We start from the raw sequence: 128,568 nt of genomic DNA, 5'->3' as shown, positions 1-128,568 counted from the left end.
GCCTAATTTTAAATGTATTACCTCTCATTTCATCTCCTATCCATTTCTTTGATTTCTACTACTCTCCTTTATCCTCTTGTCTTTTAAATTATGTCTCTGTTTTCTATCAGCTTTATTTTATTTCCTCCTTATCCTCTTCTGATTTTCACCTTTTATTATTACTTATCTTGTCTACATTTTCTTCTTCTTCTACTTTATCTTCATCCGTTTCTTTTTCTTTATCTTTTGGCTTTTATCTCTCTCTCTCTCGTATTTTCTTTCTTTTTTAATTGTTTTTGACTTATATTTCATCATCCTCGTATTCACATACTTCTTCTCTTTTCTCTTCTTTTCTTTCCAATTTATTCTCCTCTTTTTTTTTTTCTTTAAATTCTGTGTTGTAGTTGAATTATGATTTTTCTTTTTCACCTTATTCTAAGTTGTCTACATCATCTTCTGATATTCTTCTCGTTCTACCTTTCTTCTTCATCTTCTGGTGTTCTTCTTCAATTTATCATTTTTTATCTTTGCCTTTTTTTGTTATTTTATGTTATTTATATTTTCCTAGTTCATCGTAATGGTCTTCTATCTCTTTTTATTCTTCTGGTTCTTATTAGTCTCCTTCCTCATCTACACATTCTCATACGTTCTCATATTTATCTTCCGGTCTCTTTTCTCATCTTCAACGTCTTTTTCCTCGTTTGTTTTCCAAAATATTCTTCATCACCTTTGTCTTCATCCTACTCCTCTTCTTTATCATTCATTTTTTTCATCTTCCTCTTCATCGTATTCGACTTCTACTTCTTATTTTTTATCCTATTCGTCTCCTCTAACCATTTTTCCTTTTGCAGATTTCTTTCTTTCTCTAATTAATTCTCACATATTTCATCAACATCTTCCTCTTCTACTGTGTCTTCATGTTCTTCCTTTTATTTCTTTTTTGCTTTTTTTCTTCTTCACATATTTCTTCTTTTTTACATTGTATATGACTTTGTATGCATCTTCCTCGTATTCTCCAACTTCTTATTATTCTTCTTCTTTTTTCTTGTAATTTCTACTCCTCATATTTTTCCTTATATTCTATTTTTTCTTGAATTCTTATTTCACATTTTTCAATTTCATCTACATCATCTTCCAATTTTATGCTCTTTATACTTATTTTTCTTCAACTTCGAGTTTTCTTCTTCTTCAACTTCCTTATTTTTTATCTTTATTCATCTTCTTTCTTTCGTGTTATTCATCTTCTTCCTAATTCATCGTGTTTGTCTTTGTCGTCTTCTTATTTTTCTGGTTTTCCTTAGCTTCTTTTGTCATCTTCACATTCTTATACTTTATAATCTTCATCTTCTGCTTTCTTATCTTTAATGTCTTTGTCCTTGTATTCTCAACTTTTTCTTTATAAGTTCCATCTTCGTTTTTTTTTCTTTTGAAAAAAAAACTTCCAAGACTAATATCACGATGTTCTCATTTGACTGTATAAGAAGCTGATCCACATATAACTCTACTCAGAATAAAATGAATAAATAATTGTTTTAAAAGGATGCACTAACTTATAAAAAAACTACAATGCATCAATCTATTCAAAATTCATATTTATGTTACCAAATACATCATCAGTGATATATTTAAATCGGTTAAGGGGCTTGTAGACACCATTATAGTAACTGGTTATGGCTTGGTCATATCCAGTGTGGCGGAACAACATGAACAACAATTGGAACTCAACTAAACATGAACAACAACTGGAACTCAAAGTCTGCAAAGCTTTTAAAGCTCATGTTTGCTACAAAAGATAAAAAGGAAAACACATAGTATTGAGAAGCACAAACCTGTGCAACTAAAATGTTGGAAGACGTTCTATGATGAGTGGACTTGATGATTGCCACTTATGGGACTATCACAAAAAGATATTTCGGTGTGAGATATATGTCTAAGGAAAGAGGATGCAACCTAGTAATCGTCTTACATAGATATTTGGGAACATTACCTTTTGGTGAATCTCTGCCATAAAGACCTTTATGCTTGCGAGATAGATCAATTAGGAAACTTTCATCCCTTTGAACGAATCAAGAGAAGAAAAGTGTGAAATCATCCTCGTCGGCAATAAGTTCCTAATCGAAAAAATAAGTCCATCTCTCTCTTACTAAAAGGACAAAAATTTAAATAGTTGAAGAATTCAATCACCCCTATGACAAATAAAGAAGGAAAATTAAATTAAAAAATAGAAAAAACAGAACGTAACATACCAAGAACAAACTTTGATGTTTGTGCCACCATCGTGCCTCTTTGATGAGTTTATGTTGTATACCAATGACCCAAAACGTCTAAACTAAACTCATGGGAAAACAAACAAAACGAATCAAAGAAAGCTCATCAGAGCTCATGGTCGTGATCGGATTCCAAGAATTGACCAATTCAAGACCTGAATTATTAGATAAAGGATACAAAATACACATAATAAAACCATAAGAAAATAAATAAGACAAATTGAACAAACCTCTTCGGAGCTCATGGTCGTGGTCGGATTTCAAGGATTGATCAACTCAAGACCTAGAATATTATGTAAAGAATACAAAATACACATAATTTACATACATGAAAATAAGCATGACAAAACAAAGATATCAATGCTATTTAAATCATCTCTTTTGTTCTTCTCTTTTATATAATAGGAAGAAAAAAATATTTATATGTTCAACTAAAACCTCTAAAGAAAAACAAAGATACCATGAAAATTAAGTTTTCCAGATTAAAAAAAACAGAATATCAAAACAAAGAGGTAAGCAATACCTGAAATATCGTTTAAGTTTTTTTTTTAATCCATGGCCGCCTTTACCAAATTTCGAGATTGTATTTTAATTGACCTAAAAGAAAATTAGATCAAAGCTTAAGATTCAAATCAAAAACTCAAAAATAGACGAACAAACACCAAAGAAGATGAACCAATCCAAATATGTGCATATAATTGATGAGTGGAGATTTTGACTCATTCTAACCTGTGTTTACTAATTGTTTTAGGAGTTTTTGGAGTCTTTTCAGTAAGTTTCAGGTGATTTAGAGGCCTTATCAGAGGATTGGAGTGTTTAGGAGGCATTAGAGCAAAAGGAGATGAATTTGAGCAAAAAGGAGCTATTTCACACGCTTTTGGAGAAATCATCCGCGGAGCACCTGCTCCCGGTTTGGACCCTTCGTGGAGCACCTGCTCCAGACGGGAGAAAAATAAGGAAATCGACTTTTACCTAATTTTAGGAGGAGAAAGAGAATAAAAAGTCCACAGCCGCCTGTGTTTTATTATGACGTTTTTCTACAGACTTTCTACGCTTTCTTTTTACAATTTCCTGAACCAGAGAGTTTTTACTTGTAAGCTTTTGGGAGAAGAAATCTGCTACACTTTGAGAAGAATTCTGAACCCTATTATCTCTTCTGCGATTTTAATCTATGAATTTCTTTTCATCTGTTGCTGTGTTTCTTTTCTCCATGTCTGAGTAGATCTCTTAGCTAGATTAAGGGTTTCAAAGGATTTCATGAGTTAGAGAATTGGATGCAAATAGGGTCTATAATCGATTGTCTTCACCTTTGTTAGACTTAACACTTAGGTTGAACTGGCCATTCAATTTACGTTCATAGGTTAATCTATTCATCAAAAGTGTAATAGGTTGCTAGAACAAACACTGGTGAGCGATTTGTCCTTAGCCAACGATAGTTGAAGTTAAGGCAAATCGTGAACAGATCAAACCTGCTTGTTAATGCTTGTCTGCAATTTTTTAAGTTCAAACGAAAGTTTAGAATCTAGGTTGTTAGATAAAGTTATCGAGATCACGACAGTGGATCGATAAGCTTTTATGTTTGAGTTCGAGACCTGTATTTAAATTGTGCCCTAAATAGTCATTTGATTCTCATCTCTGAAATTCCTGCGAATTACCTTGATTTAGTGCTTGTTTTCATTTGAATTTAAATCGTTGTTTGCCATTCTGTTTACTTTTTAGTTTTCGCAACAAACCATCTTTCGTCTTAGCTTTCATTCAATCCTCGCAAAGTCATAGAGTAACACTGGTCCTCTGGATTCTGAATCCTTTATATTACAACTACATCACTGTTCTATTGCAGTAGAAACTAGGAGTACATCCAGTCTAAATCAATAATACATACACACTATTGAAATTTGTTACCTTAAACTCTTGAATGCCATGAAATTAAAAAATAACTTGCAAAAAAAAGTTCACCATTAAAACAACCACATATATGTTCGTAACGTAAACGAAGCTGCGTCTCATAGATGCTTGTTCTTTGAAGCTAAAGAAAAATCAGATATGTATATGACCTAAAAAAAATTAGAATAAAAAAAAATGAGAGGAAAAATAAATAGCCAAACTAACAATTAAGAGTTTTAAGGTTATACCTCAACTTCTGCCCGCCACTAAGAATCCTTAAGAAAAACACCTAAAGAAAAGAATTTGAATAAACCCTAGAATAAAAACTAAAAAACTACTATACGTAATGAATATGAAAGGGTCCTCACCAAATTATATTTTGCTTCTAATCGTTTGCTCTGTTTCATCCACGTACCCAAAAATCAAAAATCAAAAGATTAGTTCATACAAAAGATCAGTTCATACAAAATACAAAAAAAAAACAAAAAATAACAACAAAAAAAATCAAGATTGATCTTATTGAAATAAGAAATAACAACAAAGATAAATATTTACCGTATTGAAATAAGAAAATAAAACATTCATAAACTAAACTAAACCTAAGCGATGAAAAGAAACTCGGTTAAAAAAAGAGAACATGTAACCAATATGAGAGGAGACACAAACTATATATATATATATATATATATATATATGCGACATGCTTTTTAGGGTTTAGAGATTTTCCATTTTTATTTATTACGACCAATATTGATATAACCAAATATTCTTTTTTGATTAACCGAATATTTTTTCTTGATTTCTATAAATAGATTCGGCATTATCATTTCCATTTAGTGAAGATTTTATTATTTACAATGAGAAACTTCTAGAAAATTTGCGGTAAATTTCTGTTTTTGATAAAAACGAACAGAAATATTATCATTAAAAAATATTTTAAAACCAAGATTAATTAAATAGAGAATTCGAAAAAAAATAAAAAGTTAGAGAATCGAACCTGCTACAAAAAAAAAATAAGAAACCGAGTACTTAACCAATAAATCTACCATTATTTTTGGTAAACTTATCGATTTTTAAATATATATTATATTATGGACCAAAAAATAGTGATTGAGCCATTTCCTTCCAAACATAGGCTTTAATCTACAATTTATTGGGTTTTAATATAAAATATTTCTTTTTTTGTTACAGATTTATTAAAATATTAAATAAATAAAATAGACCAATCAGAAGATGTTATTTTCATTAATGGCATAAACGTAATTTACCACTCTCAACAAAAACATGGGCTTGGGCCGTTTTTCTGCAGATCCAATCAGAAAAATATATATATAATTAAATAAAATCAACCAATCAAATTATAAGACCAATCAAAACATTTGATTTTCATTAATCAAAACGACATCAAAAATTGTGCATTGAACCACAGACGAATTAACTTCTTAAATACTAATATAGATATTTATGATTTATATACATCTAAATTTCTGTCAGATATACAAAAAAATATTTCCACATAATATTATATAGTATATTATGTAAAAATGATTGGAAAAAAATACATTTTTATATTCGACTTGGAATTACAATAAATTAATGAATAAGTTCTTAGTTTTGAGTAGTTCAGTTTGTTATTCATTTTTCTAAATTTGTATTTATTAAATTATACCAATTTTTGTCTATTTAATTATAATTAGAAGAAGTGACAATGAATATGATGAAACTGAATATAATCATAAAACAAATTATTAAATAAATAAAATTGATATATTTATTGAAAAAAATAGATAACTTAGGGAAAAGCTTAACAAAATGGATAGAAAACCAGATTTTAACTCAGAGTCAAACCGTCAGAAGTTCACCCTTGATTGAAGGCCTCCTCACCGTCTGATCCAGCTCAAATTTGGAGACCTTAAAGATGGAAGTATCAGCTTTCCAGTGCACTTTACAGCTTAGCAATCCAACGGTTCAATCAAAAGATACGCGAAGAGCAAGATGTCCCGTAAACCAGCCGGCAAGCACTTCCACCTGCGGCCAAACACTCATTCCCCGCGGTCAGGAGCATCCCGACCGCGGCAAACCATACATTCCCCGCGGTCACAGCACTCCCGACCGCGGCCATCAAACTCCGAGCCCACATTTGGAGAAACCCTAAGTGACGTCTATAGAGGTCTTGAGCACTATAAATACATGTCTTAGGAACCCTAAATGAGAGAACCGATCACCACCGAAATATTTACTTCATACTTTTATTGTTTTTGCTTTAGCTTTTAGGGAGAGAAAGATTTGTTCTCTTGAACCCTTGTTCATTCTTTTTCAATTTCGGTTTCTATTCTACTTCTTAATATTATGTCTTTGATTTCGTTCATTATGTCTGAGTAGTTTTATTGTTGGGATTAAGGGATTTTCGATGGGGATTTATATGTTCGATGAGGATTCCATGAGCTTTTGAGCCGAATCTTAGAACTTTTTCTTCTGAATTCGTTTTTACTGCATGAGAGTAGCGTCATGAACTACAATCTGATCCAGATGCTTGGTGACACGAAAGTGTTCATCAGGTATCAGATCTAGTTTGGGAGAGCAAAACAAACATATGAGTGGAAACATACCTATGGGCGATTTGTGAATTAGGACGAGTCTTAAACATAATGCATCTCTTCTCTTCCAGGGCCAGAGTGGAAACCTACTAGTCAGGGTTGAGAGAGATAGTTGTCTATGATTACGACAGTGGCGTATTCATACGTCCGTGACTCCAGTTTGAAAAGTTTAAGCTAAGATCTTACAAAATTTCCTCTCTATCAATGTTTTGAATCGTTCGTACCCCTGAGAAAACTTCCCTGAACCCCAACGCTTTCTTCCTTATTGTTTTACACCGTTTTTCTTTAAAGCTTTAGTTCAATATTGTCTTTCCTTTTTAGTTTATTTTCATTTAAGCAATTAGAATATCCGTTTTTATCATTTTTAGTCATTTTCGTTAAGTTTAGTTATTACGTGATTTAATTCTTGTATTCTCTTTTAATATTTCGTTTTACATTTTAAACACACTACCAAACCCCCACAAAACCGTTTTGGTTCTAGACTTCCTTACTTAATACTTATTTCAAAGGCTTTTTGCAGGAAAAGATCTTCCTTCCCTGTGGATTCGATCCCTAAGTACTACAATCGATCAGCTGTGCACTTGCGGCTATTGATTTCAATTAGGGTAAAACTTGACAACCCTCGACACCACACATCAAGTCCAACACACCATCACGAATTACTTTGATCTAGTGCTTGTTTTAATTTGAATTTAAATCGTTGTTTGCCATTCTGTTTACTTTTTAGTTTTCGCAACAAACCATCTTTCGTCTTAGCTTTAATTCAATCCTCGCAAAGTCATAGAGTAACACTGGTCCTCTGGATTCCAAATCCTTTATATTACAACTACATCACTGTTCTATTGCAGTAGAAACTAGGAGTACATCCAGTGTGAATCAAATTTTGGCGCCGTTGCGACGGGGACCAATTCGTTACCTTTGATTTTTGGTTTGAAATTCAGACTAAGGCTTTACTAATTTTTCTCTCTTGTTCTCTTGTTTGTGTGTGTTTCAGGTGTATGTCAAACATATCCACAAGGAGCAACTGCACCGATCTTGTTTCTTTGTCGAACACCGAGCTAGCAAGAGTCGAGCGAGAAAACAGACTTCAAAGGCCTATTCAAGCCAACATGGGCGATCAAGGAACCAATGACAACATGGCTGTCGAGCTACAACAGCTTCGACAGCAATTGGAGCAGCTGCAAAAGGCGCAGCAAGACAGGGAGCAGCCACAGCCTGCTATTGGAGACAAGGACAGTCCGCATGCTTACTATCACAACAGGGCTGTGATTGCTCCTCCAACCATTCAAAGGCAAGACTTTGAGATCAAACCTCAGCTGATCTCATTGGTGAAGCAGCACCTCTTTCATGGGCTTCCTGCTGAGATTCCGATGGACCACATCGAGAATTTTGAGGAGATTTGCAGCACGACTGGATCAAATGGGATAACAGCCGATTTCTTGAAGTGCAAGCTTTTTCCATTCTCACTTGCGGACAAAGCTTTGCGCTGGCTGAAGTCATTACCACCTGGGTCATTGACTACATGGGAAGAGTGCAGATCAGCATTTTTGGACCATTTCTACACTAAGGCCAAAACTACAGCTCTGAAGAACAAGATCTCGTCATTTAAACAGCAACCTGGTGAAGCTTTTTGCGAAGCTTGGGAGAGGTACAAGGAGTACTGAAGAGAGTGCCCTCACCATGGGTTCTCTGATGAGCAGATTCTGTCAACCTTTTATGATGGTGTCAACTGGGATTACAGGAATGCTTTGAATGCAGCTAGCAATGGCGATTTCATGACTAAGTCCAAAGAAGCTGCTTATGAGTTGATTGAGAACTTAGCTGCAAGCTCCAGCAACAAATCCCAAGAGTATGACAGGTCTAGCAAAGCAGTTCATAGTGTGGAGTTGAGCAAGATCGATGAGCTTACAGCAAAGGTGAATCTGCTGTTGAGAGAGAACCAGAGATCTGTGCATTTTGCTGATGAGGTTGGTGATGCACCTCTTGCTCAAGAGTTTGTAGATGCAGAGAATAATGATCAGATGGAGGTAAATTTCGTGAATGGACAAGGGTATGTGCAGAATCGCAGCTTCAACAACTTCAGAAGCCACCCGAATTTATCCTACAGAAGCAACAATGTTGAGAACCCTCAGGATCAGGTCTATCCGCAGCAAGGAGTGCAGAATCAGTCAGGATTTCAGAAAAACTTCTCCAGCAACTTCCAAGGAAAGCAGTTCATCACCAATCAGAATCGGTTTCAAGGTGGAAATCAGCAGAAGTTGCCTTTCACAAGTCTGCAGTCTTCTTCGAGTTCCTCAAATAACTCGCAAGATGAGCTGAAAAACTTGATGCAACAGCTGCTGGTTAATCAGCAAAAGTCTTCCATGGAGATTAATGCCAAATTGGACACCATGTACAATGATTTGAATGGCAAGTATGAAGCAGTGTGGACTCATGTCAAGAAGTTGGATGTTCAGGTAGCTCAGACTGCAGAAGCTGTGAAGAGATCACCTGGAACTCTCCCTGAAAAAGGTGAAAACCCTAGGAATGAGTTTGTGAATGCTATTGAGCTTAGAAGTGGGAAGACTCTACATGCTGCACCAACAAGCTCTGTCTCAGAAAAGAGGAAGGAAAAGGACGTGGAGCACCTGCTCCAAAATCGGAAGCACCTGCTCCAGACGTAGATTTGACGATGGAGCACCCTGAGCCAACGAGGGAGCACCTGCTCCAGCCACCTGCTCCAGCAAACATTCCTGCAAGAGTTTACATGCCTAAGGTACCTTACCCAGTTCCACCAAAGAAGTCTCGCAAGGACTTAGAAGAGGCAAAGTGCAGGGAGATGCTGAGGGATTTGACTGTAAAACTCCCTCTAGTTGATGCTGTTCAGATGATACCAGCCCTAAAAAGATACATGAAGGGGTTAGTGTCTGGGAAAGCTGTTGAGGAAGAGAGTGTCATGATGGTTTCGAAGGAGTGCAGTGATGTGCTTCAGAACAAAGTGCTGAAGAAGAGAAGTGATCCAGGAAGGTTTGTTCTCTCAGTCAGGATTGGGAATGTGCTGTTTACAAGGTCTCTCTGCGATCTGGGTTCAAGTGTGAATCTGATGCCTTACTCTGTAGCCAAGCGATTGGGTTACACCAGATTCAAACCGACGAAAATCTCGCTGGTATTCGCTGATAGATCAACCAAATTCCCTGTTGGTATACTTGAGGATCTGCATGTTCAGATAGGTGATACACTTATTCCAGCAGATTTTGTGGTTCTGGAGGTTGATGAAGAACCCAAGGATCCTTTGATATTGGGTCGATCCTTCTTATGCACAGCTGGTGCAATCATAGATGTGAAAGGAGGAGTGATAGATCTCCAGCTGGGAGATATGGTGGTGCGATTTGAGATAAATAAACTCCTCAAGAAACCAATGCTGGACGGACAGACATTTGTCATAGATGATGGTTCAAGCATTGCTGAAGAGGTTGCTGAAGAGGTTTTGGCCATCGATCCTCTGGAAGTTGCACTCACCAAAGCCGAAGGAGAACATGGGTATTTGAGTGAAGAAGCTGATGGGTTTGCAAAGATGCTGAATGCAAGCACGATGATGCAAAGGCTAGTGGCGTACATGAGCTTAGAAAGCAAGGAGAGCTCATCTGCAGAAAAAACCGACGGAGCACCTGCTCCGAATCCTGGAGCACCTGCTCCCGACGGCTTGATTGATGGGCCTTGGAGCGAATTGAGAGCTCCGAAGCTTGAGCTCAAACCCCTTCCTGTGGGGCTCAAGTACGCGTTTCTAGGACCCAATTCGACATACCCTGTGATAGTGAACTCTGAATTGAACAATGTAGAGATTGCCTTGCTTCTTTGTGAATTTAGAAAGTATAGGAAAGTTCTAGGATATTCACTAGATGACATTCCAGGGATCTCTCCTGATCTTCGCATGCATAGAATACATTTAGAAGATGAGTCAATGACTTCTGTAGAACATCAGAGGAGGTCAAACCCGAATCTACAAGATGTTGTAAAGAAAGAGATAATGAAACTTCTAGAAGCTGGTGTGATCTATGCGATTTCAGATAGTAATTGGGTTAGTCTGGTTCATGTAGTTCCTAAGAAAGGTGGCATCACTGTGATAAAAAATGATAGGAATGAATTGATACCAACTAGAACTGTTACTGGGCATCGAATGTGCATAGATTACAGGAAATTGAATGCTGCAACTTGCAAAGATCATTTTCCTTTACCATTTATCGATCAGATGCTTGAACGCTTGGCTAACCATCCTTACTACTGTTTCTTAGATGGTTATTCAGGTTTCTTTCAGATCCCAATCCACCCAGACGACCAGGAGAAGACGACATTCACATGTCCTTATGGCACCTTTGCATATCGCAGAATGCCATTTGGCTTGTGTAATGCTCCAGCAACATTCCAACGCTGCATGATGTCGATTTTCACTGACCTGATTGAAGACATAATGCAAGTTTTCATTGACGATTTTTCTGTCTATGGAAGCTCCTTTTCTGTCTGTTTGTCTAATCTGTGCAGGGTCTTGCAGCGGTGTGAGGAGAAGCATCTGGTGCTTAACTGGGAGAAATGCCATTTCCTGGTGAGAGATGGGATCGTGCTGGGACACAAAATCTCAGAGAATGGGATCAAGGTGGACAGGGCAAAGATCGAGGTGATGATGAGTCTGCAGCCACCAACATCAGTCAAGGGGGTTCGCAGTTTTCGGGGCCATGCAGGTTTTTACAGACGCTTCATCAAAGATTTCTCAAAGATTGCCAGACCCCTGACGCAGCTGCTGTGCAAGGATGTGAAATTCGAGTTTGATGATGCATGTTTGGAGGCATTTCACGCTATCAAAGGAGCTCTAGTCAGCGCTCCTATTGTCCAGCCACCAGATTGGGAACTTCCTTTTGAGGTGATGACCGATGCTAGTGATTATGCAGTGGGCGCAGTGCTGGGACAGAGGAAAGAAAAGAGGCTCCATGTCATCTATTATGCCAGCCGAACACTCGACGAAGCTCAGTGCAGATATGCCACAACCGAAAAGGAGCTTCTTGCAGTGGTTTATGCTTTTGAGAAGTTCAGGTCCTACCTTGTTAGGTCGAAAGTTGTTGTTCACACAGACCATGCAGCTCTGAAATACCTGTTGACGAAGAAGGATGCCAAGCCAAGGCTCCTTCGATGGATCCTTTTGCTGCAGGAGTTTGATTTGGAGATTAAAGACAAAAAAGGGATTGATAATGGTGTTGCAGACCACTTGTCGAGGCTGAAGATAGATGATGACATTCCACTAAAAGACAGCTTTCCTGATGAACAAGTTTACGCCATAGATGTTTCTGGGTTCGACGAGCACCTGCTCCCCACCGGAGCACCTGCTCTGACGAGTTTTTGCAACCAAGTTGACATAGATCGGCATTTTGGTTTCCCATGGTTTGGAGAGATTACAAATTACCTTGCTGCAGAGCAGGAACCTGCAGGTTTTGTGGGAAACAAAAAGAAGAAGTTTCTGAAGGATGTGAAGCACTACTTTTGGGATGAGCCTTACTTATACAGGCATTGCTCTAATGGAATCTTCAGAAGATGTGTAGCTGATGAGGAGATACCAGGAGTGTTGTTTCATTGCCATGGATCCTCTTATGCAGGTCATTTCGCCACTTTCAAGACTGTGTCGAAAATTCTCCAAGCTGGGTATTGGTGGTCAACGATGTTTCGAGATGCAGCGAGTTTTATCTCCAGATGTGACACATGTCAGAAACAGGGAAACACTAGCAGGAGGAATGAGATGCCTCAGAATTTCATCTTGGAAGTGGAGATTTTCGATGTGTGGGGTATAGACTTCATGGGACCTTTTCCATCATCTTATGGGAATGAGTATATTCTGGTGGCAGTTGACTATGTGTCAAAGTGGGTGGAAGCTCTGGCTAGTCCCACAAATGACGCAAAGGTGGTTTTAAAGATGTTTAAATCTGTCATTTTTCCCAGGTTTGGTGTGCCGCGAGTGGTGATTAGCGATGGAGGCTCTCACTTCATCAATAAAGTCTTTGAAAACTTGTTGAAGAAGAATGGTGTAAGGCATAAGGTGGCGACCCCCTACCATCCTCAGACGAGTGGGCAAGTTGAGGTTTCCAACAGGGAAATCAAGAACATTCTGCAGAAGACTGTGAGCACCACAAGGAAGGATTGGGCAGTGAAGCTTGATGACACCTTTGGGGACTACACCATTCCACTTGGTGTATGGAAAAGCATGTCATCTTCCAATGGAACTTGAGTACAAAGCTGCTTGGGCAGTGAAGCTGCTGAATTTCGATGCAAAGAGTGCTCAGGAGAGGAGAATAATGCAGTTGCATGAGCTGGAGGAAATTAGGCACCTGGCCTATGAAAACTCGAAGATTTACAAAGAGAGGACAAAAGCTTTCTATGACAAGAGGATCCTCAACAGAAGCTTTGCACCAAACGATCAGGTATTGCTCTTTAACTCTAGATTGAAATTGTTTCCAGGGAAGCTGAAATCGAGATGGTCTGGACCATTCACCATCAAGGAGGTTCAACCATATGGAGCTGTAGTGTTGCTGGACACTAAAGGAGGCGAGTTTGTTGTCAATGGACAGAGGTTGAAACCATACCTTGCTGGTTCAAATAAGGCAGAGGGTGAATCAGTCACCTTAAGCGATCCTCCTCAAGCCTAAATGGCTTTCCAAGTCAAGCTAATGACTTAAAACAAGCGCTTGGTGGGAGGCAACCCACCAGTAAGAATCTCTAACTTTGTGTCTTTCAATTCTTAGTACTAACTTTGTTTTTAGGTTCTTTGTTAAAAAAAAAAAAAAAAAAAAAAAAAAAAAAAAAAAACAGGTAAGAAGTTATTCAACGTGGAAGAGAAGATGTGAGGAAGAAGAAGGAAGAGCACCCAACCGGAGGACCTGCTCAATCTGCTGGGTTGGTTGCTCAAAGCGTAAAAACTGACGAAAGAGCACCCCCTCCCCAGTCGGAGCACCTGCTCCACAGGGTGCTCACCACGTAAAAAGTGACGAAGGAGCAACCCAAGGGAAACCGGAGCACCTGCTCCGGCACCTGCTCCAGACGAACAAAAGACGAGGGAGCACCCAGCTCTGTTCCGGAGCACCTGCTCCGCCAGGGTGCTCTACATGTGCAAACCAGGTAAGTTTTCTGGACACTTCTCTAGCTTATTTTTACACCGGGGACGGTGTGAAGTAAGTCCGGGGGAGGGTCGTGTCCCTTGTACTTCTTTCTTTTGCTTTCTTCCTTTTAGTACTTTCTTTGAGTCAATTTTTAGTTTGTTTGTTTGAGTCATTTAGTTTCTTTGAGTCAGTTGGTTATATGAGTCAAGTCAAAGCTTGTGGGAATGAGGACCAATTCTATGATGATTTCAGACCATTTGTGAATCTTGACCATCTTCTTTTAGTGATTATTACTGCAGAATCATCTAGATCGACTAATAGAAAATCCAACGACAAAGCAGTAGACTAGAGGAGCCCAAAATTCTTGACTAATCATTGAACCTGAGCTAATTTCTCAGCTCTTCATTTTCCTCATCGATCAGGTTAGTGCTCATAGGGCTTGACTCCTCATTCTTACCTGACAAATAAAGACCTGTGTGATAGATTTGGTATTCCTCTCTCATGTTCTAAGCATTGTTTCAGGCTGTTTCTTAAAAAACAAAAAATGACAAAAGGCAGAAAAGATTGAAATGATTTTCTTTTAGAAGTTAAGGGTTAGGAAAATTTCCAAGGATCCCATTATTTTACTTCTAAAGTGGAATGATCACACAAGGGATGGAAGCGAGGGGTAGGAAAATTTCCTGTGACCCCATTATTCGCCTACACCTTTGATATATAATGAGGGGACAAACCAGGGATTCGGTGGCAATCACCATCAATACTCGCGTCTTTGAACCTTGTTATATGTGCCGAAAAAAAAAAAAACGAAACATCTTGGAAAGTGAATAAGTTCGGGGGAGAGGAAAGGTACTTTTGTGTAGTATGGTCAATTTGTTAAGGTATAAGTATGGGAACGAGTCTAGAAGGTCCTTAGCACTGGTTTTATCGATGAGACTCAGCAATGATGGGACATGGATGATGTTATGAAATTGAGGGACTAATCTGGAAAGTTGCAGCGTCTACGGAGAAGTACATGTAGGTTAGATTTTTGATTGATTTTGCAGCAGATTGTCACATGTCTTGGTCAAGTTTACGGTCTTTTGAGTTTTGTGAGTTCCCAGCTTTATCCAGTCATTCTTTTGGAATTGAATTTGAGTTTGTTTGAGGACAAACAAGGATCCAAGTTCGGGGGAGTTGATGAGTGGAGATTTTGACTCATTCTAACCTGTGTTTACTAATTGTTTTAGGAGTTTTTGGAGTCTTTTCAGTAAGTTTCAGGTGATTTAGAGGCCTTATCAGAGGATTGGAGTGTTTAGGAGGCATTAGAGCAAAAGGAGATGAATTTGAGCAATAAGGAGCTATTTCACACGCTTTTGGAGAAATCATCCGCGGAGCACCTGCTCCCGGTTTGGACCCTTCGTGGAGCACCTGCTCCAGACGGGAGAAAAATAAGGAAATCGACTTTTACCTAATTTTAGGAGGAGAAAGAGAATAAAAAGTCCACAGCCGCCTGTGTTTTATTATGACGTTTTTCTACAGACTTTCTACGCTTTCTTTTTACAATTTCCTGAACCAGAGAGTTTTTACTTGTAAGCTTTTGGGAGAAGAAATCTGCTACACTTTGAGAAGAATTCTGAACCCTATTATCTCTTCTGCGATTTTAATCTATGAATTTCTTTTCATCTGTTGTTGTGTTTCTTTTCTCCATGTCTGAGTAGATCTCTTAGCTAGATTAAGGGTTTCAAAGGATTTCATGAGTTAGAGAATTGGATGCAAATAGGGTCTATAATCGATTGTCTTCACCTTTGTTAGACTTAACGCTTAGGTTGAACTGGCCATTCAATTTACGTTCATAGGTTAATCTATTCATCAAAAGTGTAATAGGTTGCTAGAACAAACACTGGTGAGCGATTTGTCCTTAGCCAACGACAGTTGAAGTTAAGGCAAATCGTGAACAGATCAAACCTGCTTGTTAATGCTTGTCTGCAATTTTTTAAGTTCAAACGACAGTTTAGAATTTAGGTTGTTAGATAAAGTTATCGAGATCACGACAGTGGATCGATAAGCTTTTATGTTTGAGTTCGAGACCTGTATTTAAATTGTGCCCTAAATAGTCATTTGATTCTCATCTCTGAAACTCCTGCGAATTACCTTGATTTAGTGCTTGTTTTCATTTGAATTTAAATCGTTGTTTGCCATTCTGTTTACTTTTTAGTTTTCGCAACAAACCATCTTTCGTCTTAGCTTTCATTCAATCCTCGCAAAGTCATAGAGTAACACTGGTCCTCTGGATTCCGAATCCTTTATATTACAACTACATCACTGTTCTATTGCAGTAGAAACTAGGAGTACATCCAGTCTGAATCAATAATACATACACACTATTGAAATTTGTTACCTTAAACTCTTGAATGCCATGAAATTAAAAAATAACTTGCAAAAGAAAGTTCATCATTAAAACAACCACATATCTGTTCGTAACGTAAACGAAGCTGCGTCTCATAGATGCTTGTTCTTTGAAGCTAAAGAAAAATCAGATATGTATATGACCTAAAAAAATAATTAGAATAAAAAAAAAATGAGAGGAAAAATAAATAGCCAAACTAACAATTAAGAGTTTTAAGGTTATACCTCAACTTCTGCCCGCCACTAAGAATCCTTAAGAAAAACACCTAAAGAAAAGAATTTGAATAAAAACTAAAAAAACTACTATACGTAATGAATATGAAAGGGTCCTCATCAAATTATATTTTGATTCTAATCGTTTGCTCTGTTTCATCCACGTACCCAAAAATCAAAAATCAAAAGATTAGTTCATACAAAAGATCAGTTCATACAAAATACAAAAAAAAAAACAAAAAATAACAACAAAAAAAATCAAGATTGATCTTATTGAAATAAGAAATAACAACAAAGATATATATTTATCGTATTGAAATAAGAAAATAAAACATTCATAAACTAAACTAAACCTAAGCGATGAAAAGAAACTCGGTTAAAAAAAGAGAACATGTAACCAATATGAGAGGAGATACAAACTATATATATATGCGACATGCTTTTTAGGGTTTAGAGGTTTTCCATTTTTATTTATTACGACCAATATCGATATAACCAAATATTCTTTTTTGATTAACCGAATATTTTTTCTTGATTTGTATAAATAGATTCGGCATTATCCTTTCTATTTAGTGAAGATTTTATTATTTACAATGAGAAACGTCTAGAAAATTTGCAGTAAATTTCTGTTTTCGATAAAACCGAACAGAAATGTAATATTTCTGTTTTTTATTCATTAAAAATATTTTAAAACCCAGATTAATTAAATAGAGAATTCGAAAAAAAAAAATAAAAAGTTAGAGAATCGAACCTGCTACAAAAAAAAATAAGAAACCGAGTACTTAACCAATAAATCTACCATTATTTTTGGTAAACTTATCGATTTTTAAATATATATTATATTATGGACCAAAAAATAGTGATTGAGCCATTTCCTTCCAAATATAGGCTTTAATCTACAATTTATTGGGTTTTAATTATAAAATATTTCTTTTTTTGTTACAGATTTATTAAAGTATTAAATAAATAAAATAGACCAATCAGAAGATGTTATTTTCATTAATGGCATAAACGTAATTTACCACTCTCAACAAAAACATGGGCTTGGACCGTTTTTCTGCAGATCCAATCAGAAAAATATATATATAATTAAATAAAATCAACCAATCAAATTATAAGACCAATCAAAACATTTGATTTTCATTAATCAAAACGACATCAAAAGCTGTGCATTGAACCACACACGAATTAACTTCTTAAATACTAATATAGATATTTATGATTTATATACATCTAAATTTCTGTCACATATACAAAAAAAATATTTCCACATCATATTATATAATATATTATGTAAAAATGATTGGAAAAAAAATATATTTTTATATTCGACTTGGAATTACAATAAATTAGAAGTTATTAGTTTTGAGTAATTCAGTTTGTTATTCATTTTTTTAAATTTGTATTTATTAAATTATATCAATTTTGTCTATTTAATTATAATTAGAAGAAGTGACAATGAATATGATAAAACTGAATATAATCATAAAATAAATTATTAAATAAATAAAAATGATATATTTATTGAAAAAAATATGAAGAGTAAAACTAATGTGCCTCTTGCATTGAGAGCCAAAGATGAAATGATATATTCACTTCTTTTGTCTTCCAGGACGATATAAATGCCTAAAAATAGAAAAATACATAACCACAAACAACGCCAAACAATTGAATTGTTTAAATCGTGAACGACATACAATTTTTTCCCATGACACAGAGTTTCCAGAAGAACACAACGCAAATCCAAACTAGCTATATAAACATTAAAGTATCTGTGGCAATCCAAAGATGCATGGCAGAGTGGCCTTACGACTACAACGTAACCATTTAGAGACGTTGAGAAAGATACATAGCTAAAGCATCAACAGGTTTGGCCGAGTCGATATTTCCCATTTCTCGTGATCGGATTTTGATTCTTGCAAGATAATCAGCTGCAATCCAAGCAAAGCTCAGCATCACTGCATGACCAGACGAATCCTCTAGATCTTGCAGCTCTATAGACTTCTTCACCCACTCGGGATGGTAAGTGACATGATACCAAGCTGAAGCCTTTTTTTCATACACCACGTTCTTTTCGTCTTGGCTGAGATTTTCGTGGTCCGGGTTTGTTTCCTCGAAAACTTTTCTGAACTCTTTCTTCATAGAATTATAAGAGTGCTTTAATCTTTCCTTCAGTTCGCCTTGTTTCTTACTTGTGTACTTAGGCATGGACCAGATGTGACCCGTCACAATCTCCTCCTCTTTCTCCACCTTGTATTGCCCGAGAAGACCAATGAGCTGCCCGTCATAAGAACATTTGTGACCCCATGCCTCAGCGATGAAATCTGCAAATCCTGGGATTTCAAGATCTGTGTCATAAAGGATGTCACTTGGATCTGATCTTTCTTTTGAGGAAGCTTCTGCATCTTCGTCGTAAACTTTTTTCACCCGTCTGTAAAGCCGACCCAAGATTTTTTTCGACAGGTATGTTTGATAGTCTTCTTTTCCCATGAAGTCTGGGTAGAGTTTTGGTTTCAGGTGGAAGGGCATCGACACGATTTTCCCTGTCTTTGGAAAATCAACTGCTGTTGCAGCTAGTTCTGCCAGTAACAAACATTCTTCGTCCATGGCTCCATATTCACTTCTATCAGCATGAACGACGTGTGCATTGCAGATTGTCCCCAAATGCTCATTCGCCATGTTTTTTACAAAGAAATCTATAATGTCCTGTAACAAAAGCGATCACTTAGTTACCATAAGAATTATTTTGCAAGCGCAACGAAAAGAAACTCAAGAAAGAGATCATAACTAGATTGGCACTTTGGCAGACATGATACTATTGCACTTGATTTTAACTTAAAAGTCACAAAGAGGTATGCTGAAGAGTCAGCTCAGAATAACAATATCCTGCACACTCAGATATATCAGAGAGTTATACTGGAATCCTCCACATCTGTATCTTAAGCGTTAACAGAAAAGAATAATGTGGGAGTCGATACTGACCTGGTGGTTGACAGGGCGGCCTAAAGTCTTCTCTTTTGCTGCATCATATTGCATAGCATGCCAGCTTTCTCTGCTGGGAGGGATGAGTTTCTGATCCCAAGCCACAAAGTACAGGTCCCCGTCAAGGTCACTACCAGAAGCTTCGTTTGTATGGGGCCTATCACCATTCTGAGGGAAAATAAGGCAGTCGTACATGTCATGCAGCTGAGGTACATCAACAGCTTCTAGAATCCTAACATCCCCTGGGTGAAGACAAGGATTCTTAGCAATGGCTACATAGCCTTTGACTACTTGCATATCTGCCTTTGACTCCTTAAAACGAGACCCATGTCTAGAGAAGCAATTTTCTATAGATGGTTTTGAGACTTGGATAAAGCACTGGCCCTGTTCAAGTATCCCAGCTTCGTCTAGGCAGCCCATTAGCCACCTTCCTGAACTAACAAAAATACGAGACTTTTCCCTAAGACCCCAAAGTTGTGCAGTTCTGACTGAAGACAACATTCCTCGAAGATGTGGCTCAATTTTTGGTTTGAAACCTGCACTTAGCATGATGGCTGCAGTATTTCCTTGTTCAGCACATGACGTTGTGAGCACTTCAAATGCCACATCTATATCATCAAGGATGCGGTTCAGTTTACAGAGCATGGATTCCTGCATATCCCAGAATATTTCATCGGGAACACCTAGTACAGAAAGGAGGGAAATAATTTGCCGGTTTAAAAAGCCAGGTTGAAACCTGGTCCAGGAACAGATCTCCAAGATGGTATGCTTAGAATGGAACTTGTTCATACTGTGTCGAAGAGCTAACCGGATTCCATCACCTTTTGATGGCCAACGAGCAACAACTCCTTTAAAACCTGCGTAACGGATCTGATAAGCACAAGGGGTGTAGTGCACATCCAACTTAAGTTTTTCCATTACTTCGTCAGCGAGATCAGGTGAGATTGTACCAATCCCATCAGAGAAAGTATACCCATTTCTCTCAATTTCTGGAAGCTCGGTGTCAACCTCGTGAGGCATGACATCTACAGTGGCGTATGTTGAGGAAAAGCACAAGCCCATCCTAGCAGCACATTTTGCCACATTCTTGTCTTTGAACTTTCCCATCCATATCTTTATATCTGACACTCTTGTGTTACCGTCTTCAGAAAAAAACCATGCAGAGCGGTCTCTCAGTTGATTGGACGAAAATGCTAGAAAACTGTATTTTCTACCACATAGTTTAAACCCATCGGTTAATAGGGTCTTTACTCTTTTAAAAACGTGAGTCTTCTGAGAGAAAGAACTTGATGTCAGATCCTTCACAATCGGAGCAACAAAGTAGGAGAGAACATTTGAATTCATGGTCTGCATGCTTTCGTCCATAAACGTTACGCGCAAAAACCTTTCAGACACGGCTTTGTATTTCCTGAGTACCCTGTTGGAGAGCTCAACTTCTGGGGGTAGGCAATAAGCTCTAGTTGGGGTAATCACTAACCTTCTGATCTCAGAGATATCATCAGACCGTTCATGACTCACTAAAAGCTTTGGATTTTTCAGAACCCATTCCTGAACAAGCTTCAACCTCTTGTACGCATCAAAAACAGGTCGATTATAGGTACAGAGATGCTTGAGAGAAGCTATATTGACATCCTTGGGTTGGTTTCTGAGAAGATCAAAGAAACGCTCAGTCAACTGAAATTGGTTTAAAACCCCCCTGTGCAGCACCGAATTTACTAGGAACATGATTTCAAAGGAGATCCCTTCCTTGTGATGAATGCAGAAGAAATGATCTGAAACAGCTTCCCCAAATCCGGGCTCATCACGAATCCTGGGAGGCCACCTCACCCGTTCCTCTTTCACCCTCTGCCTCCTTAGATAATCTAAGGCTGATATCAATTTATTCTCATACCGAGGAGATAAGAGCACTCGATATGAAAGGCATCGACCAATTGCCCCAGCTTGGGTAAAATCAGTGGTACGGATCCAAGGGTCATCATCATCCAAGAGATCAACAGGGCAAGTTTCGTAAATATCATCATCTGCTGTTCTATACCAGACACGGGGTGACGAGGCCAGCTGCAAAAGAAGCACAAAACCATCTGAAGCTCTATACTGCCTGACTGTTCGTATGTCTCTCACCAATAACTCCAACTTATAGTCACAATTTATAACAGCATGCCTCATAGTGTCCTTCAAAGAGAACGCAGTGCTCTTTGTGAAGCAAAATCTACATGTGTTGTCAAAAGGGTCTACGAGGAAATCGACCTTTTCAGCTCTCCAAGAAACAAGAAACTCATCCCGAGAAACCAAAGTCCCAATCTCAACTGAAATACCAGACAACTTTAATGGTGTGGTCGTTCTTCTTCTTTGGTTAAGGGTATATGGGTTCTCAGGCCCCAAACTGACTTTTAAAGGCTGGCCATCGAGGATGAGCTTGCATTGCCCTGCAGCATCCATGGCGCAAGCTGCTGATTCAGGACTTACGAAATGGACAAATGCATGAGGCTCTACTCGCTTGTAATCATTAAAATTGCGAATATTTGAAGTGTCAGCGATCTCAAAATTAGGATAAGACCCCGGAGGTGTCCAAGAATTTTTTAATCTGCATCGCCATATATGTCCTACTTCGTGTTCAAGGTAATCTGTAAGTTCTTTCGCAGTAGTGGACTGCCCAAATCCACCAATGCTTACTTGTGTCACAACCGAGTTCTTCATGTTCCCCTTTGACCCCATTCTCCTAAAAAAAATATATAAAATAATCAGACCAAAATAACAAAAACAAATAAACCAACACTACAAATAATTAACCATAATTTGCAATGACATTACATGACATATTACTACATATTGCAATAAATTGATTTGTTGCATTATTTTCACGAAACAGGCATCGCAAAATTTTTAAAGTAAATTTGTGATAAGATTACAACATACATTTGCAACCTTAAATTATCATTAGTATTCCAAAAAATATATTTATCGGCCATCCATCTAGGCGTAGATCGGTTGCAACCTTAATTTGTCATTAGTATTCCAAAAAATATATTTATCGGCCATCTAGGCGTAGATCGGAGGCTAGGCGGTCAGTTTAGGCAGTAACCCATTTTTCTTACGCCTAGTACCGATATTTTTACTTATTTAAAATTCAGTGGAGTGGAGTGGTTTACGCAAGGAATTAGCTTTGGGCCTCCTATAAGCAGAAATCGATTATATTTGCTGCGAAAACGAAGACTCTCATTTATAGTGCAGCTTCCCCTTCTCAGTTATCCAAGTTTGTCGATGTGGGACAATTCCAAAGACCTACTTTTAAAAAAAAATATTATTTCTGAGTCTCAGTAATCAGACCAGAAAAAGACACAGCTAAATCTGCAACAATATATGGAAACAATGATTGAAAAAAAACACTACCAGAACATAAGCATATGTCATGCAAAAGACTTTAGAATTATGCATCGACAACCAAACAGGTGCGGAAAATGAAGAAACAAAAGAAAAAGTCTAAATAAGCAAACAATTGCAAAAATCTGACCCCTTATGCACCTTTTTTATGCTATCAGGAATAAGTAATGCTCTGAGCCACTGACCAAACAGTAAGGAACAAACACAAACACTCTACGATACATCTAAAATTCTCAATGAAAACATGTATGATCGTAACCTGTCAAGTTGACATCATCTACCAACAATCAGACAGAAAAAAAAATCTGAGTGAAAACTAGTCTACATGAAAAAGCAATAAAGAAGGCAAGAATTTACATCATTAACAGCATTTGAGTTACTGAAGAAAGCAAACCTACATTTGCAGCCAATATTGGAATTAAATCGATTTGTATTTCTTGCCTAAATGGATATAATTAGATTCTAGCGGGAAAAAAAAATCCGAAATTAACGCCATAAACAAATTATGAATGAAGCCAAGTTTAAAAAACAATCTGAAAAATTAGTTACTCTTCCGGTCTACGATCGAGAATAGTAAATAGTAATCTTTGCTATTTCGGGTCAGAAGGAAAAATACGTGTTTGAAACAAAACCTTAATTACGTAAGAACTTCAATAAAGTCAAAAGCAGTAGCTAAAGTCTTGACCTCTCTCATCATAATGTATTAACGTTATACATGTATATATAAACAAAATACCCTCATAAACTGACCCCGGTTAAGGTGAAAACTGAATCCATCACCCAAAGCAAAAAAAGAGAAGATAACCGGTTCTGGCACTATATACACTATTATAATGTATAAGATTTCAGTTTTCAGATCATCACGGAAGCTCGGAAGTCTGAAGTTAGACTGCAGACAGACATCAAGAACAGGACCGCAACTATGGCCGCCCTAAGAAGTCCTCCGTATGAGCATTTCACGGACACCATCTTTTTAAACAAGAATCCGGTTCTGTTCTTTGATCTCATTGGCTTTCCCTTCTTCATGGTTTCCCCGACCGTATCCTCAACCTGTGTAGCAGTAAATTTTGTTACCATCCAATCCCACAGAACAAAAGAGCTCGAGTAATTTCGTGTGAATGTTGGTTTGTTATTCTCACCTCTCTCTTGATTATTTGAAGCTCTGTATCCTTCGAGTTAACATCGTTAAGTTTACTTTGCAGACGCAGCCTTCTTGAGGCATTTCCATGCATGATATAGTCAGTGGTACAACCTGAGGATTGTTGTTCCCGCCGAGTCTTTAACGTGATACCTGTTCTTGAAACATCATTGCTCATGTCACCTGCAGGACGCTGTTGATACGCTGGCGCAATCTGCAATCAAGCGTATTAACAAGAGTTAATTATGATTTCTTTTCTTTTTCTTGATGAATACACAAATGATGTTATGAGTTTTGGAGGGAAACTCCACGAACCTGATCTGGCCCTGACTGCAAAACAAACTTTTGCTTCTCTGGAACTTCGTCTGGGAGATCAAGAATCGAATCGAGAAAGTCGGATATATATGTATCTACTTCATTTGTACCGTACTGAGTCTGAATTTGGAAGCTGTTGTTGTTGTGGTTCCCTGAAAAGTCACTCGAGCCAGGCTGAATTGCAATGAAAGAGGATCCGAGCTCGGACTGGACTTGAGAGTGTAATGGAGAGAACAGCTTGTAATTCACAGACTCCAGCTCCGGAAAAGACAGCCAATCGAGATGTCCAAGCTGCAGATCAATACAAAAGTCGTTAATTTTTGTTAAACCGACACAATGACAATTATCTAAGAAAACTCTGTGGTGTCCTCACCTCGGCGGTTGTAGCCTCATCGCAAGCACCACTATGAGGATCGCCGGAGATTACAAGAGAAGATTCTGCAATGTCACAACGCTTCACGTCTTCTGTTTTAGCGACCATAGATACTTCAGACTTAGTATCATCCGGGGAAGATGCTGCAACAGCTGGAGACGAAACTGCAGGTTCAGCTTCATCCAACTTGGAATCTTCCTCAGCTAAACTCAGGTCTTGTTTCTTGAACAATTTGCATATGACAAATGGACTCTACATGAATATCAAAACAAGCACATCATAAGTTTACTTACATAGCCAATTTGATTTCAGTGATTACACCTCTCTACACGTTTTCATTATTTACCTGGCCTGGATTGGTGCCACTCAGGTCCTTCTCTGTGGCTCGATACTCGTGGATGATCCAATTGGTTCGTGTCCCCTTGGGAGCTCGACCAGAGTGGAAAACCAGAGTTCTCTTCACTCCGATGATGTTGTCCTTGTCCGATCTTATCTTTCTGTCTTTCCCTGTCGCCTTCCAGTAGCCTGCGATTGTTGCCCGGTTCTGTCTGCTTCCGTTTGGGTACTTCCGGTCCAATGGACAGAAGAAGAGCCACTCTGAGTCTTTTGTTTTGATCACAGAGAAATCTACAACACAAGCTCTTGATCAGATTTCAGTCACTAAACTAAAGATTTGAGTGCGGCCATATGTGCAAGTGAATCTCTGTAACCAAATACCCAAAAATTAAATCGGTAACAGTTTCCCAAATAAGAATAAATAGGAACTTTAGTAAACACAGAGAATGGGATCATAGTCCAAAAAGTCACCAAATTTATCCAAAATATAGACTAAAGCTAGATTTGTGAAGCAAGAACATTTATCATTTCCTATCAATTATCTACTGCAAACAGCGGAATCTCAACTCAATTCAACATAATGCCAGAGGAATCATAGAGTGTAAATAGAAAGAGACTATAAATTTTGAATCAAGTGAAGAAGAAGAAGAAGAAGAAGAAGAAGAAGTTAGGTACCAGGTAAATCCCAAGGTTCCCATTTGCAGATATCGATCTCTCGGATGGCTTTGACGTCGTTATCGTGGCCGTTGATTTTCCTCCGGAGATAGAAACGGACAAGCTCCTGGTCCGTTGGACGGAATCTTAATCCAACTGGTAGTGAATCCAGCGATAATACTTCAATATTCGGATTCATAGATGCGACTTTTTTGACGAATCGGAAGATGAATAACCCAATATCTAAGATTCCCAGATACGAATCAAGAAAAGCCTAGAATTTTTTTAATATAATAGAGATAGGATTCGAAGGTATCAACAAGATAACAATAAAAATTCTCAGATGCTGAAAAACCCTAAAAATCGGATACGATTTGGTAAAGTGAAGAAGAAGATGGATGTGAACCTTTGATTTTTTTTTTTACTAAAGAGTTATTATAGAGACGATGAAAGCGGCGCGTGGACTCATTTTTTTATATACACCCGCCATACCAAGTACGTTACGCGTTTGGGGAAAATTATTGAAGTACGCTTTTACCCTTACCAAGATGTAAATAAGAAGATGGTTTTCTAAGTAATATTTAGCAAGATACAGGGGTACATTCGGTAAGTTGATGACATGTAAAGTGAGCTGATAAGTGTTATGTCAGATGACAAATTATACACCGACACGTGGAAGCGGGAAAGGAAGTTGTCTGTCTCACTTGTTGAGTTTCTCGGATGGTTCCGATTTTCTTGATCTTGACTTAGAGAAATTGTCTTTCGATTCTCGGAACATTCGGACTTTTTCCTTATTCATAGAAAATTGCATCTAAAAAAATACATCTCGAGTATATCCAAGTATTATCCTCTTTTTGGTCATTAAATTCTTTTAGTACTAAGTTTTCTTAGAAGAGTAATAAAGTGCAAAATAAAATATAGACCTCTAGCTCAAACAAAACCTACTCGGGTCAACAAAGTCGTTGGATTGGATACAAATCCATATTGTGAAGTGAAACACCCGAACCAAAATACATGACCAGTTAGCCCACGGACATTGCCTTTTGTTCGGATGTGGAATCGAACCCACAACTTATGCCAGTTTACGCCCTAAAATTACGGTTTCTCAACTATCTCCTCCTCCATATCTTTGTCACACCAAATGAAAGATCATTTAAACTTGATGATTATGTGGTCACCTTCGGTAGCCAATTGAGCGTTGAATGCCAAGAGGTTGTACATAGGAGGAGTGAGATGCTGCCAGATTTGGTCTTTGGAAATTAGATATGCTATTCATCAAATAATACCATGTTTTATTTCCTAATCAGTTTTTAGCGAGATTAGTAAAACTGTTGAGTCTTTTCAAATATGGATTGTATATCAATCATTATCTTTGCCATAATTTACAGCTAACCAAACACATGTTTTTTTTTTGGTCAAAACAATATAAATTGCTATTGCAAAATCATTTGACATGTACCATAAACGGGAAAATGATTTTTCTTTGCATTTTACTAAAAGTAACCGAATAGTACAGTATTTGTCCATCGATTTGTGTGTGTGTGTGTCAACCATGAATATATACTATTAACTTTTTTTTTATATATATATACTATTAACTTATTATTAGTAACAATCGAAAATAGGGCACACAAGATGAGAGGTCCACAAAACTTCCATACGTTTGGCCATATCAATTATGCGTTTTAATTACATTAACTCCTAAATTTACTCCTTAGACTGCTGAACACTAAAATAAGTTCCTAACCTTCCCCTGTAAATAACTTTGACCAAACAAACAAAAACTTCTGTAAATAACTCTAATATTAGCCATCCCCCAATTTGAAACATTCAACACAAAAAGAAAAGACTAGACTATAGGCTCTCCATAAAAATCGGAATCATCTTAAGCTATATAACCCTAACTATGTTCTCTTCATTTGTTCAATCCTCGGGTCGCCAATAATAAATCGCAGAGACAAATAAAAACTTGTGTAAAGTTTTCACACTCCACAGCCTAAACCCAACCAAATTCGCAAGAAAATAAAAAATAAATAATGGGTGGCTGTGCGAGTAGACCCAAGGAATCAGACATGAACAACGAAGAAGGCTCTGTTCCTAACAAGCCTGTGTCAGAAACCGTAGTAGCCAAGGTATACAACATAACAATCATCTAGGTTTAAATATGAAAAATTAGGTCTTGTCTGTTTTTAAAATCTAAGGCTTAAACCGGTTATGATAATTACAGGAGAACAACACAGAAGAAAGCGGAGAGAAACAGAACCAGACAGAGACTGAGACCACTGAAACAACTTCTGTCGAAGCTAAGGAGACATCTCAGGTCGAGCCGACCAAAGAAACAGCTCCTGCTGCTGAGACAGAGGCTGCAGCACCTGTGGAAGAGTCATCTTCTGCTGGTGAGGCTGCACCAGCACCTGAGAAAGTGGAGAACGTAGCGGCTGCAACAGAAAACGCTGAGACAGCGGTTGATGCGGCTGCGGTTGCTGCACCGGAAAAGGTGGAGGTTGCGGTGGAAGAGGCTAAACCGGCTGAGGCTGAACCAGTAAAGGAGGAGAGTAAAAAGGAAGAGAAAGAAGCTGTTGTCACTGTTTGATTGATTTAAATCTGTGAAAATATTTTGAATGTTGTTGTAATACCACCTTGATTTGATTTGCTACTAACTGGTTTTAATTGGCTTTGTTTGTTCTTTGTATTTTCATAATGATTATTCTTTGATTCAATTAAACATAAATCAGTTTTGCTACATGCAACTTTCTAATCAACATTTCTTCAGCCGATTTGCTATATTTCGCGTTTGAATTAAAGATCTCGGCTTCTTCTCTCTATTGAAGACAATAAGATCTTGTTACCATTTCTCCATTTTGTAACGAACATGTAAAAAGGGTAAATGATACTCATCTTAACTTCTCCAACAACAATAAAAAACTCTATATTTCTTCGAAGCAATTTATTTTGTTGATCATTATTCTTTAATCTTGTGATTTTCCTCCATCTATGTACCATGGACAAATACTATTATCACATAGTCATACGAAAAAAAATGAAGAACTAACAGTGTTTATTGTAACAAAACTAAAAATCCAGAAATCTTAAAATCCGTTCAGTTTAATATAACACCCTATTTATAGATCAATTCCAAATGGTACACTATATAAGGGGGCCTAAAAATTGGGGGTTAAGAAAACGAATAAGAATGTGAAAAGAGCATGGACGACCGGTGACATTAAGTGGGCCAAAGGCCCAAAGTCATTGACCTTCGGTGGCTCGTTCTGACTTCTGACAATGTCACTTCACGGCGTCACGCTCTTCTTACCGTTGCCGTTTCTTTCTCTGAAGTTTTTGTCTTATTCTGGAATTTCTTCCTCTATAAATATCCAATCACAAAATAGTTTACTGCCCACGCCTAATAAATATCATATTTATTAAGTGAATATACGTAAGACACGAGTAGATAACCATTGTAATTTTAGGTGACACGTGAAGTCCCCATTTCACCGCCAAGGGATCAACAAAGAAATGTAAAGAAATGAATGACCAGCTATTAATATGGATTAAAATGTTAAAAATAAGGAATAAAGATAAATAAAAATATGAAGTGGATAAAAAAAGTAGATGAGGTAGGCCCCAGTAAGTGGAACCGTTTATTTAGTAACGGAGACACATTGATCCGTTAGAGAGGAGAGTGCGAGCCGAGTCTGATCTATAAATACTTCTCCATTGTCTTCTTCAATCACTTTGTTCTCTAGCTTTCATATACAAGTTCGAATCATAATTAGGGTTACGAATTTGCTGCTTTGCTTTGCTGATCAGGTGTGTGTGCTTCTCTCCCTCTCTCTCCCCCTATTTCTCCTTACTCTGTGTATTTTCTTTTTATCCTGTCGTCAGATCTCGTAGCTACACATAATGCGGTTAATTCGCCACGATTAGGCTCGGTTGATTAATCTTTTGCGATTTATCTCACTCCGATTAGGTGAATTATATGTATAGTGTATCGATTTCTTTTTTATTATACAAATTTTTGTTGTCAAATGTGATTTGAGCTCATCTGTACCATTTTTGTTTTTTTTTTTTTTGGTTTTTGTTTCCTAAGAAATGTGATAAAATGCATGAAGTATCGCTTTGGAATGAAATTTAATTTGGTTTTTGTGTGGAATTAGAGATTGCACATGGTTGCACCTAACGTTGTGAACTTGTGACAGATATTGATCGTTTTCATCGGATTGTTTGGATCATGCAGAGTGTGAAGACGGTTTGGAGATTTCGAGATCACAAGTAATTTGCTTGTTCACATTAAAAAAAAAAACAATGGAGGTATATGGAAAATCACCCGTGATTGGTTCTTCTGCGAATGTTATTTACTTGTCTGCAATACTTGGTCGCGATGGACCCGTCCCGTGTCACAAATGTGACTGGAAATGCGAGAACGAGCACGTTTGTGGGAACATGTACCGTTGCAAACTAACCGGTTTGAATCATGTCTGTGACAAGAACTGCAACCAAAGGATCTTGTATGATAACCATAGCTCATTGTGCCGAGCCAGTGGCCGGATATTCCCACTATCACCGGCTGAGGAACAGGCGGTTAAAGGAGTCCGGAGGAAGCTTGAAGACGAGAGTCAACCTTCTGAAACCTGCGTTAAGCGTCGAAGGCGTGATGCTCAGTTTCATTCTTCTCCTTTTGAGAGGTCTTTCGCTGCCGTGAGCCCAATCTGTAGCCAAGTTGGAGATGGAATGGAGATGAATTAAAGATCTGTGCTGATCTTTTTCTATCTACGAGAGGCTTTTCTTTTTTGTCTCACTTAGAATAATAACTTCCTTGCCTTTTTTAATTTTGGACAACTATGCAATAAGAGACATTATTCATGTGCTCTTCCAGGGAGACTAGGTGTAGCTCCCTGTCTGAAGAAGCATTTTTATCTTAGTATTGTTGAACTCTATGTAGTAAGTTAACGTAGGAGAGTGACTTCATAATTCTGATGCTCTGTTCTGAACATTCTTGTTTTCAGAATAATAGGTGAAGTAGAATAACACGCTTGTTTCAGCTTTTGCTAGTGATCTCTTATAAATTCGGAGTTTTTTCCTTGTGTTTGGACACAGTGGTGAGACAGGCTTTGCTTATCTGTGTTATCTTGTTTTGGCTGGCCTTACTGTTATAAGATACCATGGGTGATTGCTGTAAGAGTTTTTTTTTTTTCTCACATTGCCGACCAATGCAGCAGCGTAGGTTTCGACCAGGTTCTTCAAGATAAAGAAATCGATTTGGTTTGTCATCCTGTTGAATACTCCTTGATCCTCTCAATGATTACATGATTGCAACCTCTACTTTGTTCAAGACCATGTTCCTTCTTCTCCTTGATTGATGAGCTCAAGAAGTCATGAATTATTTTCTGTTTGTGCAGGTTTCATTGTCTGGCCATGCAGGAGAGTTAGTTTTATTGCCATTATTCTGTGTACAATGATTTGACTTTTATGTTTCTCAGTTGCCAGAGTTTGAGGAGTAATTCTAACAATTGGATCTTAAACCTTTCTTTTTAGGTACATTTAAGCTTGTGCACAGCAGGCAACTACACGCTTGGTGTATCCATTACCGTTGTAAACTCATGTTCCAGACAGCAGAGGAAGCACGGTAGCGAAGAGAGATACTCAACAAGAAATACTTTAGCTAATAACATGGTGATTTTGCGTTAGATAAACTGTAACAAATGTCAAATTCTTTGTTTAAATTCGTTTATTGTTTCCAAGTTAAGTCTCTGTATCCACCAGTTATTTGCTTTTCATTCTCTCTTTCTGTCTGAGGACCCAACATCTCTGACTAGATACAACCTTTCTCAAACATATGTATGCGACAACAAAGTTTTTTGACGTGTTAGATCAATGGAATTTTGCTTCCTTTTGATACTTGGAGCTGTCAATATTTATATCTCTTTGAACTCTTCAACGCCTCAAACATCATCTAAAATTGTCAAGCACAATTGTAAAATGGAGACCTTAATAGGATGAAGAAAGGGAGCAAATAGCGGGTAATGAGCTAATGGGCTCTTAGGGACAAAAGATAAATGGGTCTGAAAGGCCCAATATATCGTATAAGTTAAATGAAGATGGAAGAAAGAGAGAGAGATAAGACGAGAAGCAAAAGCAAAAATCGAAGTCGCAAGGAGAAAAGAAAGTAGCAAAAAATGGGGATAGGCGGCGGAGGAGAGCAGAGGAAAAGCGGTGGCGAAATGATGGCGATGGCTAGCTTGTTCAACGATCAGCAAAACCCAGTTCAGCAGCTACAGGTCAAATTCAAGGAGGTGGAAGTTGGTTTCAAGACGTGGTTGTCGAAGCAGTCGCTTCCGGTGGAAGCCGCCGTCGTTTCAACCATGAGCGGTGTACAGGGAGCTTTCATCGGCGGTCTCATGGGAACACTATCCCCTGAAATGCCTCAGTCCGGCGTTGACCCTCAAGCCATGGCCTCGATGAGCAAGCTCAGGTTCCATTCCGTAACTTCTAATTTGTAGTAAATCCATGTGATTTCCATTGCTCTTGTAATTGATGAAGGAGACTTTTTTTTTTTTTTTGCGGATTTGGTAGGCTCTTGTGGGTGGACCATGGGTCCAGGCTCGTAATTTTGCTGCCATTACTGGTGTAAATGCTGGAATTGCCTGCGTAATGAAACGCATTAGAGGCAAAGAGGATCTTGAGTCTGCGTAAGTCTGTACAAAAACACTATTTATCTCCTGAATGGCCTTTTGTAGCGCCTCTTGAATCGTGTCTCCTCTTAGATCTTTGTAAGCTTGTATCAGTTTTGAGTTACTAATTCTTGTTTTCTAACAATGGCTTACTACTTACTTAAATCAACCCTGTTGCTAGAACCACACACCAGAAACTCAGCTTTTTTAGCTACCCGTTAAGACCTGTTTGGTGCCTTAAAGCATTTTTAGGATCTATAAGAGCTGTTTCTGTTTACTTGCCCTTGTCTCTTTCTGATCACTGGTTGGTTAGATTTGGTAAATTTCGACACGGATTACAGGGTTTGAATGGAAAATAATTTTCACTCTCAGTCTTAATCAAACCCGTGATCGTATGAGCTTTCATTCACATGATCATGATCTCTTTGCATCTATGGGGGTAGATAATTTGAATATAAGATGTTTGCTCCTCCTCTAGAGTTTTGATATCTGAGATTGCTCATAAAACTTGTTCATGGAAGCTGAAGGTTCTCTCGGTGGCTTGCTTGTTTCAGTTTTTGAAAAATTAAAGGAAATCCTGCGATTTTGCTTATGATTGAGAATGGAAGTGTTAGAGAGTAATGGTTGATTTATTGCAGCGTGGTTGCAGCGTTAGGATCTGGATTCGCGTACTCTTTGGTGAGCCAAGGCTTGCAAGGTCAACCTCTTAATGCAATCACCACCGCTGCAGGTTTTGCTGTTTTCCAGGGAATATTTTTTAAGGTGAATAATCATATCAGAAACTTTTCTTATGAATCATGTCATGACCGACCATCCGTTCTTAACACAATTTATTTCCGGTTCTAAACTCAGTTAGGAGAAAGATTCTCTAAACCGAGCCCTGAAGACCCGTTTTACACACGATCAAGAACTATGCTATTAAAGCTAGGTCTACAAAAGTATGAGAAGAACTTCAGGAAAGGACTTCTAACAGATCCCACCTTGCCATTGCTCACCGACAGGTATAAATACTGCTTTTAAGTTTCAAGGTTCTGATTATGTAATAACTAAGACTAATGTTGTCGTTTGAACTCTAAATCCAGCGCGTTAAGAGATGTGAGCATCCCACCAGGGCCAAGGCTTCTGATACTAGACCATATTCAGAGGTTCGAAACCAACTTCTGTGCTCTTCCATTTGTGAAAAAACATGAGTCTGTGAATTTACTGAATTGGATGGATTGGTTGTCTGTTGTTTTTGAGTACAGGGATCCTGAGATAAAGGGCAAACGTGGGAAGTAGTAATTGAGTGTTCTATTTATATGGTCATCACCAGAATCTTTCTGTTTTAGCAGTAAGGATCTTCAGACACAAATGTAATGTTTTTTTTTTTTTTTTATGTAGCTGCTTCTACTAGCAATGTTTGATTCTCTTTATATTGAAAATATTTTGTCGCAAAGTAAACTAAATTATACTCTCTCCATTTCATAAAGAGTGTCGTTTTAAGGTTTTATTTTTGTTTCACAAAGAGGGTCGTTTTATGTTTTCAATGCAAAATTTTAAATAATATTACAGTTTTAACTCTATTAATTTAATGTATTTATTAGATAAAAATAAGTTATTTAATGTATTAATAAGTAATAAAATTGTACTTTTAATAATTTTCTTAATATGTGTGAAAAATATCAAACAGAGAGAGAGTAAGTTTTTAATAAAAAAAATGGAATATGATTTGTATGATAATAAGATGAATATGTATACAGTTAACCTTGAGATTTGTTGAATATTATTTCATACAAAGTTTGGCCAATCACCAAAGGGATTGGTAAATAAATGGATCAAAATTCGACGACTTAAAAAGGATCAAAATTGATGCACAATGAACCTTGAATTTTTTTTTTTTGGGTACTTTGAGTCTCTTTACACCTAATTTATTGGGTTTGTGATTCTCCCTTATGCTTTAATTATTTTATTGCTGATAAAAATATCTTCAATCAAAAAAAAAAGATAAACAAATATCTTCATTAGAATAGTAAGAATAATAACCACAGGAAACTTGATGCGACGTGTCTCTCACTCTCGTAATCACTAAAGTTAGAGCATCACTATCGCTAAAACTGATAATGGGGTTTCTATTTAATATTTTATTCTTAAATTTGAGAAATAAAAAAAGAAGAAAGAGAGAGAGAAATCGCTCAGGGGTAGAAGGAAGAAAGAGAAAGGGATGAAAAATTTGCTAGCCAATGTAAATATGACACTTGTACATAAGAATCGATTCTAAAAGCATATGCAATGGAGAGACCCTTTTAGAACATTTCCAATGGTTGACTCTATTTTTGGTTCTAAATATAGAGATCTCTAAAAATAGAGAAGATATTTATTCCAATGGTCATCTCTATATCTGACTCTAAAAATAAATATTTTATTTTATTTTTAAGTATTAATTGCTGATAAAGTTCTCTACTTTTAAAAATTTAAAATTGTTCCATATATTTTTTTTAACAATAATTCAACATAAACATATTTTTAACATTAACTATTATAAAAATTTATTACATCACATAATTAAAAAATTAACAACTAATACATTTTTTAAACATCAGTATTAGTACATTTTTTTTAAGCATCAGAACTCAAGGAAGAAAATAAAGTTTTACTTCAGAACTTAAATTCTATACAAGATCCAAATATTCGTGAACATGTTCAAGCTGAACAAAGACGAATTTGAAAAGAAATGGGTTGATCAACAAGCTCCTTCTACATCTATTTCATTCGGGCAATATTTTGGTGATTTTCATGGAGGTGGAAACAACTTACAAGAGTATTAAATTACTAATCTAATAAATTGTGTGAAGTTTTCTTTTAGTATTTGATTTTTATCTTTAAATTTTAGTATTAATTATGTATTTCTAATTTTATTATTTGTTTTTTTTTGTCAACAAAAATACAACGATATTATTTGTTATCTTATTGTATTTCTTTGTTTAATATATATTGTTATTAAATTTTAAGTTAAAATAATTTTCTAATAAGTTATTAGTAGTATAAATTGAATTCAGTGTAATATTGTTAGTTATATTATAGTTTAGGTATAAAATAAAAAGATATTAAAATTAGATGATTGTTTTGTAAATAAAAAAGTTATGCTCTAAAAATAGAGCCATGAACAGTATTGCTCCAAATATAGAGCAACACTGTTCATTTCTCTATTTATAGAGCAACATATAGAGTACCATTGCAGTTCATTTTACTCTAAAAATAGAGTTTAGAGCAAGATATAGAGCACCATTGGAGATGCTCTTAGGTCTCTTATTCTGTTTTTAATTATTAAAATTGAATAAGAGATGTAAATAAGAAACTGTCAATATTAATAGGTCAAATGGTAGAGACTAGAAAGGGTTTCTAAAAAAGAAAAATCATTATAATAATTTATAGAAAAAAAAAGATTTTCTTGAAATTAAAACACAAATAATACATAAACATTATAACAAATATAACAGAAATTATTACAGATGTTTAAAGTTTTAATTTTGATCATCTCCAAATTTTTGCCAAATATGCTCTATCAAATCCGCTTGCAGTTGGTGATGGTGATTAGGATTACGAACTTTTTTACGAGTATCCATCATATTTGCTATATTTGTTGGCATATTTGTGGAATACGAGTAATCCACATTTGAACTTCCGCCTCCTTCACCTTGTTGAAATTCTTCAGTAATAAAGTGTCTGTATCCATCTCGTTCGTCTTCGACTATCATATTGTGAGTATAATACAAGCTCTCATAATCTTTCCTATTTTGGCTTTATCCCAAAACAAAGCTGGATTTTTGATAATGGCAAAGCGAGCTTGCAAGACTCCAAAAGCACGCTCAACATCTTTTCGGGCACTTTCTTGTTTTTCAGCAAATAAAGTCGATTTTAAGCCTTGTGGTAGTGATGTGTTTGTGTGGTGTGTTGTGGGTGTCAAGTTTTACCCTAATTGAAATCAATAGCCGCAAGTGCACAGTTGATCGATTGTAGTACTTAGGGATCGAATCCACAGGGAAGGAGGTTCTTTTCCTGCAAAAAGCCTTTAAAATAAGTTAAAGTAAGGAAGTCTAGAACAAAAACGGTTTAGTGGGGGTTTGGTAGTATGTTTAAAATGTAAAAACAAAATATTAAAAGAGAATACGGGAATTAAATGACGTAATAACTATACTTAACGAAAATAACTAAAAATGATAAAAACGGATATTCTAATGCTTAAATGAAACTGAACTAAAAAGGAAAGACAATATTGAATTAAAGCTTGAAAGAAAATCGGTGTAAATCAATGGAGAAGAAAGCGTTACAATATTGAATTAAAGCTTGAAAGAAAATCGGTGTAAATCAATGGAGAAGAAAGCGTTGGGCTTCAGGGAAGTTTTCTCAGGGGTACGAACGATTCAAAACATTGCTAGAGAGTAAAATTGATAAGATCTTAGCTTAAACTTTTCGAACTGGAGTCACGGACGTATGAATACGCCACTGTCGTGATCATAGACAACTATCTCTCTCAACCCTGACCAGTAGGTTTCCACTCTGGCCCTGGAAGAGAAGACATGCATTATGTTTAAGACTCGTCCTAATTCACAAATCGCCCATAGGTAGGTTTCCACTCCTATGTTTGTTTTGCTCTCCCAAACTAGATCTGATACCTGATGAACACTTTCGTGTCACCAAGCATCTGGATCAGATTGTAGTTCATGACGCTACTCTCATGCAGTAAAAACGAATTCATAAAAAAAAGTTCTAAGATTCGGCTCAAAAGCTCATGGAATCCTCATCGAACATATAAATCCCCATCAAAAATCCCTTAATCCCATCAATAAAACTACTCAGACATAATGAACGAAATCAAAAACATAGTATTAATAAGTAGAATAGAAACCGAAATTGAAAAAGAGAGAACAAGGGTTCAAGAGAACAAATCTCTCTCTCCCTAAAAGCTAAAGCAAAAACAATAAAAATATGAAGTAATCATAGATGGTATTCGGTTTTTTCACCATTTAGGGTTCCTAAGACATGTATTTATAGTGCTCAAGACCTCTCTGGACGTCACTTAGGGTTTCTCTAAATGTGGGCTTCAGAAATGGGCTTTTTGGGCTCGGAGGTTGATGGCCGCGGTCGGGAGTGCTCTGACCATGGGGAATGAGTGGTTTGCCGCGGTCGGGATGCTCCTGACCGCGGGAAATTGCTTGTTGGCCGCGGGTGGAAGTGCTTGCCGGCTGGTTTACGGGACATCTTGCTCTTCGCGTATCTTTTGATTGAACCGTTGGATTGCCAAGCTGTAAAGTGTACTGGAAAACTGATACTTCCATATTTAAGGTCTCCAAATTTGAGCTGGATCAGACGGTGAGAAGACCTTCAATTAGGGGTGAACTTCTGACGGTTTGACTCTGAGCTGAAATCTGGTTTTCTATCCATTTTGTTAAGCTTTTCCCTAAGTTACCTGAAAAGAGTCTTGGAACTACAAATACTAGAAAAACGTAATAAAAGTACTTAAAAGCAATTGAAAACATAGAAAAAGTATTTCAAAACGATCCATAAAAGTGGTCAAAATACGGTGTTATCAGATAGGTTAATAGATGGGACAAAAACTGATCAAAAGCCTCATCAAAGTTGTTATGAGAAGAAGAAGCCATAAACTTGGAAGAGAATTAACAAGATTTAGAGAAAAAGATAGATAATAGAAAGAACAAGTGAAAATGGAACAAGATTTAGAGAAAAAAGATAGACTTGAAAGTGTTTGTATATGAAAGATGAGAAGGCATTGTTCCCATATATAAAGGTTTTATTACAATGTATGTCCACACACAAAAAAAGAATGGTTCTGTGGTTACAAAGTAAAGCATATATTCTCGACAATACACTCAAACAGAAAAGAACAAAAATAAAAGCAAAAGTTGTGGTAGCCGGTAACTTGTTCTTTTGCAACTTGTGACTCCTTTTGTAATGTTCTGCCATCTACAAAACTGTACCACGTGTCTTTTGCAACTTGCCCTGAAAACAACGAAGTTAACAAGTGAGCATGAACAATATATAAACAATTATTGATAACATGACACAACACATGACAAAGATTATAGAGAATATCATTGATAACATGAAAAAGCCTTTATAGAGAATAACAGAGAATATCAAACAAACATAGCATTGATAACATAACATGAAACAACAGTTACAAACAGACACTAATTTTCCAACTAACATCAAACAAACAAACATCAAACAGACACAAACTTGAAAGACAAACAAGATCAAAGAAGATCAACACAACCAAACAGACACTAGTTTTCCAATATCTCGCACATAATCTTCATCTTCACAGCTTCTTCAACTTCCGAGAGAGGTTCCTTCTTTGCAATAAGAGTATCTAACAGCGCCATCTGTGTGACCCTCTTCTTCATCTTCATTTCCTTCTCCTTTATAGTCCACAAACCCTGGAACTCATTGACAACCTTACCTTCCACAAACCCTGTCTTTTTAGCTTTGGCCTTTGAGGCTTTAACTCCAGGAGGTCGGGTTATGGTTTCAACAGCTTCGGTGGCATTGTACTAACCGGGGATCACCTCCTGGACCCTTCTGACTAGCCGCATAATAGAGTGCAAACCTAGACCAAAACCGCATCCAACTTCTGCTCATTGCCCACAACTGGGTCTTTACTCGTGTTCAGCCACGAGCTGATGAGCAGAATGTCATCTGCGGGAGTCCATGTTCTTCTCTCTCGAGCTTTTGCTGTCTGCTTGCTCGTGCCTTCATCGATGAAACCTTCTTGAGTGCCAGCCTGTGTTGAATATGCTGGGAGATTGAGTGAAGGAAAGGGATTATGGTATGGTGAGCCACAATCTTCTTGACTATGCAAGAGCTCAACGAAATTTGAGGTTTGGGAAAAGGGATACGTTGAAGACATATCCCCTAAGGTTAAGAGATGAGAAGAGATGTCTGTTTATGAGATGAGAAGAAATGAATGAGAAGAGATGTCTGTTAAGCGATGAAAAGAAAGGGAAGATGCATCGGGTTTAATAGAGAAGGTGAAAGAGAAGGAGGAAGACAAGTTGCATCTGTTAAACAGATGAAATTAAAGGAAAAGAAGAAGCATTGATCACGAGTTATATTTTTAAAACAAGCACTTAATTCAAGTTCACAACCATATTTGAGTTGACAGTTATCTAACTTCCCCTTTTACACACCAAAATTCCATTTATTACCTATAAACACTACCATAACCTAATGTTAAAATGCATTTATTGCAAACTAAAGGATAGAATTTTGAACTGACCTTTATGCGAAGCTGATGCTGTGCTTTACCTTGATGTCTCTTCGCTCTACTTGCTGTGTCTTCTCTCTTCCTTAAAGCCAATCCGCATTACTCTCTCCTCGTGCAGAGCAAAGAAAAACCATTTTCAATTTTCCTATTAATGGAAGCAACTAGTAAATATTCCATTAAAGAACCAACCTAACTCCAAAACTAACTCCAAAACTAATCATCAATACCTAAACCATTTCAACCATTTCAACCAAATACCAAAGTGAAATGATCGTATAAACCATCCACCACAATGTGATCGTATAAACCAAGTAATCATAATGTCATCGTATAAGCAAAGCTAAAACCATTTCAACCATATACAAGCTTATCATCTCTTCATACTTGTTAATACTTGTTAATCAAACTAAGTGATCATGTTTGTTAATCATCCATCACACTTGTTCATAAAACATAGTGATCTTTTACTCTTACTCAAATACCATTTCACTGACAACCATACATCATACTTGTTAATCAACATCAATTAAGCCATTTCTATTATAAACTATTTCCATAATAAACAACCAACACCGATGGAATCAATTCACAAAACCGATTGGTTCCTATATCATTCTGGTAGTCTCGAACCCTAACCCAAAGTCACTCATCAATCAACTTCAATTAAAATCACGCACAAGGGGGATTGAAGACAAACCTTTACTGAAGCTAAATTGAACATCGACGAAGCCGGCTGTCGATTGAATTCCTTCGGGCTTGGATGCCGATTGATTTCCTTCGGGCAAGAGATTGGAGAAGATCGATGAAGGCGACGAAGCCGGAGTCACCCAGAAGCAGCCGATTTCTGCGAGAGGAATCCGATAACGTCGACGCAGAAACCGGAGAATCGCCGGTGAAAGAGGAATCATCGTTTTTTTTTTCTTGCATGGAGGAGAAATGAACTTGGGAATTTTTCCCCCGATAGAGAGAGAGAAAACATCTGTTGACCCATTCATTTGATGACACCTGTCAACTAAAGACGGTCTCTATTGTCTCCTAATTTGGATACGTCTTCAGCCCAAAACACAATTAAACCTATTTTGCTTTATTTTTAATTCTTAAAAGTTTTTAGAAACTGGGCTTAAAGACCCCATTGCACATGGTATAAAGTATACCAAATAAAAACTGGCTTCAGGCATAATAATTGTTTTATTTTTAGTTTAATGAAATAAATACCCAATAAACTCTTTTAAGGATCTGCGATAATGATGGTCTTACATGAATACAAATCATTTCCGTTTTAATGCGGTTTTACATCAAATTCAGTTCCACAAAAAAAAAATCATCAACTTCCCCAAAAAAGTAACGTCACTTCCCCTTAAAAAATGGCTTTGCAGTCATGTAAATGTAGCATCTCAAGTTTGCCGTGATTTATTGGCTCAACCCTTTTGTGGTAACTAGTTTTCAGAGATGAGCAAAGAATTTCCTTTAAAAAGACAAAAAAAATTGGTTTCTTGTACCAAAAAGGCAAAAACTGATACAAAGTTTTCCGACCACCGTTGAAATTTTCGAAGGTACAAAATTGTGAAATATTATAGCCTTGCGATGAAAATGAAAATTTTTAATATCTTAATTTCTGATTTATGTTTACTTCTCTTTACATATCAAACTAAACTTTTCCTCATGAGGGGTTTTGGATCTACTAAACAAAATTAAAAAAAAAAAAAACTGGCATTGGTCTTAGGATTCGTAGCCATTTTTACAGATATATGATACATCTATCACTATATATTATATATCTACGAGTTTGTAACCACGACTTCAAGAGACGAGGAAGAGAGACGAGAGATTTGGTCCACGAGGAAGAGTATACGAGATTGATACTCACGCGCCTGATCAAGAGACTCGACCTCCAGCTCCGCCAGCTGCGAGCAGAGTCTCTCCTCCGCCTCTTCGGCCACCACCGTCCGCCGCCACAACTGCACCATCTCTTTCTTCATATCCTCCATTTCTCTCTCCAATTCTCCGTTCTTCCTCCGTAGCTCCTCCACCTCTTCCGCCGCCACCGTCACGAAACGTCCTCCTTTTCCCATTTATTACAATTGCAAATTAAAAATAAGAACAATTTAGATTTTTCTGGTGGTGTGTGTTGTACTTGTACATTCTGTATCTGTTTTGGTCCTTTTTATAAGCATCTTTTTGCGTTTTGGTCTCTCGAAAATGTCCAGGTTCATTGTATCTCGTGTTCTCGTATTTTTTTCATATTGTTATACTATATTTTTGTTCTGTCAACTCACTGTCTGTCGTATCTATTTGAAAAGTAACAACACGTGGCGCGTATTATGCATGACTATTTATTTTCAACACTTGTTTTTCTTTCTTCTTTAAAAAAATTTGCATCTTACATTTCTTAAAACATTACTCATGTCAAAATAAAATTTCATATGTTATTCTTTTAAAACAAACATGTTAAGTTTTTATCACCAAAAATGATGATATTCTTTTAAAATTTCATATGTTTTTTTTTTTTGTAAACAAATTTCATATGTTATTCTTTCATATTGTTAAGTTTCATCAAAATCAATGGACAATATATTATTAATTAGTCCATATCATCTTGCCATGATTACACACTCAAAATGTTCGTCGTGGCCATTAGATGTGGTTCCCCATCTATATTTTTTTATAAGTGCTCTAATTTTTAACCCCAAAAAAAAAAAAAAAAACCAGTCTTCTTTGACAAAAAAACAAAAAACAAAAACAAAAAACAAGTCTTCATCTACTGTCTCCTAGAGATAGTTAGTGGAGCATTAACTTATCGATCGTGACAATTTTAACAAGAGAAAAACAGACTTACCGTGACTCGCGTCGCGTGAGGTTCCAAAGATACACTATTGAATTTAATATTGATGGAACCTCTAGATATTTCTTCAAAAAAGAAGTCCTTATATGTGCGCAAGAATTCTTTTTCGTAAATGTACCAATCGATGGCCCCACATTCTGCATCCATTGTGGCCTTACTGTTCATAATCGAATAATTCGTAATTACATTTAATCAAACGTATCTACCCTCGACGTAAAAGAAGTATAATTAAAAAAAAATCGAGAAGCTGAGTTTGCATATTTGTATACGATTCACACCCATAAAATAAGATATCCCATAACTGATCCACGAATACGCTGCATATCTGTGTTTTTATATCTGGCACACAATATATATAGAGTTGTCTAGAGTCTAGTAAAATGAGAATTTGATATTCAAATGATACCAACCGGTGAACGTCAAGCGTATAGTGTTATCATTATAGACTTTACATAGATCGCGTCATAAATGACGTCGACGTAGTTGTCAGATTCCATTTCGTCGTGCCTCCATTGGGCCACTTCTTTCTAGCGAATTATTTTCCCCAATTATTAAAAAATGCCAAGAAGGATCACGAGACAAATTCGCACATCTTGATTGTGTTCTTTTACGTCCAGGTTCAATGTATCTCCTATCTTCTCCGGTTCTCTTCCCAAATCGCATATTCTTTTCGATTCACTTCGGTTTAGTATACATGCTAATCAGCTAATTAATGTATCTGTTTGGTTAAGCTTTGGGAGGGAATAAAAAAAGGGAAAAAAAAACTTAAATTGAAAATTCAAATCAATCCATTTTTCGCAGGCTCGGTTTAGTCCATATATACCCGTCATGGCGTCATCGATTAAAATAAAGATGTTAGTATCGTAAAATCTTCATCATCTAATTCTTAAACCAAAAGAGTAAATTTAAATTCGTATATATGTACAACTACTTCAACAACATAACAAATAGATTTACGTCAAAGCCGAATGTCACGCTTCCCTCTAATTTTATAATCTTTGCAAGCACCACATCATAATATAACTTTATATAATAGTGAAATTAAGTAATTAATGATCCTCAACTATTGGAACACCAATGTTTCACGTTTCATGAAAACTATTTTTATGGTGAAAATCATTCCTAAGATTTCATGAATTCTACGGTTTTCATTGACCCCTAGATTTTAATCCGTGCGTTCGCACGAAATTTTTTTATTTTTAATCTAATTTTGTAATATAATTTATATTTTTATAGATATAATATTATTTTTATAAATAATATATTTATTTTTATGTTTAGATAATTTTTTATATTTATTTTGTAATAAATTTGATCATGATTATAAAACTATAATTTTAACTTGACCATTTTATTAATCCAAAAAAATATAAGTTAAAACATAATTCTAATCCGTCCGTTCATATTATCGTATAATATGAGAACTATTAATTTTAAATTTTTAAAATTTTGAACTGATTAATTATTAAAAATATATTTAAATAATATATCATTTATTATTATTTTATTATGAGTTATTTAAATTTAAATATTTGAATCTAACATAAACTAATATTTTATTTAATATTTTTTTAAAGATAATAATATTTTTTTAATTTTGATAATTAATCTAATCTACCTTTAAGAAAATCTAAACTAATTAAAACAAAAATCTTAAATTTCGGAATTATTTTAAATATATCATTTTATTAATTTTCAGAAATAATTAAAACAGAAAAATCAAATTAAAATATTTGTTTGGTAATATAAATAGAATTTATCCAAAAACAGAATAGAATAGTAGAAAACTAAGTAAAATCTTTTTGGACACAAAACATACTTCCCCTTTAATAGTATAGATATACAATTTTTTTTTTGTTAAAACTTTCATGGACCATATAATAGAGCAGCTCCAATGGTAGTATTAGGAGGGGTTCTAAATATGTTTTTGATTTAAAAAAATGTTTAAATAGTTTAATATGCTTGAGACGTCTCTTATTTTAGAGATTGAAGAGCCTGGGTTGAGTTTCATACGTGGCGCAAAATGATTGGTGGCATGTTTTTATTTTTTTATTTTTTGTTTTTTTAATCAAAGTTTCTGATTGATGTAGAGTCTTTCAAATGAAAATATTGTTTGAGAATATTTTTTATCTTCTTTCTTCGACTTCGGTGGTATCGAAGTATCCAGCAAATCCAGCGTTCGATCTTGGCAAGTCGATGGCGGCGGCGACACAAGCTCCTTCTCCTCCGGGGTTCTGCTTAGACTCCGGTGGATTCTTCTCATCGGAAACGATGGTCGCGGAGCTTCCTCCCATAGAAACGAGATCGATCCAAAGCTAAATTCACAGACAGCGTCTCAGATGCTCTGTTCTCATCCCACTTGAGTCCTGTAAATCCTTTATTCGGATGACACATCTAAGTTTGTAATTCAGACATCTATGTTTTTTTATAGAGGAACTGGGTGAGTTTGGAGCTGAGATAAAGCTTTCTCTCTTCCAGCTTGGGCTCAGTCCACAAATAATAGCATCCATAATTATGCAGGTTAAGATCTTCCCTTTGATGTAATGTGTTTGCCTGAATTTGTGGGTTCTTTATGTATTAAGATTATGATTGATGATATCAAGAGATCATGAAAATGTGTTGTGCCAGGTGCTTTGTCACGTTCTTCCATCCTTGGTGAAGCTGCGAAAGGAAGGCTTAGATGGTCACGAGAAGATCAAGAGTTACATGTGTGTTTAGTTTTTTTCCTCTTAAGCCGTGAGATGAATTTTTAACATGCAATTAATTTGTTTGTTGTAGCTCTTGTGACTTTTGTGCTTCAATAAACAACGTTACTAAATCGTTTGTTTTTTACCTCTATCTTTTTTAGATGATGGCTATCGTTTCTCTTTGCTATAGTGGAAGCTGTAGTGGTGGCTTGCACTTCTCTCCAATATTCAGTTTTTGCAGCCACCTCTCAGTAAGTTATAGGATTACTCACGTTCAGAGTAAGATATAATATTGCTTATAAATTCCATTCATTTCATCATCAATATTTTGTAGAAAAGATTGTTGTATATTGCAAATTGTTACCATTGATATGATTGTGGATCTCTTTCTTCTTGTTCTGTTTTTAATATGGTGGTGATATCTTCATATCATCTAAACTTGTAATTTATTGTCTTGCAGGACACCAATGAGGCATGGACAAAGGCTACTGTCATCGGCTTTTTGAAGTTACAGGCCACCGTTTTGTGTTTGTGTTTTGGGTTTCATTTGATAACAATTGAGTCTTTATGGCATCGGTGCATTCATGTGGATTTCATTTGTTGTGTTTTGGGTTTCATTTTTTGAGTTTGTGTTTTGGTGGTGATAGTTTTGTGGCAAGGTTTTTAATTTGTATTAATTAAATGTTTGTATTTGAAAAAAAATTATAATTAATTTTTTTTTAAAAACCTCTTTTAAGATTCTACCATTGGACAATAAAACAATGAAAAACATTTGTAAGAGGTTCTAATTCACTAAAGTGATAAAAAAAATTATTAAAAAATAAATTAGATCTTCTCATTAGAGACTATTGTTGGAGGTGGTCTAAAACTTGCATGAAACTCATCTATAGTAAAGAACCTTCTAACATCCATATGAGATACACTTTACACATATCGATCCATGGACCTTCTTCACTCAATTAAAATCATATATCATTGAATAAACCTTTCTTCGGCCCTTTGAAATTCATGATCATATTATAGGATTCCATGGAATTAATTATAACTTTAGAACCCTATTCTTCTCTTCTGAGGATGTCTACATAATTTTGGTCACATCTGCACTTCATTATATTAATAGAATACATTTGCTGCATCATCTAACCAAATAAGAGTGCAAGTTCCACGTATATATTTTTATAGTTGCAATATGATGGTAATAATCTTCTAACCGGTTAAACAAGTATAACTTCAGTCTAATGTTATTATTTCTTTATTTAAACGTAAAGACAATCCATAAGAATTTTGCTAATTGGTCTAAAAGACTGGCTAATTGTGCCGTTTTATGAAGATTGTCATTGGTTAGAAATAGATCTCACGTTACATTTATGTTGAAAACATAAGATTTATCCATCGATCTATGTACATATAACGTATCTGCACGCATCCACAAGGACCACAACTATACATACATATATAATCTACGACGAAGAAACATTAACCGAAGAAGAAGAAGAAAGACGAGAGTATTGATCCATGAGGAAGAGTATACGAGATTGATACTCACGCGCCTGATCAAGAGACTCGACCTCCAGCTCCGCCAGCTGCGAGCAGAGTCTCTCTTCCGCCTCCTCCGCCACCACAGTCCGTCGCCACAACTGAATCATCTCCGTCTTCATCTCTTCCACTTCTCTCTCGAGCTCTCTGTTCCTCCTCCGTAGCTCCTCCACTTCTTCCGCCGCCACCCTCATGTAACCTTCCATTGACAAATTAGTTTGATTAAAATTCGACGTGATAAAGGATTTGATTTGTGGATCTTGTTCTTGTGGTTTACTTTGTTTTAATTTGTTTTGGTTAGAGTGTTAGGGTTTGATGATGTCCTTTAATAGGCGTCTTGTCTAGCAGCTTTAGCATGTCCAGGTTCAATGTATCTCTCGTTCTTGATATTTATTTCCTCCTCTCTTCTATTTGGGTCAACATTCTCTCCTTTACTTAAAAGTTAAAACTTAAACACTCATGGAGAAGAGAATATAGACGACCACCAAAAATAAAACTATACTTTTATGTTTTTAACATGATCAATATTCTTTTATTTCTATCACATTGTCAACTCAGTTGTTTATTTAATGAAAAACTTATACTAAAAGTCACCACAGAATTTCCAATCTATCAAAGTGGTTAATTAGCCTGAAAAAAAGAAGAAAATATATCGATCTGATGGTCTAATCTCTGTCGGAATTCATCTATATCAACGCTAGCTAAGAATCCATATATTGATTCACACACCATCAAATCGATAGATCTTTTTTCTTTTTTTACATACAAATCGACATATTCTTAATCATTGCGGTAAATTAAAAGATTATCAGTCAAATTTAAAAACTTAGGTAGGTTTGAATTATTAGTAAGTTAGTCCATATTATTTTAGGGATATACATGGTTTAAAGCTCAATTATGCATGGAGATCATTTTCTATACATAGATGATATGTTGACGAAAAAGCTTTACCAAAAATGTTGAAAAAAGAGACGAGTATGTATATTTACGGGCTCATAAATAAAGTAAGCTCCGAATATACAGAAATATTGGGCTTAACATATTAATATTAGGTCCATAAATAAATGTCTGCGCGTACACTTCACCGCTTCTACCATAAAGCGCGTGGGATGCAGGTTCACTCAATCACTGTATATTTCGGTTTGGGAGTATTCTGTTTTTTCTTGTAATTCAGCGAAAATGAAAAGGTTAAAACCGTAAATATTGGAAGCAATACAAGACGTGGCGCTCTTTCATTGGTTTTGCTAGTATACTCCTCTACGAAACTCGAAATCAATTTAATATTTATATATCAGTAATATAATTAATTTCCCAGTAAATTCGTGTGTGTTTCTTCCAGCTCTAAAACTCGTTTATGTTCATCATCAGCATCATCGTCTATCTGCAAAACACCTTTACGCTATCGTTGACGTCTCAGATGCTCCAATAAGCTTCTCTATCTTTCCCATGGTAACCTAACTATCTAATCAGCTCTCACTTTATTCATCTTTTCATCCTCCTCTTACCTTACAGTTTCTGCTGCTGCATTCGCATCGATTTTTTTTCCATGATTTGTTTCCGTTCTAGATAAGATCATGTCCTTTTCCCTCTCTAATCAACGATTCGTGATCTCCATTTTGATCTATCACCTGTGGATTTGAATCTCAGTAAGGGATTGTGGTATTATTAGAAATCTGTGTTGTTCGATTTGGGTTTTTTGAGAATTTTGAGGGGATTTGTGTCGACATGGATTTTCCGGAAAATTTGCCATCGGATATTGGAAGATTAGAGCAGATTGTATCTCACTTCTTCCCAAAGGCATTGCACATCGTCCTCGACTCCAGAATCCCTTCGTTGCAATCCCGTGGTCGTACTCGTGAGCGTTTATCGGGTCTCAGTGTCAAAAAGAGCGATAAATGGTTCAATCTCGTGATGGGAGATCGTCCTGCAGCGTTGGAGAAGCTTCATTCTTGGCATAGGAACGTCTTGGATTCGATGATCATTGATATCATACTTGTCCATCCGATTTCAAGCGATAATTCAGATGATGATCATGGCAATGTAAGATCAGCTGAGACTGTGATCGAGCGTTGGGTTGTTCAGTATGAGAATCCACTCATTATGTCTCCTCAGAACTCTGATTCTTCTACGCGTTACCAGAAAGTTTACAAGAAATCAATCATTCTATTGCGTTCTCTTTATGCGCAGACACGGCTCCTCCCTGCGTATCGTGTCTCTAGGCAGCTGAGCTCGTCTCTCGCCTCTTATGGTTATGATCTAATCTACAAGGTTTCATCTTTCAGTGATATATTCTCTGGTCCAGTGACTGAAACTATGAAAGAGTTTCGTTTTGCGCCAGTTGAAGTGCCTCCTGGACGTCTTTGCGCCTCGGTTACTTACCGTTCTGACTTATCGGATTTCAATCTCGGTGCTCACATCACATTGCCTCCAAGAATCATTACCGATTATGTAGGAAGTCCTGCGACAGATCCTATGAGGTTTTTTCCTTCTCCAGGGAAAAGTGTTGAAGGCACATCGTTTCCAGTTAGAGCTGGTCGGCCTCCATTGACTAGCTCATCTGCTGAGCGTCCGCATAGCTGGACAAGCGGCTTTCACAGACCTCCAGGGCATCACGCCACACCAAACCAGTCTTTCTCGCCTGCTCATTCGCATCAGTTTTCACCAGGCGGGTTACACGATTTCCACTGGTCACGTACAGATGGTTTTGGTGACAATCACCAGCTTTCTCCTCCTTTTTCGCCATCGGGTTCTCCTTCTACGCCGAGATACATTTCAGGTAGTAACAGTCCTCGGATTAATGTGAGGCCAGGGACTGCTCCAGTGACCATTCCTTCTTCAGCCACTTTCAATAGATACGTTTCATCTAACTTCTCTGAGCCAAGTAGGAATCCACTCCCTCCTTTTTCTCCCAAAAGCACGAGACGCTCCCCTTCATCGCAAGACTCTTTGCCTGGTATTGCATTGTACAAGAGTTCGAGAAGCGGAGACTCTCCTTCTGGATTGATGAACCACTACCCTGCACAGAAGGTTATGCTTCTTACTTTTTATATGCGTCTTCCTTAATGCAAGTGCGAGATCACAATGTTTTTGTGTTGCCTCACCTGACGTGTTCTTTTTATTATTGAATCACATCTTCAGCTGACAAAGGACAGCAAATATGATTCGGGCCGGTTCTCTGGACTGCTGTCTTCAAGTGGCTCACCAAGATTCGGGTTTTCTAGAAGCCCCAGTAGATTATCTTCCCAAGACGACTTGGATGACCCTGATTGTTCCTGCCCTTTTGATTTCGATGATGTTGATGAGTCAGGACTTCAGTACAGGTAATTGGCTTTACCACATTACCTTAATTAAAATCATTCGAAGGATCCATATGTTTGGGCTAGTTTTCTATAATCTTTACACAGAAAAATGATATCTTGGGTGTTTTCTGTAAGGCACGAAGGTGTAACATTGTTGAAATTGACACACTAAACCTGGCGTTTCTCTTACTCTCTATCATTTTTGGCTGTCAATTTCACCTCTTCTTGGGGTTTTTTCTGGTGATATAATTACATAAGATTTTTGCAATGCAGCCAAAGTCTTGACCGGAGGAAAACTTCAAGCTCTATATCACAGTCGCTACCTATAGTGAGAAAGTCACAGGATGCAGCAGTTGGGGTTCTGGTTCACATGCTGAAGACAGCACCACCATTACGACAAGACTCAAGCACTTACATGGCGTCAATGTCTGGAGTTCAGAGAGAAGGGTCGGTGTCAATATCAGTATCAGGTACAGAATCTGAATTTTCTATGGCTCGAAGCACATCAGATGCACTTGAGGAGCTGAGAAACTACAAGCAGCTCAAAGACTTGCTTCTATCTAAATCCAAGAGTGTTGGTGGAGCAACTCGTGTCCACTGAGCTAAACCAAGGAGCAATCAAGATATGAGTTTATCGGATGAATGTTTGTATATATGGGATGTGATGACGAATACTTTTTAACTCTTTTGTAAATGCAGTGCGTTCACGTTTTTCGTTTCTTCTGTAAAAGAACTTGCCTTTGACTATGCACATAATTACTAATAATAAAGTTTGAACCTCTTCATTTCAAGATAGTTAAATTTTCAGATGTCTGGTAAGCTCAAGAACATCGATCTTTGTGTAGAGGCTTAATAGTTTAAAAGATAGTTAAATTTGCCTTTGAATATGCACATAATTACTAATAATAAAGTTTAAATTTCCTCTTTTCAAGATAGTTAAATTTTTAGAAGTCGTTGTGTAAGCTCAAGACCATCGATCTTTCTGTAGAGGTTTAACAGTTTAAAAAATTTTCGATGATAAGCCGTTGGACAACGTGCAACACATACCGATTCCTTGCACAGTGAAAAAACTATTACCAATCTTGCCTTGAAGTTCTTCTGAATTGATTTGATCATCAACATAGAGTAGTTTTGCAACACAAATTGGGATGATAGAAATGACGGCAATACGACATGAAGCACAGTAATCAACCGAGCCCAGTCTGTATATTTTGTTTATTTGGATGTTGTTAAACAAAATAATGAGCCACATTGGTCAAGAGATAGAGTGCATATTGCATAGTCCCTATTTTCGGAATAACAATCTATTTAATCTATTAACAAAAATTTCAGACTAATAAAAACAGCAACCTACGGATTCAGTAGGTGGTTCATATTATACAGTTATTATATATTGGGGCAAAATAAAGTCACCATGAGAAGCACACAAGTTTTTACAGAGCAAGAGAGAGAGTTTAAAATGCAATGTACCATTCAAATAAAGGGTACACGTAAAGGCAAAAACACACACAAAAGCCTAAGTATGTATCTTCAAATTTCAAGCCTGAAAATTAAAACTATTGCCTTTACAAAACCTGACTCAAAAATGTATTGTCCGCCTACTGCACAACTACAGAGAAACACAAGGCATAAGACGCAAAGAAGTGATTACAGTTTTGAGATAGTAGCTTACGAGCTTTTTACCTTCTCTAGATGCAGAGCGCTGCAGATAACTTTTCATCATTTTCTAAACCTAATCGTCACATCAATATGCACCTTCTGCCAGCAAAGAAAAAAAACGGTGGCATCAAAGAACAGTGCCAAGAAAGTTATCAGATCTTATTAGTTTTACATTACCATGTGCAATTGGTCCTTTGAAGTTTTCACACAGTAAAATCGTTAGAAAAGCATCTATGATTGGCAATGTCATATGAGTGTTCTCTAAGTACTTTTCAAATACTACCTTTGCGGGAAAAAGAATCTTAGGCTGATAAAGAGGTGGTGGAACATAAAGCTTTTCAAGTTCAGATTCTTTTTCCACCTCTTTAGCCTTATCTAGAATCTTTTCTTTCTCTGAAACCTCATATTCTTGCTCATCACTTAGGGTTGTTTCTGTCTCCTTGCTGAATATATGATCAAAAGCTCGGTGGCAGATCTACATATTATTTTTTTCATAATTGATGAAACCAGAGTCGGTCATGAGATTAAGCTTAAAAAAGAAAAAAATATTGATTGTGCACTATTTGATCAATCGTCATATTTTACTTACCATATAATTTATCTAATCACTAAATTATTGAATAGTTTATGAAAGTAGAACCAATTCTGAATGAAGATTCTAATTAAGATTTCTGTGTTTGTAAATTATATTTTTTTATAAGATAACAAAATTCAAGTTTTTTTTGTGTTTTCATTTTAAAAAAAACAATCTCTAACATACATGTGAATTGGAATCAGAGAAAACAATATTTACCATATCTTTTTTTTTTTTTAACTCTTGTACTATTTTACATGACTACATTTATATAATTGTCATAACTAATTTTATACATGTTATAGATATATAGCTTATACGTAAAAAGGTATTACATATGATTAGGAACCATATATTAAAAAATCTGTTATTTTATTATACATTAAACAAAACTAACTAAAACTATAAAACTAAATGACGTATAATTAATTTTACAATAAGTTTAAACTAGAGGCTATGGCCCAATTAAAAACAACTTAACGTAGAAAGACAATAGCTAAGGTGATGGATAAAAAGACAAAAGAAAAACAATAGCTAACTGATGGAAAAAAAAAAAAGAAACATTGAATGTGTAGATAAATACAGAAAACAAAAATTAAACGAACGAGAGGAAACATAGACGTAAGAGCTATTTATTAACCTTAACCTTTAAGTTGTGATAGCAAAAAAATAAAGTTGTGATCATAAAAGAAGACATTTCCAGATGAATGGTGAATTGGTGATCAAAGCTCAAAAGCGGAATATAATAATATATTTTAAAATTTGTTTTTTTATTAAAAAAAGACGTAGGCGAATGTACGTTTTCACTAGGCACAGCCCTATCTAAGATGTTCAATGACCCTTTTTCAGGCATTCTAGTTTTTTTTTACACAGAGATCTCAAAATACAATTTCTAGTAGGCTTCAGAAGAGATATCTCCAGTCAAAAGCGTCCCACGAAACCCTTCTTCGATATCTTGAGGCCCTGTTTTCTTATCGCATATCTCATCTGTTGAAAAAAACATCAGGATTGATTATTTTTTGAATGGACAAATCTCTCCCCGAAGTGGACTAACTTAATGGTTAAAAAAAAATTCTTTTATACCAGCAATATCGCGGTGTTCATGCATCTCGGTATCTCTCACCCAAAGCTTGTCGCCAGGGAATATGTTCATGTCAGCAAGTGTTGCAGATTCCTCATCAATCATTTTGGTGCCTTTGTGGAGTTCCTGGTTTTCCTTCATCACCTGCATATTATTATTATAACGTTAAAGTCCCCAAATGTCATCGTATGTAAATCCGCAAGTAATCTAATGAAACAAAGACGCAGGTCTACAAGGACCTTACTTACCCCAAGTAATTCCCATATCATCATCTTTAATTGGTACACTGTCGTTGTTGCAGAAACTTTGAGACTAGTCAGCTTTCCGTAATTTGTTCTCCGAGATCGTTTTGAGGTACGCCGATCCACCTCAAAGCTGGAGTCAGATACCTCTAACATTGCTTTTGGAGCTTCTTTACCACGTACAAGACAGACAAATACATCTCCCTCAGAGTAACTAAGCTTCTGCATCAACTCACAGCTTTCTCTCTCTCCTATGCATTCCTCACAAATCTAGCAAAAGTAAAAGATCCTGTTAAAAAAAGATAATCGATGTAAAGGCAATTATCACATCTGCTTTTAAAGAAAAAAAGACCTCATATATGGAACAATGCAAAAAAGCTAAACCTAACGTTTCCATTCAATGTACTAATAATATCACAAGCTCAAGATGTTGACAAAATAAAAGGCTCGGGATAAACATAGCTGTTACATGTTTTTTTAAACACAATAATGCCAATACCTCTGGGGTTGTCCTAAGAATAAGCTGTTGAGTGTCAATGTCCATAGTATCATCAGGAGAAGATTCCAGATCAATGACGTCTTGGGATGAACTTTGATCAGTCTTGTTATTAACCTCTATCAGAGCAGATACTCCATTCTCCATGATCCCTCCCCACTCCTCACAGAAAAATTTCCAATCATGCTCAGGGATGAGTGTCAGCTTGTCTGTCTAAAAAAAGTACAAGAAAACTAGAGATTAGATCAAAGTCAGAATTTCCAATATCATCTCTGTATTTGACGCTAATAAAGCCAGGAAACCCGAAAAACGATATGAAGTAGATTAAGAATTATCTCACGTTATCTAATCCACTTACAGAAGGATTTTTTTGATAAAATAAGCCACGTCTGCAGACAAGTTCAGGAAGCCTTTCAAGGAGTCGTGCGTGCTGAAACAAACAACCATATGACCAAATCATTAGTTTATACTCAAAATTAGTACTGGGAAGACAAAATAAGGCCTGCTGATATACGACAGGATATATCCACCCGCGTTTACAAACACGTGAATGAGAGGAAACAGAGAAAGCAGTCAGCGAAACCGATTTAGAATTAGGCAATCTGCCCATATATAGCTTTATCCCACAATACCCAACTGCCAGTAAACTGAAAACCACTCACTGCCGAGAAATGGATCATACCTTCTTGCATTTGAGAGTATCAATGACTCCATCAAGAAGTTCAGGCTCTGGAGCTGAAGAACTATTTTTTCCAGTCATGTTAATATAGCTTCTCCACTGCACTAGCCACGGAGAAGGCAACAAGAAATATCGGCTTTGCGGCGTCAATGCTATACCCTTACCCGTGGCTAGCTTCTCGTGATTTTGGCGCTGCTTGACCTTTATTGTTCTGTTGAATCAGATAAGACGTAAGAAAATATGTAAGAGTATCACGACCAACAAAAATAATATTTAATCATGGTTAACCTTAGTGAATCCTCGAGGCATGCAACCTCAGAAAGTTCCTCTGTGCAATGAGAACATTGGCTGGAGTCCAGAGGGAAACAATGACAGCCCGAAGTATCTTCTGGTGTCACTTTTAGAGAATCTTCAGCAAGGAATAACCAGAGATTCTCTGGAACTAGAATTCTTTTGGCCCCTGGCGCTTGCTCAGGCATCAGCTCTCCATGATTGCAAGTAATTGCAATTGTGGGACCCGCATCTGCTTCACTGGGAGCATCAAGGTTTTTCCTTTTTATCCATTGCTGCAACCTGGAAACATGCTATAAGCTTTAGAAGGAGCTCGATTTTTTGAAACCTAGATTCAGTGTAGTAGGTTAGTGTGAGTCCCGATAGAGGCTATTATAGAAGCAGCTAAGTGTGGCAACACCCCACAAAATATTAGTAATTAAGTGCTCCAATTAAATAAAGGTGTCATCTGCCTATGCATCAAGCAGTCAACACGCACAAATAAGCAAAAAGGTATTACCAGAAACCTATAAGTTACAGGATAGTTGAATACATACCATACTCTAGAGACATAATACATTCCGTCTTCACACTTTCCCGAAAGAACATCGCTTGCTATGCTTTTCATGAATGTTCTTCGATCCCTATAGCTGTCAGAAGAGACAACCATGCGAGCACCATCCATAAGGCATTCTCTGCAGTAGTCCCCTTTCCCTAACTTTGGTCCACCATTGAACTAAACGTACGAGAAAAATGATTGCATCAGAAAAAAGTTGAGATAAGAGTGGGAAAAACCAGCAAGGAATTCTACCACATGATACCAGAACAGAAGTCTGTTCACAGGAATCTAGCAACTATGAACTTGTCTGACAAATGGTTAATGATGGCAGCTGATGCAAAAACTTGAAGACAAGAAAAGTTTCTGTCCTGAAAATGGAAAGGCACTAAGCATGAGCCACACAAAGTATATTGCATACCTTTGATTCTAACTTGGTCCATGCAAGTTCAGATATACGCTTCATGCAATTAACTTTTGAGGCAAGAACTTTCCCATGGGAACACAGTATAGGGGTGTTGTCCAAAGCGCTACATCATACAAGAACAAATATAAGCAAGAACACTTGAAAGCGTGGAAGTGATCTAATTTGCTAAATATAAAATCGTATGTACCACTACCAGTTCGAAATGAAAACTGAAATCAAATACAAACTTTCGAAGGGAAAACAATATCTAGAAGTATGGTGTGGGGCACAAAAATCGCCAAATGCATGTCTGAGGAGATTTACTTACGGAGGCAAAATGGTATCAGCCCATAGACGAAGCCAATCAGTGGAGACCCAAAAATATTGTTCTTCAAGTGAATGAACAGCAGCTTCTGAAAGTATTGTCCGTACTTCTTGCCTCCTTTCGGTCAAAGCATTCAATTCTCTTTCCTTTCTTAAATCATATTGCTTGCAATTCTCAAGGAATGATGCATTCATGTTATTCATCCATTCATGAAGATGCAACGGAAGACAGCCACCTTCAGGCTGTTGAACACTATCAACTTCTCCTTTAGTTATGTCAATAGGATTTTCTCTTTGTCCTTCCTGACTTTCCTTTTTACTGCATCTAAGACTATACATCAGCATATAAGCATCACTGGATGAGAAAACCTCTGACTTAATAGCGGACGTACAGTCTGAAGAGCTTGATTGAATGACGTCTGTGGTTTTCCCACTACTAACGGTACCATTACTCTCGGACTGTGGAGTTGAAGAAGAGCCTTCATTGAATGGATGTTTACCCAGTTCTGAGACTTCTTCATCATCAAATTTCCACCACAAGCCAGTCTTTTCATCTTTTATGTGAGCAACATAATGTCCACTGTTCACAGCGCTTCCTTTGTGGATTAAGACGGCAGAGAGATCGTATGTCAGTTCATTTTGAGAAGACTCTGCCAATCTGGATCCCATATTCAGCACTTGAGGAAAGGAAAATGAGGAAGTAATTTTCTTCTTTGCCGTAGTCTGTTGACATGTTCCAGCAAAAAAAAAGGAAAAGTTTAGGCAAATTTACCAAGTTCTTATCCAAATTAAATAGGACGAAATGATTAGATTTAAGCATAAAAACATGCAAGTTTATATCAGGAGAAGGAAAAAGGAAAAGGTATGAGAATGATCATTAGTAAAAAATCGATAACTCAATCAGCCTAAGATAAAAGACAAGAAACCCCGCCTCAGCACGTGTAATACACAAAGACATACAAGAGGTAAAGATGTTGAAAGAAACTAGACAAGAAGATGATTAATTTTTATGCAAATCATAAGAAATGAGTAGCCAAAACATGGTGATAATTTTTCTTAACAATTGATTCATGAAGCAAGGCGAATTAAGATAGAGGAAACAACCTTAGGAAGGAAAACACATCGTTTGAGCTGAAAAGTGATAACAGGAGGTAGCGTCCGCAGCTTAATGCAGCGTGTGGCATCTACTCTAGCATCGCAGCTTCCACAAAAATATTGATTATCCCCATTCAGCTGCTCCAAGCTGAGGTAATCATTCAAACTATCATCCAAAGTTTTGAGGCCCTTGATATTCAGCTCAAGGGCATAAAAATCCTCAACCTTAGAAGAAGCCTCGGAATCCCTCCCACATTTTGAGCACCTACAAGACAACAAGATAGAAACAGAAATGATATATTTTTTCTTAGTGTTTCATTTTACTCAAGTAAATGAATCTCGTTAAATGAAAAATAAGCTAAATCTTACGTGGTCACATGCGAGACACTTCCGCGGAAGAGATCTTGCACTATTGTTTTGGCTTTACAAACTCCCGAATGGCGTAAGCAACGCTCAAGTAAGGACAGAAGCAATGTCAAGAACTCATGGGTATCCTGTTGAACCCCATTATCCAACTCTAGCGTCTTCACAAAAGCATCTGAATCAACAAAAGACTTTTTGCTAGCATGCAGCTGCGCAAAAAGCCGAGCAATCTGGTCCAAGACAGGATACTGTTTCAAAACATCAACCTCAACAGAAAACACTCCTTCCCGGAAAGCAGTGTTCATGTACAGACACTGAAGTATACTGTTGGCATAGCAAGTAGCACCCAGATTAGTCAAACCAGCAGGTGTCGAGTCAGAAGCACGAGAATCCAAGGATAGATCTGGACCAAGAGACTGAATGATTTCAGACGTTTTCTGCCACAAACCAGATTTCCGGCTTCCATTAACCGGTGGAACCAGCCCACAGAAACAGTTTGGGTTGTCACGGGTGTTAACTCGACAACCTTGACAAACGGGCTTCCATATCATGAAAAGTTGATTAATGTCTTCATCAGTTACATCATTGGCCTCGTGAATTTTCCTGCAAAAAAAGCAAACTTTCAGATTTTGAAAGGGAACAAAAATTCAAGAACTGGAAAAAAGACTAAGTTTCACGAAGGTAGGTTTCTGCAGTTTAGTACCGGAGGATTTGGGAAGAGGAATCAACAGCCTCTGATGGTCTTTGTCTTTTGTTCTTGTTTCGGGTATTTGGTCTACTCATTGTTATCACCACCAAGCGAAAATTAACCCAGTAGCAATCGAAAACCCTAGAAAACAAATAACGGAGACACAGCAACATTTTATCAACCTCTGATTCCCGATTAAACGAAAATTTGAAACAGAACAAGACATTATAATCGGCGTTTCCAGAAAATCCCTAATCGAAATGTGAACTCCAAGGTGATGAAATCGCATCTAGGTTAAGCGATTAAGGTCGAATCCCAGATCGAGAAAAGCAACACTCAAAATCGGCTAAGAATTAAAAACAAAAAGGGGGTGAAAAAACAAGAAAATGAAGAGAAAGGGAGCGAAAGCAAGAGAAAGTACCTGAGAATCTGGAGTTGATAGAAAAACAGTTTTAGCAAGTAGAGAGCATCAGAAGCTCAACTTCTCCGTCTTCTTCCTCTCAACTCCTTCGTCTTCCTGTCTCGGCAGCGAATTTTCTCTCTCTTTTTTTTTTAATTTTTATTTCTTTTCTTTTTTTTTCTTTCCCAGAACTCTCGTCCCGCGCTCTCTCATTTCAGATTATATAAACTTACTCAAAAGAAACGAAAATCATCAATTAACTAAGATTTTATTTCTATCTCAACTAGATTTTATATCAAAAGATGAGAGATTTCATACCAAAACTCCATAAGCTTAAATTAGATTATGCATTAAATGCCACTATAACTCGAAATGTGACCAATTGATCAAATTGACCATATCATGGTCCAACATTTAAACCCTTAATAAACGTCTCATAGAACTGTTTGCAAACAAAACAAAGGATTATATGTTGCGACAAATCCCAAGTGCAAGAAGTAAAAAATAAAACACAAACATTTGAGAAACTCAAGACATACATATGAAACAAAAGCATCAATCTCTATCACCACCATACGAGGATCTCTTCCCGCTCGATCGACCATCGTAATGGCTTCGACCCTTGTTTGAGTACTCACGCTCCCTGCTAACTCTTTCACCATCATCACCACCTCTAAACCTATCCTCCTTATCGCCTCTGGACCTATCCCTGCCACGTTTGTAGTCTTCATCATCCTCCGTTTCACGTCTCTGTCTCGAGTATCTATCCCTGTCATTATCTTCTTCCTCGCTGGCTCGACCTCTATACCTATCCATCTTGTGCTTATTATAGCCATCCTCATCATCGTCTTCCTTAACCGATCCACGTCTTTTAACAGCATCTTCACTTCTGTACCTGTCCCTCCCATTGTTATCATTGTCTTCATCCTCCTCTCCTATGTTTTTCCTTCCTCTTTGGTACCTTTCATCCTTTAGCTTCCTCCTGTTTTCATACTCATCCTCGCTGTCATCAGAGTCTGTAGCAACTTTCTTGCTACGAGAATCACTTCTATACCTGTCACTGCCATGTTTGGACACATCTTCTTCTTCCTCATCTCTTTTCTGCTTCATTCCTCCACTGTAAGCTTCTACTTTACTGCGCAGTTGTAGTTTCTTGTTCCCGTAGTCAGTCTCACTGTCATCAGAGTCTCTTGCAACTTTCTTACCATAAGAATCACCTCTATACCTGTCTTTCAACTCGACGTCATCCTCATCTCTTTTCTGCTTCCGTCCTCCACGGTAAGGTTCTTCTTTCTTGCGCAGTTGCTGTTCATCATCCTCAGACTCAGACTCGCTAACATCAGAATCGTGTCTCTTTCGACCAGCTCTTCTTGGTTCATCATGTTTGTCCCTTACTTCTTTAGTCTCAGATTGGTTGGAAGGTCGACTCTTTTTGTGTGACTTCCTGAGTTTCTTGCTGTCATCACTCTCAACTTCTTCAGATTCGGAAGAAATACTTCTCTTGCTTCTACTGCGTTTCTTTGTAGCCTTCCTTCTCCTCTTCTCTCCACTGTCAGAGTCAGAGTCAGAGTCAGATTCAGAATCCGAGCTGCCAGAGTCACTCTCACTCTCACTCTCTTGTTTACGCCCCTTAGCCTTCTTTTTAGAGCGCCTTCTGCGGTCACGGCCATTTTCATCAGACTCAGATGAATCATCATGTCTTCTCTTCTTGCTCTCTTTTTTCTTGTGACGCTTCACTCTATCAATATCATCATCACCCTTCTGCTTCTTGCTTTCCTTACCCTTAAGATCTTTCTCCTCTACATCCTCATCTAGCTTCCTCCCACTATCTCGGTCCAAAAACGAATGTTCCCGTCTCGGTTTCAGTCTACGTTCATAAGCCTCCCCCGTTGGCTCATCATCAATCATACCCTCTTCAGCCTGTTGTTGATCAGGCAAGCCAAGTGCAACACGAAACGCTTCCATCTGCTTCTCTTTCCTAGCAGCAACCTGATGTGTTTGGGTATCAGAGATCTTCGAATCACCAGGCGCATCACTACTCCCTTCAGAAGCAGAAGCAGAAGCAGCAGCAGCTTCAAGATTCACCCTGGCTTCCTCAAGCTTCTGAGCAATCTCGGCATCAGAATAACCCTGATCAGCAAGCTTGTCTTCAAGGATAGCAAGCTTAAGATGAATCTGACGCTTACGGTCGTGCTCGAGGATGTCTTTGTTGGGTTTCTTAGATAAACCAGCAGTGCCCTGATCATACTCAAACCCTTTTCCACCATTAACAGGCTTACCACCAGTCCTAGGCCTCACGAAAAACTTGTTCGTCTGAACGTAACCATTAGTCCCTGATCCTCTTGCGGTCTGTAATCCTATTCCGTTGTACATCGTTTGCCTCGAACTTCAACAGAAATCAATTAACCTTAATGAACCCTAAAGCGAAAACAGCGAAGATTCAGATTCAAATCGAAAAATCTGTCCGAGAAACCCTAAACGAAATGAATCGCAAACTAAAACCAAACAGGATCTAAGGAAAAGCAGATCTCCGATTGAAGCGGAAAAGAATGAAAACTTAAATTACCAGTGAGTATGAGAAGATGAGAAATCGTCGATGCGGACACGGAGGAGACGACGAGGAAGATAGAACTATGAACTATCTCAGGTCATGAATCGTCGGTAGCGGAGAGGTTTAACTGAGCTCGATTTTGGTCCACAAAGCCTGAAAATATTAGATGGGCCAAGGCCCAATACGGTCTTAAATTTTTTTTTTTTTGTTTTGAACGAGACGGTCTTGTATTTCTATATTTAGAATTTTTTTCTTTTAAAAAAAAAACTTTGTGAACCTTCACTCCGGTTAGACCAAATTCAACCGTGATCCAAACATTTATCCGGTTTTGAAAACCACTCTCCGGCTATTCAATATGTTGCTGTACACAGCAGTTGCATGGAAACAACTCAACAAGGTAGAATAAAAATCAAACTGATTAAATTTCCATTGCTCAAACTTAATTTCATTTAAAATAGCTGGATTTTCACGTGTTCTTTACGTGCTGTTTTAAGGTAACTTACACGTGGTTTTTAAAGTAGTTAATTAGTCAAATTTTAATGATTACTTTAGTAGCATATAGAAAAAAAAAAGTAGATACCAATGCTGCAATGCAGTTCCCACTAAAATTACAAAATAAATAAAAATAATAACTATTGTTTTAATGAAAGCCAATGATCTATTATGTGGCTGTACGAAACAGATCAATGTTCGCATAAACACAAGTATCCAATAACAAAACATTTCAAACACGTGATATCTAATTCGTTTTGGAGTTTATCGATAATACATTGTCACAGTTGTGTCTACACTCTACAGTCTACAGTGTACATCGATCAATGATGGAGTAAACGTGTAAAACGGACCAAGGTCGAGAACAATCCATAAATCCTTGTCACATTGTCACAGGCTGTTTGGCCTCTAAAGATCCCCAAGAGGCAATTTTTTGGCTACTAAAAATTAATATAACGTAACCATTTTAGGATATGATCATATATATGTATATGTAGTTTAATGTTAGACCAAAGCGAAAAGTTTCATTGTCTAAGCATCTGAGATGGCTACAGACTTCAAATCACTTCTACCAGTTATCGGTAAGGCCAAACTTCTAGGTTCATTATTTGTAAGCAAAATATTAATCTCATCATCAAAGCTTTCATTTCAAATTCTACCAAGGAAACTAAAATGCGACATCAAAATGTTGTAGACATTAGTCCTTTACTAGCCAAATGTGATGATTCCGACATGATGGAGGATGTCGGCGTGGCGGAGGTTGTCGGCAAAATAGACCGGGCTTGTCGCGATGTCGGATTCTTCTACGTGGTAACATAAAATTTTGAGTTTCCATTTTGTTGAGGGTTTTTATAAAAGGTTCTGATCTGATTTTGGTTCGGTGAGTGTGGAGCAGATTGGTCATGGAGTTTCGGAGAGTCTTATAAAGAAGGTGAAAGAGTTGACGCATCGATTCTTCGAGCTTCCTTATGAGGAGAAACTCAAAATCAAGATTACTCCGGCAGCTGGATACAGGTTTGTTACGTTGATCTGAAAAAATGTATGATCCAAAACGTGTGTAACGTTTCACTTAGATCGGTGCTATTTTGTTCATTACGAAAGAAACAATTGTACATAACTTTTTTTTTAACCAACTATTTTGTTTATTAAAGATAGATCATGAATAACGTAATGAGAATTTGGTGGCATTATGAAATAATAGCATTACGAAATTCTTTGACCAAAAAATATAAATTCTTTGACCAAAAAAAGAGGTCATGAAATCAATTGCATGTTTTGTCACATTGTCACCCTTTTGTTGCGAGTACTTAAAAATTTCGTGTTAGTGCTCAACGAGTTACTACTAGTTTCCGAAAAAGAAATACACGAACCGCAGAAAAAACGATTTGAAAACGCTAGAAATCAAAAAGTCTTTCGGAGATTATAATCTACTATTGTGGAGTATCATTAATTGGTGTTGAGTTATGCAGAGGATATCAGAAAATTGGAGTAAACTTTACGAGTGGGAAACAAGATTTTCACGAAGCTATTGATGTAAGTTTGTTCAACGTATGTGCCAGGGCTTGAGCGAATTGATCCAAGTAGTAGTTTTACGTATTAATATGGTTTTATTCTCTGATAAACAGTGTTACCGAGAGGTCAAGCAAGGAAAGTATGGGGAAATTGGAAAGGTCTTGGAAGGACCAAACCAGTGGTAAGAGTTTGAATTTTCTTTTTTTTTTCATTGGCATTTCATTAACGTTGGTGTTGGAGAAACAAAAACTAAAATGAAAGGGCCAGACAAAGTTTCACCAGGCTTTTTTTTTAAAATTGCAAATTATAAATGTGTTAACTTGTGATGGAAGTGGATAAGTCAAACGATAGTATAGCGCAAACATTGTAAGCGAACAAAAATTTTGTTGAATATAACCTACCATAAAATTAGATTAGTCAAACTATATGGTTTCAGTATATATAGATTAATGATATTTTGATACTTTTTATATATTTAATAAACTCATAATAAAGGGCGGAATCAATTTATCATTTATCACCACATATATATATATATATATATATATAAAGTATTTTAATTTCTTACTGAGCTTTGGTCATCTTTTGACAATATATTTCTTCTTCTGGCTATTAGAGCATCCGCAACGCGAGTATTTACTCAAGTCTCTAGCAATTTTTTTAATTAAAAAATACAAGTAGAAAAGAAAATTTGTTGGAAACGTTTCTTTAATGGTTACCGATGGAGACGTTTCTTCCCTACTTTTAATATTAAAAAAATTGGGAAGAGACCAAAGATTGTATTTGCATTGCGGATGCTCTTATTATTGTTTTTCTTTGAAGGCCAGAGAATCCTCAAGAGTACAAGGAGTTGATGCATGAGTATATTAAGCTCTGCACAGGTTTGTGTTCTACCCTTTTCTGTTTCTTATATGTGTGTTTTGATTCCAACTGAGAGATTTTTTAGTTTTGTAATTTCATGTCATGGTTTTTCCAGATCTTTCAAGAAACATATTGAGGGGAATTTCCTTAGCTCTTGGTGGATCACCTTATGAGTTTGAGGGGAAAATGGTGGGAGACCCTTTTTGGGTAATGCGTATTATTGGTTATCCTGGTGCAAACCAAGAAAATGATATTGGATGGTAACTTTTCTAATTGTTGTTAATTTTACTACGACGACTTTTCTTTCTATTTATTTCACTTTTATTACTTACTATGTACTAGTAGTAACTAACTCCTCTCCTCTATTTTGAACTTACAAAATTCCTAGTGGAGCTCACACTGACTATGGTAAGTAATTAAGCTTGAACTCTAATCAATAAGATGAATATATCTTGATAGCTTTCTTTTGTCTCAAAAGGGTGAAAGAAACGGTAACTTTGCAGGCTTGTTGACGCTTATAAATCAAGATGATGATAAAACTGCTCTTCAGGTATATATAAGCATCTCTAGCAAATTCTGAAGAGAAGAAAGAATATGTGTTTTCTTTTCAAGTATTTTATTTTATTTTATTTAAAAAAGGTGAAAAACGTGGCCGGTGATTGGATATCTGCTATTCCAATCCCTGGATCATTTATCTGCAACATCGGTGACATGTTAGAGGTTTTGTTTGTTCTCTCTCTCTCTACTAATTCTTTTTCTTTCGTGTCAACAATTCTTGAAAACTTATTATATAATTTCGAGGAATCAACTATATACGCAGATTGTTACAAAAAAAAAAAAAAAAAAAAACTATATACGCAGATACTTTCAAACGGAGTATATGAATCCACACTTCATAGAGTGATCAATAACTCTCCTCGATACCGTGTATGTGTCGCATTCTTCTACGAGGTAATTATATAATTAACTTGTAACACTCTTTTTGTGTGTGTTCCTCATTCGGGTTTTGAATCTTGTAAACTATTTTTGTTCGGACAGACTAATTTCGACGCAGAGGTGGAGCCATTGGATATCTTCAAAGAGAAGTACATTGGGAAAGAAACATCTCAAGTTTCCAAAAGAGTTGTCTACGGAGAGCATCTGGTTATCAAAGTCCAGACCACCTTTGCAAATTTAGTGGGACTCAGTTAGTTTGATTGGTTGGACTTTGGGTGGCCATTTTAATATCAATTTCCAAGTTCTAATAAAAAACAATTAACTTAGAGTGTAATTGGATTTCTATACTAGAACATTCTTGGTAAAAGTTCAAAGTTTTATTTTATCAAGTGGCTGGTTTAAGTAATTTACTAATCTATTAATAATGACAATTCTAGAAAATAATTGGGAAAGTTGTGCCTCTTGAATGCATGATCTTGTGTTTTCAATAGTGTAGTTGTCTCGGATATGTAGAAATCGGATCTCGTTGAAGTAAAATAATGGGATCCCTCTATATATATAAAACATTAAAAAAGAGATTACAAGAAGATTGGAACGAAAATGCAAGTGTGACCTTTGTTTCATTATCACAAAATACAATGCAAGTCATGTGCCAGGGGACGATTGTTCTTCACTGTCCAATAGTAATCTTCCAACTGGTAAAGCTGCCTGAAACATCAACACCCAACAAACAACATTAGACTTGAAACTTAACCAAATTAGTATCCTTAAGACCCCGTTTCGGCTCGGTTAGGCTATTCGTTCTTTAGTAAAAACCCATGATAGAGTTTGCGTTATTAGAATACAGCAAGTTCCAGTGAGAAGTTAACTTACGCTAGATCTTCTAAAGTGTCTGCTTTGTTGATAGACTTCCCTTCGGGTAGTTCAAGACAAGAATGATGCGCTATCATCTCCTTTATTGTGTATTTCGTGCTCTTAACATCGTTATTCCACAAGATGCTCTGCAACACAACACCGCGAAATCTGCAAATCAAATTCTGTCCAAGAAAACTTATCCTGTACTCTTAAAAGGATTATTTTTTACCTTTCTAAGGTATGCTTTCTTCACATCTTCCCAGTGAGACTTTCCTTTTGGAGAGAAAATGGAAGCATTCCACATAGCTCCTCTTGCAACCATCACTGATGCAGCGCCTTTGCAAGGAACAAAAGAAAAGAAAGAAAAACATCAAAGTGTATATAACTTAGAAGTAAATCGAGTATAGTCATTAGCTCATGGCAGGTTAATTGTTGTGGCGAGATATTTGCTAATCTATGTGTACCTGTTGCAGTTTTGATGCGAGAGAAATCATCGTATTCTAAAACATCGCCATTTGCAATAACGGGAATGGATAATGCCGCGACCACATCTGCTATCTCATCCCATTTAGCAGGATCTCTTGGCCTGTCTGCAATTTTCCTATATTTATGGAAGGAAAAATCAATTACCAACTTTACTATTAAAAAAAAAAACAGCTCCAGGGATTGAGAACCAAAGGTGTATATTACCTCCCATGTACAGCAAGAGCTGGTACACCAAGCTTCTCGATTCTCCTAGCCAATTCAACAGTATCTGCTGGTGAGTTTAATAGACGAATCTTGCAAGTAACCGGTACGTCTAAGTTCCTCTTAAGCGTTGCCAAAATCTAGGATAGAGAAGATACCACATACCACATAAGGAAAAATTAAAAATCACTCACTATGAAAACAGGGCATATACAATATGCAAGAGAATCCACAGAGCCATACATCATGAATTAGCTCGGGTTTACTTAACAGAGCAGCACCCATCCCTCCTTGAATAGAGAATGCCTTGGGGCAACCCATATTAATATCAACAGCTGCAACGTCGTTGCATCTAAACGACGATACAAAAAAAGAGTGATTTTGTCAAAATCCGTATTATCACATAAGAACATCGACTCTTTTCAACCTCGGTAGAGAAATATGACTAGACTTACACAATCTCAGCAGCCTTTAGAGCCCTAACAGCGTTAGAAGTTCCCATTTGAAAAACAACCCTGTTTCTTTCTTCATCACATGTGCTAAAGACGACATTGTCTGTTCCTTTCTCTACAAACTCAGTTGTCCCGGCAGCAACTGTAGAGGGACAACTACAAATAAGAATTTGAGAATCAGGAAGAACCACAATATAAGCAGGAGAACACCAGATTATATATTTTAAGTTTATTCGATTTCATCTTTGCTGAATGCTAAACGAATAAACACAGTAGCTTAAACTCTCTATCTCTCTCCCATCATTCTCCTCAAACAACAAGAGAAAGTGAAATAAATAATGCAAGATACACAACTTGCAACACAAACCCACAATATAAAACTAAGCCGATCGAAGTTTAATGCAGCGAATAATGCTATAGCGAATTCTGAGAGCCAAATCAATCAATTCAAAATTCACGTTTACACTTCGAGGAAGACACCAAAACTTACCATTACTTCGGCGTTCGCATTTAACAAGCTTATGATCGATAATCTCTTCGCCGTATGTGATATCGGCGCCGTACTCCGCCGCCAACATCCTGAAAGAGAGCGTTCCCTAAACCAGAGAACACCTCCATGAATAAGCTAGCAAGAGCAAATCCGAGAGAGAGAAACAACAAACGAAACGAGGAACCAGTTTTCAAGCTTTGGAACTTACCACACGAACCATGGGAGCAAGGACGAGCTTGTTCTGGTAATCCATCTTCGTCTTCTTCGTGGCAACGTCAAACGCAGCCACGAAAAATTCGAAGATTCCGCTAGATCTGCTGCGCCAAAAATTGTTTTGCTTTTCTGTGCCTCTTCCAATTTTCTTACTTTGATGAACTTTATGTTACTAAATGGGCCTAAATTAGGCCCATTATCATTGTTTGTGTATTAGTTGATGTACAAAACCCACATCAAAACTTTGAACTTATGAGATTAAAGGAATGATGAAAATTTTGCTTCTTTTTTTTTTTGTCAATGAATGAAAAATGGGATGAAAAAGACTGTTTTAGTAAATCCATTTCCATGCTTTGTTCATAATCTCGTCTTCTACAAACGGACGCAATGACCACATCATAGTGTAAGTCTCTAATTCACCAGATGATGACTTCAAACTCAGTGATCTCACAATCTTTTCCTGCAAAACAGTATCATCCATTTCTCTTCAGTAAGTTTTTCAAGTTTTTTAAGATCAAACAGAAGAGAAAAGGTTCAAAATCGCATACCTGCATCGCATAGTCCTGTTTCACCATACTGTAAATTACTGCAATAACTGCACCGTACTCTGTCACTCCAGGTGCTTCAGAGAAAAGTACAGTCTCGTTCTCCTAAAACAAAACACATCACTCTTCTCTGAAACCATTTTCAGATATAGAAATCAGTTACTCGAGAGACAGATGTTGTTGACGTCTTACCTCATCACACGTTACTTGTCGTAATTCATCACTTGAGTCTTTATCTAGCTGTGTGGAAAGCTTTGTGGCGGTCTCAATTACAAGAGTTGCTTCATCGGTGAGACGCTCCAGCTCAATTAACAAGCTTTGAGCTGCAATTTCCAAATCTTGAAGATTAAAGAGAGGCATAGTTGCTTCCAGTAACCGAGGATATGATTATGCGTGAGTGATTGATGAGGATACATATAATAATCACAGAATAAATAATAGAGAGAGTGTGTGTGTGTAAGACATTACCTTTGATTAGGTGGTCAGAAAGTCCTGATAGGGATGTATGCACTTCATTTGCCGGTAATTTTTATTGTTTTCAGATAAGAAACGGAAAGACCAAAAGGAGCAATGCGTAAGCAGAAACGAAATCAGAATGTCGCTAAAACATGAAACTTTCACATAAATAGACAAACTTTGAGAGATGAATCAAAAAGAGTTGGTCAAAAACTAACAAGCTCTTGTGCTTTGTGCAGCAACATCGATGTTGATACATCCAGCTTCCATATATGATTTAAGCCGTCTTGTTTCATTGTTCTTGATAATGTTCTCGATCAACTTGGATGAAGTAACTATTGGAGGGCGTTGGAGATAGCCTGAGATTGTCAATTTCATAAGAAGCAATGTCATACAAGGATTACAAATTTGCAAAATCCACAATGAAGATTATACAATGCAACGTACTGAGTCCTTGCTGAAACCGTAGAAGAAAGCTGTTTGCAGCATTCCCTAGTTCCTCAAGCTTTGTGATCCTAACATTCATAGCAGTAACCAAGATTCAGAGGGACTAAACTGAAGAAACTTGAAAGAACATGTATGTAGGAGAACAAACTTACCCTGTCATAAACTCTTTGAAAATCTCGGAGATTTTCTGCTTCACTTCGCTTCTCGCTTCCATCTCTTTGTCTTTCATTCTAAACGACACATGTAACATTGTTCCAAGCGAAATTCAGAGACAAAGGTTCGATTTCTCCAAACAAGAATTTGCATACCCAATTATATATCTCTTTCTTAATTTGAGGAAGAAAGATTTAACAGAGAAACTATCGATTTTTCAGTGATCGTTTACACTTGCCAGTACTTGGATATCTCTCTAGAAAACTATTAAAATATGCACCAGTTTTTGAAGTCGGAATATTGAATTAATCAATTAACGAAGCGGAACTAAAATGTTTCTTAACTAATCGCAATTAAAATGGATTCTTTTGAGAACCAATCGACCAAGACAACAGAGACAAAGAGAGAATTATCACAAACCAGAGTGCGAGTTTTGAAGGAGACGAATTGAGCCGTGCGGAGTAGTGTCAGACGTCGCCGGAGAATCTCGGAGGGTGTCGAGGCAACGCCGGAGAAGGTTGATTCCGGCGCTGAAGATGGCGGAGAGAAGAGGAGGTCGAGATATCGACCAAGGGCTTTGGCTTCAGGAACAATTTGGAGGAGATTTATGTTTGATCAAAATGGCGTCGTTTTATCAAACAGTTTTTTTTTTTTCTTTTCGTCAGTGGCTCAAATGTGAAGTCATTGATCGTTGTCGGAACAAAAGAAGTTTGGTCAAAACGGAAAATTTGGTTTTGTTTACTTCTTCCCCATTTATATATATACACACACATCAATCTAGTGACAAAGAAATCAATACCGTGGAAATGGCTGTACAAACAAGAAAAAAAACGAGTCGTGTGAGAGAGTGAGACCGAGTGTGAGGCGTTTTCAAAAATTGTGCCTCAGAAACTGACTTGAAAAATCAAACCCATGCGCGTGTCATAGATGTTGGCGTTGAGTTTTGGTTCCTTTATTGTGACCTTTAGCCCCTACTCCTCCTCTATACAACTTTGTGTGGCTGGTCTGTCCGTATGACGAGTTCTTGGCGCCTTTGGCTCCTGAAAGCGGGCTTGTTCCGTACACTCGTTGTTGGTTTCTTGTACCATTGGATGATGGAACTACAGCTGCGGCGCGTGGGCTGTTGTATGAACCGTTTCTCACGGGAACAGCTCGAGGACTTCCATAGAAAGGCTGCACAGTCGGGGTGGTGCCACCGGTAATGATACCAGCTCGTGGACTACCATAAGGACTCGATGTGTTGACCAACATTTCCTGGTTAATTGAGAATATTTGTATCAACATCTGACGGAAGAAGAAATAAGAGTGTTTTTGATAAGTACCCTTTGAGGAGTCTGGAAAAACTTGGGACCCATATGGGAAGAGACCATCCGTGGAGAAGAACTGTTTACAGTTTGTGGATAAGAGACTCGGCGATGATTGCCTCCTGTGTCGATTCGTGAAGCTGGTCTGCCACCACCAACCCAACCATCGTGGCTTTTCCTAAGATTTACAAATGCAGGTGGCTCGTGTCCCATGAAGTAGTAAGAGCTGTGATGTTCCTCTCTGCATAAAGTAGGAGTTGGAGCCCATTGTTGTCCTTTAGAAGAAGAGTCTTGATTAAAGCTCTGGAAAGTGCAGGAGGATTGAGAAAATGAGTGGCCCACGAAAGGGATGTTTGTGGGTATGAAACTCGGTGTCTGTTTCCTGAAAGGAAGTCCAGGATATGATGCCATACTCCAGTCTTCGATTGTGATTCCTTGTTTTGCAGCGAGGTCAAACACTTGTTTCTCTTCAACTCCTAAACCCATGAGCAAATTCCACAGGTTTCTCTGAGCTTCCCTTTGGTTGTAAATGATTTGGTCCCGCATTGCCATTTCGAACTGTAGTTCGGTATTACCCATCCCCTAGATACATCAATAACAGCAATAAATGTTGAATGAGTAGGGTAAGAACCTTAGGGTCAAGAAAGTGAGACTATGCTTTGTTTTTTCTACTCACCAGGAGCTTATACTGATTGAGAATATGCAGATAAGTTTTGTTTCCGTTGTTATTTATTGCTTCATTGAGCATATCCTGTAGTTGGCAACGATGCTTTTCATTTTCTTCTATTTCCTGTAAAAACAAAGATATGATTATATGACTGACGATGACAAAGATTTATTGCAGAGTTGAATAAAGAGTTTACTCTCTGGTAGTTAACGCCGGCTTCATCGTTGTCGCGGATATTATCAAGTATTACTTGTCGTCTGCTACTTAGAGCTTCGACTACATCTTTCTCTGTCGCCTATGAAACAGAGAAAAGGTTATAGTAATGCAATATAGTGACCGTTGATTAGGAGAAGCTTTATCACCTAACCTGTTTTGCAATGGCATCATCGAGATGCTGAAGTTCAGTGCGATTTCTGAGGTTAGTTTCCTCAAGCTCAAATAATGCCTTCTGTAAGTTTATACGTTCCTGAACATTTTCACTGATCTGGTGGCTTAAACCATCCAACCATGAAAGTTCACGTTCAACACCTCTTTCAAAAGGTTTGATGCTTAGCTGCGACTCCTTTTCTGCTAGTTGCTTCTTCAGCTGAGACACTTCACTCTGTGAAACCAAAGCTCTGAGTTATATTACTGCAACTATATTCATTTTCTAACAAAAGTAATTAACTTACTTGAAGATTGTCGATCATTCGTTGGTAGTCTGACATGTGAGTGTCGATGGTACCAATATTTTTCTAAATTGCATGAAAAGAGAACAGTGAGTACTCCTTGACCAATTAACAATCTCGTGGAAGAATTATTCAGGGGAAAACTATTGTCACCTGAATGTGAGTCTTAATCTCTTTTGCTCTGTCAGCATATTTCAGTGTGTTCACAGTGTGATGATACTGACTATCAGCAGGTGATATTGTTGCAACCATCACCGTCTGGGAGTTCCCACTCAGACCATCTTTAAGAATCCGCGTAAGTTTGCTGAAATTACATGCGCCTGTTAGCCAAAATAGATGACCATTTTAAGATAGAAAGATCACATATCGACACATACCTGTTTCTGTATGGGACATAAGCAAGCCCCTTTTTGTGTTGCTTCCCCAAAGCGTTTATGCAATTTGCTAGAGCAAGGAGTGAGCGATTTATATTAGCTCCATCCCTCAGTTTTTGACCTCCATTGTTCGTCTCAGCTGCTCTTTCACTCCCAGCAAGATCTACAAGGGCAAGTTTCCCTCTCATGACTTGATTTTGATTCTTTTGTCTTCTTTTTACTGCAATCTCCAAAACTGCATGGGATCTGGTAATTGACAAGCAGATACATATATGTAATAAGCCACGGCGGTTCAGTTTTTAAACAAATTCGAGCATGTTTCCTATACGATGCAGGAGATTATTTAAGAACAAAATCCATTGCTGTGAGATCTAGCGATTTGGAAACAATACATGGACAATTTGTTTTGGAAGTAGCATCCCTCACCTTGATGATGTTCCATTCATCTCCGTGCTCTCAGTTTTCCGTCTACTGTTCCCCAAGTTCAGCAGCTCAAGAATCCGATCAGCAGAATAGACCTACAAAACAAGCACTTTAATTTTCAAGGACACAAACGAAATGATTTTCCTCAAAGTATTTGGGTACATATTAGGACTAGGAAGGGAGATAAAAAGTTTGGTTTTCCCTTTCATCAGCATAAATTTCTAATAGAAAAACTTACATAGACAGAACTGGAAGCCAGAGGGAAATGTAAACCATAGAACATTAATTCTTTAAAGGGTTTCCATTTCGCAAACGAAATTAGTAATAAATGTGACACACCAACATGATATGAACCAAATGGAAACCTTAAGGGGATTTCTGCAAATCAGATTTTGCAGTACAAAAAATGGTCTTATTGCATCTAGAAGACAAGAAAAGTATGGACCTTGATTGATCGCAGACCTGCAACTACTATCCCCTGCTCTGGATCCTCCCTGAGCTCTAAGTGACCAGATGATTTTTCAAGCAAATCGTAGATAACCTGAGTAACATTATGACAGAAAGAGTAATACGCATAAGGGTAAGAATACACAAAACAAACAATAACCAATTTTGATCAGGATGACCTTACTTCATTGTAGACTTCAAGATATGAGCAAGTCACTTCAAAATCATCTGAGCTCTTGTCACTCTTAATCATATCAAAAATGGTATTCAAGCTGAGAACCATCAATCCAGGGTCACTCCGAGTTCCAACCATTGTATATGTTTTGCCGCTAAAAACAATGCATCATCGAGTCAGGTAACGAAAAAAGAGGCCATAATTCATCACTCTCCTATGATGTTCTCATTAAGCCAGTTCAATGTCTAGTGCTTAAATCCCAAAACACGCATGACTTGTAGACTTTGCGAATTGAATATATGCTACATAGTATAAGAGATCATTTACATCACTGCATACCTTCCAGTGGAACCATAGGCAAACACTGTAGCATTGAGTCCATGGACAACCCCAGATATCACAGAAGACATACTCCTATAGACATTCTGAAAACCAATACATGTTTTAGATTCACAGCTCTACACCCAAAAAATCACAAACCTTAAACAACAAGTCAAATATCCCACAAGTACATTCACTTACTAAGAAAGTCACACACACACACTACGAGCCTAAAACTTTTCAGGAAATTTCTCAACGCCATAAACAAGAACCCATAAATCCTAAGTAATCACAAATTTCCAGAGAGACGGACCTTGTTCGTGCTCTCAGGACCAAATGCATGATCAAAACAATATTTCTTCTCTTTAGTCCGATTCTGAATTCGGTCAAGGTAATCCTTCGATAAGTCAGGGTCTAACACAATCACCTCCTGAAATCGAAAACACAATTAGGTCGGATAATTTCAAATCGAAACTATGGGGAAATTGAAAAAAAAAATCTCAACAGACCTTAGAGTTATTCACTCGAACAATGTCTCTTCCACGTTCTTTCTCCATTAACGGTCTACATTTCACAGCGACCTACCGGGAAATACGGAGAATTCAAGTAAGCGGTCAAGAAAATTGAAGACTGATAAACTCGAAAATCTCCACGAGGATAAACGAGAGCTAACCGTGAGTGTGGTGGTCTTCTTCGCAGCTGGAGCTCTAATGCTCGGCATTTCGTCAGTTTATCGCGGAAAAATAATCCAAATGCGAGGTCGAGCTTTCCTGGAAATTAATGCAGATTTTCTCGGAAACCAAACAGAGCCTCAAGGATCAAAAGACAAACAGAAACTGACTTGCTAAAACCATGCGGAATTTGAAATCTTGAGTGAAGAGAAGAGAATTTCAGCTGAGGCAAAGGATATTTATTCGAAAGTTTGATGGTTTCAAGATTTCTCTCTATATAATTCACCGTTTCAAATTTTATGAATAGATTTAAGCTGGAAATAAAAATCAATAAATGCTTGAGAGATTTCTGAAACTCAAAAACGAAAAAAAAAAAAATCATTTAATAACTAATCAGAAGAGGGAAAAATAAAGATCGTGCGAGAGGGATATCGCGTAGGGTTCACATGCATGACGGTGCATTTTGAATTAGATGTGGTAATGCAATCTCAGCCGTTAATTTTGTATCTCAACGGTATATATTGACTTATACATAAAAGTCGAGTGTGCGTGGGTCCCGGTTTTTGTTTGTTAAGTTTGGTTTACATAGTAGCATTTTAATATTGAGTCGAAAAGCTTTTTAATTTGGATTTTTGTGGCAAATTGATTTTTAACAAATTTTAATTTGACGAAGTTGCGAACTTTGTACACGACGTGCCATCTAATACCATATGATATACGAAATTTCTGACGTGACGTTTAAAACAATTTCGTATAAATAATAATTTCATAAAATATATATTTTCGCTGTTTTGACAAAATAATTTTTTTTATTGGCAACAAGAACATTACAGAAAATCTAAAAAGGTTATCACAGTGTATTAGGATAGGAAATCATATATGTATTGTAGGTAATGTCGTGGAGCTCATTTGGTTAGCTCCACCTCATGAATTGGATAAAGACAGTGGAGAACAAGAGACAATAATAGTTACCTAAAATACAATAATACATTGAAAGGAATATAAGATTTCCTAATTTAATAGTATTGTCCACATACGACGGTATAATCCTACCATTAGTCATTAGATATATGTACATAGATTTAGTTCCACATTAATGTAGAGTTGGGTATATGGTTGAACTCAGATAAGCCGAAAACATAGGCACTTAAAGGTCGATCCCGGTAATGAAAAATGTATGAGTCTAGACTAGAAACTTTCAGATTAAAGAAAAAAGAAAAGTTAGTTCAGTTTAACTTATTCCTGATATCAGATTATTCAAGTTGGAATAATTCGTGGTTTTAGCCAAATAAAAATTGATTTTGTTTGGTCTGTTTTGTGAAAAAAAAGAAATGGTTTTCTTTAGTTCTGTCTTTAGTTTTGATGTGGTTTAGTTTTGGATAAAAATAATTAGAAGAGAGTGAAAAAACTCATAATGTTCAAACATGGATAATGATTTTCCTCGGCTAAAACAAATCAGGATTCTTTATCCTCCAGTATTGTATGATTGGTAAAACCTTAATGATATCAATTTTGTTTGATTTCGCCCATCTTGCACATTATCATCCAATTCAATTTTATATGAAAAATATATATCCTCTTAATAGTTAATATATAAATGCATTACTATACTACCCACATAGAAGTATGGGTACTCACACCTAGTTTAATTTAATTCTAATTTAATATGCATGTTCTATAAACTCAAGTTGATCTTTAATATGTATCAATCACATAAGTTACAAACTCGATCATAGTTAGTTTTTCTATAAGGTATGGGATTTGGACTGTATACCTAAAGTAGTACATTTTTTTGTCGATCCGATTCATACATATATAGTTGGTTGTTACAGAATGCAAAACTTACATGGTAAGTTTAGATTCTTAATTTGATTTTGGTAAGTTTAGATTCTCAATTTGATTTTGGTATGGTAAAAATAAGAAAAAGAAAAAAAGAAAGGGTGTAATTTTATACAAAATTAACCTATACTATTGTGAAGCGGTTCCATTTGTGAAGCGGTCCCATTGTGAAGCGGTCCCATTGTGAAGCGGTTCCATTCGAGGAAGAAAGTTTTTAAAAGCGAGCACGTGAGCCGTTCGTGAGATTACTCTTATTTACGAAAACTCGAAAGATACCCCAATAGTATTATTACTTTCAAAATACACCCCACTATTAGTCTGAAGAACATTGATCGTCTCTCTCCTTGTACAGTGCCCCCTTTCCAAAACCCTAAATTCCAAAATTCAATCCACAGAAATTTTGTAATTTCGAGTTCAGTTTCCAAGAAAAAACATTTTTTTCTCTTACCCATGGCAGAGGAAGTTCCAGCAGCAGCATCTTTCACTCCCTACGTTCACTCCCAAACCCTAACTCCCCACGAGCGCGCCGTTTCCTCCGTAAAATTCTCCTCCGATGGCCGCCTCCTCGCTTCCGCCTCCGCCGACAAAACAATCCGCACTTACGCTATCAACGTCGACGGAGATTCCATCGCCGAGCCCGTGCGAGTATTCACCGGCCACGAGTACGGCATCTCCGATGTCGCCTTCTCTTCAGACGCGAGGTTTATCGTCTCAGCTTCCGATGACAAAACCCTAAAGCTTTGGGACGTTGAAACCGGTTCACTGATCAAGACGCTTAACGGGCACACTAACTACGCCTTCTGCGTCAACTTCAACCCTCAATCGAACATGATTGTCTCTGGTTCCTTCGACGAGACTGTTCGGATCTGGGATGTGAAAACCGGAAAGTGTTTGAAAGTTCTTCCCGCGCATTCCGATCCCGTCACCGCCGTCGATTTCAATCGCGACGGGTCTCTCATTGTTTCGAGTAGCTACGATGGGTTGTGCCGCATTTGGGATTCAGGGACTGGGCATTGTGTGAAAACCCTAATCGACGATGAGAATCCTCCTGTTTCCTTTGTTAGATTCTCTCCCAACGGCAAATTCATCCTCGTTGGCACACTCGATAACACGCTGGTGAGTTCTTCTTAAAGCCATTGCATTTACAATCTATGCTTCTGTAACGCTCATTGTCATATCTTGCTGAATCTATCTGAGAGAGTCTATGTTTGCTATGTGATCTCGAGAAAAGCATTAAGATTCTAGTTCTAGATTGTGTCGCGACGTAAATTGATGTAGGAGGAGGAGTATTCAAAACTAAAGTTTGCAGCATTATTTTCGGTTTTAAGGTTATTTCTATGCAATGAAGGAAAAAGTTGATAACTTTAGTATAGTTCTGTTATTGATTGAGATTCAAGAGTATTGAATGATCGTATCTTAGCTATTAGAGCTTGGAAGATACATCTTTTGGTGTTTGATTTATTGTTTGCAATATTAGGGTATTGGAGAAGATGTAAATTCTCATGATTCGTTATTAATGCACTGATCTTCTCCACAATATTGTCAAATCTGCAGAGGTTGTGGAACATTTCTTCGGCTAAATTCCTCAAGACATACACTGGCCATGCGAACTCTCAGTACTCCATTTCCTCTGCGTTCTCCGTCACCAATGGAAAGCGAATAGTCAGTGGATCCGAGGACAAATGTGTATACATGTGGGAGCTGAACTCCAGGAAATTGCTTCAGAAACTTGAGGGTCACACTGAGCCCGTCATGAGCGTGGCTTGCCACCCAGCAGAGAACTTGATCGCATCAGGCTCGCTCGACAAGTCTATAAGAATTTGGACACAGAAGAAAGAATGAAACATGGCTCTCTCTTCAAAATCCATCCATGTAAACATACCTTCCTCTTCATGTTGTGATAATCCATTGTTATTTCTTAGATAAACCTTGTTAGTTAAGCTTCTTTATGTCAACATCCAAATTTTGTCTGGTTTAGGGGAAGTGGAACAGTTGTGACTTAGAACTATTTAGGCATGTTTTATGGCAGAGAAAAATTCTTTGGATCCTGCAAGTGCAAAGTGACTTGAGAGAGCGAACATAAATATCTTCGTAGTAACAGATTTTCCCTTCTCAATTCATTGTATTTATCAATATATTGTCAAGTGTCTTTGTGTTCCTACGATATAATTGGTTTAAAAGTATTTCAAGGTTGACAACTGTTCATACGACTCATATTGCTGATGAAGATTATGGTCAAACTACATATATATGACTATATGTAGATAATGTATGGTAGTTGGTTAGGCCATGATGATAAAGCTTATGGTCCCTTGGTTCTGTGTCCTGTCCCATTTTCAATTTTTTTTCACTTTTCTTGTAAAGTCTTTGTTTTTCCCTTCAAATTTTGAAATGGACCACCTGAAAATTTGAACCCACTCTCCTATTTCAATTTCAAAACCAAAAAACAAAAAGATGACTTTGTGACGTTTATTTTGTCTTTTTGCTACACCAGTGGGTTGCTTTTACAGCGTGTCTCTCTGTTTGCATGATTCAACAGAAAGCAACAGAAGCAGCACTTCCTAAAGACCGAGTCGTGTTTGTGTCCCTCCCAAAACAGACAAAGATCAAAATTTTAGCTTTTATTTCTTGAGATGTGAGGTAAAAAAAACTTGAAAAGAGAAAGATTGTTATAGTGGATTAGTCATAATCATGTAGAAGAGGATAGTGGATGGGTCATAATCAAAAACCAACGGAACGTAACCCGAGACATGAAACAGAAGAACAAACCATATAATGTGAGTGATATGATAATCTTTCAACCATTTCTCTAACTACATAGTTTCAAACAAAATATGAAAAAGCGTTTTCTATAGCTAGCGAGAGAAGATAAAGAGACGTTAGGTTTACGTTTGTGTCATAAAAAATTGTTGGGTTCTACACTTTTATTTGTAGTGCTTACATTATCTTTCTCTCATATAAAATATATTTGATTTTGTACCAAATACGAAATCAAGCTTCAGCAAACGAATCTTCATACACAAAAAAAAAAAGAGAAATATATCTTCCATCACACGTGCTTTTGCCAATCCTCATCATTCGAAGTAAATTTTAAAATTCCATTATGTTTTTTTTTTTTAAATTTAGTGTAAGGAAGTGCGTTGCATATGAAAAAAAAAAAAAATTCAATTGGTTCGGGTCCATAAAGAAGACAACAAAGTTCACCTAATATGAGTACGACTTATTGCATTGGCTTATATATTTCTCTAATCTCTAGTCCAATCACCTAAAAATCTATTTTTGAAAATTTTCCATAATCCATCATTCGGCACATCACATCTTTAATACGAGGCAAAACAAAAAAAAAATCAAATTAGAGTAAATTGTGAGAAAAACACATGCGTATTTGTTTTAACCAAAAAGAAAAAAACGGAAAAAGACATTTGTTCACTGCACAACCCATTATTGTTGATCAGTGAACTGTGGTAACTGGCAAAAGATGAAAATGATGCACACGAAAAATGACGATCGTGACCCTAAACCCGTCTCTCGAGGCTGTTACCGTGCGGTCATCTCAGGGTTTGTCTCCTCATCTGCAATTGGTCAGCACCTCAGAACAGAGACCGTCTCTCTCGTTTTGTTGTTCATGTGTTGGACCTCTTTAGGTCTCAATGGCATACCTTGTGATTACGAGGCCGTTTAAGCCTTTAAGGAATGATTTGGTCATTTACGTGTTTAATTTTATTGATCTGAGGTCCAATTTTTACTAACAAAGCGGGTCCCTCGATAAATACCAGTGGTGCTCCATATTTTCTCTTCAAACGATAACACCGGGACCGTTCATCATATTTAATAACTTTAATTATGGTTTTTTATCTTCTTTGGTCCCTTTTATTTATCTTTAAAACATCGTTATGAATTTATGGTTCGCTTTTTTGGCCAAAAAATTGCATATGACTTTGTATTACTGTGTCCATAAATCATAACACCTATCTATGTGACATAATTTTATAACTTTTTTGATAAAAGACTCTAAAATATTCCAGAAATATTTCGGATGTATAAATTTATACCTTACTCGGCGTTTATAATTTTTATACAGTATATTTTTTTTTTGGTAAACGGCTTACTCAAGATATACAAATCAGAGGATATTTGTTAAAATTTGGTTACATCATGTTTCAAAAGATTCAGAACTAGAAACAACAAGGCTCCAAAAGAAAATTAAAGCTCATCTGCTCATGTAATCCTTTTTCTGTTGTCACAAAAACTACAACATGTAATCCTAGTGTTGTTTTCTTCTCTAATTCGATAACTCCATTACATGCAATCTTTCTATATTACCAAAGTTCCTTTTTCGTCTACTAACATATTTGAAATACTCTAAGTTTTTACAGAAAGTTTATGTGTTTAGATTTCTGGTTTCTAGAAATTAAAGTTTCTAAGAATATCCCTCCACTTGACTACAGTTCGATTTATAAATTAAAGACTCCTTTTTTGAACACAAACAAGTAATAAAAACCAAAAAATGAAATAATTCACGGTACAATAGAATAAAATAAAAACACACCATTTTCATCATCTTCCTCAATCCTCACTTACCCTCACCACACTATCACCCTTTTTAAACCAAACCCTACCTTACTCAGAAACAGAAAAAAAAAAAAAAAAAGGAGCCATGAAGCTTCTTCTTCTCCTTCTACTTCTCCTCCACATTTCTCAGTCCTTCACCGCCGGACGTCCAATCTCCGAGTACCACGCTCTTCTCTCACTCAAATCCTCCCTCACCGGCGGAGAAAATGACCAACACTCACCTCTCACCTCATGGAAGCTTTCGACGAGCTTCTGTCTGTGGACCGGTGTCACGTGCGACGTCTCTCGCCGTCACGTGACCTCCCTCGACCTCTCCGGTCTCAACCTCTCGGGGACTCTCTCCTCCGACGTAGCTCATTTACCTCTGTTGCAGAATCTATCAGTCGCTGCTAATCAGATCTCGGGTCCTATTCCGCCGGAGATATCCAATCTCTCGGAGCTCCGTCATCTCAATCTCTCCAATAATATCTTCAACGGTTCGTATCCCGATGAACTCTCCGCTGGATTGGTGAACCTCCAAGTTCTCGATTTGTACAACAACAATCTCACCGGAGATTTGCCGGTTTCAATCACTAATCTAACACAGCTCCGTCATCTTCACCTTGGTGGGAACTACTTCGCCGGCAATATCCCGGCGGTGTACGGAACCTGGCCTGTTCTCGAATACCTAGCGGTTTCCGGCAACGAGCTAGTCGGGAAAATCCCTCCGGAGATCGGAAACCTAACGAGTCTTCGAGAGCTTTACATCGGATACTACAACGCGTTCGAAGATGGTCTTCCGCCGGAGATTGGAAATCTATCGGAGCTCGTTAGGTTCGACGCCGCTAATTGCGGATTAACAGGAGAGATTCCGCCGGAGATTTGGAAGCTTCAGAAGCTCGACACGCTTTTCCTGCAAGTGAACGCCTTCTCAGGGCCATTAACTCCGGAGCTAGGGATGATTTCGAGCTTGAAATCAATGGATTTATCTAACAATATGTTCACCGGAGAGATTCCGGCGAGTTTTGAACAGCTGAAGAACTTGACGCTCTTGAATCTCTTCAGGAACAAACTGTACGGTGCAATACCTGAGTTCATCGGTGACTTGCCGGAGCTCGAGGTGTTGCAGCTTTGGGAGAACAATTTCACCGGAAGCATCCCTCAGAAATTGGGGGAAAACGGTAAACTAGTGATTCTCGACCTTTCCTCCAACAAACTCACCGGAACTTTGCCGCCGAATATGTGCTCCGGTAACCGGTTAATGACTTTAATCACTCTCGGCAACTTCTTATTCGGTTCGATCCCGGACTCGCTCGGCGAATGCGAGTCTTTGACCCGGATCCGAATGGGCGAGAATTTTCTCAACGGGTCGATTCCGAAGGGACTTCTCGGGTTACCCAAATTATCTCAAGTGGAGCTCCAAGATAATTACCTCACCGGAGAGTTACCAGTAAGCGGAGGAGTCTCTGTAAACCTTGGTCAGATCAGTCTTTCAAATAACCAGCTCTCGGGTCCATTACCGCCGGCCATCGGAAACTTCTCCGGCGTCCAAAAACTACTCTTGGACGGTAACAAGTTCTCCGGTCAGATTCCGTCGGAGATTGGGAGGCTTCAACAGCTATCAAAGTTGGATTTTAGCCACAATCTCTTCTCCGGCCGTATTACGCCGGAGATCAGCCACTGTAAGTTGCTAACGTTCGTTGATTTGAGCCGTAACGAGCTTTCCGGTGAAATCCCCAACGAAATCACGAGTATGAGGATCTTGAACTACTTGAATATATCGAGAAACCATCTCGTGGGCTCGATCCCTGTGACGATAGCATCAATGCAGAGTTTAACATCTGTTGATTTCTCTTACAACAACCTCTCCGGTTTGGTTCCGAGCACTGGACAGTTCAGTTACTTCAATCGAACATCGTTCTTGGGAAATTCTGATCTTTGTGGTCCGTATTTGGGTCCTTGCAACGGCAAAGGAACTCACCAGCCTCATGTTAAGCCTTTATCCGCTACTACGAAGCTTTTACTCGTCCTCGGATTGCTCTTCTGTTCGATGGTGTTTGCTATAGCTGCCATAGTCAAAGCTCGGTCATTGAGGAACGCGAGTGACTCCAAGGCATGGAGATTGACTGCTTTCCAGAGACTAGACTTCACTTGTGACGATGTCTTGGTCTCTCTCAAGGAAGACAACATCATCGGTAAAGGTGGAGCCGGGATTGTCTACAAAGGCGTGATGCCTAGCGGAGAACTAGTCGCGGTCAAGAGATTGGCTACAATGTCTCATGGATCTTCACACGACCACGGGTTTAACGCCGAGATTCAGACTTTAGGTAGGATCAGACATAGGCACATCGTGAGGCTGCTTGGGTTTTGCTCAAACCACGAGACGAATCTCCTTGTGTACGAGTACATGCCTAATGGTAGCTTAGGAGAGGTTCTTCATGGGAAGAAAGGTGGTCATTTACATTGGGACACACGTTACAAGATAGCTCTTGAAGCAGCTAAGGGTCTTTGTTATCTCCACCACGATTGTTCTCCGTTGATCGTTCACAGAGACGTCAAGTCTAACAACATCCTCCTCGATTCCAACTTCGAAGCTCATGTCGCCGATTTTGGTCTCGCCAAGTTCTTACAAGATTCCGGCACTTCTGAATGTATGTCCGCCATTGCTGGCTCCTACGGCTACATCGCTCCAGGTACAATTAGTAAACTTGGCATTTAATCAAAACACTTATACATATCTGAACTATTTGTTCCTTGTAATTGTAGAATACGCGTATACATTGAAGGTGGATGAGAAGAGCGATGTGTACAGCTTCGGTGTTGTTCTTCTGGAACTCATCACCGGGAGGAAACCAGTCGGAGAATTCGGAGACGGCGTCGATATCGTTCAGTGGGTAAGAGGCATGACGGATTCAAACAAAGACTGTGTGCTCAAAGTAATCGATCTTAGACTCTCTTCAGTACCTATTCACGAAGTAACGCACGTCTTCTACGTTGCGATGCTCTGCGTTGAAGAACGAGCGGTGGAGAGGCCGACGATGAGGGAAGTCGTTCAGATCCTCACCGAGATCCCAAAGATCCCCATTTCGAAGCAGAAGGCGGCGGCGGAATCAGACGTGACGGAGAAATCTCCGGCGATGAATGAATCGTCGCCGGATCTCCTAAGTTATTAGAATCAGGGATTTCGATGGGTTTTACGTTTTACAATTACAGTGAATGTGCGATGACGGAGGGGTAAATATGTCGTTTTAATCTCGTCTCGGATTTATTAGTTCGGTCTTAGTGGTTTTAAGTTCGATTGAGGTTGTTTCATTTCTTACCGCTGTTTTTTTTTTCTTCCCACGAATATTTCGAGTAGTTTTTATATCTTTTGTTAGGAATTTTGAATATGTACATTCCGGTTGGATGTCGTAAGGTAAATGTTAATTTTCAAGTTAATTTTGAATTTAGAGAACATTATGCATACATACATGATACATGCGGCGGTTATCTATAGACTATACATATGAATCATATGATAAAGCTGCCCATCAATGTCAAAAAAGAAGAAGATAAATCTGCCCGTTTCAAGTATATCTATCAAGTGTGTTCGACCACTCTATGTAATTGGTTTAAAATTCTGAAAATACTTTACAAATTAAAACTTGTGTTTCCATTCTGTTGAATTTGGGACGTTTTACTAAAAAAAAACAGAGTTCTTGCTTACTAGTTGTTGTTACAGAATCCATCAAAAATAAATAACCATCGATATGTATACTTTGGCACCTTTGCTTTTATTTTTGGACTGTAACTCATTGTGGTCGCTGTTGCGGCACAAAAGGACATTCCATGTGAGAGGAGACAGAGAGGGAAAAACTAAGGTATGAATGTGTGTGTGTGTTGGGGGGACTTCTCTTCAGTTATGGTGAGAAGGAAGAAAGCGAAAGCTCACTAGCAATTTTCTCCAATTATTGCAAATGTATGTCTAGTGTCTTTAATGAATCAAATGGTCCTAAGATCTTTTTCAACTCTCTTCCCTTGTCTTGAAGCAAAAATCTAATTTTTATGAAGCCATTTATGACATCTCTCTCGTTAATATAAGCCATATATCCCAACTCTGATTTCGACCCATCAAAACCGAATCCTTGGGTGTTGTTGCTATCCTTGATATTTTAGAGTATATTTCTTCGTTAACCATGACTATTGAGATACGATATGAAAGATAAAAACTAAAAAGAATATTTGTTAGGATATTTTGGATAGAATTTGTCAATATTAAAGATATTTAACATCCAATGATCTTCTAACCCTAATCTTTTCAGAGAGGCAAAGAAAATAGAGAGAGAGAGAGAGAGAGAGAGGAAGATTTAAGGAAATCGATTTTTCGTCTTCACGTGAAACCCTAACTAAAGAATGTCTAATTCTAAGATTAAGTCACGACTTGGGGATAGATTAGAGTGGGAAGGTTTCTTGGGAGGCCAAGATTACAGGAGATGGAAACTGTCAATTCCGTTCTTTACCTAACCAACTCTTCAAAACCTCGAATATTCATAAACAATTAAGACAAGAGATTTTAAAACAGTTTAAATCTTGTCCATAAGCCCTCAAAAGATATGTGCTAATGATCCTCTCTTCATATATCAATAATATGTCTAAGAACGGCGAGTCATTAATCATTCACGTTACATGTGCATTGTGTGAAATTAGTAGGTCATTATTCAATCAAAAATTCCTCTACTATTGAGATTTTTTTTTTTCATCACTATTGAGATTCTTTCTAAGGAAATTTAACAAAGTTTATTTTTGCTTTTGGGCAGACGGGCAGAGGTCCACTAAAATTCAGTATACTTAAACAGAGTTTCAGATACAAATAAGAAGGAGAAGATCAAGAACAAGAACTAGAAGAAGAAATAGTGGTGTTTTGAAAATTTTGTCGGCCATGGATCCATCATTACTTTGAGATGCGTATTTTTGTGTTTGAATTGGCATGTTTGTTTCTTTCTTCAATCTTCATTGGTTTCACCAACGCCAATTATGTCATAGCCTCTGTATGAGAACCCTTGTTCATATTCGTTTTGCTTCAGAAATCAATGTAAATTCAACATATATACAATATGAAAAATACAACAGAAATAATCCATAAGTTCATTCTTAATAAACAAGCCAACCCAACCAAATAAGTTTGTAGTACAAATCTGACTATTGAAGCAAGGCTTTATCAGCCCAATCATAAAATTACTCAGGCTCGTTTATCAAATCTGGGCCAGTTTTGGCCTTTGTCCCTCGCCACGTGTTAGGTCTCACCGCATCTTTTGCAAATCACATTCGACGCTCCTACGTCTTAGCTTATTTAGACCAAAGCTACTGAAGTCGATTCTGTGCTAGGCCCAATTTCATATCCAGTTAGGGGGATAAACACAAATGCATGTAATTCACGTGGCTTTTTTTGGAGTTACGTAAGTAGTTGGTGAATTAGACATTTCGCCTTTTCGGTATTTTTTTTTATTTATCTTATTTTTCCTTTTTTTTCTTTTATAAACATTTTACGTCTCGAGTCAAACAAAAAAAAGGAAAACAGTTTCAATCTTTTTTTTCTCGTTTTTTATAAAAAAAAATACCAAAAAATTCTTAACTCACAACTTTTAACCAAAAAAATCACCAATTACTCAATGAACAAATAAATCTTTAATTTTTTTACTAATCCGTTTAATTCTCAACTTTGTTTGACCAAACTGTTTTAGACCCAGCGTTTAATTAACGATATGACTATAATGACTCGTTTAATAAAAGTTAAGGATTTTTTAGAAAATAAAATATTAAGATTTTTTTAACTAAAAAGTTAAAATATATTTTTATAAAATTTTAGATTAAAATAGTGAAAATGATACATCAAAGCTCAGAATATTACATGATTCATTTTTTCTATGAAAAATTATATGTCTCAACAATATTTAGCCCAAAAATCATTTTAAATGAATTTCTTAATTTTTATTAAATTATAAATATTAAATAATAATATCAAAATTAAAAAATAACATGAATTTGATTAATTTATATCGGTAAAATTGTGAAAATGAAATCATATTTTTTTCTAAATAGTTATATATTGTAGTAACATTTTATTATATTGTAAAATAGTTAGTAAATAATACAAATTTTAGTAGATATTTTTAAATAATTATAAAAAATCAAAATTTGGTTATCATTATGAGAAATTGATTTTATCTTAAAAAATATTAATTTTATTTTTATACTATGTTCAAAATATTTTTAGGTGATAAGCAAAATAGTGATAGATAAAAGAGAATTTTTTATATCAGTAATTTATTTTCACCTAGCAAAATATTTTTTTAATTGTTAATATTATATTTTATATTATTTTCTATTACTTTAATCTAAAAATATGAAAAACAATTATTTTTTGGTAAAAAGCCAAAAAGATCATCAACTTTTTATTTACCAAAATAATCTTTAACTTTTTATCCAAAAAAATCCAAATTTTTAATTTATTAAACTATTTTAGTCCTATCAGTAGTTAACTAAAAATATTGACTAATGTTGGGTTTACAACGGTTTGGTCAAAAAAAATTTGAAAATTAAATAAATTAATAGAAAAAGTTAAAAATTTGTTTGGTTCACCAAATAATTGATGGTTTTTTTGGCTGAAAATTGTGAAATGAAAGTTTTTTAAAAATATTTTTCCTTTTTTATATAAATATTTGGTCATGTCAAAAAAAATATATAAATATTTGGTCTTTGTTTAATAGTTCTTTGTAAAATAAGTAGGGTGAATGGTTAGTCAACCAAAAAACGAATATCCTTATCTTACATGATTTTAATTTCCCCAATATTCACAATTATTACTTTAAATAATTAAATAGTCAAACGAACTTAATTACATTAGTTTACACGGATAATCATATAATTTATTATTATGTTTTTTTTGTTTGCCTGAGATTTTTGTAAGAGTTGACTTTATATAGAATTAGTTGATTTTAAAAATTTACAAATTTGTGAAATTTATATAAATTTTTTTTGTTTGCATGAGCTTTTAGTAAGAGTTGACTTTATATAGAGTTACTTGATATTAAAAATTTACAAATTGGTGAAATTTATATAAAGTTTTGTTTGATTTGTGTAAATTTCATTAAATTTGGAGAGCGTTTAGTGTTTTCTAAAAATTGATCAAATAGTTTATAATAATAATTTTAAATTTTAAGAGATATCCATAGTATTTTAAAATTTTTATATTATAAATTTTGTTGAAAAAATACATATCTGAATAACAACACATTAGCAATTAATTATTTTAAGGAATTCAAAAATGTCAAAATCCATAAACCAACAATAACGAGTTTTGTTTAAGAAAATGTAAAAATCCTTGAACTAGTAATAATAGAATCTTAGATATTTTAACGATCTTTAAAAATCCATCTACTAATAAATCCCTTTAAGTAAAAGAAATTTTTGATTACTAAATAATGTATAGTAAGTTTGTAACATTTAATTTCAGAAAAAATAGACAAAAAACTTTTAAAAATCGAAAGTGGGTGTTAGGGCAAAAAGAAGAAAACGCACAGAGCCTCCGTCACCCATTGTCGTCTTATAGACACCGAAAGAAGAAGAAGAAGAAGAAGAAGAAGAAGAAGAAGCAAACATTACACATTTTCAGAGAAGATGGAGAGAGCAGCAATTTCCCCAAGTCTCAGTCAAAATTACCTTCTTTGTCCGTCACGCGCCTTCACCACAAGTCTCCACTCTTTCTCCTCTACTCGGAACTTATCGCCATCATCTTCCTCAATCAAGGTCAACTCTATTCTTCTTTTTCCATTTCTCAGCTGTTATCGTCTTTCTGTTTTGTCTGACCCTTTTATTCCGATTACATTCACAGCTTCAGCATTCTTCGTCTTCTTCATCTTCCTCTGTATCCTCCAAATTCATCAATGGCGGAAACTCCCTTACTCAATGCAACGCTGTTTTATCCAATTCTTCTTCCAGGTTTGTTGGAATCAGAATTAAATTTATCTGGTATTTGAATTAGTTTTGTTCTGTTATTGATGTGATTGGTTATATACGTGGAAGAGTAGGGATGTGTCTGAATTAGCCGACATAGATTGGGACAACATAGGATTCGGGCTCAAGCAGACTGATTACATGTACGTGATGAAATGTGACCTTGATGGGGAATTCTCTAATGGTGGATTGCAACGTTTTGGGAACATTGAAGTCAGCCCATCTGCTGGTGTTCTCAACTATGGACAGGTTTTCTTTCCTAGTCTTCTTCAAAAGCCATGTCCTTTACTGTATATTGAGTTTGATCAAACCAAGCTTACGTTATGAATCTTCTTGTGGGGTTGTTAAGGTTATGGATTTGAAAGTATGTGTGGAATTTATTTTTTTGCCTGATAATGTTTCCTAGTTTCTCAAAGTCCTGTCCTTCACTGTAACAAGTTCTATGAAAACGAGCTTATATCTTTCGAAGTTGAAAAGCTCTTCTGGGGGGATTTAGGTAAGGATTTGAAAGTATGGAAAACTTTTGTCAGATTCTTGACACAGATATATAATCTGCCGTTGATTTTGTTTCCTAGTTTCTCAAAGTCTCATTAATGAGTTATATGAAAGGAGCTTCGTCTATGCTAATCAAGAATCATTTAAAGAGTTAAGAGGGTTTGAAAGTATGATGAAATTAGTCAGATTCTCGACACTGAAAAACGATCTACCTATGACCTTATTCTCTTATTTGCTATGTTAGAATTTAGGACTATATGATATGAGTCTTATTAGTGTATGTATCTCTGGTGCAACCCTTTGTTTGTAGGGATTGTTCGAAGGGATGAAAGCGTACAGGAAGGAAGACGGTAAAAACATCCTCCTCTTTCGTCCCGAGGAGAATGCAATCCGTATGAGAAATGGTGCTGAGAGGATGTGTATGCCTGCTCCTACCGTTGAGCAGTTTGTCGAAGCTGTGAAAGCAACTGTATTAGCAAACAAACGATGGGTACTGAATGACATACTTCTTTTCCCTGGATATGCAAAGGAAACTACTAAAAATTATGTTTTGCTTATGATGTCTTGTTTTCAGATTCCACCTGCAGGTAAAGGTTCCTTATATATTAGACCTTTGCTTATGGGAACTGGTGCTATTCTTGGTCTTGCGCCTGCACCAGAATATACATTCCTTGTCTATGTTTCTCCTGTTGGAAACTACTTCAAGGTTTTTCAACGTTCCTTCCTCAATAAAATCCAAATATTTTAGATTGTTGTATGTGTATATTTTTTTTTTTAAATGATGATACGATTAATGTAATGATGTCAGGAAGGTGTGGCAATCAATTTGATTGTGGAAAGTGAATTTCACCGTGCAACCCCTGGTGGTACCGGAGGTGTTAAAACCATTGGCAATTATGCTGCAGTAAGTAAAGCTGATTTCGTGAATATCTCTTTGGACACCATTAACTTGTAATATAGGTACTAAAAGCACAATCGATTAACTTGTAATATAGGTACTAAAAGCACAATCGATTGCAAAAGCTAAAGGATATTCCGATGTTTTGTACCTTGATTGCGTTTACAAAAGATATCTTGAGGAAGTCTCGTCTTGCAATATCTTTATTGTGAAGGTAAAAAACTATGTTCAATCTTTTGGGAATCCAGTGATACCATATAGATTTGGAGTTACGTGATACCATATAGATTTGGAGGGACATTTGCAAATATCTCAAGCTACTCCATCTCTTGTATAGAAACCTTTTGACCAAAATTTTTTGCTTACTTACTCTCTTTGCCAGGACAATGTGATCTCTACTCCTGAAATAAAAGGAACCATCTTACCAGGGATCACTCGGAAAAGTATAATGGACGTGGCTATAAGCCAAGGGCTTCAGGTAATAATCTAATTCCTTTCTTCAAATTCTTGACAATACTCACTCATCTTTAAAAAAAATAGGATCATAGTTACTAGTATTAGCTAGTGGTCACATAGCATGTTTATTTTGCAGGTGGAGGAACGTAATGTGACAGTGGACGAATTACTAGAAGCAGACGAGGTTTTCTGCACAGGAACCGCCGTGGTTGTGTCTCCCGTTGGAAGCATTACTTACAAAGACAAAAGGTAAAAAAACTTTCTTTTTCTATCCCCAACTTACAAAGCGATAAAGCTTTAGCCTTTTCTGTATTGCCATAAGAGTTCTTATCTTCTTTCTCAATACACACGCAGAGTATCTTACGGAGAAGGTAGCTTTGGACCTATCTCGAAGCAACTCTACACCGTTCTGACAAGCTTGCAGATGGGTCTGAGTGAGGACAAGATGAAGTGGACTGTGAATCTGAGTTAGAAAAAAAAATAATCAGGCAAATGCATTTGATCAAATATGGCTGTTTTTTTTTTTGTCTTCATTTTCTTTGAAGTCTGTGATTCTCATTCGTAAAACCAATAAGTTGGATTGCTTAAAAAAACTGGTCGATCTTAAAAGTTCAGATCTTACAACTTAGCTGTTTCAAGATTAGTAGATGTTGTTGTTAACCAACTCATTGCCAATCTTTATCTTTCTGTTTGAAACCTTGATATATAATAAATAAAAAAAAGGTTGCGGTTTTCTTCAATTGATCTTTTACACTATGCATCAGGATCAGATTAGGGTTATCTTCTTTCTTTTTTTTTTTTTTCATAAGAGGGATAGGTCGAGCTATATGGATTCGAATCCATAAGAAACGTGGACTTGAAGAGATGTCATGATTATCTCATGATTACGAGATAATAACATGTCTATATATCTAATATAAATTAGAAAGGCCGATTTGAATTATTTGAAGTCGTGGTCTTACTTTTTTCTTTAGAAAGGGAGAAGAAAACGAGAGAGATGTGTGTTTTTCATGGCAACAACTTTTTTTTTTACCTTGAGAATACTTCCAAAAGACTGACTGGGTCCAAAGAAAATAGCCAAAAGATTTAAATTATTGTAGACAAAGAAAAAAAAGTGCTTACAGAAAATATTTAGAACCCATGGTAAAGAGAAGAAGTGATTGGCCAGATGGCCCTAGCCTACGGCTACAAGACCAATTCCTACCAATGGTGTTGAAAATCTGGACAACATTATTTTCCTTTGTTTAACCGTTAAGTTCAAAACTTTCTCTTTACATATTCAATAATAAATTTTATAAATTCATCTAAAAAGACATATAAACAGTACGACAAAAACTCAATAATTAGACTCGCTCATGACTTTATTTCTCCAAGTGCTTTGACTTTTGAAAAATCTTTAGTTCCAATCTCAACTCAAAGTCAGCTTTTTCTTTTTCGTCTAGAAGCGTGGGACTGTTTCATGTTTACCATATACTCTATTAAGATCAATATCTATAAAGAAATTACAAATTTTAGAGGTTAAAAAAGGATGACAAATTTCTTTTGTTGCTTTAACACGAAAATGCAAGAGTAATTTTCTTTAGCAAAAAAAAAAAAAAGCAAGTGTAATTTAGACAAAATGTTTCAATCAAATTAGAGAGTGATTATAAAACTGGAATTCTTTGGTTGTCGGAGATTTCCATTGAATTAGACAGTGAATTATTATACAAAATGTTTAAAGCTATCTATGATCAATCACTCTTTTTATATTTATTTTCTTATTATTTTATATTGAAATGAATTAGTTTACCGGATCCGGGGTAAAATTTCTCCTGTTTGGCAATTTTCCCCACCTACCATAACGAATTAGAATTTTTATATACTTTTGGTACATATCCTTTTATTTTCAGCTGCAAATATGTATAAATTTTAATAGTTTATAGTTGAAAGTCCAATACATATTACCCAATTCTATATCAATGTAAAATTAATCTACCACAAAACGGAACTTCCTCGGAAAAAAAAATTAGTGTAAATTACTGTAAAATATCTTACTCATTTCACGATTGTAGAATCTATAGATAGTCAATATATCGCCAGAGAGAAATTAGAGAAATTTCTACTAAAGGCGTTAATAACAATAGTCTTCCACTCTTCCTTATCTTTTCTACCATTTCTTAATTCAACTATTGTATTGTTATCCCTTGTTATAATAGTATTTAATTTCCAAAAAGTTACTTTTTAATTTTTGGTTTTTTTAAATCCTACTTTTTGACATATTTTCTTACAAAGACTTTTTAGCATCTTCCATCGCATAGCACAATACTATCTCCTCCAGCTATTATATAGTCTCCTTTGTCTCTTTTCTGCTTTCACATAATATTTCCTCTATAATCACAGACATATCCACACCATCATTCCCACCAACATATATAATCTTGATCACATAGAGATCATAGAGCCAGATTTCACGAACAAGACCAAGATCAAGAACAAGAAAAGCAAAAAGTCTTCACTAGGAGAAGAAGAATGGGAAGAGCACCGTGTTGTGACAAGGCAAACGTGAAGAAAGGGCCTTGGTCTCCAGAGGAAGATGCAAAGCTCAAATCATACATCGAAACGAGTGGCACAGGAGGAAATTGGATCGCTTTGCCTCACAAGATTGGTATTAATAATTACTCTTCTTTATTCAAATATATTTATATCAATATATATACACTCGTTTTTTCAACCGGAGTGTTCTAGATCAAAACAAAATAATTTTCGAAATCTGTGAAAGAGTTATGTATTTTTTGCTATTTGTGGCGCCAACAATGATCTACCATAATGATACTACTATGATTTTCTTTAGGATCTTAATTTCTAGAGAGGAATTGATAACTAAAGAGGCCTTTTTAAATATTGTTTCTTGGTTGGGACATGGATTAAGGTCTGAAGAGATGTGGGAAGAGTTGCAGGCTGAGGTGGCTTAACTATCTAAGACCAAACATCAAACATGGTGGCTTCTCCGAGGAAGAAGAAAACATTATTTGTAATTTCTATCTTACTATTGGTAGCAGGTAATATTCATACACATTATTCTTGTATAAGCGTCAAATATCATGCATGTGGAAACTATTAATTTGTTTATAATGTCTAAATTCAATAAAAGGTGGTCTATTATCGCTGCTCAGTTGCCTGGACGAACAGACAACGATATAAAGAACTATTGGAACACGAGACTAAAGAAGAAGCTTATTACTAAACAACGCAAGGAGCTTCAAGAAGCTTGTATGGAGCAGCACGAGATGATGGTGATGATGAAGAGACAACAACAACAACAACAACAGCAAATCCAGACTACTTTCATGATGAGACAAGACCAAACAATGTTCACATGGCCACTACAAGAGCTTCCTCGTGATCATGATGATCAAGTACAAACTCATGTCATGAATCAAACCAAATCGTTCTCCGACCAAGTAGATGTTAAGCCAGTGACCATCAAGAACATGGTCAAGAGCGAAGATCAAGAACCGGAGAGAACAAACGCTTTTGATCATCTCTCCTTCTCTCAACTTTTGTTAGATCCTAACAATTATCACTTAGGATCAGGAGAAGGTTTCTCCATGAACTCGATCTTGAGCACCAACGAACACTCTTCATTGCTTAACTCAAGTATCAATCATCAATGGTTCGGGAATTTCCAGGCCGAAGCCGTCGACTTGTTTTCTGGAGGGACAAGTACTTCGGCAGATCAAAGCACCATAAGTTGGGAGGACATAAGCTCTCTTGTTTATTCTGATTCAAAGCAATATTGTTAATTGATTATTTCAAAGATCAATATATTAATTGGGGTAATGCAAGGCTAGGGTACGTATACGGAATGAGAAGACGATCCATCTATTTTGTATAAATATATTGATATATAATTAAATCAGAGTTTTTAATGGGGTACTAAAAACAATATGGATTTGAAATGTTAATGCAGAATTCGAACTAACATTCTACAATACTAAAAGACTAAAACAGATCCTAACGAACTAATCGCATTTAAATAGACACATTATTGTATTATTCTTTGCTTTTTTAATAAGAACTTGTAATGTGCATGCATATGTATCATGTATGAGTGACTTTACGTACGAAAGAGTATATAGTTACGTTTCTGTTTTTATATAGCACAAGTGACAATATTTACAAATTTCACATGCACGACCATGAAAAATAGTTTAGTGATTTGTGTTACGTACTAACTTTATTGTAACATTTCAATTCAATTTGAGTAACAAACAAAAAAAAATATTTCAAGTCAAGTTCGAATATTGCATTTTTGTATGTAGATAACAAACATAAATCAAAAAAGGGAAAAAATATTAATAGTGCTTTTGGGTTCTTGGCACGTACGTAAATACGGTCGGATCTATAGATATGTGGTTGGATTCATTGATTGTATGTTCATCTGATACAAAGTATATATACGTACTAATTCCTACTTTATTCAATTTTTTGATTAATTTGGATTCCCCCAGATTCGTTCTATAGGGTTATTTCCTTGATGTAGGATTGTACAAATCAATTTAGCTGGAAACCATTAGGGTTCATTAATATTAATAAAAATTAATGTTGATGGATTTATATATGAGGATAACAATACCTAACATTTTGACAAAAAAAGGTCGTGATTACCAAATAAACGATCGTGTGCAACTTTCAACTTCTCAAAGACGTGACCTCTCTCCCCTTAGTCACTAGTCTGTTACTTGTTTCCTCACAGAATCAAATGATGTCATCCCAAAATTCTGTTCCCTTATGAGTTTTGGCAAATTCGTTGCCCATTCGAAAACCAAATATAATTGAAAGAAACATGTATATAATGACACTGTCGCTTGAACAATAATAGTATGTATTTAAACTATATATAACTTTGTCGTGTGTAACTTTTCACAAAAACATTTGAATTTTTGAAATTTCCATTCACAAAAGATAGTTTGCCTTCTGAAAAAGCAAATGATTATCATTTTTGGGTGCAAGCTCTTATAATTGGTATATTACATATTTATATAGATGGCGTTTTCAAAGAGTATTACAAAAGTAACAAAACTAGTCTCTGAAAGACAAGTCATTTGAATGTTCCAAACATTCTCTTCAAACAGCAAAATGACAAACATAATTATGCAATTATTAGCCTTCAATTTTCATACTTATAAATCACGCACCCATTAATTGACTAATACTAATAAAAGTTTGTCCGAACTAAAGAATCTTGTGTTGCAATGCATACTACCAAAATAAAATAAAATTGTGGCTACATTTATATATCAAGAATCTTATTATATTCTTATTTATATATTCCTATATATGTATATATCAATGTAGTTGAAAGTTTCAAACTTACACATCAATTTTTCAAATGCGTACATCCAACGATGACCAAATTTTATTACGCGTGGAAAAGTTCTCATCCAATAGTGTATGTAACTTAGTATTTTATGTAATTAGTTCATATTTTATTAATCGTAATTTAGGAAAAACTGAAAAAGGGACGAAGTGATGAAAATCATGCACGTAAGCCACTTGCATTAGTGATTCAGTGGATTGTAGAATGTGTCATTGGTATGGACATATATATACAAATTTAAAATATATACCAAGAAAAAATAAAAATTAATGTTAGTTTTTAATTTCTCATATTAGTTTCTAGTATTAAAAAGATTGGTTCATTTTAATCATAAAATTCAGAAATTCCAACATGGTTCAGAGTATCTTTGAGATAATATAGTATTATATCCATATTGGGTCAAGATAAAGCTATAAAGGGGAAAAGAGAATAATAATGGAGAAGAAGAAATCAAGGAACAAAAATCAAGAATATAGGAACGAAAACTATAGTTATAAAATAATGAGGATTAGATCAAATAGTTGTAAACAATAGATAATTAATTGCACATTCTGTCAAAAACTCCTCGACGATAAAGTAAACAAAGCCATATAAAACCTTGATTGGCTCGGCGACATATAGCTCGGCGACAAATAGAAATGAAAGTTATTTAGTTTTTGTACCTATATTTAAGAGAAATTCTTACGACATAGACTCATAGTTCGTTTTTTTTTTTCTCTCAATAATCCAGCCGATGCCGACACTCTCTAGTACGTCAATAATTATTTATCCAAACTTTTCCTTTGAAAAAAAAAACTGTAATCAATGTCCGTTTTCTTCAAAGAAAGCAAATCTGTTTCTTGCATAACATATATATATATATATATTTTATTTTTATTTTTTAGTTGTGAAAAAGGATTGGTTTAGTTAAAGCCTTAAAGGGTTGTACCGTTGTGGAAACAGAATAATCGAATTTTTTAGTTTTGGCGATTTCTTGTCACCTGCTTATGGCAAAAAGAATAAATATATAGGATCTAGAATAAGGTTCTCTAAGCTGATTAAATATCTTCCAAGTATAACAAAACTCGACCATCTACAGAAATAGAAGTTGGCGTGAGTGAAAATTCACTCACAACCCATATCTTCAAATACTTGAACTAAACTACCAAGAACAAAACTTTTTTGTTTCAAAAATCTGAGTCGGAATCTCCAATCACAACTACAATAGATTAGGTTTTATAGAAGCTCCACAACTTGGTATCCTCTCAATAATAATATGTAGCAATGGCAGAAAGCTCTAGAATCTGATTTCATTTTATTTATTTGATTCTTTTGTAAGGCTTCCCGTTTGATTTTTTAATCTATGTATTAATAGTTTAGCAAATTATATTTACAACTTCTTCTTAAATTATTTAATTTCATTTCACATTCATGGTCCTTTAATTTTTCTAAAATAGTTATTTTTATTAAAAGATCGGACTTAGGTCTCGATTGGTAGAGTTTAACTTTTAGTAAAGCATTATGCTTTAAATCATCCAATCAACTTTTGTTAGTAGAGCATTTAAAAGAACATTTAGAAGATGCAAATGCTCTTCTAGATGCTTCTTCCTCTATGCTCTCTCATAAGTTTTTTCAAAGCATTCTGTTTTTAAATATTTTTAATAATTAATAATAATTTTATATAATTAGTTTATTTTATTAAAATAACATCAACACTTATATTTATATTAAAATATAAATTTGTATATGTTAACATTAATATTTACTATTTTATTTTATAAATACTATTATAATTAAGTAATAATTTAATATGAATAAATATAAAAAATTATAGTATATCGCATATAAATAAATATATTAAATATTTTTTAAAAAAATTATATATACAATTACTCACAGCTCTGCTAATCATTTAAAATATATATATATATATATATATATTAATAAGAGCATATATAGTTTCAACATCACACTGCTTATGCTGCTTAAGCATAATGCTTAAAGCCTTAGTGGTAATACAATATGGTTGGTTCTTTTGTGTTTTGAGTTTAATCTTTCTTTGGGATGGACCGATAGAGGGTTATTCATTAGACCGGCATAACGGAAACATATTATGGACCGAAATTGGAAACACCCAATTTAGAAAGAAAAAACAAACTTTTTTGAAAGTCTCGGCTTGCTAGGCTTTTTAATGGCCCAAGTGTATATGTTTATGGCCCATCATGTAGACGTAGTGCATGTTTAATGTACGATAATACGCGTCATGGCAATATGGCATCGCATGTGGAAGTTATGGCCTGAGCCGTGAAACCCACGTGACTACATTCTTTGTTCAAATTTGACATGTTACTGTGTTTTCTTTTTTCCAAGAATCAAAGTATATTAAAAAAAAAATTGGACAAATGTCACGGGAGATAATTCTCTATTTGTGAATCTATGATTCCTTCTATCAGTATAAAAAGACCGACAAGATTACTATTTGTTATAGATATTTGTCATCTAAATAATATATATCGAGAACAACACACAAATCTCTGAATATTATTTTCTTGAGCAAGACCATATATATGGTCGATGATACAGACGACAAGTTCTGGATGGGTCGTAGGCAATTAAGAACATCATTGATCGCGATAATTCTCAAATCATATGAATATCAACCAAAATTCTCAAAATCATTTTTTTACGTGTCTATATTATTCCTTTTTTACTTGGAGTATACTGAATACCTTATGTCATACAATCCAACGACCAAAATAATGCTCCTCACATGTTCGGATTTTTTCTGTCGTTACGGGCGGTTTCTCCGCGTTTCATACCAAAAGGGAACAAAATCGATATTAGATATGTTGTTAGATTTATTGTGTATAAAAAGAATTGACGAGTAAAATTTTCTTAAATTTAGTAATGATTTCGATTATTTCGTTCGTTCTAGTACCAACAAAGCACATGGAATTTTTGAATAATTATCTCGAGAATATTAGTTATATTCATGTCTACATAATTAGCATCATAATCTTTGACCGGTACATGATAAATCTATAATAATAGACTATGTCTATGATATGATTGATAGTTTTGCCATTTCAAATTGGATTTTAGATTCATGAAGTTGACAATAGTTTATAATTATTATTATTGTGAAGCTGACAAAAGAAAATTAACTACTAGTGAAAAATTAGGTATTCTTTCGAAATGACTGGACCATTATAGATTTCCCCAACCGGTAAAAACAGAATGATTTGAAATGTGTGTAAGTTTCTAACAATCGTTGCACTCTATGATATATCACATGGCTCGTTATGGACTCAAGTCAGTAAGCCTTCTCGCCCGATTTTTAAGATAAATCAAAACTAGTTGTCATGTATTTCGTTTTTCAATTGTAACTAAGACTGTATGTTAATACTTCATGACTTTTAAATAATCTCTTTTAGTATATTTTTGCATTAGACACTACAGAACTAAACTAAAAGTTGATCAATCAGTTACTATATTTATAATGCCGTGTTGTATGCTTTAACCTACGTTAGTTAATGATTACTGAATCGTCAAATGAGAGTATATCAAAATCAGAGTTATTAGACGTATACATATATACGTGAAAAATAAACCACATTAAAAGTTTGATGAATGTGTTATACTCAGCGAAAGTTGACAATAAATTAAATTGATGTGTGTGGGTTAATAATTGTCTACAGCAAAAGATATCAAACTTTTGTGAAAAATATGAGATGTACAAATTTACCGATGTAATTATGTCTTACATTTGTATGGATACACAAATACTACACGTAAGGTTTTTTTTACCTTTTATTTTTTTTGACTTGTGAAAATTTCCGAAAAATTGCACGTCAGCAGAGGAGGCGATTTTGAAGGTGATTCTAGGGTTTCAGTCTTTCTGGCCACACTAAAGCCGGAAAACTAGATGGTGCCGGGACAGGCGGTCCCTCCCGTCGCGAAACGCAGTGGAGGTGATGATGGACTCATCACTGGTTGAAGCGATGGATGTGAGATTGGAAGTTGGGGGCAGTAAGGGAAGTGATGGTTTGGAAAGTGATGCTAGGATTAAGCCTGATGTGAAAACAAGTCCTTCGAAGACGACACAAACTGTTTCGAAGGAAACAGATGTGGAAAACAATACTGCGCAGGTAGAGAAATCTCTGGATCATGCGATGGATCAGAAGGAGCTTTCTCCTACGGCGGTAAAAGGAAAAACTTGGTCCTCTGTTGTTAAAACTTCTCAAAGTCTGCAGAAGTTTGATGTGGAGGTGGAGGTTGTTGATGGGATTGAAACGATTTCAGTTCCAGATGCAGTTTTCGATGATCCGCCCCTATGGACGGATTGTATTGTTGGCAAATTCATATCTAAAGCACCGCATGTTGGTTCTATACATATGATAGTCAACAAAATATGGACTCTAGGAGATAAAGCAGCGAATGTTGAGGTGTTTGTTGTAAACGACACAACAGTTAAGTTTCGGATTAATGATGCAAGCATTAGAGCTCGTGTCTTGAATCGTCGAATGTGGAATATCAAGAATGTAGCTATGATTGTTTCCAAGTGGAGTCCAGTTGCAGAAGAAGCCCAACCAGAAATAAAGACGGTTCCAATGTGGGTTACATTGAAAAATGTGCCACGGTCTCTCTATTCTTGGGTGGGGTTGAGCTATCTAACAAGTCCTTTTGGAGTTCCAAAAAAGCTTCACCCAGATACTATATGGGCAAAAAGTTTTGAAGAAGCAAAAGTTTTTGTTGAAGTTGACTTGACAAAGAAGCTTCCTGAGTCGTTCAGTTTTAAACTAAAGAATGGGAAGGACGCTTGTGTTAACTTTGAGTTTCCTTGGCTTCCTCCACGATGCACGTTGTGTAATACCTGGGGACATAGCAATAAGGACTGTCTCGCTGAGCCTGGGTCAAAAGCGATCTTGCGCAATAACTCTGTTTTGAAGATAACAACGACTCCTAAGTCTAATGAAGTAGTGAAGAAGCTGTCTGGACCAGTTGCTCCAGTGAATCTCTTGGACACGAAACAGAGTACCCCTCTCACGGATACTCACGCTCAGAAAGAAACGCCACAGACTAAAACCTCGGGTGAACTGCAGGAATCACCAAGTGTGTCAAAAACAAAGGAGAAACAAGATGTCCCCAAGGAATGGCAGAGCGTCTCTCCAAACAAGGTCGGGCGTTCGAAGGGTAAAGTTGCTGACGATATTCAGCTTGTCACAACTACTCGTTACTTATCACTCTCGGATGAGGACGAGGATGTTCCAGATAGCACGCAGATGGAGGGTACTGAGGCTGTTGACATTGATGTTGATGCTGAATCTCCTGACCGGCGTAGGCGAAAGGACGCAGTGGATAGTTCACAGGGGCTGGGAACTCGTGAAGTTCTACCTCGAGCTTCGAAAACTGCAGGAAAGAAACAGACAGTAACAGAAACTTCTTCTACTCCGAACTCTTCTACGAAGAACTCCGGAAAGAAGAAGAACCGCAAATCCCGTAATCAACGCAAATGACGAGTTTCTTCTGGAATATCAGAGGACTCAACCAAGTAAATAAGCATAGTGTAATTAGAGATTGGTGTGCGAAGAATGGATTCGAGTTTGGTGCGCTCTTAGAAACTCGGGTCAAGGAAGTAAAGTCGGCTGATATTCTATCTTCGGTATTCCATGGTTGGTCATTTATGAATAACTATGAACATCACCGATTAGGTAGGATTTGGATTGTGTGGAAAGATACGATCAGAGTAACTCCGGTTTTCAAGAGTTCTCAGTTGGTGACGGTGCTGGTTAAGATGCCTGCTGATGAGGAAGAGATATTGTGCTCTTTTGTTTATGCCTCTAATTTAGAGGATGAGAGAAAAGCTCTTTGGGATGATTTGCGAAGCCACTCTGGTTCCCCTATTTTGCGAAAGCTAAAGTGGGTAATTATGGGGGATTTTAACGAAATTATGTCTGCAGAAGAACGCTCTAACTCTGACACATATATTGGCTCTGATACAGGTATGTACTTGGCAAGAGATTGCAGGCTAACAGATATGAGTTACCACGGTCCCTTATTTACTTGGGGAAATAAGAGATCACATGACCTAATTTGCAAAAAGTTGGATAGGGTGATGATCAATGATGTTTGGTTGATGAATTCTCCCTTTTCGTATTGTGTTTTTGAGACTGGTGGGTGTTCAGATCACCTTCGATGCCGAATTCATTTAAAGCCTGGAGAGCTGACAATTAAGAAAAAACCTTTCAAGTTTGCGAATATAGTTGCCTCGCTCCCAAGTTTTCTACCTCTGGTAGCTAATTTTTGGGAAAACACACAGCCCCTCTTCATATCGACATCTGCATTATTCAGGTTCACAAAAAAGCTTAAGAACTTAAAGGGTCCGATTCGGACAATCTCAAGAGACAGCCTAAACAACTTATCAGTTAAAGTGAAGGAGAGATTTGCAACATTATGCGAAAAACAAGAGTTGACTATGTTGATGCCCACTCAAGCAAATCAAGAGAGTGAAAAGGAAGCTTTCATCCGATGGGAACATGTTGCAAAGTTGGAAGAAGGATATATGAAGCAAAAGTCAAAACTTCATTGGCTAAATGTGGGAGATAGATGTACAAAGGCTTATCATTGTGCTGTTAAAGCAAGGCAAGTTCGCAATGGAATTCGGGAAATCAGAACTTCATCAGGTGATATTGTTAAGGGTCAGGAAGAGATTAAAATCGAAGCAGCAAGATTCTTTGAGGAGTTTCTGAATAGAGAACATCCGAGATTTCACCTGGTGGAAGAAAACACATTAGCAGAGATGCTGAATTTCAAATGCTCGACATTAGACCAAGATTTTCTGATCAGGGAGGTAACAGGAAAGGAGATACGTGATGTTTTATTCTCCATGGCGAGTGGAAAATCACCTGGACCAGATAGCTACACAGTAGAGTTCTATAAACAGGCTTGGCCAATTATAGGAAATGATTTCGTGGTAAGCATTTAGGCATTTTTTGCTACAGGATTTTTACCAAAAGGAGCCAATTCTACTATTCTTGCACTAATCCCAAAGAAAGAAGAAGCTTTAGAGATGAAGGATTACATACCAATCTCTTGCTGTAATGTGTTATACAAGGTAATCTCCAAAATCATTGCAAATCGATTGAAGCTCATCCTACCTCAGTTCATAACCCAAAATCAATCTGCCTTTGTGAAAGATAGACTCCTCATTGAGAATCTTCTATTAGCGTCTGAGCTAGTTAAAGACTATCACAAGGAATCTATTTCTCCTCGTTGTGCCATGAAGATTGACATCTCCAAAGCTTTTGACTCAGTTCAATGGGAGTTTTTACTCACCATTCTAAAAGCCCTTGACTTCCCAACACAGTTTATTCATTGGATTAAATTGTGTGTGACAACTGCATCATTCTCTGTTCAAGTAAATGGGGAATTGGCTGGATACTTTGGAAGCAAACGAGGTTTACGGCAGGGATGCTCTCTTTCGCCATATCTCTTTGTTATCTGTATGAATGTTCTCTCTAAAATGATAGACAAAGCTGCTGTAGACCGACGAATTGGCTATCACCCTAAATGCAAGAGCTTGAACCTTACGCATCTCTGTTTCGCTGATGATCTGATGGTCTTCTCGGATGGAAGTCTTGGGTCGTTAGAGGGAATAATCACCGTTTTCGACGAGTTCGCAAAAATGTCTGGGCTTCAAGTCAGTTTAGAAAAATCGACTGTATATCTTGCTGGTGTTGCAGGGGATTTGAGAGCGACAACACTTGCAAGCGTGCCATTTGTCTCAGGAACTTTGCCAGTTCGATATCTAGGCTTGCCTCTTCTAACTAAAAAGATGACAAAAGCTGATTATGCCCCCCTCATCGATGGAATCCGATGCAGAGTTCATTCTTGGACAGCTCGTTTTCTCTCTTTTGCAGGACGTTTACAATTACTAAAGTCGGTGATATCAAGTTTAACAAACTTCTGGATTTCGGCATATAGACTTCCAAGGGGATGCCTTGATGAGATCGAAAGCATCTGCTCAGCTTTTTTGTGGTCTGGACCCAACCTCAACACTAAGAAGGCTAAGGTAGCATGGAGTGATATTTGTTATCCAAAAAAAGAAGGAGGACTGGGTCTAAAAAGTTTACGAGAAGCAAACGACGTTTGTGTTTTAAAGCTATTCTGGAAAATCTTGACTGCTAAAGCATCATTCTGGGTGCGATGGATTCACTCTCACTACCTACAAGGATCTTCCATTTGGGCTATTAAAGACCCTACTAGTTCATCTCCAGGCTCCTGGATGTGGAAACAGATTCTAAAAATCAGAGACAGAGCCAGGGAATTCGTTCGAATTGAGGTACGCAATGGAAAAGCCACCCACTTCTGGTTTGATCATTGGAGCTCAATGGGAAGACTACTGGACCTAACGGGTGAACGAGGTTATATCGACCTTGGACTAAACCCCAAAGCTACGGTTGCAACAGCGCTTGGTTCCCACAGAAGACGACGGCATCGCTTTCCCATTTTCAACTTGATTGAGGAGGAGATCGAGGTGGCTCGACTTCAATATCAGCCGGAGGAAGACGACATAGTCCTCTGGAGACAAAACATTGGAGAGTTTAAGCATCGATTCAGCACTCGCAAAATTTGGGAACAAATACGACAACCAAGACCACATGTAGCTTGGCGTAAGGTGGTGTGGTTTCGTCACAATACCCCAAAGTTTGCGTTTCATGAGTGGATCACAATCCTCAATCGATTACCAACTGGGGACCGCATGTTACATTGGAGCACACAGCTACATACCTCTTGTGTCTTCTGTCTTCATCCATTGGAAAGCAGAGAGCACTTGTTCTTTGATTGTCCATACACATCACAGGTATGGAATACCCTAGCGAAGGATCTTCTTGGAGACGATTTTACAAGTAGCTGGGAAGACATTCTAGCTTACTTAACTCACCAAAACCAGAATCTTATTCGAGATTTCACAGTCAAATACTTGTTCCACATTACTCTTTACCACGTTTGGGGTGAGCGGAATGGTAGACGTCACCCGACAACACCACATGAGCTGACAAAGAGAATAGACAAAGGCATGAAGAATAGATTCAACTCCATTCGACTACTGGGGGACAACAAATATGAAGACGGCTGCCAGCTTTGGATAACCTCAAGATCACCAAATTGAAGAATAGCTAGTAATACTTTATGCGATTTTAATTTCTTCCAAATCATGCAAACATCATTGATGTAAAAACGTTTTTTTTTTGTTTGAATAAATTTAACATTCTTTCAAAAAAAACAAATACTACACACGTAGCTTTCATTGACATTAGTACATTACAAGGGAAATAGGGAATACATATATATAAATAGCCATTGCAAATCGAAATTTGGAATGAGTGCACATAACGAGAAACACTTACATCCAAACAAAAAAAAAAAATTGCAACAGATGCTCACCGAAACATACATATATGAATAAATAAATAAAATATAGTGATATGAAAATAAAAAGAATATAGTGATATAAATATTTTGGAGATTTTCCAATTTCCAAAATATAAAAAAAGAATTATTTATATAAAATGGGAAGATTCTTGTGCCTTGAACTTGGGACGATGAAACGAATTTCAACGTTCATCAGGTACCCGGTCGGTCCATGAAACCCGGAAAACCCAGTTAGAGACAGTCCTCTTCCTCAAACTCCTGATCCTTTCATGGCTGCTTTTTGAAATCATTCTACTACTGTCTGTTGATTCTACGTATTCCTTGAGCCTCTTCATCGCCAAATCGAGTGTCTCTTCACTCATGTTGGCGAAACAAACCCTAAACCAACCCGGTTCAGTACAATGGCACGATGAACCGGGTGAAATATTCAGCTTCACTTCGTATACAATCTTTTTCCATAGCTCAAGCTCTGCTTCGAATGTGTTTGTGTCCAAGAGATGCCTCATGTCGACCCAACAAAACAAACCAGCGTTGCTTTTAAGACAAGTAACCCCTGCGGCTTCAAGACCGGACACGAGTTGCTTTTGACGAATCTTGAGTCTTTTCTGGTTTTCGTTGAGGTAAGTTCCTGTGAACTTCTTGTCGGAAAGCAAAGCAGAGAGAAGGTATTGTGTTTGAGAAGAGACGAGGCCGAAACTCGACATTTTTGTCGCAGCGGAAACAACCATTTCGTCGTTGGAGTATATTGCTCCAACGCGAAAACCAGGTAAACCGAGATCTTTGGAAAGACTATAAACGACATGAACTCTTTTGGAGACCTCACTGTTCTCGAGTTTCTTGTCTTTCAAGACATCCATGACACTAACGAATTGTTCAAATCCAAAAACGGTACCTGAATAGATCTCGTCGCTTATGAGATGAATGTTTTTGGAAGTAATGAAGTCAACGAGAAGGTTAAGTTCTCTTTTGGTCAACATTGTGCCAAGTGGGTTCGATGGGTTGGTGACAAGAACTCCTTTGACCTTAAGATCAAGCTTCTGAGCTTGTTGATAAGCTTGTTGAAGAGCTGATTCTGTTATTTGGAACCCATTAGAGCTCGAACAATGAATTGGCACAATCTCTGCTCCTGTTCTCCATTTCAGATCCCTATCAAATCTGTAAAAATCGAATTCTGTCAGCTCCGGTTTCTTGGCATACAAGGAAAGTAAAAATATCCCTCAAAACCTAATTAATACTAGGGTATAGGAATTACCCTGGATAGTAAGGAGTGGGTAAGAGAAAAGCGTCGCCGGGTTCCGCAAGACAAAACATGAGAGTTTCGTTGGCAGAAGTTGAACCAGCAGCTAGAACAATCTTGGTTGGATCAAATGTTACTCTGTTTCCTCTTATTTCCTCCATGAATTCTGCCAAAGCCTATATGGAGAGATAAACCTTATTAAGTTACTTGCGGTTTTAAGTTTTATACTTTTACTGAAATGTAAAGGAGAAAATGCTAATTACTTACTTTCTTGAATTCGGGTAGGCCATGATAGTCTTGGAAGAGAGCAAGCTCTTTGAAAATGGATTGGCCGTCCTTCTTGAGTCCGGCTGCGTCCGGGTTCTTAGCTAACCATGTCTCTATGAGATCAAAACATAGCTGCATATAGAAAAAAAATCATATTAAATACCAAAAATAATTATTTTTCGATTGGTCGAAAACTCGAAGTTATATAGTTACCTGATTTTCCGCAAGACCCATTTGAATAATTCCATTAGGGTTCTTGGTTTCATCATACGGATTCTTCTCGTATTCTTCCCATCCCAAGAAGTAGGAAGAGTCTTGTCCATGGGCATTGCTTGTTACTTTTGTCGACAGTTGTTTCATTTTGAATGAAAAAAAAATGGTTTATGTTACAAAAAAATGGTTTAATTTAATAAGAGATGATTAATGAAGGAAGAAGAAGAAATCGTATGTGAGAGAGAGAGATTTTTAATTAGAGTTAGTTAGTTGGTGAAGAGTGAGATGTGGAATGTAGATGCTTGACTGCTTGAGGTATGTGGGAGGTATATATACATTGTGTTTTCCCCATGTGAGAGAGACAGCTTCCGTTTTTCACTTGACGTAGCTAATAATTTAGCAGTTTTCATTTAATGTCATTATGAAATTAAAAAAATCAAGATTTGGTATTAAAGAATATTCAGAATACTAAAGTGGAGTATAAAACAGCCATTTTAACTAGAAGAAATTAATCAATATACTATTTATTGAAATTGTCTTCAATTGTTGTTTTAGTGTTATGACTTTTCATATAACTTATACACTTTTTATTGAAAGTAAAATTAATAAAAAAACGTTTTTACAATGGAATGCATCCTTTTTTTGAGTTGTTGGAAAGAAATTTAAATTAGACTAATTGCTAAAGAGATTACAAAAACTTATACACTTTTAACCAAAAAAATAGTTAGCAGATTTAGTAAAATAAAAATGATTTGTCATGAAACGTATTTTCCGTCACCGACCATACATGATGACAATGCTGCAATGCATTAGCGACCAAAACAATACAAAATCTATTTTTTGATCGATTATCATGATGATGTGTTAGCCTGTTCTTTTTTTTTTTTTTTTAACATTTGATGTGTAGGCCTGTTAGCGTGTTTAGGGGCTTTCACCTTGTATTTCGGAAGTTACCTAAAGTATAAATTTATTATTATTTATTGTCTATCTGAAATGTTTATGATAATTATGGCTAAACAAATCGTTTATTGAACTGATTTATTACAACTCTTTAAAAATATTACTAGAATTTAGAGTAGAGCTATAAATACGTAAAGAGACATTACGAATGCTAAGTTTGGAATCTGAATCTATACTCACAAATATGCAAATGTAATTATTCGTATTCGTATCTAAATTATTATTGTGGATAATATCTGCATCTATTATATTAAAACTGAATCACATTTAGTATTTTGTTTCCAAACACTTCTAATTTGTTTTAGGTGTTAAAAAACAATTTCAATAATTATTTATCTTTAATTTCGAAAATTAGTTATTAATTTAAATATTTTTAGAATTCTTTAAATATAGGTAATTTAGATTTGATTTGATTTGATTAAAAATAATAAATCAGATATTAATTTAGATTTGATTTAAAGATTCTAATTTAAATAATTTCTATACTATTAAACATTTTTATCAAAAATATCTAGAATTTTTGGAAAAAAAAATTCACATATGAAAAATAATGGTCATATTTAAAATATAAAATATTTATAATGATGTAAATGATATGATATTTATGTTGTTTTTATAATATATTTATGATTATGATTTATTTACAAATTAATAATAAAATAATAGGTAAAATTCAAATGTATAATTTAAATATTAAAAATATATTTTTTAAAATTTATAGAACTAAAATATATATATAAAAAACCGGGTTAAAAATATTTTGGTAACTAATATTACTAATTTTGAATTATACATGTATATCGAAAATATATTTTTCATACAAAATTAAAACATAAAAAATTAAAAATTATTGCATACACTATAATGTGGTTTGAAAAACCAGTTGTACACTTCTTTCGTTGATTAAATTTTAGAAAACTATAATGCTAAATAATACAGTTAATACATCTCAAACGTTTAACAAATATTTATATTATACGGTAATATGAACGGAAAAATTAGAATTATATCTTTATAATAGTTCATTTTGAATTAATATTAGCGGACGGGTTAAAAATATATCTAAACACAAAAATCAATATTTTTACTTATTAAAAAAATATATTTATAAAAATAATTATATATAAACTCAAAAACACAAATTATATTACAAAATTCGTTAAATAATAAAAAATTCGAATCTAGTCTAAATTAATTATGGAACACACATATCAAGATCGCGCGAGTTGGATGTTTTGAAAATTGGCTACCCTAAGCCAAAAAAAAAAAAAAAAAACGTAAACTGTATACTGTATACTGTAAGAAAAGGAATTTGCTCAGCGTATATAATAATAGACGACGATTAATCAGCCCAAACAACATAACAAGAAAATCAGGTGAAAGATCTTGAAACCATTATGTACAGCCGTTGAATGTCCCACATTTTCAGGGCTCGTTATTCGATTCTAAATTTGACTCGTCAAATAACTAAATTATCTCGAATTTTGTTTTGCTAAAGGAATTTATCCAGTATTCAGTATGACAGACATAGAAAAACAAAACAATTTAAAGAACATGCGAAAAAAAAAACAAGCTGTTCGTATTATGAGATCTCACCCATCTCTACAAGACTACAACTACACACTCAAATTTTTATTAAACAAAAAAATGGTTGGCGGATAGGATTTTATTTAGTTTTGGGATTGAATCGTCGTTTATACACAGATAAAGTTATTTGATTCTTCTACAAATCTTGCTGAAATCTTTTTCCTTACAATTAGTAGTTTCTTTTTATCAACTTGACAAACTAAATTAAAAATCAACTTAACTAGTAACAAGTTTTAAGTCTAGCATTACGAGCTCCATTACTTTGCATTAGAAGAGATTTCTGAACTTTGATACAAGTTGTTTTTTTTTTTTGGGGTAGATGCATGTCATTCGCATATAAGTCTGATTCGGATCCCTCCGTCAGTCCGTTGTTTCCTTTTCCTTCCACTCATTTTTCTCGAAATGAGAAGGATCATGGACACATGTTGTAATCTTACCATATAACACCCAAGAAAGAGTGGTTTGATCCATCTCCATCTCTCTCAGTCAGAACCATGGTTTCTCTTGCCAATTCAATGGTCTATGATCGTATCCATATGCCATCAAATTTCAGATTTTGCGTTACTCACTGAAAATTTACATTTTTGGATGAATTTTAGCTATGTGGTTAGGAATTTCAGTGCGTTGAGATTCATGAAAAAAATGTCAGTTCTACTTCGGTTAACGAAAATTTAGTTCAGATTTAGTCATCATATATGTGTCAGTTCTACTTCGGTTTGTGTGTCATGTCACATAGTTTTGCAAATAACCACCATCATAACCATTTCTAAAATTTCGATTAGCGTGGGAAACTTTCTCCGATTAATGATAAACGTTCTTCGAGTTCATCCAGATGGAGCCGGCTGGAGCGATAGAGAACACGTCATTTTTTACTAAACTTTTGATAATTGTTAGAACTAATTCAATTTGGTGCAGGCAGCATTATTTTGGATTCACTCACCTAAACGTATCTAATTATTTTCAAACAGCAATATTATAAAGGAACGCTGCCATTTCCTCGGGTTATCACAAGATTTTAATAGCTTAAATTGATTGTGCCAAACAACTGGTTCGTCATCTCTAAAAATTAATGTTATGCAATAACATGTGCTATATTATTCCTCACTCCATATATTTCGGTTATCTGTTTTTCTTTTTGTTTTCATCAGATAATTTCCAAACAACCGAAAGATATCAGTCAACGCATATATTGAACTCCTTATTAAATTATTGACAAACAAGTATTTTTTTTTCTTATTATTATTACACTAATTAAAAAATGTTGGAAATCGGCTAAGCTCCATTCGCATTAAAAACAAAAAAAATCTTTTTGTTTGAATAAATTTTGCATTCAATTAAAATTTTTAAATAAACTCTAGATATCAAATAAGCCCATAAGATATAAATGGGCCTTAAATCGGAAACAAACCCAACATCAATCAACGAAACTTAAAAACCCAAACTTTGACTTGTTTAGCTGACTTCTTCAGACAAGACAGAACAGAGATACAAATCTCAGAGATTCACTTCGTAATTTATTTAGATGAACAATACGCCATTGACGTTCAAATCTTTTCGATACATTCTACTGAAATGCGTAGCGGAGAGAGATCTCTTCACAGGAAAATCCCTTCACGCGCTCTACGTGAAATCCCTTATAGCTTCTTCCACTTACCTCTCAAACCACTTCGTAAACCTCTACTCCAAATGTGGTCGCCTTTCCTACGCACGAGCCGCCTTCGACTCCACCGAAGAACCCAATGTCTTCTCTTACAACGTAATCGTCAAAGCTTACGCGAAAGACTCGAAAATCCACATCGCACGACAGCTGTTCGACGAAATTCCGCAGCCAGACACCATTTCCTACAATACCCTCATCTCGGGATACGCTGATGCCAGAGAAACTGTTCCCGCGATGATACTTTTCAAGAAGATGAGAGAATTGGGATTTGAGGTTGATGGGTTTACGTTATCAGGATTGATAGCAGCTTGTTGTGACCGCGTCGATTTGATAAAGCAGCTTCATTGCTTCTCTGTCTCTGGAGGGTTTGATTCTTACTCGTCTGTGAATAACGCATTCGTTACGTATTACAGTAAAAACGGGTTTTTGAAAGAGGCGGTTTCGGTGTTTTATGTGATGGATGAGTTAAGAGACGAGGTTTCGTGGAACTCGATGATTGTGGTTTACGGGCAGCACAAGGAAGGAGCAAAGGCCTTAGCTTTGTATAAAGAAATGATCTTGAAAGGGTTCAAGATCGATATGTATACATTGTCGAGTGTTTTGAATGCTCTCACGAGCTTGAATCATCTGATCGGTGGCCGTCAGTTCCACGGTATGCTGATCAAGGCTGGATTTCACCAGAACTCGCACGTGGGAAGTGGTTTGATCGATTTATACTCGAAATGTGGAGGTCGTTACGGTATGTCTGACTCTGAGAAGGTGTTTCGAGAGATTCTATTTCCGGATTTGGTTATCTGGAACACGATGATTTCTGGGTATTCGTTGAACGAGGAACTCTCTGAGGAAGCTGTGAAGAGTTTTAGACAGATGCAACGTGTTGGACATAGACCTGATGATTGTAGTTTTGTCTGTGTCATAAGTGCGTCCTCAAGTCTCTCCTCTTCTTCTCAAGGGAAGCAGATTCATGGCTTGGCGATTAAATCTCACATCCCTTCGAATAGAATCTCTGTGAACAACGCGTTGATTTCGCTGTATTGCAAGAACGGAAACCTGAAAGACGCAAGGCGGGCGTTTGATCGTATGCCAGAGCTTAATGTTGTATCTTACAATTGTATGATCAAAGGTTATGCGCAGCACGGGCGTGTAACAGAGGCTCTGCTTTTATACCAACAGATGCTAGACTCGGGTATTGCGCCTAACAAGATAACCTTTGTAGCCGTTCTTTCTGCTTGTGTACACTCTGGTAAAGTCGCCGAAGGGCAGAGATATTTCAACACCATGAAGGAAACGTTCAAGATCGAACCAGAGGCTGAGCACTATTCTTGTATGATCGATCTTTTGGGACGAGCAGGGAAGCTAGAAGAGGCAGAGAGATTCATAGATGCAATGCCGTTTAAGCCAGGCTCTGTTGCTTGGGCCGCGTTGCTTAATGCTTGTAGAAAACACAAAAACATGGCTCTTGCGGAGAGAGCAGCTAATGAGCTTATGGTGATGCAACCATTAGCTGCAACGCCGTATGTGATGCTAGCAAACATGTATGCAGATGCAGGCAAATGGGAAGATGTGGCTGCTGTGAGGAAATCGATGAGGGAGAAAAGGATACGGAAAAAACCGGGTTGTAGTTGGATCGAAGTGAAGAAGAAGGAGCATGTGTTTGTAGCGGAAGATTGGTCTCACCCGATGATAAGGGAAGTTTATGAGTATTTAGAGGAGATGATGAAGAAGATGAAGAAAGCTGGGTATGTGATGGATAAGAAATGGGCAATGGTGAAGGAGGACGAGGCAGGGGAAGGAGAAGAAGAGAAACGGTTAGGACATCACAGCGAGAAGCTAGCGGTGGCTTTTGGGTTGATGTCGACAAGAGAAGGAGAGGAAATAGTTGTGAAGAAGAATCTTAGGATATGTGGAGATTGTCACAATGCGATCAAGTTTATGTCTGCAGTTGCTGGTAGAGAGATCATTGTAAGGGATACTCTTAGGTTCCATTGCTTCAAAGATGGCAAGTGTTCGTGCAGTGATTATTGGTGATAATTATCATTTAATTGAATAGGAACAATTGTGTTGACGGATACAACATTGGAAGCACAAAAAAAACTGACCTGTTACAAAATATAAGGAGAATATTGATTTAAGCTATTTTTCTTTTTTCTTGTTTTGTTTTTTGCGAGCGGCTCTACGTGTGAATATGCTTTTAGTGTGGAACAGTGCGCTTGGTGGTGGCTGGTTTAATGTAATGGCTTGAGATGGAAGACTTGGCAGGCTGGTTTGTATAATCCTTTGGACACAGCCTGTTCAAACTTCTTGCTTGGTCCTTCGTTTTCTTCTAAGTTTGTCTGGACGAAAAAGCGGTTCCACCACGATGCGCTACGCATTTTAGCCTGCCAATAAGCAAAAAAAAAAAAAAAGAGAGCCGATATTAAGTCTTGTACTCGTTCTGTTTGAATAACTTTATGAAAGATTGATAATTCAAGAGTCATGAAGTCTGAATCATGAAGAGATAATAGCTAACTATATAAACTATGCTAACGCCACTTATACTATACACAAATGGGGAAGGGCTGTTTCATATATGATAAATCAGGAGAACAAGGTTTAGTAAACTTACGGGTCGACCGAATTTAGATAGTTCAGCAACTTTAGCTCTCTGCTGACCAGGGAGACCTGGAACAGTTGAGATGGTTAGAAACCAAAACTCGAAAGAAATATCTATACAGTATTCTCAAGTTTTAGGCAACATACCTGCAAAAAGAACAACACCATCTGAAGCTACCCTCGCGAGTTCAGGCACGGTCTTGTTCAGGTACTTGGGTGAGAGATAATCCAGAGCATCTGACACGATCACAAGAGAGAAGGATTTTGCTCGGTAGGGCAGAGGGAACTTGATATCGGCCACACGTACAAGGCCTTTGCTCACAAGACTCTTGCAATGAGAATCTGCATCCTCGATGTCATATGGTTCAACACCCCATGCTTCAGTCTCTTCTTCTTTCAAGAGACTGGAAACCACTGAGCATGTCTCAGGGCCCACATGCAAGACTTTGCGCATCCCATCTCCATAAGCCTTCTTAAGAACAGGAATGGCTCTTTGGACTTCTGATGTGCAAGAATAGTCACCTGCGAATTCATAACAAAATCCGAGTGTCAGGCCTTTGCACAGCTTTAAAAAAGCTAATAAGGTTACTCAATGCAGACGAAGGCATTTTTGGAATATCTTAAGCACATGTATCGAAGATGAGAACAAAGGATCACCTGTAACTTTGCTGACTTCTTTGACACTTTTAAAGATACCTGTATTTGAACACGAGTGAAGGCGATGAGAAAACTCGCTACTTGAGCTCTAACAAACACGAAATACCTATTATAGACTAAGATTATGATCATATACATACCTGGACCACTGTATGCATAACCAATGAGTAGGCAAGCCCCCTGAAACACGAAACAGATGAACAACAATTAGTTTTCAGATTAACAATGAAGCAAATCCATTTAAGAACTACAATGAAGCACACAAGTCATACCACAAGAACAAGGCAAATAGATAATAATGGAGACGATCGAGACTTTGAGTGCAACGCTCCTGCAAATGGGAAGCTTCCACCATCCCCTACACGTCGAGTTGAACCTACTTGTCTTCTCGCCATTACTAAGATCCCAACAAGCTCAAGCCAATAGACCTACAAAGCCAAAAAAAAAAAACACATAACTAGATTTACCCATGTCCTATTTAGACTGAACATCCATAGAACACAAAGAACAACTCTCAATCTCCATGATTTCAACATTGAATAGCATAAGCAAACCAAACACAAAAATCGAATAAAAATCTAGTAAATTCTCCCATTCAGAGATCCTACACATTCATCAAGGTAGAAACAGATCCATGAAATCTAATCAAATTTCCACCACAAATTAGCTGCGATCGTTCTCCAAATTTTAGCAACATCTTAGCCAAAACATCACCAATAATAATGAATTTCATCAACAGAAACAAAATCAGATTACCGACAAATCCATGAAACAACTCACAGAAAAAAACGAATTCACGCGAGACGAACGAAACCCAATAAGCGTAAAAGAGGATTCAAATCGTGGAGAAATGGAGAAGAAGAGAGCAAATCGACCTCGGATCAATGTTACAGAATAAACAATGGTTTGGGATCTAAGATCTCAGATCCGAGAAAATGCGCCTTTAACAGCTTCTATACACCTCACTTGAATTTACTAAAGGAGAAGAAAGAAGCTTCGCAAGTGTGTTAATTTTATCACTGCAATATCGCTATCTACGTATTTATACTCGCGTCGTATAAGCGCGTATGGCTATGACGCGCTGTGCTGAAAACGACGTCGCATTGACGGCCATTTAACAATTCTTAACAAACCTCTTGCCGTTTTAACACGTAAACGGCATACACTTCTGTAGTTCTGTTTTATTAAAAAGAAAATACACAAAGTCCTCAACTTCATTGTAATTCAACAGAAGCAATTTGACAGACAAAACTATTGTTCAACGGCTAACTCTTCATCATCTTTACGAGGTGGTCTCCATTTACGGCTCTGAAGCTCGCTCCTTTCAACTACTGTCTGAGACCTAAGCTTATCATCTTCACCTTTCAATCTCTCATCAATAAGATACATCAATTCCTTCAGACCAACTCCGGTCAATGCAGAGACTCTGACATCTGGTCCATTCTTCTGTGCAGCAACTAGTTTAGCATCTTCTGGAACTTTCCAGAGCTCAGAGTCACTGACATTTTCATCAGACAATAGCCATCCATCAGAGTCATCTTCTTGGTTTTCAATTTGGTCTTCCTCAACTGCTGCTTCAGATGCTTCCAAAGTTTCTTCAGCTATTGAACCGTCGATTAACTCAGCTGCTTCTTCTTCTTCTTCTTCTCCTTTGCCATCATCTAGATAATGCATGTCTTCCACTTGCTCTTCTTCTTCTTCATAATCAATCTACAAAAATTCCCAGTGTGAAAAAAGGCGGGTTGCTTCTTTGCTAAAATGGTTTATTGAAATCTTACTTTATTCCAGACTTCAATCATATTTTTAAGCTTCTCTTCTGGTACTCCAATTTGATTAAGGACATGAAACACTGTTGAACGATGCTCCTCGATATTTGGAGCCGTTGAATCAACTACATGCTGCAAGGAACGAATCACATCAAGACCAAGATTTCTACAGTTCTCCACTTCAAATGTAACTCAAGACTAGATTTTTTTTTTTTTCGTTTAGTACTTACCAGAAGTAGATCAGCTTCTACAACTTCTTCCAAAGTCGATTGAAATGCTTCCACCAACTACAAAAAGCCACGAGCCAATAAAAAGGACGTAAAAAAATACTTGAAAATGAAAGATGGAATTAGAGTAGGTATTCATTACCTGTATAGGCAGATCTGATATGAATCCAACAGTGTCACTAAGAAGCACTTTCCTTCTGGATAAAATCAACTCATACAGTTCAATAGTAGTTCCTGTGTACCAATAAGTTATGATTATGATCCTTGACGTGTATCAAACAACTTACCGAGAAGGAAGGATGGCACTTTTGAGTGTAGGATCTAAAGTGGCAAACAATCTGCACAAGCCAGACCAAGCATTCAAAAGGTAAGAGTTCAGTTTTAAATTTGACAGTTTAAGATAGTTTGAAAGCATTTGTATTATACCGCTCATTGCAGTAGAGAGCAGTCCTTGTTAAAGCACTTGTCAGAGTTGATTTTCCCTAACAAAAGCACCAACAAACAAATTCAGGAAGGAGATTAAAACAGTTGGTCTCTGGCTTAGATTCCCTGGGGGGTAAAATTCAAACACTTACAGCATTGGTGTAACCAACGACAGCAATGGTGGCTAAACTTTTACCCTCTAAACCACCTTGTCTCCTACGCGCAGCTCGCTGCAATAGCCGTGTTCGTCTGGCATCTTTAATTTGGGATAACAAGCGAAGCTTCCGGTCTGATATTCTGGTAGATTAAGTTTTTGTTATGATCGTAGATTGAATAAAAGTGAAGAGAGCCGTGTTCTAAGTTATAAATGTAATATAATTTCGGTTAACCTTCGGCGCTGAAGCTGAAGCTCAGTTTCTCCTGCACCACCTACGAAACCAGATCCCTTACTTGCTGCTCTCCTGCAAAATGATTTAATAAACTTTTCATCAGCATTTCAAAAAAAGGTAAAGGGTATACATAAATATCAAGTTGAGAAAATTCACCCTCGGGCACTAACAACTTCAGCTTCTCCAAACTGCCCAAAAGTCTGTTTTCCATCAGTACCACGCACTCGAACCAGCCTGCTCCTTTTGTACATCAGAGCTGCTAACTCAGCCTGTGAATGGATGAACCAAACAGCTATTAAATAAATCGTTCCTATTAAGTAAATGATGGATCTTTACTGTCACAGTACCTGAAGTTTTGCTTCCTTGGTATGCGCATGAGCATTAAATATTTCGATTATAAGGCCTACACGGTCTAGTACAGGTTTTTCCCATATTCTCTGAAGAATCAAATGCAAAGACACAACATTAGCTTTAACAGAAGGAAAAAAAAAAATATCAGATTTTGTAGCGTTACCTCCAAATTTCGTTGTTGAACAGCTGACAAAATGGCGTTGACAAAAACAGCATCAACTTCTTCCTAAGCATCAAGAGATTGTAACAACATGATCAAAATTTCCATAACAGGTAGTAACAGAAAAACCAGAGATTGATATTGGTGAAATATTTAGCGGCAATTTAGCTGCTTGCCTTGGAATCTTCAGCATTTAGATGGCACTTGATGTTGTCTACAGTCCCAGACCCGAAATAAGTATCTAACAATTGAAAACCACTTTACCCATCAGTCTCTCAGGAAACTCGTCGAACACTTGGAAGGCATGATTCTTAATACACCTAAAGTTCTTGGAAGAAATTCAAACGGACCTACGTGAGCTTTAGGCGATCTAGCAACAGGGTTTTGGACAACAACATGAGAAGGCAATTCCTTGTCGAAGAAATCAGATTCGAAGTACCCATGTCTCTGTTCTTCAAGCGAATTCGCGAGGCAGAGCGCTTCGTTCAGCTTCGCCTGCAGAAACTTAGGCGGCGAAAGACGAGGCTGGACAAGGAAGAGCTTAGGTGTGCTCGACGGATCTTTCGGGTACAGCAAAACGGATTCTTTTAAAGGCGGCTCTTCTTCTTTACTCGCCTTGGGCGCATGCCGCTTCGAAGAAAACGGAGAAGAGAGGACACGAAAGGTAAAAGAAGACGAAGTAGGAGAAGACGATAATGGTGCTTTGGACCTAAGACGGTCACGAGCTAGAGACAGTGTCTTCAACATCGAGAGACGATCCAAACGACGATACTCTGAGTCAAATTGAAGAAATTTGAAGCTTTTGACTGAGAGATTTCACTCGCTTAACGATTACAAAAGGGACCTTACTTGATCAAAAGGTTATGTGATTCTATCAAAGCGCGACATCTGCAGAACTGCAGAAGATCAAATCTGTTCATTGCCTTGAAACACTGCTTCTCTTCTCGTTTGTAGTCGTTGAAAATCTCAGCTTTCGGTTCTTTGGTTTGGATCGGTTTGTTTGTCTGAGATCGAATCAAACCGAATAATTTGCGGTTTACTCGTTCGGTATTTAATAATACAAGTTCATTGAGAGAAAAACCTGCAACTACATGTTGTTCACTCTTAGCTAAGAGACAAAAAGAACAACAAGATCAAACTGACGTCATGAAACAAAGCAAAAAACATGAACACTGTTTGATATAGCTATAAATCTAAAGCTGCTTCTTTTGAGGTAATAAATAATGTTACAATGCTTTAGCTCTACTTGGTTCACCTCTCCATTTATGCTTATGAAGATGAGCTGTCTTCTTCTTCTTCCCTTCTTTATTCCCTTTAGGTTTAGCTTTCTCAATCAAATCCTCCTCACCTCTCCTCTTATACATCTTAAAACTCATCTCTCTCTCACTTGCCATCTTCCTCACTTTCTCTGTTATCTCTGCAGCGATCGTCCTATTATACAGTTTATTCAATCCTTTCATAAGTTTCGCATAAGTATCAGGCTGCGGCATCAAGTCCATCTCCATCATATCCAGACAATACGAACATGCCTCCTTCACATGACCTCTCGCGAACAAAGCATGGATCCATATCGTCCAAGCTGATACATTCAGCTCACAAGAAGAGCTTTTGTTTGATAAGCAACTCCAAACGTCTTTCGCCATTTCCAGCTTATCATCTCTAACAAGAGTATTCAGCAATATCTTCAACGTTCCATAATGAGGCGCAGAGAATATTCCTCGGCTTACCATTTCTTTAAAGTGATCGCAGGCTTCGATTAGACAACCTTGGCTTGCAAATCCGTTGATCATAATAACAAACGTATCAACTCCAGGGCTTAAACCATTAGCTTCCATTTCATTCCATAACCGAACAGCTTCTTTCACTTCTCCTAACTTGCAGGCCAATCTGATCACTACATTGTAAATGAGAAGATCAGGAAGACAACCATTTTGCTTCATCTTCTCAATCAAATCCAAACACTCTTCAAATTGTTCTTTCTTCTCATGAGCCACCATTATCTGCATATAAGTTACTTGCAACGGCATAACTCCTTTCTTCCTCATATCATCTAAAACACTATAACCTTTATCGATCATTCCCCATTTGCAAAACCCACTTATCAGTGCGGTGTAAGTCACTATATCAGCCTCACAACCATACCTTTCCATCTCAACAAAAACCCTCATGGCCTCATCCATTCTCTTCTCCATCTTACACAACGCCTGGATCAAAACCGTGTAGCAATTAGCATTCGGCTCATAACCTCTCCTTCTCATATCCTTCATAAGATCATAAGCATCCGCCATTTTACCAGCATGAGCATACCCACTTAGCAAGTTTGTGAAAACCACAATGTCTGGCTCAAGCCCTGCTTCCTTCATCTGAACCAAAACATGTTTAGCTTCTATCAACTTCCCTTCCCTGCACCAACCATACAACAACGAAGTGAAATACCGAAGATTCGGAGGAAACTTGTCTCTCATATCCTCGAAAAGCTTTGAAGCATCCTTAACACTACCGTTCTTACACAAGGCGTCTAACAAGCAGCCGAAGATATACTCGTCAGGCTCTATACCATACTTAGGCATTTCGTCGAGCACTTCTACTGCTTTCTTCACCATATTAGCAGAAGCAAACCTCCTCATCAGTACAACGAACAATTCCGGCTCAATCAACTGCGGATTCTCTTTCCTCATCTCTTCGATTAATGCCCAAACCGCTCCGAATTGCCGCATTTTACTAAGAATCTTCACCATCGATTTGCACACTTCGTAGCTGTGACAGTAACCAGGTTGCTTCGCTGCCCAGAGAAAGAATCTGTAACCTAGATTCCCAGCATCGCCACACCGACTCAGCACTCGCACGATTAACCCGGGTCGCAGATTGATGCCGGATTCGTGAAGAACAAGCTCCAGCTTCGGAACCCTAGAATGGTAATTCCGCAGGATTCTGTATATCTTCTCGACGTCACCGGCGAATTCATCCTCCTGCTGCCTCTTCTCTGGACAAACTAAACCAGCCCCGTTGATCCTCTCCGCCGACTCCACGAAATCGTATTTGAGAACTTTAGAAATGTGAAACCTTTTGCAGATGAAATCGATTCGTGAAGTTCCTTGAGAGGTTGGTAAGAGAATATAGCGTTTGCTGATCAAACGATCGACTATGGTAGAGAATCTACGCATCTCTCACTCTCTTTCTCACTCTAAACGACGACGTTTACGTCTTGTAAAGTTTTCTCCTTTTCTCAATGAATGACTCCTCTGGTTTCGCATATGAAAAGGAAAAGCCTTAAAAGGCTAAAAGAGGCGACTTCTTCAACAACAACAAAATCGAGCTTATAGATGACTGATGAGAAAAGCTCTATGTTTTTCAGAGGGTTTCTCAGCCAAAGCCGAAAAGTCAACTATTTTGAGCAATCTCAACCGCCGACTAACCGGTCTCACTCGCTCCGGCGAGAACAGAAACGCTCTCAAGCTCTTCGCCGATGTTCACCGTTGCACAACTCTGAGACCAGACCATTACAGTGTCTCGTCTGCAATCACTGCCGCTGGGCACCTTCGTGATACCATCTTTGGTGGCCAGGTACATTGCTATGCGATTCGCTCGGGTATATTGTGTCACTCTCACGTCTCCAATACGCTTCTCTCGCTCTATGCGAGATCAGGGGACTTGGTTTCATTGAAGAGGACTTTCGAAGAGATAAAGGAACCTGATGTTTATTCATGGACTACGCTTCTCAGCGCAAGTTTTAAGCTTGGTGATATCGAGTTTGCCTTTGAGGTGTTCGATAAAATGCCTGAGAGAGATGATGTTGCGGTTTGGAACGCTATGATCACTGGTTGCAAAGAAAGTGGCCATCACGGAACGAGTATCGAGTTGTTTCGAGAAATGCACAAGCTTGGTGTTCGACATGACAAATTCGGATTCTCTACTGTTTTGAGTATGTGTTACTATGGTTCTTTGGATTTCGGTAAGCAGGTGCACTCGCTGGTTATAAAAGCTGGGTTTTTGGTTGCATCGTCTGTTGTTAATGCTCTCATTACAATGTATTTCAATTGCCAAATCGCTGTTAGTGCTCGCCTTTTGTTTGAAGAAGCTGATGTTGCTGTTCGTGATCAGGTCACTTTTAATGTGGTGATTGATGGTTTGGCTGGTTTCCAAAAGGAAGAGTCTTTAATGGTATTTAGACAAATGCTAGAAGCTGGTCTTAGACCAAACGATCTGACCTTTGTTAGTGTTATGAGTTTGTCTTCATGTGCTGCTATGGGACGCCAAGTACATGGACTAGCAATCAAGACTGGGTATGAAGACTATACATTGGTCAGCAATGCCACAATGACAATGTATTCTTTGTTTGAGGATTCTGGTGCAGCTCGTAAGGTTTTCGAATCATTGAAAGAGAAAGATTTGGTTACTTGGAATACAATGATCTCGGGTTATAACCAAGCGAAATTGGGTGCGTCTGCGATGTCGTTATACAAGCAAATGCAAAGAATAGGAGTTAAACCGGATGAGTTTACTTTCGGAAGTCTTTTAACAAGCTCTCTGGGTTTAGATAGCTTAGAGATGATTCAAGTGTGTGGAATCAAACTTGGGCTTAGTTCAAAGATCGAAATTTCCAACGCGTTGATATCTGCATACTCCAAGCATGGAGAGATGGCGAAAGCGGACCTAATATTCGAAAGAACTACGAAGAAGAATCTAATCTCATGGAATGCGATACTCTCAGGGTTTTACAATAACGGGTTTCCCTTTGAAAGTTTGAAAAGATTCTCTAGCTTGCTAGAATCAGAGGTCCTAGTCTTACCTGATGCTTATACTCTTAGCACTCTTTTGAGCATTTGCGTAAACATTTCGTCTTTGATTCTCGGGAAGCAGACTCACGCTTATGCCTTCAGACACGGGCAAGTCAATGAGACATTGATAGGTAATGCCCTCATAAACATGTACTCTCAATGCGGGACTATACAAAAGTCTCTTGAAGTGTTCAATCAGATGTCACAAAAAGACGTTGTGTCATGGAACTCTATGATCTCTGCGTACGCAAGACACGGGGAAGGAGAGAACGCGATTCTTACCTACAAGACGATGCAAGATGAAGGAAAAGTGGATCCAGATGCAGCCACTTTCACAGCGGTTCTCTCTGCTTGCAGCCACGCCGGTTTAGTGAATGAGGGACTCGAGATTTTTAACTCAATGGTGGAATTTCACGGCGTGGTACCAAATGTGGATCATTTCTCTTGCTTAGTTGATCTTTTTGGTCGAGCTGGTTACCTCGATGAAGCGGAAAGCTTGGTGAAGATGAGCGAGAAGAGCATCGGGTCTCGTGTTGATGTGTGGTGGGCTTTGTTTAGTGCTTGTGCTGCTCATGGAGATTTGAAGTTGGGGAAGATGGTTGCTAGGTTATTAATGGAGCAAGAGAAGAATGATCCATCGGTTTATGTTCAGATGGCGAACATTTACGCAGGGTCTGGTTTGTGGAAAGAAGCAGAAGAGACCAGAGAAGCCATGAACATGCTTGGAGCTATGAAGCAACGTGGTTGCAGCTGGATGAGAAGTTAGGTTGGTGCTAACCGGTACACCCGGTTTATTAAATCGAAAACCGGTACTTGTTTAGAAAACGAATTGGAGTTGCGTATTTTTTTCATTTTTTCATCTAGTAATAAAGAACTTAAAACTCTCTACATATAGAAAATTTGTAACTAAAATGCACAGAGAATTTTATAAAAGCTCTAAGCGGATAATAAGAAAGATATACCATACTTTTTAAAAGAATTCAAAACATAATCATGAGACGGCCATCATGTAGAGTGGAGATGATGATCATCAATCGTAAAAGAAAGAGCTGTATTATTTTTCTATTTTAAAATACAAAACGCACCGTTTCATCTATCTGACAAATCCACTGGCATGAACGTAACCAAATCAGTATCGGGTCCACTTGTCTCTCACTGATACCGCAGTATCCGTTACCAAGAATATATAATTTCGATTTGATTTATCTATTTATTCACATTCTCTAATGTATAAATATTTCTCAATATTCAATAATGAAATAACATACCTTATCTTATATGCTATAAACAGTTTTTGCTTCATCTTCGATGATATAACCAAGTTACAAAATTTTCTCATTCCTTAAAATAGAAGTGAAGCACAATAAGTAGTAATTTTTTGTTTTCAAAAACCCAAAAAAAAAAATAGAGGGAAAATCCCAAAAGAAAGAATAGACCAAAAAAACTCACACACACCAAGAAATTCGTGAATCTTCTACTTCTTCTTGTTTCGAAGCCGTGATTAAACTAATTATAAGACTATAAGCAAAATCCATAATCGAGATTAACTTTTTAGTAATCAGGCATTGATTGACTAATCTTGCCTTCTTCTTCAGCCAACTTCTTCTCAGTGATTCTCAACCAAATACAAACACCAGTGAAGCTAATCATCAAGCTCGCGATTCCACTCCCAAGCCCAATCCCAACGATCGCCATCACCGATAATCCTTTGCTCTTCACCATCTCCTGCAACGGATACCCATACAATCCTTTGTTCCCTACGAACGAGCTCGAATTAAACCTCGGGAAATTCCCGGTCCTGTTCGACAAATACGTCGGAATCTGGCCGGAGAGTTTGTTGTTCGACACATCGAACGCCGATAACCTCGCCAGGAGTCCTAGCTGCTGCGGAATTGGGCCGGAGAGCTCGTTATCGTGGAGATCGATGACGTTGAGGTAAGCGCAGAGAGCAAGCTGCGGGGGGATTTCGCCGGAGAGACGATTTGACGAGAGATTAAGCACGGCGAGGTTAACGAGGAACTGAATCTCCGGCGGGATCTCACCGGCGATTTGATTCGAGGATAGATCTAGGGATTGGAGATTTGTACAGTTGGAGAGAAACGGAGAGATTGAGCCGCGAAGGGAGAGATTAGTGAGAGATAGTTTATAGATTCGGCCATTGTTACAGGTAGCACCAGGGAGGTAAGAAGTAAAGCCGGAGCAAGGATTGGAGAAGACGGAGTTAGTCCAGTTCCGGAGATTACTCGCCGGATCCTCCAAGCTCTGCCGGAGATTTTTCAAACACGCCTCGTCGTTTGGATCGGCGGAAGTCAAACGCCGTGCCGTTTCGAAGGCTATGAGGAGGATTAGGCATAACCGGTAGCTAAACCGGTAACTCCTCGCCATCGTTAATCTCTCTCTCTCTCTCTCTCCGTCGTCTTCAGAGAGACTTCGCAGAGGTTGAAGAAAGTGGAACTTCCATGTGACTGTTAACAAAAAAAGGAAACGGTTAGAGAAAATTTGTAGTGGGACAGAGGGGAAATTGCATATTTAAATCCTCAACTATTTGAAATCGGCATAAAAAATATTCAACTATTAGAGTGGCAAAATAATTCTTCAAGTTGTCGTTGATTACGTAAATTAGGGATTAATGAAGTTAATAATTAACTCTCTTAACGGGTGTCGTTAGTATTAATCTCGTTCTAATTTTTGTCATCGGGATTTTATTAGTTTGAACCCTAAAAAGCTCCAAATAGAAACCAAAGGCGATTTCCGGTGAAGCTTCAAACCTGACTCTGGCAAATTAGCAGAGTTCGATTTCATTGAGAAAGCTCAAAATCCGACAGAGAAATCATGAAGAACATCATGAGAAACAAGAATGCTTGCACAGAAACGGATATAAACTCATCTACAAAGACATCGGTTTTCCACGGGAAATCTGTAAGTGTCGATTCATACTGCGGAAATGAATTTGAGTAAGTAGAATACAAAATTCAGGGATTTGTAATCGCTTGAGTGTAGGAGGAGAAAAGTTCATACTGCGGAAATGAATTTGGGAGTTCATCTAAGTCTGGGTTCTTTAATGGAAGAAAAGGATTTCCAAAACAATGTGTGTGTGGAAGTGATGTTACCATCTATACATCAGGATCAAAAACTAATCATGGACGTCCTTACTTTCGTTGTGCTGTTTCCAGAGAGGTAAGTTACTTCTGCTCTCTACTTTTGTTTTTTATTTTGAGATTTCTTCTTGGTTTGTTCTTGAGAGTAATAACATGTTTATGATGATACACACATCTGTTTCATTATGTGTAGAATGGGCATTTGTTTAAATGGGTCGAAGATGGGATGTATGAAGAAGTTATGGACTTGTTACAAAGGGAATCCCAGAATGAGAAAGGCATAATCGGACTAAATGAGCTGAAACTTGAGATGGAAAATGTGAAAGATCAAGTCATTCAATGCAAAACCGAGCTACACAAATTCAGAATGAACAACTTGGTACTTGTTGTTTTTCTTTGTGTTTTGGCTTGTGTGATCAATTATCACCTCATGTTTCACAAAAGTGTAGGAAACACACTTGTATTTGGTAACAAGTAAAAAAGTTTGCATCTCTTTCCCTTTATGTAAGACCAAATTTGTGTGTTGGTTTGTGTTAAGAAAGTAGTTGTATGGGAGTAGTTCTATCTCTTTATCTCTATGTAAGACAAGTTTGTATTGATTTTGGTATGGATTGTCTCCTTTTTCTATACTTGTATCTATTGTTTCTCTGTTTTTTGTTGAGAAGAAAGACATTTTAACAAGAGATCTCCACCATTAGAATTAACCAAAATCAGGAGTAGCTGATACATAGGTTCATACAAAACATAAAGCCGATGACAAGAGGTTCATAAAAACATAAAGCTGATGACAAGAGGTTCATAAAAACATAAAGCCGATACATATTTTCAGTCTAAAACGAACTGAAATGCAAAAAAAAAAACAGAGAAGACCTTCTTCAGTTAATCAGAGAAACCAAATCTTCCTTGTGATGATTGAGAAGCTCCAACTTGTGATGACTGAGAAGCTTCCCATCCTGCTCCAGGTGATTCTCCCTACAGCAAAACAAGGTAATGGGTACCTAAAACAAACCATACCAGATCCAAAAACAAGGTAATGGGTATAAAAAGCAAACCTGGTCTTTCCTTGGACGACCTCTTCTCCTTTTTGGTTCAGGAGGTGGAGTTTGATTAGGACACCTTGTTTTGTTATGTCCTTGTTTTTTACAGTTTGAACAACTAGGTATGCGACCATGTCGTGTTACCTTGTTCGGATTTGATGAAGATTCATGCAGACTTTTTCTCCTAGCATAATGATTAGGTCTTCCATCTTTAAATCTGGATGGTGGTGGTAAAACAGGTAACATGTTCAACCGAGGCCACAACTTCATCCCTTGAACAGGTTTCATTCCCCTTGCATATAGCTGCTGCCACTTCGAAGTCAGATAGTAATCTGACACATATTCATTGAGGTCTAGCTTCTTTGTTGTGATGACACACATAGCATGCATACATGGAATCCCATTCAACTGCCAATACCCACAACCACAAGTCTTATTCCCCATATGAACACTATATGCTGTACCATGGAAGTCGATCTCATGCTAATCTCCTGTTGTCATGTATCGAATGCACTCTCTAGCTCTCTGCCTATTCAACTCAATCTCTTTGTCTGCTCTTGGAGTGAATCTTTTCTTCCACCTCTTTGTTAAGAGAGTTCTTTTTGCATTCCTTTCCATGCATTTCCTTCTAACCTCAGTTAAGAAATCCAGCAGCGGCTTCCTCCTTGTCTCCTCACATTTCGATTAAAGGACTCAGACAAGTTATTCAAATTGTCATTGCAACAAGAACCAAGCTTGAAGAATGCCCGAGACCATGTTTTTGGTGCAGTGCTTTGTAGAGAATCATATGCACCCTGATTGTATTTCTTCAGTGCTTCCAAGTTATCCTCAAAGGCTCCAGTAGTATAACTTCTAGCAATTTTCCAGAACAAACGCTCAAACTTTATGTCCTTATGGGTCTTCTTCCAATTCTCCACAATATGTCTAGCACACATCCTATGTTCAGCCCGAGGAAGCTCAGTGTGAACTGCATTGAGAATACCCTAAACCATTACCAAAAAAAAAAAGAAAGAACTTAGTGCAAAATCATAGACAACCATAAACCATTACCCAAAAAAAGAAAGAACTTAGACACATACCCTGTGTTTATCCGAGATGATGGTAATGTCAGCTCCATCTTCAAGTGCCAAATCTTTATTCAGAAGTTGCACAAACCACAACCAATTTGGATTATCTTCCACATCAACTACTGCCCAAGCAATGGGAAAGATTCGGTTATCACCATCTCGACCAACTGCTCCCAACATTTGGCCTTTAATATCCCACTTCATCAATGCTGCATCTAAACCGATTATAGGCCTACATGATTCCTTCCAAGATGCTTTTAATACCTCAAAACACATGTAGAACCGGTAGAATCTTTGTCTGCTTCCAGGCACTGGACCAGGAATGGTCTCTATCTCCATTGTTGAACCTGTATTTGACCTAAGTACCTCAGCTTGGTAATCCCAAATTCTAGCAAAATGAGCTTCATGGCTAGCCTTTTTTGCAGCTGCGAGTGATGCCTTCGCTCTCCTACACTGATGCACACTAACATTCAAATTGTACTCTCTTTTTATTTCATCAACCATGAACTGCGACTTGATTTTTGGATTAAGTCTTAACCTTTCCTCAAACAGTTGTGCAATGGTACCACTCTTCAGAAGCTTCGTCGATCCAGATCTTACACAAACGTGTTTACCATCGTAGTACTTAATCATCAGCTTGTTTT

The 128,568-nt window shown here is 37.0% G+C and overlaps 26 protein-coding genes, 1 long non-coding RNA gene and 1 other non-coding gene across 37 annotated transcripts; 14 read left to right on the top strand and 14 right to left on the bottom strand.

The window, feature by feature from the left end:
- Positions 1 to 8,307: 8,307 nt before the first annotated feature.
- LOC112087914 lies at positions 8,308 to 8,414 on the bottom strand. The gene has a single exon (XR_002900320.1). It is a non-coding gene; the product is annotated as a small nucleolar RNA R71 (small nucleolar RNA).
- A 4,627-nt stretch (positions 8,415 to 13,041) lies between these two features.
- On the top strand, positions 13,042 to 13,392 carry LOC112087819. Its single transcript, XM_024157826.1, has one exon. It carries the CDS (start codon positions 13,042 to 13,044, stop codon positions 13,390 to 13,392), a length of 351 nt encoding a protein of 116 aa, XP_024013594.1.
- Positions 13,393 to 18,061: 4,669 nt separating this feature from the next.
- LOC18021502 (RNA-dependent RNA polymerase 6) lies at positions 18,062 to 22,596 on the bottom strand. 5 transcript variants are annotated; one of them, XM_024157950.1, is made up of 3 exons: positions 22,572 to 22,596; positions 19,423 to 22,141; positions 18,062 to 19,146 (listed from the first exon to the last, which is right to left on the bottom strand). In XM_024157950.1, exons 2-3 carry the CDS (start codon positions 22,135 to 22,137, stop codon positions 18,268 to 18,270), a joined length of 3,594 nt encoding a protein of 1,197 aa, XP_024013718.1. In that variant the 5' UTR covers positions 22,138 to 22,141; positions 22,572 to 22,596; the 3' UTR covers positions 18,062 to 18,267. The 5 variants fall into 5 exon arrangements, with proteins under 5 accessions (XP_024013718.1, XP_024013717.1, XP_024013715.1 ...); XM_024157949.1 differs by having other exon boundaries at positions 22,418 to 22,590; XM_024157947.1 differs by lacking the exon at positions 22,572 to 22,596 and adding an exon at positions 22,339 to 22,543.
- Positions 22,597 to 23,420: 824 nt separating this feature from the next.
- On the bottom strand, positions 23,421 to 26,064 carry LOC18021501 (NAC domain-containing protein 62). Its single transcript, XM_006404069.2, has 6 exons — positions 25,641 to 26,064; positions 24,976 to 25,256; positions 24,630 to 24,881; positions 24,257 to 24,547; positions 23,943 to 24,155; positions 23,421 to 23,853 (listed from the first exon to the last, which is right to left on the bottom strand). Exons 1-6 carry the CDS (start codon positions 25,816 to 25,818, stop codon positions 23,656 to 23,658), a joined length of 1,413 nt encoding a protein of 470 aa, XP_006404132.1. The 5' UTR covers positions 25,819 to 26,064; the 3' UTR covers positions 23,421 to 23,655.
- A 1,476-nt stretch (positions 26,065 to 27,540) lies between these two features.
- LOC18021500 (major latex allergen Hev b 5) lies at positions 27,541 to 28,373 on the top strand. Its single transcript, XM_006404068.2, has 2 exons — positions 27,541 to 27,751; positions 27,847 to 28,373. The coding sequence occupies exons 1-2, from the start codon at positions 27,656 to 27,658 to the stop codon at positions 28,210 to 28,212; spliced, it is 462 nt and encodes a 153-aa protein (XP_006404131.1). The 5' UTR covers positions 27,541 to 27,655; the 3' UTR covers positions 28,213 to 28,373.
- Positions 28,374 to 29,291: 918 nt separating this feature from the next.
- LOC18021499 lies at positions 29,292 to 31,460 on the top strand. Of its 3 annotated transcripts, XR_002900273.1 has the most exons (3): positions 29,302 to 29,429; positions 29,857 to 30,504; positions 30,626 to 31,460. XR_002900273.1 is itself a non-coding variant. In XM_024157899.1 (2 exons), the coding sequence occupies exon 2, from the start codon at positions 29,925 to 29,927 to the stop codon at positions 30,363 to 30,365; it is 441 nt and encodes a 146-aa protein (XP_024013667.1). In that variant the 5' UTR covers positions 29,292 to 29,429; positions 29,819 to 29,924; the 3' UTR covers positions 30,366 to 31,460. The 3 variants fall into 3 exon arrangements, 2 of the variants coding, with proteins under 2 accessions (XP_024013667.1, XP_006404130.1); XM_024157899.1 differs by having other exon boundaries at positions 29,292 to 29,429; positions 29,819 to 31,460; XM_006404067.2 differs by having other exon boundaries at positions 29,857 to 31,460.
- A 275-nt stretch (positions 31,461 to 31,735) lies between these two features.
- LOC18021497 (mitochondrial import inner membrane translocase subunit TIM22) lies at positions 31,736 to 33,767 on the top strand. The gene is made up of 6 exons (XM_006404066.2): positions 31,736 to 32,101; positions 32,193 to 32,308; positions 32,929 to 33,052; positions 33,143 to 33,291; positions 33,373 to 33,435; positions 33,535 to 33,767. Exons 1-6 carry the CDS (start codon positions 31,796 to 31,798, stop codon positions 33,566 to 33,568), a joined length of 792 nt encoding a protein of 263 aa, XP_006404129.1. The 5' UTR covers positions 31,736 to 31,795; the 3' UTR covers positions 33,569 to 33,767.
- A 7,372-nt stretch (positions 33,768 to 41,139) lies between these two features.
- Positions 41,140 to 41,707, bottom strand: LOC112087885 (protein RESPONSE TO LOW SULFUR 3). The gene has a single exon (XM_024158025.1). The coding sequence runs from the start codon at positions 41,624 to 41,626 to the stop codon at positions 41,333 to 41,335; it is 294 nt and encodes a 97-aa protein (XP_024013793.1). The 5' UTR covers positions 41,627 to 41,707; the 3' UTR covers positions 41,140 to 41,332.
- Positions 41,708 to 44,849: 3,142 nt separating this feature from the next.
- Positions 44,850 to 45,662, top strand: LOC112087889. The gene is made up of 4 exons (XR_002900294.1): positions 44,850 to 44,916; positions 45,025 to 45,104; positions 45,245 to 45,334; positions 45,544 to 45,662. It is a non-coding gene; the product is annotated as an uncharacterized LOC112087889 (long non-coding RNA).
- Positions 45,663 to 46,382: 720 nt separating this feature from the next.
- On the bottom strand, positions 46,383 to 46,950 carry LOC18021496 (protein RESPONSE TO LOW SULFUR 3). The gene has a single exon (XM_024157958.1). The coding sequence runs from the start codon at positions 46,823 to 46,825 to the stop codon at positions 46,544 to 46,546; it is 282 nt and encodes a 93-aa protein (XP_024013726.1). The 5' UTR covers positions 46,826 to 46,950; the 3' UTR covers positions 46,383 to 46,543.
- Positions 46,951 to 47,953: 1,003 nt separating this feature from the next.
- LOC18021320 (autophagy-related protein 13a) lies at positions 47,954 to 50,703 on the top strand. The gene is made up of 3 exons (XM_006404064.2): positions 47,954 to 49,646; positions 49,758 to 49,939; positions 50,192 to 50,703. The coding sequence occupies exons 1-3, from the start codon at positions 48,345 to 48,347 to the stop codon at positions 50,517 to 50,519; spliced, it is 1,812 nt and encodes a 603-aa protein (XP_006404127.1). The 5' UTR covers positions 47,954 to 48,344; the 3' UTR covers positions 50,520 to 50,703.
- A 2,191-nt stretch (positions 50,704 to 52,894) lies between these two features.
- LOC18021319 (ubiquitin carboxyl-terminal hydrolase 26) lies at positions 52,895 to 58,918 on the bottom strand. Its single transcript, XM_006404062.2, has 14 exons — positions 58,773 to 58,918; positions 58,367 to 58,492; positions 57,670 to 58,266; positions 57,310 to 57,565; positions 56,210 to 56,928; positions 55,897 to 56,005; positions 55,477 to 55,655; positions 54,938 to 55,222; positions 54,653 to 54,860; positions 54,329 to 54,400; positions 53,974 to 54,183; positions 53,481 to 53,744; positions 53,235 to 53,376; positions 52,895 to 53,138 (listed from the first exon to the last, which is right to left on the bottom strand). The coding sequence occupies exons 2-14, from the start codon at positions 58,444 to 58,446 to the stop codon at positions 53,044 to 53,046; spliced, it is 3,216 nt and encodes a 1,071-aa protein (XP_006404125.1). The 5' UTR covers positions 58,447 to 58,492; positions 58,773 to 58,918; the 3' UTR covers positions 52,895 to 53,043.
- Positions 58,919 to 59,115: 197 nt separating this feature from the next.
- On the bottom strand, positions 59,116 to 61,412 carry LOC18021318 (uncharacterized protein DDB_G0283697). The gene is made up of 2 exons (XM_006404061.2): positions 61,318 to 61,412; positions 59,116 to 61,169 (listed from the first exon to the last, which is right to left on the bottom strand). Exon 2 carries the CDS (start codon positions 61,122 to 61,124, stop codon positions 59,307 to 59,309), a length of 1,818 nt encoding a protein of 605 aa, XP_006404124.1. The 5' UTR covers positions 61,125 to 61,169; positions 61,318 to 61,412; the 3' UTR covers positions 59,116 to 59,306.
- Positions 61,413 to 62,242: 830 nt separating this feature from the next.
- LOC18021317 (probable 2-oxoglutarate-dependent dioxygenase DIN11) lies at positions 62,243 to 65,492 on the top strand. Of its 2 annotated transcripts, XM_006404060.2 has the most exons (12): positions 62,243 to 62,375; positions 62,489 to 62,604; positions 62,690 to 62,808; positions 63,264 to 63,327; positions 63,420 to 63,487; positions 64,129 to 64,187; positions 64,283 to 64,427; positions 64,556 to 64,575; positions 64,671 to 64,717; positions 64,807 to 64,887; positions 65,029 to 65,118; positions 65,206 to 65,492. In XM_006404060.2, exons 1-12 carry the CDS (start codon positions 62,339 to 62,341, stop codon positions 65,356 to 65,358), a joined length of 999 nt encoding a protein of 332 aa, XP_006404123.1. In that variant the 5' UTR covers positions 62,243 to 62,338; the 3' UTR covers positions 65,359 to 65,492. The 2 variants fall into 2 exon arrangements, with proteins under 2 accessions (XP_006404123.1, XP_024013514.1); XM_024157746.1 differs by having other exon boundaries at positions 64,807 to 65,118.
- Positions 65,493 to 65,563: 71 nt separating this feature from the next.
- On the bottom strand, positions 65,564 to 68,095 carry LOC18021316 (tRNA-dihydrouridine(20) synthase [NAD(P)+]-like). The gene is made up of 9 exons (XM_006404059.2): positions 67,796 to 68,095; positions 67,588 to 67,693; positions 67,101 to 67,239; positions 66,889 to 66,997; positions 66,649 to 66,785; positions 66,423 to 66,559; positions 66,188 to 66,294; positions 65,977 to 66,104; positions 65,564 to 65,811 (listed from the first exon to the last, which is right to left on the bottom strand). Exons 1-9 carry the CDS (start codon positions 67,838 to 67,840, stop codon positions 65,730 to 65,732), a joined length of 990 nt encoding a protein of 329 aa, XP_006404122.1. The 5' UTR covers positions 67,841 to 68,095; the 3' UTR covers positions 65,564 to 65,729.
- Positions 68,072 to 70,004, bottom strand: LOC18021315. Its single transcript, XM_006404056.2, has 8 exons — positions 69,822 to 70,004; positions 69,401 to 69,478; positions 69,249 to 69,316; positions 69,020 to 69,160; positions 68,814 to 68,855; positions 68,538 to 68,668; positions 68,349 to 68,450; positions 68,072 to 68,260 (listed from the first exon to the last, which is right to left on the bottom strand). The coding sequence occupies exons 2-8, from the start codon at positions 69,475 to 69,477 to the stop codon at positions 68,132 to 68,134; spliced, it is 690 nt and encodes a 229-aa protein (XP_006404119.2). The 5' UTR covers position 69,478; positions 69,822 to 70,004; the 3' UTR covers positions 68,072 to 68,131.
- A 150-nt stretch (positions 70,005 to 70,154) lies between these two features.
- Positions 70,155 to 74,765, bottom strand: LOC18021314 (kinesin-like protein KIN-8B). The gene is made up of 15 exons (XM_006404055.2): positions 74,454 to 74,765; positions 74,290 to 74,361; positions 74,094 to 74,210; positions 73,799 to 73,884; positions 73,469 to 73,613; positions 73,283 to 73,378; positions 72,841 to 72,932; positions 72,418 to 72,660; positions 72,194 to 72,344; positions 72,044 to 72,106; positions 71,740 to 71,973; positions 71,569 to 71,667; positions 71,382 to 71,495; positions 70,724 to 71,287; positions 70,155 to 70,655 (listed from the first exon to the last, which is right to left on the bottom strand). The coding sequence occupies exons 1-15, from the start codon at positions 74,499 to 74,501 to the stop codon at positions 70,323 to 70,325; spliced, it is 2,457 nt and encodes an 818-aa protein (XP_006404118.1). The 5' UTR covers positions 74,502 to 74,765; the 3' UTR covers positions 70,155 to 70,322.
- A 1,839-nt stretch (positions 74,766 to 76,604) lies between these two features.
- On the top strand, positions 76,605 to 78,332 carry LOC18021313 (COMPASS-like H3K4 histone methylase component WDR5A). Its single transcript, XM_006404054.2, has 2 exons — positions 76,605 to 77,406; positions 77,845 to 78,332. Exons 1-2 carry the CDS (start codon positions 76,741 to 76,743, stop codon positions 78,130 to 78,132), a joined length of 954 nt encoding a protein of 317 aa, XP_006404117.1. The 5' UTR covers positions 76,605 to 76,740; the 3' UTR covers positions 78,133 to 78,332.
- Positions 78,333 to 80,919: 2,587 nt separating this feature from the next.
- Positions 80,920 to 84,286, top strand: LOC18021312 (leucine-rich repeat receptor-like serine/threonine-protein kinase BAM2). The gene is made up of 2 exons (XM_024158008.1): positions 80,920 to 83,534; positions 83,608 to 84,286. Exons 1-2 carry the CDS (start codon positions 80,948 to 80,950, stop codon positions 84,012 to 84,014), a joined length of 2,994 nt encoding a protein of 997 aa, XP_024013776.1. The 5' UTR covers positions 80,920 to 80,947; the 3' UTR covers positions 84,015 to 84,286.
- A 4,098-nt stretch (positions 84,287 to 88,384) lies between these two features.
- Positions 88,385 to 91,410, top strand: LOC18021311 (branched-chain-amino-acid aminotransferase 3, chloroplastic). 2 transcript variants are annotated; one of them, XM_006404052.2, is made up of 10 exons: positions 88,385 to 88,626; positions 88,712 to 88,818; positions 88,908 to 89,082; positions 89,639 to 89,818; positions 89,903 to 90,034; positions 90,137 to 90,232; positions 90,324 to 90,440; positions 90,609 to 90,704; positions 90,819 to 90,931; positions 91,037 to 91,410. In XM_006404052.2, exons 1-10 carry the CDS (start codon positions 88,498 to 88,500, stop codon positions 91,152 to 91,154), a joined length of 1,263 nt encoding a protein of 420 aa, XP_006404115.1. In that variant the 5' UTR covers positions 88,385 to 88,497; the 3' UTR covers positions 91,155 to 91,410. The 2 variants fall into 2 exon arrangements, with proteins under 2 accessions (XP_006404115.1, XP_024013777.1); XM_024158009.1 differs by having other exon boundaries at positions 89,639 to 90,034.
- A 1,631-nt stretch (positions 91,411 to 93,041) lies between these two features.
- LOC18021310 (transcription factor RAX3) lies at positions 93,042 to 94,530 on the top strand. The gene is made up of 3 exons (XM_006404050.2): positions 93,042 to 93,326; positions 93,591 to 93,720; positions 93,813 to 94,530. The coding sequence occupies exons 1-3, from the start codon at positions 93,191 to 93,193 to the stop codon at positions 94,462 to 94,464; spliced, it is 918 nt and encodes a 305-aa protein (XP_006404113.1). The 5' UTR covers positions 93,042 to 93,190; the 3' UTR covers positions 94,465 to 94,530.
- An 11,107-nt stretch (positions 94,531 to 105,637) lies between these two features.
- Positions 105,638 to 107,319, bottom strand: LOC18021309 (1-aminocyclopropane-1-carboxylate synthase 9). The gene is made up of 4 exons (XM_006404049.1): positions 107,173 to 107,319; positions 106,960 to 107,091; positions 106,708 to 106,868; positions 105,638 to 106,610 (listed from the first exon to the last, which is right to left on the bottom strand). Exons 1-4 carry the CDS (start codon positions 107,317 to 107,319, stop codon positions 105,638 to 105,640), a joined length of 1,413 nt encoding a protein of 470 aa, XP_006404112.1.
- A 3,922-nt stretch (positions 107,320 to 111,241) lies between these two features.
- LOC18021308 (pentatricopeptide repeat-containing protein At3g49710) lies at positions 111,242 to 113,464 on the top strand. Its single transcript, XM_006404048.2, has one exon. The coding sequence runs from the start codon at positions 111,242 to 111,244 to the stop codon at positions 113,405 to 113,407; it is 2,166 nt and encodes a 721-aa protein (XP_006404111.1). The 3' UTR covers positions 113,408 to 113,464.
- Positions 113,398 to 115,645, bottom strand: LOC18021307 (uncharacterized protein At3g49720). Of its 2 annotated transcripts, none has more exons than XM_006404046.2 (7): positions 115,504 to 115,645; positions 114,901 to 115,056; positions 114,769 to 114,808; positions 114,629 to 114,667; positions 114,119 to 114,493; positions 113,985 to 114,040; positions 113,398 to 113,757 (listed from the first exon to the last, which is right to left on the bottom strand). In XM_006404046.2, exons 2-7 carry the CDS (start codon positions 115,021 to 115,023, stop codon positions 113,605 to 113,607), a joined length of 786 nt encoding a protein of 261 aa, XP_006404109.1. In that variant the 5' UTR covers positions 115,024 to 115,056; positions 115,504 to 115,645; the 3' UTR covers positions 113,398 to 113,604. The 2 variants fall into 2 exon arrangements, with proteins under 2 accessions (XP_006404109.1, XP_006404110.1); XM_006404047.2 differs by having other exon boundaries at positions 115,409 to 115,612.
- Positions 115,646 to 115,710: 65 nt separating this feature from the next.
- Positions 115,711 to 121,178, bottom strand: LOC18021306 (pentatricopeptide repeat-containing protein At3g49730). The gene is made up of 14 exons (XM_006404045.2): positions 119,200 to 121,178; positions 118,295 to 118,678; positions 118,121 to 118,185; positions 117,948 to 118,010; positions 117,781 to 117,870; positions 117,590 to 117,702; positions 117,434 to 117,505; positions 117,197 to 117,341; positions 117,048 to 117,103; positions 116,909 to 116,959; positions 116,764 to 116,818; positions 116,625 to 116,681; positions 116,407 to 116,526; positions 115,711 to 116,338 (listed from the first exon to the last, which is right to left on the bottom strand). The coding sequence occupies exons 1-14, from the start codon at positions 121,106 to 121,108 to the stop codon at positions 115,880 to 115,882; spliced, it is 3,639 nt and encodes a 1,212-aa protein (XP_006404108.2). The 5' UTR covers positions 121,109 to 121,178; the 3' UTR covers positions 115,711 to 115,879.
- A 69-nt stretch (positions 121,179 to 121,247) lies between these two features.
- On the top strand, positions 121,248 to 123,619 carry LOC18021304 (pentatricopeptide repeat-containing protein At3g49740). The gene has a single exon (XM_006404043.2). It carries the CDS (start codon positions 121,275 to 121,277, stop codon positions 123,486 to 123,488), a length of 2,214 nt encoding a protein of 737 aa, XP_006404106.1. The 5' UTR covers positions 121,248 to 121,274; the 3' UTR covers positions 123,489 to 123,619.
- Positions 123,620 to 124,007: 388 nt separating this feature from the next.
- LOC18021303 (inactive LRR receptor-like serine/threonine-protein kinase BIR2) lies at positions 124,008 to 125,186 on the bottom strand. The gene has a single exon (XM_024157887.1). It carries the CDS (start codon positions 125,105 to 125,107, stop codon positions 124,274 to 124,276), a length of 834 nt encoding a protein of 277 aa, XP_024013655.1. The 5' UTR covers positions 125,108 to 125,186; the 3' UTR covers positions 124,008 to 124,273.
- Positions 125,187 to 125,554: 368 nt separating this feature from the next.
- Positions 125,555 to 126,379, top strand: LOC112087818 (uncharacterized protein At1g43920, Chloroplastic-like). The gene is made up of 4 exons (XM_024157825.1): positions 125,555 to 125,641; positions 125,723 to 125,899; positions 126,014 to 126,199; positions 126,359 to 126,379. The coding sequence occupies exons 1-4, from the start codon at positions 125,555 to 125,557 to the stop codon at positions 126,377 to 126,379; spliced, it is 471 nt and encodes a 156-aa protein (XP_024013593.1).
- The last annotated feature ends 2,189 nt before the right edge of the window (positions 126,380 to 128,568 follow it).

Source organism: Eutrema salsugineum, unplaced genomic scaffold (assembly GCF_000478725.1).
Source record: "Eutrema salsugineum unplaced genomic scaffold, Eutsalg1_0 scaffold_16, whole genome shotgun sequence".
NCBI classification, from domain to species: Eukaryota; Viridiplantae; Streptophyta; class Magnoliopsida; order Brassicales; family Brassicaceae; genus Eutrema; species Eutrema salsugineum.
Note: the sequence above shows the minus strand (reverse complement) of the source record. Positions and strands in the feature narration are given on the sequence as shown.

Excerpts from the sequence above, each read along its gene's own strand:
- LOC18021502 (XM_024157947.1), bottom strand. The coding sequence starts at position 22,391 with ATGGCCGATAAATATATTTTTTGGAATACTAATGATAATTTAAGGTTG. Across the intron at positions 22,142-22,338 it reads GATAATTTAAGGTTGCAAAT|GAGAATGGGGTCAAAGGGGA; the intron begins GTATGTTGTAAT and ends TATTTTTTTTAG. Across the intron at positions 19,147-19,422 it reads GCCGCCCTGTCAACCACCAG|GACATTATAGATTTCTTTGT; the intron begins GTCAGTATCGAC and ends CTTTTGTTACAG.
- LOC18021303 (XM_024157887.1), bottom strand. The coding sequence starts at position 125,107 with ATGGCGAGGAGTTACCGGTTTAGCTACCGGTTATGCCTAATCCTCCTC.
- LOC18021314 (XM_006404055.2), bottom strand. The coding sequence starts at position 74,501 with ATGCCGAGCATTAGAGCTCCAGCTGCGAAGAAGACCACCACACTCACG. Across the intron at positions 74,362-74,453 it reads AGAAGACCACCACACTCACG|GTCGCTGTGAAATGTAGACC; the intron begins GTTAGCTCTCGT and ends ATTTCCCGGTAG. Across the intron at positions 71,288-71,381 it reads TCAATCAGTATAAGCTCCTG|GGGATGGGTAATACCGAACT; the intron begins GTGAGTAGAAAA and ends TGATGTATCTAG.
- LOC18021307 (XM_006404046.2), bottom strand. The coding sequence starts at position 115,023 with ATGGCGAGAAGACAAGTAGGTTCAACTCGACGTGTAGGGGATGGTGGA. Across the intron at positions 114,668-114,768 it reads TTATGCATACAGTGGTCCAG|GTATCTTTAAAAGTGTCAAA; the intron begins GTATGTATATGA and ends GTTCAAATACAG. Across the intron at positions 114,494-114,628 it reads AGAAGTCAGCAAAGTTACAG|GTGACTATTCTTGCACATCA; the intron begins GTGATCCTTTGT and ends ATGAATTCGCAG.
- LOC18021500 (XM_006404068.2), top strand. The coding sequence starts at position 27,656 with ATGGGTGGCTGTGCGAGTAGACCCAAGGAATCAGACATGAACAACGAA. Across the intron at positions 27,752-27,846 it reads CAGAAACCGTAGTAGCCAAG|GAGAACAACACAGAAGAAAG; the intron begins GTATACAACATA and ends TGATAATTACAG.
- LOC112087819 (XM_024157826.1), top strand. The coding sequence starts at position 13,042 with ATGCAGTTGCATGAGCTGGAGGAAATTAGGCACCTGGCCTATGAAAAC.
- LOC18021306 (XM_006404045.2), bottom strand. The coding sequence starts at position 121,108 with ATGCGTAGATTCTCTACCATAGTCGATCGTTTGATCAGCAAACGCTAT. Across the intron at positions 117,871-117,947 it reads TTCAACAACGAAATTTGGAG|AGAATATGGGAAAAACCTGT; the intron begins GTAACGCTACAA and ends TTGATTCTTCAG. Across the intron at positions 117,506-117,589 it reads GAAGTTGTTAGTGCCCGAGG|GAGAGCAGCAAGTAAGGGAT; the intron begins GTGAATTTTCTC and ends ATCATTTTGCAG.
- LOC18021316 (XM_006404059.2), bottom strand. The coding sequence starts at position 67,840 with ATGGATTACCAGAACAAGCTCGTCCTTGCTCCCATGGTTCGTGTG. Across the intron at positions 66,786-66,888 it reads AACCCGAGCTAATTCATGAT|ATTTTGGCAACGCTTAAGAG; the intron begins GTATGGCTCTGT and ends TCTCTATCCTAG. Across the intron at positions 65,812-65,976 it reads GACACTTTAGAAGATCTAGC|GCAGCTTTACCAGTTGGAAG; the intron begins GTAAGTTAACTT and ends TTGATGTTTCAG.
- LOC18021317 (XM_024157746.1), top strand. The coding sequence starts at position 62,339 with ATGGCTACAGACTTCAAATCACTTCTACCAGTTATCG. Across the intron at positions 62,376-62,488 it reads ATCACTTCTACCAGTTATCG|ACATTAGTCCTTTACTAGCC; the intron begins GTAAGGCCAAAC and ends AAAATGTTGTAG. Across the intron at positions 65,119-65,205 it reads GTGTCGCATTCTTCTACGAG|ACTAATTTCGACGCAGAGGT; the intron begins GTAATTATATAA and ends TTGTTCGGACAG.
- LOC18021311 (XM_024158009.1), top strand. The coding sequence starts at position 88,498 with ATGGAGAGAGCAGCAATTTCCCCAAGTCTCAGTCAAAATTACCTTCTT. Across the intron at positions 88,819-88,907 it reads TTATCCAATTCTTCTTCCAG|GGATGTGTCTGAATTAGCCG; the intron begins GTTTGTTGGAAT and ends GTGGAAGAGTAG. Across the intron at positions 90,233-90,323 it reads CCATTGGCAATTATGCTGCA|GTACTAAAAGCACAATCGAT; the intron begins GTAAGTAAAGCT and ends CTTGTAATATAG.
- LOC18021308 (XM_006404048.2), top strand. The coding sequence starts at position 111,242 with ATGAACAATACGCCATTGACGTTCAAATCTTTTCGATACATTCTACTG.
- LOC112087818 (XM_024157825.1), top strand. The coding sequence starts at position 125,555 with ATGAAGAACATCATGAGAAACAAGAATGCTTGCACAGAAACGGATATA. Across the intron at positions 125,642-125,722 it reads CGGTTTTCCACGGGAAATCT|GAGGAGAAAAGTTCATACTG; the intron begins GTAAGTGTCGAT and ends GCTTGAGTGTAG. Across the intron at positions 125,900-126,013 it reads GTTGTGCTGTTTCCAGAGAG|AATGGGCATTTGTTTAAATG; the intron begins GTAAGTTACTTC and ends CATTATGTGTAG.
- LOC18021319 (XM_006404062.2), bottom strand. The coding sequence starts at position 58,446 with ATGAGTAGACCAAATACCCGAAACAAGAACAAAAGACAAAGACCATCA. Across the intron at positions 53,745-53,973 it reads TTCTTAGGACAACCCCAGAG|ATTTGTGAGGAATGCATAGG; the intron begins GTATTGGCATTA and ends TACTTTTGCTAG. Across the intron at positions 53,377-53,480 it reads TGATATGGGAATTACTTGGG|GTGATGAAGGAAAACCAGGA; the intron begins GTAAGTAAGGTC and ends AATAATATGCAG.
- LOC18021499 (XM_024157899.1), top strand. The coding sequence starts at position 29,925 with ATGGAGGTATATGGAAAATCACCCGTGATTGGTTCTTCTGCGAATGTT.
- LOC18021320 (XM_006404064.2), top strand. The coding sequence starts at position 48,345 with ATGGATTTTCCGGAAAATTTGCCATCGGATATTGGAAGATTAGAGCAG. Across the intron at positions 49,647-49,757 it reads ACCACTACCCTGCACAGAAG|CTGACAAAGGACAGCAAATA; the intron begins GTTATGCTTCTT and ends TCACATCTTCAG. Across the intron at positions 49,940-50,191 it reads GAGTCAGGACTTCAGTACAG|CCAAAGTCTTGACCGGAGGA; the intron begins GTAATTGGCTTT and ends TTTGCAATGCAG.
- LOC18021309 (XM_006404049.1), bottom strand. The coding sequence starts at position 107,319 with ATGAAACAACTGTCGACAAAAGTAACAAGCAATGCCCATGGACAAGAC. Across the intron at positions 107,092-107,172 it reads TGGGTCTTGCGGAAAATCAG|CTATGTTTTGATCTCATAGA; the intron begins GTAACTATATAA and ends TTCTATATGCAG. Across the intron at positions 106,611-106,707 it reads CCCACTCCTTACTATCCAGG|ATTTGATAGGGATCTGAAAT; the intron begins GTAATTCCTATA and ends CGATTTTTACAG.
- LOC18021313 (XM_006404054.2), top strand. The coding sequence starts at position 76,741 with ATGGCAGAGGAAGTTCCAGCAGCAGCATCTTTCACTCCCTACGTTCAC. Across the intron at positions 77,407-77,844 it reads GCACACTCGATAACACGCTG|AGGTTGTGGAACATTTCTTC; the intron begins GTGAGTTCTTCT and ends TCAAATCTGCAG.
- LOC18021497 (XM_006404066.2), top strand. The coding sequence starts at position 31,796 with ATGGGGATAGGCGGCGGAGGAGAGCAGAGGAAAAGCGGTGGCGAAATG. Across the intron at positions 32,102-32,192 it reads GCAAGCTCAGGTTCCATTCC|GCTCTTGTGGGTGGACCATG; the intron begins GTAACTTCTAAT and ends CGGATTTGGTAG. Across the intron at positions 32,309-32,928 it reads AAAGAGGATCTTGAGTCTGC|CGTGGTTGCAGCGTTAGGAT; the intron begins GTAAGTCTGTAC and ends GATTTATTGCAG.
- LOC18021496 (XM_024157958.1), bottom strand. The coding sequence starts at position 46,825 with ATGGAAGGTTACATGAGGGTGGCGGCGGAAGAAGTGGAGGAGCTACGG.
- LOC112087885 (XM_024158025.1), bottom strand. The coding sequence starts at position 41,626 with ATGGGAAAAGGAGGACGTTTCGTGACGGTGGCGGCGGAAGAGGTGGAG.
- LOC18021501 (XM_006404069.2), bottom strand. The coding sequence starts at position 25,818 with ATGAATCCGAATATTGAAGTATTATCGCTGGATTCACTACCAGTTGGA. Across the intron at positions 25,257-25,640 it reads GGAACCTTGGGATTTACCTG|ATTTCTCTGTGATCAAAACA; the intron begins GTACCTAACTTC and ends CTTGTGTTGTAG. Across the intron at positions 24,156-24,256 it reads TGCAGTCAGGGCCAGATCAG|ATTGCGCCAGCGTATCAACA; the intron begins GTTCGTGGAGTT and ends GCTTGATTGCAG.
- LOC18021304 (XM_006404043.2), top strand. The coding sequence starts at position 121,275 with ATGAGAAAAGCTCTATGTTTTTCAGAGGGTTTCTCAGCCAAAGCCGAA.
- LOC18021310 (XM_006404050.2), top strand. The coding sequence starts at position 93,191 with ATGGGAAGAGCACCGTGTTGTGACAAGGCAAACGTGAAGAAAGGGCCT. Across the intron at positions 93,327-93,590 it reads CGCTTTGCCTCACAAGATTG|GTCTGAAGAGATGTGGGAAG; the intron begins GTATTAATAATT and ends ACATGGATTAAG. Across the intron at positions 93,721-93,812 it reads TATCTTACTATTGGTAGCAG|GTGGTCTATTATCGCTGCTC; the intron begins GTAATATTCATA and ends ATTCAATAAAAG.
- LOC18021315 (XM_006404056.2), bottom strand. The coding sequence starts at position 69,477 with ATGAAAGACAAAGAGATGGAAGCGAGAAGCGAAGTGAAGCAGAAAATC. Across the intron at positions 69,161-69,248 it reads ACGGTTTCAGCAAGGACTCA|GCTATCTCCAACGCCCTCCA; the intron begins GTACGTTGCATT and ends TGACAATCTCAG. Across the intron at positions 68,856-69,019 it reads TGCACAAAGCACAAGAGCTT|TGCATACATCCCTATCAGGA; the intron begins GTTAGTTTTTGA and ends CGGCAAATGAAG.
- LOC18021318 (XM_006404061.2), bottom strand. The coding sequence starts at position 61,124 with ATGTACAACGGAATAGGATTACAGACCGCAAGAGGATCAGGGACTAAT.
- LOC18021312 (XM_024158008.1), top strand. The coding sequence starts at position 80,948 with ATGAAGCTTCTTCTTCTCCTTCTACTTCTCCTCCACATTTCTCAGTCC. Across the intron at positions 83,535-83,607 it reads CTACGGCTACATCGCTCCAG|AATACGCGTATACATTGAAG; the intron begins GTACAATTAGTA and ends TTGTAATTGTAG.